Raw genomic sequence first — 144,179 nt, forward strand, 5'->3', positions numbered from 1 at the left:
AAATAAGCAATAGCATAAATAAATAAAACTGAACAAATTACAGGTACAGAAATTTAATTCAAAAGTTTAAAAACAGTTTTCTTTTTCAGTTTTCTTTTTATAAATAAAATATAGATTAATCCTCATTAAAGGTCCGAAAGATTTTCAGTCAAGATCAGTGAATGATTTTTTTTTGTTGTTGGATTAACATTAATGATAGGCAGCACGTTTATTTATTAGCACGTTTCTTTCTCCTCTGTTTATTTTAACTTTTACTTTTCAACAACAACAACCAAAAACAGCTGTGTTTATAATGATATACTGACGTATTTTGTGTATATTGGGTGGTAAATGTGAAAGAGAAGTCAGATCCAGCCCGAAACAACCTTTTCTGCAATGGAAATGCACGGAATGGTTCGAGAACAGACCGGGAACCCGCAGCGGGACCACTATTCATTGTAGTCGTGCAAGTTCTTTCCCTTCCTGCATTCAAAATGTTTGATTTTAAACTTTAAAATCACATTAAAAAATCCAAACGCAGGAATTGTTAAGCGGAACCAAAATGCACGTCTTATTGAATACCTGGTTCTTACAAATTTGGAACCGGTTCTCAATACCCAACCCTAATCACGTCTGACCTTTGCATTATGACTACGTAATGTGTGAAGTCTTGGACACAGAGCTAGTGCAAGATGAGAATTTGTGGCTAAAAAGTATATAATTTTATTTATTTATTTTTTTAAAGAAAATGACCAATCGTTTTGCTAGATTGCTTCGTCTCAACTCGGATTGTGTAGAGCCCTTTAAAGCTGCATTAAAACTGCAATTTAGACCTTCAATCCGTTTTTCTGCATTGAAGTCCACTATATCGAGAAAAATCCTGAAATGGTTTCCTCAAAAACCTTAATTTCTTTTTGACTACAATAACAAACATTTAATTCAAGTCCCCCAAAAAGGCTGGTCATCCACGTAAGACAAATGCACAAGAAGACCACATAATGCAGAGAATCTCAATGGGGAATTGGTTCAACACTGCAGCTGGAATTGCATCCACAGCATTAATTTCTGACAGTCAATTTCTGACATTTTTTTTTTTCCCTTCAAAATTGTAGTTTTAATCTTCTTTTATGCTACAGTGGTTCTCTAATTCTGATCACTGTGTTTTCCACAGAAAAAGGTTTTTATTTTGTCAAACAGTGGTATATACCTACAGCTTTTTTTTCCTCAAATTTTGAGTGAAAAAGATTAACAGTAATTCAGAAAAATCAGTTATTTCTAGATTGTTCTCTAATTTAGATCTCCAAATATGAATAAATATTTTAAAATGATCTCATAAACCTAAACACATTCATTACCTTTCATCGCAATGTGATACTTTAATCTTTATGACTGGGCAGATTCTCGATCTTGGAGCAAGTGTGTGAAAGATTTGCGATGGTTGAGGAACCAGGTGGTGGCTCCATTAACAGAGGAGTTTGTTTTTCGGGCTTGCATGATTCCTATGTTGGTGCCATGCACCGGTCCCACTGCTGCCATCTTCATCAGTCCTCTCTTCTTTGGTGTGGGTATGTTAAAGCAGCAAGTTCATAATGTTGTCATTTCAGCAGATGGCACTGTAGAGCTCTAAATATGAGTAGTGAATAGGCCAGTACTGTGTATGGTTTTTTTTTTTTTTTTTTGAAGAGGTATTGTTCAGAGATGTTTTAAAGCTCAGCGTGTCAGGGAAAGTTGGGTTTTCCATGACTTATTTTGATGACTTTACTGTGTGCATTCTGTCCCACACAGCCCATTTTCATCATATCACTGAACAGCTTCGCTTTGGACAAGACACTGTGTTTGAAATCCTAACCTGTGCAGGTAAATGCATTTAAAAGTCATGCATCTGACATCTTGTCTCATTTCAGCCAAGATGTAATTAAATGTTATCTTTCAGCTTTCCAGTTTGTTTATACTTACATTTTTGGAGCATACACTGCCTTCATATTCATAAGGACAGGTGAGTATTAATGACATGCATAAAGACAGTGTTGTCTATCTTGCATCTCACTTAAAATTTTAATCTTCATTGACCCAGGTCATTTGGTGGGACCCATGTTGTGCCATTCGTTTTGCAACCAGATGGGTTTTCCTGCCATTGGTTCAGTTTTACACCATCCACAGAAGCCTGTGGTCTTGCTCTCCTACCAGCTGGGTATTCTGCTTTTCCTCATCCTCCTCTTCCCTTTCACAGATCCTGCTTTTTATGGCATGTCCCCCATCTGCAGTCTGCTGCTTACACGCTCTGCCTGCGCATGACACGTCTTCACGGTGCCTGGATTAAAATGTACCACAAAGTCTTTAAAAAAATATGACTGGGGAAAAAGCATGAAAGACAGTAAATGAAGCATGTTGGCTTCATGCAAAAGACTCTATATCCCGCACATTCATCAGCCTAGATGATGAGTAAATGACTGTCATGTTTCATTTCCTTGCCTTTTTGTGGTAAGAGCTTTCAAACCGGCGTGTGGCTCAGTGGCTCATTCGAAATGTTTTATTTTTTCATTACGCCCCATATTTCTCTTTCATTCAGTTCAAGTTATCAGCTGTCATGTTGTTAAATTAAAACCAGATGCTGATGCGTGTAGCAGATGAGATGCTACGCGACATTCAATGCTAATATTAGATGAGCAGCTTGCTTTGCCTTGTATTTCAAAATGAAGGATTTTTGGGTAGCTTTATATCTAGATTCTTGTATTGAGCAGGTCTGAAATTCTAACCACCATCCATGGGCTACATGGTGATACTGTATGCAAATATATTCATCCATGTCATCCAAGATGTTCTTGTCTTTCTTTCTTCAGTCAAAAAGAAATTAAGGATTTTGAGGAAAACATTCCAGGACTTTTCTCCATATAGTTGACTTTAATGGATTTCTTCAAAGGGTACTACATGATCCCAGCAAAGAAATAAGGATCTTATCTAGCAATTTAGCAATTCAAAAAGTTAAAAAATGTATATGCTTTTTAACCACAAATGCTCATCTTGCACTAGTCCTGCGATGCGAATGCGCGTCTTCACATATGTGACCTTGGATCACAAAACCAGTCATAAGGGTCCATTTTTCAAAATTGAGATTTATACAGCATCTGGAAGCTGAATAAACAAGCCTTCCATTGATGTATGGTTTGTTAGGATAGGGTAATATTTGTTTGAGATACAACTATTTGAAAACCTGGAATCTGAGGGTGCAAAAAAATCTAAATATTGAGAAAATCACCTTTAAAGTTGTCCAGATAAAGTTCTTAACAATGTATATTACTAATCAAAAATTAAGTTTTCATATATTTACAGTAGAATTTTTACCAAATATCTTCATGGAACATGATCTTTACTTAATTTCCTAATGATTTTTGCCATAAAAGAAAAATCAATAATATTTACCCATACAATGTATTTTTGGCTATTGCTACAAATATACCCCAGCGACTTAAGACTGGTTTTGTGGTCCAGGGTCACATATTATGTAATCATGCTGGAAAGGTCACGCGTGGTTAGTTCTTCGTCTGTGTACTCCAGTTCAAAATGGTAGGGTATGGCGATAAAACTCCATCTCATTTTCTCCTTCATCTTCAAAATCTTCTGACATTGTTGTATTACCTTTTTTGTAAACAGTGTTTGACCATCTTTGATTGTTTGCTGTGTAAACACTGGGTCATCCCAGTGACCTTTCCAACGTGACTACGTACACTCTTAAAACTAAAGGTGCTTTTAAAAAGTTCTACCATAGAAGAACCATTTTTGGTTCCACAAAGAACCATTCAGTCAAAGGTTCTTTAACCCTTTCACACGTGAGTTTAAAAAATTCTAGCTGAGCCCCCAGAGTGGGTTTTTTTTAGGCGACCGTTATTTAGAACGTATAGCCTTATTGTTTCCATGGCGACGCGTCGTGTTTGTCACATGACACAACGCAGCCACAATAGCGCTGTATGACACATGTATCACTTTATTATAGTTTTTCCCTTTTAATTATTGATATTCACAGACGTGCAGACTGTATTATGAAATATCTGATATTCCGATTCTGAAATATGTGCAAGTAAATGTATTTGGGAGTTTTAACACTTTTATAATAAGCGTTTTAGATTATCTATGCCGAGTGATGGGCGCCGCCATGTTAGTTCGCTCTGAATCCGAGCTGTGGGATTTACAAAACGCAAATTCATCCTCTCCTCCCGAAAAACATTAAAGTAAGTCTCTGGTGAGCTTGGAGAAGAGCAGAGTAAACTTTATAGTTACCTACACAATGTGTATAAGGTATCAATAAAACATGTTGTCAGTTTGTAAGGACCTTTATTGCCGCTGCCATAGACATCGGCGTGTATTTTGCTAAATATAAAGGCATCGTTTTACTAGGACCTATGTGTATGTAAATGTCTGGGACCTAAAATAAGCATTATATGGTTGAAAATACGGAATAGTTGCGATAATATGACAAGCGCTCAGCGCGTCTGATCTGGTTTAGCGCCAGCCGAAGCGCCAAAGCGGATTTGAATTCAGCGGTTGATCACGTGACGCGCTGAACGTTCGAATCACACCGGTGTGATCGTACGCTCCAGGGACCAGCCAAGAATGATCACACTGGTGTGATCGTACGCGTGAAAGGGTTAAAGGACCATCTCTTTCTTACCTTTTTATAATCTGAAGAACCTTCTTTCGCCACAAAGAACCTTTTGTGAAACAGAAAGGTTCTTCAGATGTTAAAGGTTCTTTATGGAACCATTTCAACAAAAAGGGTTCTTTTATGGCATTGTGAGTGTAATGTGTGAAGTTGAGCTAGTGCAAAATGAGCATTTGTGGTAAAAAAATTGTATCATTTTACACAACGCAAGGACGAGATGCAGTCAGCTGCGTCAGCAGCAGTTCTTTCGCAGGATGGAAAATGCCTTTTGCCTGGTATAAAATAAATGGATTTTATTCATTATTGTACTGAGTTTAATCTTAAAATATGTTCTCTAATGTCAGCACTGTTTGTTTATGGGCAGTTTTTGGAGTCAGGCCACGGTCTGAAGTTTGCAGTTAACCCGGCGAACAGCAGCCCTTCATCAGCTCAGATTTCGATGACACGCCGGCATGAGTATTAACGCTTTTTCGGTAAAAAAAAGCCATTACAGAGAACGGTTTATACACTAAAATTAAAATTCTATTTCTAAATGTTACAGTTTTATGTCAAAAATGTTTGTTAAATGAGTCTAAACGTATGTAATATTGTAAACTATGCTGTATTCAACCAAATAAATTAAATTTGTCTTGTATTTTGTTGTCTTTTGTATTTGTGTTCTTGCTTAATAATAAATGTTCATCTTTTGATTATTGCTGTTGCCTCTAATAATCCTGTGTGTGTTTTTATAAGTTCCAGTCCATTTTTAACCAGCAATATAATAACTTAAAAAAAATACCAAGCATGCTGGGCAAAAACATTTAACCCAACCAGGTTATCCAATGGGTTGCCAAATAACCTAAGTTGGGTTGTTTTTAACCCAGCATTTTTTAGAGTGCAGATAAGATCCTTATTCCTCGGCTGGGATTGTGGATGGGGAGCTGGATTGAAACTGCAATTTGGACCTTCAGCCCGTTGATTCCCATTGAAGTCAGCTATATGGAGAAAAATCCTGGAATGTTTTCCTCAAAAACCTTAATGTCTTTTCGCCTGATGAAAGAAAGACATGAACATCTTGGATGACCTGGTGGTGAGTAACTTATCATGTGAATGCAGCCTGATATAATGGATAAAACATTAATGTTGTCATGAGTATACTTTATGCGGTTTGCCGTCTCTGTTTCTATTTTCATAGTTCAGTTATGGTGATGAGGACCAGTTAAATGCAGAACATATCCATAGAGACATGCAGATAACTAAACAAACAGATACAAACAGATGAAAATCCCTGGAACTCCCAGTACATTGCTCTCACATGAACACTCCTCATTTATGCGCTATAAAAAACCTATGGGAAGTAATTAGCAATATGCATTTTCCAGCTAACAAGCAGTCTCCTCTGTTTGATAGTGATCTCAAATGCTAAACAATTCCTGCGAATTCAAAAACAGCATTTCCTGTTTTTTTTGCCATATGACATCAGGTCACGACACAAAGAAATCTTCCACATGCCTGCTCCTGCCAAATACACATTTCTGTGGAATGTTGGGCTTTGAGGGTATTCGATTTCAAACCATGTGTTGGGCATCAGCAGCTGTCAGTCTTCCAATAATAATTGCCAATCAATACAACACACAGTTCGCCGTTCAACAAAAAGGATTTCCACAAAAAACAAACACAGATTTTGTGTCTGAAACTTTGAGGACGTGTCAGCAGAGCAATGAAAAACTCCAGCTCTTTTTCTCCTCGGTGTGTTTGGAGTGTTCCGAGTGGTTCTGCTCGGCTGAGGTAGACTGAGGCTCCAGGAAACTTTAATTCCAGGGTCCTCCTGAGGCCTGGTGGAAACCCAAACGCAGAGTATCTGGGAGCTGTAACAAGAGAAGCGCAGAGGGACGCGGCAGAGCTGTCTGAGCTTTATTACCACTCTCTAAACAGAACTGTTGACCTCTGCTTCATCTACATTGACCCTCAGGTGTGAAGGACCGAAGGAATTCAGTAGCCAAGAGAGTTTGCTTATGCTTTACATTGAAGCCTATATTCATATGTTCACAAAATGAAATCAGGTTTTAAAGTGATTCAATAGGGAAGCTTCCACATCTTCTGCCTCTAGGATTTTCCATGATGAATTAACTGTCACCCTCAGGAGCACCGGCTGACTTTTTGCGGTTGGAGGCCTAATGTAATTCCGAGGGCAGCCATTGTGTTTTGAAACTTTGAAGCATTCCCAGGATATTTTGGCTCCCGGAACCCGTGGCGATTGTTAATGCGTTCGCCATTCTCCCGTTATATATTCACATATGTGTTTCATTGGCCTCATGCGAATATATGGTTTTCCACTGGCAGATTCAATGACAAAACCATCAGCGCTGGTGAAATATGGCGTTAGTTGGTGTATTCTGAAACCAAATATTGGTTTATTTTGTGCAACAGTAATTTATTCACTATTTTTTATAGAAGATGTTCTGTTTTTCTAATAACCTCGAGCAGCTATCAGTATCCACCAACACAGAGGAAGAAAAGACGACTGACTGTTCCGAACTGAACTGAAGCTCATGGTGCAATAACATGCGGTATAAAAACGGCGGACGTGTTAAGCATATTAAGAACTTTGCATTGGAAGAACATATTGTTTTAATAATTAGATTGTAAGAATATTGGAGTCTGGTTGGGGTCAGTGGGTTGCCTCCAGCTAGGCAGCCAGAGATCATGGAAATAATGAGAGTTTTGACATCATGACTCTTTCTCCCATTCCAGACTGTTTTTCTCTTTATTGGTCTCTTTTGTAGCAATTTAGCAGGCGAAATATGGAATATCTGATCATCTTTTCATTCAATTTTCCATTTCACACTGCTCAAACTCAAAATCTTCTTACCCCTTTTCCCTCATGAGCAGGTGTCAGCTGGGCTTCGTCTAACTGTCTGTTGTGTTTATTATCAAGATGAAGAGTTAGAAAGACATTAATAGACCTGGAATGTCCATTAAGAGATCTGATCATCCCTTGTGGAAAGGCGAAATATACTTTGCACTGACAGTTGTTCATTGACTTAAAGGGAGAGTTCACCCAAAAATGAAAATGCTGTCATTAATTACTCATCCTCATGTCGTTCCAAACCCGTAAGACCTTTGTTCATCTTTGGAACACAAATTGAGATATTTTTGATGAAATCTGAGAGCTTTCTGACCCTGCATAGACAGCAACGCAACTTACATTTTATTAAAGGTGTGTTTGTAGTTTGGTTTGTTTGGTTCATTTGGTCTGGACCAAAAAGGAAACTGATAAATTTTATCCTGGTCTGCTCAGCGTTCACAATGGCATTTTTGACAGTGAACCTAAAGAAACCGAACCTAAAGATATAGTGATATGTTCACAACCTGGGGTGCTTTTCCCAAAAGCATCGTTAGCCAACTATGGTTGCAAGTTACCAACACAGTTAAACGATTCTGTGTTTCCCAAAACCATAGTTCAAACGAACATTCGCAAACAGCGTCACAAACTTATGTGGTTGGAACTACAGCTCTTGACCTGTGCACTGTAAAAAATAAAAAACACAATTTGTTGAGTCAGCTTAAAATAATTTGTTACCCTGCTGCCTTATAATTCAGTCAACTAAAATAAGTTTTGTCAACTTGAAATGTTAAGTTGTTCTAAGTAACAACTTAGATATTTGTGTTTGCTAAATGGGTAAGTAACCCAGCTGCCTTAAAATTTTAAGTTGATTCAACTCAAATATCAAGTTGTCACTTAGTATAATTTAACATTTTAAGTTGAATAAAGTTTTTTTTTGAGTTGACTGAACTTAAAATTTTAACAGGTTACAAATTATTTTAAATTGACTCAACAAATTGTTTTTTACAGTGTGGTTAGAAGCATAGTTCCTCGTTAGTAAGACATATGGGCACAATAAGCAAGCTAACATGCAGTACAATCTATATCTTTCACTCGATCTAAATATAAATGCATTTTAATCTATGTATTTTTAAGCTTCCTCTGCAAGCAACGTTTTTGAATAGTGCGCAAGCGCATAAATGCCTACTGGAAGCCCGGAGTATGACGTAAGAGTAAACCCGCGATGAATCAAACATCGAATAAAGCAAAATGACATGGAACAAAAAAATAGTAAACTGTCATCAGGTGCAATGCTTAATATAGCTGCATTTTAAAAATCTCTAATAGGTTAAATGGCATAAATTATTACTCTGTGACATCATTTACAACGGCCCCACATTGTTGAACTAATGTGGTTCAAACGACGGAGATGCGACTGTGTTTGGGTAGTTCGTTTCCACAACAATGCATCGTACTATGTAGGTCAATCAGCGAGTTATGTCGTTGTAGGGAAATGCACCCCTGATTAGTTGGGTTAAATGACGTATATTTCATGGTGGAACTCACCGAACAAATGAAAGGAAAGGGTGTGTTCGACTTAAAGCGGCGATGCACAGACCAATCAGTGTATTAGTAAATAATCATTTTACTGACTTCAAATCTCGTTTATCAAAATGAAATGAAAATTATTTTCAGCAGAAAATAATTATAATGTTACAGGTTAATAGCTAAATTGTACATCATATCTACTTATGCAACGTTTTGGATAAGACTGTTAACTGACTGCCAAATTATAAGAAACAGAAATGATTAATTTATTGTTTTAGGTTGTGCAGTTTGTTAGTTTCCCTCACCTCCTGATCTGTATCTTTTGTTCTTTGATTGCTATGCAGTCTATATCGGAAACAGAAATTATTAGGTAATCACTCAAGTCTTGGGTTTGAGTCGTTCGTTCATCCAGTCCCATAGGCCAACGCTATGTAGTCCCGGAAACAGCATTAAGTCTCGAGTCTTCGGTTCGACTTGTTCGTTCTTTTGTCACGTGCACGTTTCCCGGCTCAGTATCTTACAACAAATACAAACATTACATATTATTAACTGTGTGCTGTTATTATATGTAGGTATCTTTGCTTAAGTGATTTTTCCTCATCATATGGATAAAGTTTAAAGCCTTTTTAAAATACGGGGCATTGAATGCTTGAATCTGATCGGCTGACAAACGTTCTAAGGCGCAATTTTATTTTCAGGGAAACACACAGCAAACGTAGTTCTAGGCAGCTTTTGACCCCATTACATTATATCACTCCACCACCCGATTTAATTTACTTAAAAGGTCTTACAACAGCAAAATAACCAAAACACCTAATGCCGTCTGCTGGAGTAAGTGCACCCATTGTTGCATGTACATATGATTTTTTTTCACCACATGCCAACTCATGAAAAGTTCATAAAAGGCACTTCACCTCCTCATTGCTCTATGTTTGCCCTCTGCTCATTTTGTTTTGGATACACCGCTCGTTCCCCTCATGAAATCTTGTCACATAGCATTGCATCTTGTTCCTGTTTTTGGTTCGTTTTATAGTATGTGGTCTGTGTTGCGTTCATATTTCATTCAGACCGCACCAGAGTTTGTTTGGAACTGGTCCGAGACCCAACTATTTAGTGGTGCAGCGCACCAGAGTTAATCGAACATGACTATTGTAAACTCACCCAAGACAGAGAAAGGACATTTTTAAAATAGTCATGTGACATCAGTGGTTCAATCGTACTCTTATAAGCTACGGAAATATTTTTGTTTTCTCTGCGCACAAAAGTATTCGCGTAGCTTCATAACATTACAGTTGAACCACTGATGTCACGTGGACTATTTTAACAATGTCCTTACTACCTTTCTGGGCCTTGAACATGTCAGTTGTGTTACTTTCTATGCAAGGTCAGAAAGCTCTCGGATTTCACCAAAAATATCTTAATTTGTGTTCTGAAGATGAACGAAGGTCTGGAGCGACATGAGGGTGAGTAATTAATGACAGAATTTTCATTTTTGGGTGAACTATCCCTTAAAAGTACATTTTCAGGATCAAACAGGAATACAGTTTGCTGTATGTTAAAAGCACCTCTTGTTTTATGGTAGTTCCTTGATTTCCCATTCTCTCTGTGCACAAGCAAACAAACAAGTGGACCCAGAGTAATTTATTGTAATTTAAAAGGGAAACACTTTTCTTCTTCAAAGACAACAGGGGGAGTTTTAGATGTAATCACAGGATGGTCACGATTTCCTGTCTGTGAGCAGCAGATGTTATTGTTTTTGCCACACATTCACACAGATCTCGACCATTTCTGCCTCAGCAGCATTTTGTTGTTTTGTTCTATCGAAGAGCCAAAGTAAATTTCTCTGTTGTAAATTAAAAAGCAGACTCTGTGAGCTTGCCGTCTTCTTCCTGCTTTTCCATATCGTGTTACGTTGAATTCCACGAAACCCGCAACATTCCATTCATAGCTTTACATAGTATGTGTAACGCAGGCCTTACATTTAACAATAATTGTTTTGCGAGATAAATGCCGTTAGCCTTTACCCTGTCTTTTTTTTTTTTTTGCATGTTTTGAAGCATGGATAACTGGAACATATTAAATGTTCCCTAAGATGTGGCTTTGTCTTCAAACCATTCGCTCCACAATGTTAAACGGGCTGAATAAAACAACAAAGGAGTCTGTGCATCCTGTAGCCATTGTATCCTGAGGACATATGACTACACCGTTGCCCTTTTAAAAGGCTGGGGAGTAATTCAAGACTGAGATGGTCTGAGCCCTTGAAAAATCTGAAAGGAAACAGGCTAGCTCAACAAGATGGAAAAACTATAACAGTAATTGAGTCGCCTTTTCTCAAGGTGAAAAGTCCTTGGGAATACATTCTGCTGAATTCGTTTGCCACGTGGTCTTGAGTAATAGTTTCAGGATGTCTAACGAATGATGAGCGGCTGCTGCCTTCTGCCTCCTGCTCAGAGGCCCTGTAAGGTCGGCCTCGCTTGAGAGCCTTGCCGCTTTGAGTCAATAAACAAATGATGGAACCCATTATATCGGTACCTGCATACTGAATGAGCTCATCACCTTGTTTTTGTAAACTCATTCTGCCTCAAGGTAACGTGTGTCGAAGGTTTGTGTGAGGTAAAGGTGCTAAAGGCCATAATCAAGCTAATTTTATTTTCTTTTATACATTTTTCATGGCCACCTGTTTAAGATTGATACACACAGGTGTTTTTCAAATTGTGGGTCATGACTTTGGTGGGTCAGGCAGAGTGTATAAATAGAAATATAAAAAAGTAAGTTCTCAAATTCAGTTAATAAGTTTGTTGCCGGGCATAAGTTGTAATTTTATTTGACTCAAACACAAATGTGTCGCAGAATGCAGCAGTGCGTTTCCTTTACAGATTTCGATAAAAAACTGTTGGTGTTTCCATTAACCGGTGTTATGGGACTAAAACATAATTTTCTCCTCTTGCAATAAGTCATCGTGATGGATGCTGGTAGGTTAACGATTGGTGCAGCCACCACACACGCCATTATATCGGAGAGCCGCTTCTGGGCCACTTCTGAAACTGAAATGAGCCACGGCGCATCTGGTATAAACACAAGCATTGACTAAAGTGGCTGCGACCAGCTCCACAGACTTGTGCAGTGTAAATAAGGGGTTATCCAAGCTTTAATGCCAAGGAAAGCCCCTTATTCAAGCAATGTGTAGTCAATGCTTATGTAAGCAGCCACATATGAGGTGTTTTTTGAGGTCATAGTACATTAAAGCCAAAAAAGCTGTTTCCATTGCAGTTTTGCAAAATATTCCTTTTTAGAATTGCCTTTTTTTGCGAAATTGGTGTGTTTTCATTAGGCGTCTTTTCAACCCCAGGTTTCTAGGCATATTTGCACAATTTGAAGGTTAATCGAAATGCAGCTGTAGATGCTGCAGCATGCAAAAACATAGCGAGACTGGTGTAATCCGAATCACTAATGGTGTGTGCACACACCAAAAGCAAAGTAAGTGTTTACGACCAGTGTTGGGGAAAATTACTTTTAAAAGTAATGCATTACAATATTGTGTTACTCCATAAAAGAATTATGCATTCACAAGTAACTAATTACTTGTTACTTTTTATGGAAAAGTAACTACGTTACTTTTATATGGAAAAGTGAAATTAATAAGCCTCAGGCTGAAGGAAAAGTAAATTTACATCTATACAGTAAAACACAGGAGAAGGGGGTATAACGCTCTTTAGCAATAAAAAAAACAATGAAGCACAAATATTAGTTTATCTAGTCGTTTTTCCTTATTAGTATGATTGATCTGGATCATCAAAGGTCAGCAGCAAAGACATTGGTTAATAAAATGGGATTAAATACATAAAACATATGGATAAGAAATGATGTTATTTAACATATTTAATTATTGCAGGTTTGTATCAGGTTCATATTCTGAGTTTGCATTTCACTTTTAATTCATTTTGATAAATGAATCTGTATAGAGTGAGATGAATTATTGCATGTTCACATTTGTAGCTGCGTTTCCATTACCCTTCAAATAGCGCAAACTGAAATAGCCAACAAAACACTGTATGGGTCAAAATTATATTATTTTCTTTTATGCCAGAAATCATTAGGATATTAAGTAAAGATCTGTTCCATAAAGATATTTTCCATAAAGATTATGTTCCATAAAGATATTTTGTAAATTTCCTACTGTAAAAATATCTTAGTTTTTGATTAGTAATATGCATTGCTAAGAACTTTAAACTTACAATATTAAAGCTGTTCTTTTCAATATTTTGATTTTCTAATATTGTCCTATAAAAAAATAATGCGTGACTTCACTAGTTACTTAAAAAAATAATCTGATTACGTAACTTGCGTTACTTTTAACACATTACCCCAATGCTGTTTGCATCTCATTACAGTCTTGTAGTCACTAAATTTCAGTCACAGCTGTACAACACTCAATAGGCGTTTACAGATACCATAGGAATGAAGGAGAAGTGCCGTAAAAACTGAATCCCACTTGTCGCAAAAAGCCAATGACTTCTCTTATAAAACAGCATTTTTTTGTGGTAAACTCTAAAAATAGTTAAATCTGAAAGTATGAGGCATAAAAAAGTATTGTAAAACATGTTTAAGATTAGCAGATAAGCTGTTGATTCATTAAAGAAGTTTTTAATGAATTAATGAATAATTTACTCACCCCCTTGTCATCCAAGATGTTTGAATTTATATCTCGAAATTATGTTTTTTGAGGCAAACATTTCAGGATTTTTCTCCATATAATGAACTTCAATGGTGCCTGCGAGTTTGAACTTCCAAAATGCAGTTTAAATGCATTACTGTTTACAATTGTAATGCATTTAATTACAATTTATATACTTTTTAACCATGCTAGTCTTGTCTAGCTCTGTGTGAACTCTGTATTCTGGCTCAAGACAGTTAGGGTATGTTGAAAAACTCCCATCGCATTTTCTCCTCCTATTTAAAATCATCTGCAGAAGTGCCGACCCAGTGTTTACAAAGTAAATGCGCAAGGAGGGTCAAACACCCTTTACAAAAAAAGGTAAAACAGCGATGTAGGATGATTTTGAAGTTGGAGGAGAAAATGAGATGGGTTTTTGAGATGGTTTTTCGACATACCCTAACTGTATTGTACCGGAGTTCACACAGAGCTAGACAAGACGAGCATTTGAGGTTAAAGAGAATAGAAATGGCCATTTTAGTTTTTTAAATAACCAATCGTTTCACTAGATGAGACCCTTCTTCCCTTTAGAACCCTCTGAAGCTGCATTTAAACTGCATTTCGGAAGTTCAAACTCACGGGCACCATAGAAGTCCACTATATGGAGAACATTCCTGAAAAATTTTCCTCAAAAAACATAATTTCTTTACGACTAAAGAAAGAAGACTTGAACATTTCGGATGACAAGGGGGTGAGTAAATTATCTGTAAATTTTTCTGGAAGTGAACTTCTAGTGACCAATATACGGAAGTGAACTTCTGCTTTAAAATGATAAGCTGTTTCCTCTAAAAAGCTGTTTATTCAGTGCAGTTCTGTCTCTCTTCCCTTGAGATCCATTAAAAAAACAGCCTCTGGTCTCGCATTAGCATTAGCCGTTACGGTATTTTAACTAATGGTTGCACGCTTGCCTTCTAGTGGCTTTGATTGAGGTGTATATCGTGCGTTTGCAGCAATCCGTTACCCAATTTGCATCATTTGGAAAAAAATGTGTCCTCACGCGAATAATTAAATAAGCTTTGGTGTACACACATCATAACAACTGACACTTACGAATCCCTTATTTTACTGAATTGTCCAAAAGGATTTGCAGACTTAAGAATTATCGGGTAAATCCTTCAAAGGACCTAAAAATATTATTTTTTATAGCTTTCCATACGCATTGTGAAAAAGTAAAATATATACAAAAAAAATTTTTTGTTTTTCCTCAAAATTTGTTCTAAAACATTTGTGGTGGGTATTAAGATTTATTATACCTCTCTGTGTGGTTCCTAGCATGAAACGGTTTTCCTGCAGCTTAAACACTAAAGTGTGCCGCTAACAACACCAAGGTCATGGGTTCGATTTCCATGGAATGCATGAACTAATAAAATGGGAATGCAGTGTCACTTCGGATAAAAGCGTCTGCCTGATGTAAAGAGTTAGAGTTATACTGTTTACAGTAGCATCAGGGGTTTCCATATTGTTCTCATTAACCCTTACACCTCACCTGATGTCCTTTACTGCTCTCCCTGGATGGTCCAAGTATGTGTAGACAGATATATATGTTATTGCATAATAGGTGTGAGGGGAAAAAATAACGTTGGATTAGTTAAAGGCTGCTACTGAATACTAAGGGACTGTTTGATGGCAGTGAATCAAGAATTTTTCAACCAGCAGAGGATTCCAAAAGGTGTCTGCTTAAAGTCCCGCAGTAGCAGAAGTAACATGTGATTTCAACATAGCGATACGTCTGTTAGCAATGTAACCAGAGACTAAGCCAAGCGCTCTTATCCGAAGGGGACCTATGAGATCCTTTAAGGACTTTAAGATCATAGACTACCAGCAGACACCAAACACTAAAATCCTGGCCTTTACAAACTATTTTTGGGCTGTCTAGACAATAGACATGTTTGTGATATTCAGAGCGACGTCTGCAATTTGATTCTTTTCAAGAAGCATCACTGCAAGACTCAAGACTCAACAACAAAGACCTCAGCCACAGCAGGGAAGAAAAGCACTGAGGAATATGAAGGTTTCTCAATCTAAGCAAGCAAATCTACAGAGAGAATGAGCAGATGCTATCTAGATCAGGGCCAGCATATGCTATGCACATCAGTTAGAAGAGGAGCTGAGGTAATAAAGAAACTAGGAGAAGTCATTGCAGACTCCCATACCTGGCTTGAGGTCCAGAGCGAGATGGTTTTATAGATCAAAGCCTCCTACGGTCACAAACTACAATTGGAAAACCAGAAAGGGATGGAGGAGGCCAGGATAAATGGCTATTTTTTGTTTAACCTAAGCCTACAGAATAAAAACGGAGAAAGAGGATGGACAAAGACAACGTTCTGTGAAAGCTAGTTGATGCAGTAGGAAAAAATGAGTAGCTGGTAGTAAAAAAAAGATTTATTTGGTTTATTCTCCACAGTAGGTTGCATATGTGTGTTTTATTGACATTTTATCAAAGAAGTAACTATGATTCATTTTAAACCAATAAAGGAAAAGTGTATACGTAGCGCTTGGATGTTGGCTACAGCCTCTGACTTGGAACAAGCAGCTGATGACAGAATGAAATATAGGCTCGGCCTGTGTACTGAATTAGAAAAGAATTACATAAGAACCCATAAGCTTCCAGTCTTTCCAAACCTCTCTCCACCAACAGACACGCATTGTATATTCTTGCAAACCCTTGTAAAACAGTCCAAACGACTCATTTGAATCGACGAAAATACAGAAAGAGCACGTCCCAAACCACCCAAGAGTCACTGTAGCAATATTTTCCTGTTTATGTGTGCTGTTGGACATTAAACAAGCAAGTAGTCAGGGGCATGAACGGGTTAAAGGTCATCCAGGGTTAGAGAGGTGAACAGAAGTTCCTGCTAAATCAAACCTACTACTGCAGACATCTCTAGCGGCTCTCTGATCTCTCAACGCAGGGTGTTGAGAAAATGGGAGACAGGATGTTAAAAGCAACACCCCTTCTAGAATGATTAAACACCGTTTCCCAGCATTCCATCAGGATATTCCCCTAGGGTCCATTACTTACGTGCATACATCGGGCAGGGTCCTTCATGCTCGGCTGGGGGCAAACATACAAACAACATCCTTTGTTAGTCATATAGGATTTGACACAGTGGGTTGTAGAGTTGTGCTTTTAATTAGTATGTTGAATGAGTGGTAACAGTTTTAGACAAAACCATTATGATACAAGAGTTGTTTACATCAGTTACGCATAAGTTAGCTTAAAACTCAGCGTAGTTTTGACATAAAGGGGCAAAAGTTACATCTGACACACTTACAGATATGGAAGCCCGTTTCTGCCACTGAATGAAAAATAAAAAGGTAATTGTGACTTTTTATCTCACAATTCTAACTTTTTTTTGAATTTTGAGTTTACATCTTGCAATTCTCACTTTTTTTCTTAGAACTGTGAGATTTAAACGCATTATTGTGAGTTGCAAAGTCACATTTGTGGGATATAAACTCAAAATTTTTCTCGTTATTGCGACTTTGTATCTCACAATTCTAACTTTTTTTTCTCGCAATAGTTAGTTTGCAGCTGCATCTCATTTCGGAGGCTGTATCCTCCGGAGGTCGCATTTGAACGCTGCACATGTCATTAAGGATGTCTTAAAGGGGTCATCGGATGCCCATTTTCCACAAGTTGATATGATTCTTTAGGGTCTTAATGAAAAGTCTCTAATACACTTTGATTAAAAATTCTCAATGGCTTTGTAAAACAACACCCTTTTTACCTTGCCAAAATGAGCTCTGCAAAAATCATCTCATTCTAAGGGGTTGTTCCTTTAAATGCAAATGAGCTCTGCTCACCCCGCCCCTCTCTTCTCTCTGTGGAAAGACGATCTTGTTTACTTTAGCTGCATTTAACTGCGTTTAGCCGCTAAACTTCCTAACTACCACGTTATAAGGAAAGGTGATCGCAAAGATTCATCAAAAAAAAAACGCTTGTACACACTTTTGTAAGTGAAGCTGGATCATGAATGATTCGTGCGAACATAGATGGATATATGTAGATCGGGAGGCGCATTCCCTTCACAAACAAACGTAATCTACTGCATCTTCAGCAGCTCAGGTGTCAGGAGTAAATGACGACCACTATGTTCATTATTACATCCAGCAATACAACACCTCAATCACTCAATCTGAGATATTATTGTCTAACTTACATCCCTGCTCTGGCATCAAAACATGGAAAGTTACTGGACTGTGACAGCTGGTCTAAGGTAAGAGTTCATGTCGATCAACTATTGTGGGAGCAGCCTCTCTCTACAGGCATCTGAAAGTGGCTCGATTTGAAAAAGGGGATATTATTTTTACAGATTAATTAAAAACCACTGCATGGATTTTTATCATTATAGGGTAGATTTGTACATACACTGCCAACACACATTAATGTTCAAACAACATGAAAAAGTGAACTTAGCATCTGATGACCCCTTTAAGGACTTATGGAAGCCTTAAGGTCATTGCTGTCACACCCCTGTGGACTGTTTTGTTGGTTTCGCACTTCTGTGCCCTTATTTGGTCCTTCCTGTTCCGTTTCTTGTTAAGTTGTAATTGGTTTATTATCTACACCTGTCTTTGTTTTGTTGGCTACCCATTATAAGTTTGATTCAGTTCCTTTGTCCCTGTCCGATCTTGACGTTTTGTGAGTGTGTGTTCCCTTGCTGTTCCTGTCCTGTACCCTTGTTTGGACTTATTAATTAAAGCCTGTTTGTTATATTTCCTCGTCCTCAGCTCCTTCCTACGTCTCCTCCCTACACACGATCCTAACAATTGCACACTGAGTCAAATTTTCAAAATTGTTTTTTTTTTAATCGCCATCCTTTCGTTTCAAAATGTTTGTTACGGATAGAGATGGCAAAAGTACACACATCCTTCACTCAAGTAGAAGTACAGATACTCATGTTTAAAAATACTCTGGTAAAAGTAGAAGTACTGACTGCACTTTTTTACTTAAGTTAAAGTAAAGAAGTATGGGCTCAGACATGTACTTAAGTAAAAACTATCCATTACTACTACCTGTTTTAGTGTCATGCTGGTAACTGGACTTCACGTCATATTGACCCATTAATACAAAATAACAAATTCTGAAACCATGGACAACCCCCCTTTTTTGTATGGCCCTCACATTTAAATAAATGTTTAAAACCTTAGGTTGGGGCTGTGCAAAATAAGAAAAAGTCTCTCTTTTGAACTGTACCTTCACTGCCAGTCTCTTCATTTTCCATATCTCTCTGCATCTCTGCATGTGTGTTTGATTTTTTTTTTTTTTTTTACTAATTTTCTTGTACCTGTCTGTCACCATTTACTGTTATGAGCAGACTTGTCTTCACCTTGTTGCAAAACAACCACCTTCTTATATTCTATTTGCAGTAGCAATTTTATTTAAGTTCAATTTAGAGAATCACATTATGACCAGGTGTTGATGTTTTATCTTAAAATGGCTTAAATACTATAAATTTAAGAAAACATTATTTTCTATATTGCCTAAATGTCAAAATTAGTATAACAATGATTACATCATGACAATATTTTTACAGAAAAATCCTAATACTGAACATGTTATTGCATTATCATGAGTCATATTTTTCTGTTACCAAAATTAACCATGATTTTTTTGTTTGTTTTGTTTTTTTGTTGGATTGATTACAATCTGTTTCAATTTAACTACAACCATAGTTTTACTACACACCCAACAAACATGAGACGTCTACCCGACGTGCAGATCATGTCTATATTACGACAAAGACGTTGAAATGACGTCGTTTGGAGGTCGTTTGCTCAGTGGGCATCTCATGGTTAGACTTTGGTTAGTATAACAAAACATTTGTGGTTACCATGGTTTAACTATAGTTAATTTTCATAAGGGTTGTTTTGTTATCTGCCCTAGCTCCCTCTGAACGTGTTACAAAACAATGTTTTATAACATTTGCTTGCTAAATTACTACTGCAACTTTACAGTAAATAATAATGAGTATTTTGAGTGATGATAGTAATTAAGTTTAGTTTCATTTATAGTACTACTGCTGTAGTTTTGTCTTTGTTTACTTAGTTAAACATTAAGTTAAACGTTAAACGGAGCGTTGCCAGTCAAGATTTGTTATCAAATGGTGATCCACCAAATGCTGATTAAAACAAAAGTAACGAGCCTGGTTTGAAAATGTAAGAAGTAGAAAGTACAGATATTTGTGTAAAAATATAAGTAAAAGTAAAAGTAAAAGTAAAAAGTAGTGAGAAAAATAAATAGTGAATTAAAGTACTGATACCAGAACATTCTACTTTTATTTGTACTTCGTTACTTCCCATCTCTGGTTTTGTGAATCTTTGCTCACTTATTAAAAAAGAACCAGTTCACAAGAGTCATTAATTTGCGAATCAGACATACTTCCTGTTGTGTCTGTTGTTTCATGTTGTTGTTTCAAGAGATGATATCTAACCATACCACATATGGACAAAAGATTCAGTCTGGCGCTTTGAAAAACAAACACAGATGTGAGAAAATAAAATAGAGATTTACGTATGTTTTTCTTTTTCGTACGTGTTAGAGGATTCTGAGTGACTACGATTTAAATTAGTGTCTTTTTGTCAAATGAATTAGTTGAATGAATTCAGTAGTCTTGAAATATTGCACACAAATCATATGGAATACCCTTAAGCGTATAAATCATATGGAATACCCTTAAGCGTATAAATCATATGGAATACCCTTTCGTCCTTGCATTTCAGAGAAAAAACATCATACGGGTTTGGATAGACATCCCTGATAGCACACGTACATCTCAGAGACGTCTGTTTGATGTCTGCATTTACATCTGCAAGATGTAGTTTGCTCATCTGCAATACGACTATCGGATGTTTCCAATCAGATGTCAAATAGATGTCTATTAGATGTCTTTAAGATATTTATTATTTAGAATGTATGTAAAATTGACAGCTTACAGATGTCTGCCAGACGTTTGTACACAGCAGATGCTTTCAGACGTACGTGTGCTATCTGGGATGTCCCGTTTCCGCCAGTGAATAATAAATGAATAAGGCAATTGTGACTATTTAATCTCACAATTCTGACTTTCTTCTTGCAATTGCGAGTTTACATCTCGCAATTCTGACTTTTTTCCTCAGAATTGGTATAAACTTGCAATTGTGAGTTATAAAGTCAGAAATGTGAGATATAAATTTGCAATTGTGAGAAATTAAGGCAGAATGACATTAACGCGCACCTGCAAGTTATAAAGTCAATTTTGAGACATAAAGTCGCAATTCTGAGAACTAAACTTTCTCAGAATTGCAAGATATAAACTCATAATTCTGACATTTTTTCTCAGAACTGCGAGTTTATATCTTGAAATTGTGACTTTTTTTTCTCAGAATTGCTCGCAATTCTGACTTTATAACACGCAATTGTGTGTTTTATAAACTTGCAATGTTGAGAACAACATTATATCGGACTTTAACTTTAATTGCGAATTTATATTTCACAACTCTAAGAAAAAAGTCGGAATTGCGAGAAAAAAAATTTGAATTGCAAGATACAAACTCGCAATTGCATGTTTTAATTCACAGTTCTGACTTTATTTTCGCAATTGTGAGTTTGTATCATGCAATTCTGTGAAATAAGTCAGAACTGCAGGTTTGTCTCATTTAATTACAACGTCAGAATGTAGAGATAAAAAGTCGCAAAACCTTTTTTCATTTACTTTTTTATTTAGTGGCGGAAACAGGCTTCCATAGATATGAGAGTATTACATTATAACAATGTTTTTTATTTTAACTTAACTAAATTTTGCATATTGCTTCTGCTAAGCACTTTCACTTATTATTTATTCATGTACTTCTGAAACACAGAAATGACAGAAAAGAACAGAATATTGCAGGACTAATTACAAAACATTCATGAAATTTTGTGTTTTAATGTTCTGTCAGAAAAAAAATATTAAAAAGCATTTGGCTATCACCAAACAAATGTAAGAACAACATGGTTAATGTTAATCTTGTTAACATGTTAACATTTCCTGAAGAGGCTTAAATCGATAAAAGGCATATAATGTGAAGTTCAAGAGAGAAAAACATAAGATTCGCAAAAATATTTTCTAGTAAGGCTGTATCCTCATGATAAAATCTCCAGCCTGCAGACCAAGGTCAGGAACTGACCCTTTGTAACACTCATGGCCATTATTTATTTGTGTAGAAATACTAGTCAGGGGAGAGGGCCAATCTGATATAAGTGTTTTCTTTGTGGACAGACCAAATAGCATAACTAGCCTGAAAGCTGTGCATACAATGAAATGAACAGGCAACTGAACTAGGCTGTTATATCACTTTAATATGGTTTTACCAAGCTTGTAACGAGGCATATCGAAGATTACTATCATATTCTACAAAAAGCAAAAGCAAAAAGTACAAAAAGTTCTCAATTGACTGTGATTGAGTGTGTGAACTACTGTGTGCACTTCAAGCTGTACAGATTTGACTGGTGAAAAGAAGTGAACTTGGCAATACAATCAGTCTGTTTTACTGACAGTCATTCCTCAAAGTGGTGGAAAAAATGGTTCAGCTGAAATTGTTTCTGTGTGCTTGTTGCAGAAAAGTTCCATGCTATGAAACACAAGAACAGTTGTGATGCTTTAAGCATCTAGTCTTTCTGATTTCTGTTCAGGAAGCCTTATGTTGCACAAAGATGCAAATCTCGACTTTTATTTGTGGAATAGCAGGCAGATGTGTCGTCAGACTAGAGAGTGTGTTTTAACATCTGGAGAACTGAGAAGAACAAAAAACGCCCATGTAGAATAGTGTGTCTGGAAAGTTATGAAAACAAAATCAAAACTTACCTTTTTCCTTCTGTATTTTTGATTTCCATAGAACGAATTCATCCATGTTTTTGCAGAATTAATCTGTCGTCTTTGTTTTGTCTCTTCCGTGTCAATATTTATGAGATCATTCTGTTACTTTAGTCCTTTTATTAAGAGGTATTTGGGAATTTTACTTTGGTCAAATATGTTCTAGTTAGAAAGTCTACACCAGGACAGACTTGTTTAAATTGGAATAAGTACATGAATTTTTTGGGATGGATTTCAGAACGGTTTATTATTTGGTTTAGAGAAACAAATGTAAGAGATTTTGTAGAGACAAAGAGTGAGTGGGGTTATTCCAAGTTAAGTAAATTGAAACTAAGTGTAAGTAAGACTGTTCATGAGCTGACTTCTTTGCTGAAGATTAGACATAATACCTGACATCCATGTGGATCAGTGTCTCGAAAATAAAGAACATCTCGTCAACCATATCTTTAAACTTTATGAAGGTCTGAGTTAAAACTGGAGAACATTAGGTTGTGGTTTTGGACAAACACTTCTCTCCTGTCTGTAAGGGGGAAGCCTTGACTCTTTGTGGTTTAGTGGCTCCATGCAATTGAGAAGAAGGCTCTGACCACTGTGAAAGCTCTACATATTCTCACGTTTTTATAAACCTCACCTTTAAGCCTTGAATCAGTCCAACAGCAGTTAGTGCTCAGCTTGCATGTCTGCCTTTACTATACTTATATTTTTGTTCCATATCTAAAGGAAAAAAGTTTTGTTCTATCTAGAAGAAGAAGAGCCCATGCACTATTATTTTATCTGTCATGTTTTGTCATGATTATAACCCTTTTTTTTTAAGATCCCAACTTTAAAAGTTGTGTTCACTTGGTCTGTAGGTTACAAAACCCATTTCAAAGCACTATTTATATTGCAGCGCTATAGAATATTTGACTTGCATGGTGAGTGACATGTAAGTCAGGTCTGCAAGAAAATTGTTAAGCATTGATCAAGACAAAAACAATGATGTATGGCCTCTTAAGGGGCTTTTGCACTGGAGGAACATTTGCATAGTTCCTAGAACTATTGGGTGAAGTACCTGCTTTTTGGTGTGTTCACACCATCAGTAGATTAACATAAACAATGCCACTGAACTGAAGAAAACTTGCATATTTTACAGATTATTGCTTCTGAAAATTATTAATTATTGTCATGTTTTGGGCTGTACTAATCGGTCAGACCAGGTACAACATTTAGAGTACTATAGACTGCCAAAAGTTGTAACAAATCAAGGAGAAGAGTGCAAAAAACAGGAACAAAAGGCATTTGTGGTTGGCCAAACTGAATTAGGATTTCCAGGGCAAGAATCTTGACAACATTCGTGTTTGTTCTTATAATTTCCGGTCAGGTAGGTGAAATATTAGGCTAATATCTTAATTAATACTGCCTGTACGTATCTTTACCACCTAATAACTTTAGTTTGTCAGAATATTGCGCTCTTTACTGCTTACTAAGTCCTTTTGTATGTGATTAAGCAGCTTTCACACGCTTTTTTTCATGGTTTAGACAGCATAAATTAGCAGAACAACATATTCAGTAGTACATTATCCGTGCAATCAATGCTGTTGTTTACATCTGAGTATCTCCAATATTGCTGAGCATCCAGGTAAACCCTCTAAACACCGGCTACCTGACATTTTTGAAAAGTCACGTAAAAATATTTACGAACATGGAAAATAACGATAATAATGGCATTTAGCTACCTGTTGTCAGCAGCATTGTGTTTTTTCTCAGCTTTGATGATATGTAACACTGCAAGTTGTCATAGAAGTTTTTGTCAGATTTTCATGCTCTTTCAATTGCGTAAATTTTGCTTTTATATTAATTCTCCTTTATCACGAAACCTGCGTCACACAACACCACCCTGGTTGCTACTTCCTATAACTTAGTTCCTAGAACTATGCGGTGTAAAAACCCCTTTAGGCTGATGATACATCGGGCAACTCTGGGCAGTTTGGCACAACACAGGGCCCATGACTGATCTAAATGATCCAGATAGATATTTGTTACTCATTCTCAATAAAGTGCCCAATCAACATTGCCCGAAGTTTTTAAACACATTTATTTGAAGTTAAGTACACTATAAATACACTTACATATTTATGTGCTTAATAAAAATTCCCTTAAATTGTACTTTAAGCAAACTGGTATACTTAAAGTATGCTAAATTGGAAAAACTAATTTTATACTTGTACTTTCAAAGACTCCATTTCCAGAGCAAAAATTTACAGATAATTTACTCACCCCTTGTCATCCAAGATGTTCATGTCTTTCTTTCTTCAGTCGATAAGAAATTATGTTTCTTGAGGAAAACAATTCAGAATTTTTCTCCATATAGTGGACTTCTATGGTGCTCCCAAGTTCGAACTTTAAATGGCTCTAAACGATCTCAGCCGAAGAAGAAGGGTCTTATATAGTGAAACGATCTGCCATTTTGTAAACAAATTGACAATTTATTTATTTTTTAATCTCAAACGGTCGTCTTGTCCCCTCTCTGCAATGCGCATGCATAGTCTCTGTAATCTGGGTCAATGCAGTTAGGGTATGTCGAAAAACTCCTGTCTCCTCCTCTTCTTCGACGTCAAAATTGTCCTACATCACTGTTTTATCCTTTTTTTTGTAAAGGACGTTTGATCTTCTCTGCATGTTCACTTTGTAAACACTGAGTTGGTACTTTTGCAGCGATGTAGGACCATATTGAAGTTGGGAAAGAAAACGAGATGGGGTATGTTTTTTGACATACCATAACTGTGTTGAGCATATTGAACCAGAAAAAACAGTTTACGCAGACTTAGACAAGACGAGCATTTAAGGTTAAAAAAGTATATAAATTGTCAGTTTGTTTCGAAAATGACAGATCGTTTTGTTAGATAAGACCCTTCTTCCTCAGCTGGGATCCTTTAGAGCCATTGAGGTGGCATTTAAACTGCATTTTGGAAGTTCATACTTGGGGGCAGCATTGAATTCCACTATATGGAGAAAAATTTGGGAATGTTTTCCTCAAGAAACGTAATTTCTTATTGACTGAAGAAAGAAAGACATGAACGTCTTGGATGACAAGTAAATTATGTGTAAATTTTTGTTCTGAAAGTGGACTTCTCCTTTAATGTACTTGAATTGTGTGTTTAAGTCCAACTAGTGATTCATCTTTTTACCCCCCGGCTCCTAATGCATGGTTTTTCCTTCTGGAGCATCAGTGAGTGTTTGAACCTTGCATATGAGTCCCTCAGTTGTCCTAAAAAGATGGATCTCAAAATCATACAGTCATTGTTGGAAAGGGTTCAGATACACAAATATACTGGAAAACCAACAAATTTGTGGAACCTGAAGGATTTTTCTGAAAAACAGCAGGCAGTTTAACTGTTCAGGACAAACAAGGGACTCATGAACAACTATCATTAAACAAACAAAAAAAAAAAAAAAACAGCTGAGGATCATTCAGGTAACAACACAGTATTAAGAATCAAGGGAATGTAAACTTTTGAACTGTATGCTCATTTTGTATTGTGCATTTTGTATGATCCCTCTTATTATGGTAAAATAATTAACATTTTTAACATTTTAAATTATTCTGGACTGATTCTTTTGACCTCAACAGTAGCTTTCTTAGATGAAATATAATGAAACTGGGATATTCCTTAATGTTTAGTTGTTTTCTGTCGTGTAAAGTAATATAAATGCATCAATACAGTGATGAGACTTCAGAAAAATTCTGTAAAATTCATTTAAAGTTTAAAAGGAACTGTCTGAGCAGCTATACAGAAATGAACCATACAAGAATGGAAAACTGTGAATCTGATCAGGATGACCCAGCATTCATTTTTCAGGTTGGATGGATGGAAAAATTTTGCGATAGCGATTGTTGTAGTGATTGGATAAGTGAGTAGAGGATGGGGGGGCCGGGGGGTGGACTTGTTGGCAGGGTCACAAACTATTTCCTTAAACAGACTTATGAAAACCATACGGCACAAGGGGAAACCACAGGCCGAATCTCCCCCCACCACTCAGCGTACTCATTACCCGCCCCCTCTTCCAATAACAAACGTCTGTACCCTCCTTCTCTGTCTCTCTGCTGCAGACAGACTGCAGACAAAAGTCATCTCTTTGAGCAGAGAGACCAGAAATTTGAAAGAGCTCACAGGTAAATTTAAAATTTTAATTGGGGCAGATACCTCAGCTGTAGGAAACAAAAAAACAGTTATGGGAAACAGGACTGTTAAAAAATGCTGTGCTGCATATCCCTGTCTTTTTTTGGGGCTTCTATATTTGTATTGGTCTAAGGGAGTCATAGGACAAAGCTTGCAGGAGCAGGACGGTGTGTGCAACGCTGAGGGATGCTATTCAATTCATCTCCAGCGAAAGACATTCAGGGAGTCCTGGAGGAGCTGCAGGGAAAAAGGGGGGAACCTGGCTACCATTAAAGGACCAGAAGAAGCTTCCATGATCCATGACCTCCTATCGTCAGGAGACAGACGTGGCTCCCGGCCCAGAATCAGGCTGTGGATTGGCCTTCAGCGACAACCTCGACAATGCTCGGCCACACGCCCTTTGAGGGGTTTTACCTGGATCACTGGGGATCAGGAAACACAGTATACAAACTGGCAACGCGAGGACGTACCCAGTGCTTGCGCTGCTCATCGTTGTGTGGTCATTATCTACAACACGGCTGACAAAGGTGGCAACGACAAGAACAACTTCAAATGGCTCGATGGATCTTGTGCGGTGGCCGTGGAAGGTTTCCTCTGCCGCTACACCTACCAAGGGATGTGCCCAGCTCTTCAAAAAGAAGGAGGGGGTCCTGCACTGTACACCACTCCGTTTGAACTGGAAAGTACTATTCTTACTGACATCCCTTTTGGCTCTGTGGCAACTCTTCCTTGTCCTGACGACGACAAGGAAGACCAGTCAGTCCTGTGCATGCTGAGAGAGGACGGAAGCATTGGCTGGTCGAAGGATGCACCGCTCTGCACTCCAACAGACTGGTGTGAACAGGACAATGGTGGCTGCGAGCACTTCTGTGTGAGCTCAGATACCCAGTATCACTGTGAGTGCTCTGACAATTATATTCTGGCAGAAGACGGAAAGACCTGCCAGCTCGCAGATCCCTGCCTCAGTGCTAACTGTGAGTTTGACTGCGAGTCCACTCCTCAGGGACATCGCTGCAAGTGCCTGGAGGGGTACCTCCTGTCTGTTGATGGTCAGAGTTGTCTTGATATAGATGAGTGCTTGCAGAAACCTTGCCCGCAGGAATGCATCAATGCACCTGGTACGTTCGAGTGTAGGTGCAATGAGGGATACCTTCCATCTGAGTTTGGAGAATGTGTGGACGTGGACGAATGCATGGAAGGAAAGTGCGTTCATATTTGTGACAACTTGCCTGGTTCCTACACGTGCCGATGTCACGAGGGATTCTCTCCACTTGAAGAAGATCCGGAGCAATGCAAAGACATCGATGAGTGTAAAACTCCAGACATTTGCTATCAGTTGTGCAGAAATTATGAAGGTGGATTTGAGTGCCTTTGTGAGGAAGGTTATGTGTTGCAGGAGGACAACTACTACTGTTTGCCAGTCGAAGAGGATGAACCCTTGATTGTTGATTCAACTTATTCAACAGTGACTGATCCCGGCTTGCCAGAGCCGATGACAGATGCCAACCTTGTGGAGTCGGCAAGCCCAGAATGGCATACGACTTACCCGAACTGGTTTACGGAGAAGACACAGAAAGAAGATGTGACCACACAGGAACCTGAGCATGCATCTTCGAATTCACCTTCATCCAACTTTTTTATGGATGCTACAACTTCAGCTGATTCATATCAAGAGGATGCACATGATCATAAACTATCAAGAGCAATTGGTGATTTGGAAGAGATGAAGACATCTGTGCCGAAGAGAAAATGGGATTTTGTCACGCTCACTCCTCCAACATTGCAAATACCAGAAGATACGCCGGCATCAGAAACAGAACAGCATCCAGGTGACAGGAAGAAACATGATAAAAGCTGGATGCTTGTGGCACTGCTGGTATCACTATGTGTTTTTATTGTGGTCATGTTAGCGTTAGGCATTGTTTACTGCACAAGTTGTGCTGTAGAGCAACGGAGCAAAAACGTCACAGACTGTTACCGTTGGACCACCACCCCCAAGCCTGAAAAATCAAGTACAGCAAAATCTCGAGCTTGAGAAATGTACAGTTGACGTGACTCTTTACAAAAAAAAAAATCAGCAATGACCCTGGACTTCGTCAGGCTGTTTTGGTGTGATCACACTGATGTCACTTTGGTATTCTGAGAGTTCCTGTGGGATACAGGGGCAAAATAGTCTCTCGGTGCACCATTTAACATTCAAACATTCTTTTCAGACACCGGAGAGAACATCAAGAATTATTTTCTAAAGGAATTGGAGCAGTAACCCCCAACGTGTAGAAGAGACATTTTGTGGAAAGCGGGACATAGCAAACTGAATTTAGCATGCATCCCTTTTTCATATAATACAATGAATGAGAATTTTTATGAAGCCTACCAGTAGAAATAAAAAAATGTACATATAAAATACCAACAGCTTAATTTTTTTTTTCTTCCACTGTGCTACAGCTCCCCCCAACAGTGAGGTATGTAACTACAACAGTTTGCCTAGAGACTTCAGGCTGTTTTGAAGGAGATATTTACACATTGGAATATGAAACAGATCTAAGTGCATCAGTTTAACTAACACTTATCACTTCATTTCATGCAGGAAAAGTTGTTTAACTAATGGTGACTATAACGTTGTGGCATTTGATTCAGACAGAAGTTATTTTCACCATTATTTTGACCATTCACCAGAAAAACAGATCAGTAATAGTCATGAGCCTACAGAAACAGTTCAGGCACAAAACACTTTTGGCTTCAGTGAATGTAAATAAAAGGAAATGAATGCTAACAAGATTTTTATTGTTATTATCATTCCATAATACCATATAACACATCAACAACCATTTGTTTCAGCAAGCAATTCATGCTTTTCACTGTATCCCACTAAGGTGTTTAACAATTACTAGTAACATTCAAATAAATGTCACTTGCTGTCACCAATAAAATCTGATGAAGACTTTTTCAGCATTTCAGTTCAAAGTCGCGCCTGCTCTGACAGTGATAGCCCTGAGGATTATGACAGTTGTCTTACCCTTTTTTTTGTTGTTGTTGTACTGGCACTGTCCCACCAGTAGTTGTCACTGTCTGATATTTGAGTTATTGTATATATCTTTTACAAACTAACGTGATTTTAATAAAAGCCGAACTTGCACTACGTTATAGTAGTTTATTCCTTCTCGCGTGTTTTTCTCTATGGCTAATTCACCAGAAGATAGTTTTTCACCCTTTATAATGTTGTATAAGTGCTATGAGCCATTTTAGAGTTTGGTGGAGCAACAAAAGCATGAAACAGTCAGTTTGTTTACTGCAATATCATCGTTGACGTCATATGCAGAGTTAGTGGGATCATTATCATATAATGACTGACATGATCAGCTTAAATATTTGTCTGAATGTATTTAAAACATCTGTTTTTAACAGTTACATAATGCACTTCTGTCTGCATTTGGTCTATGGCAAGCTGATCAGTCAAGGAATTGTTTTAGGTTGAGTGGCAACAGAGACATCAGGAATCCTTCAAATTTGACAAAAGAAAAATAACAAACAACTAACGGTGTAAACAAACTGAAATGACTCGGTTTGAATTTTAAAAACGGGATATTTGCACATGAAATCAGCAGTATTTATTATTTTCCTTTAAAAAAAACACTAAAATTCTTCTAAATGTAGCAGTGAAACTGCTGTATTTAAATTATTTTTTTAACAATGAGATAAATGAAAAACATGCTTTCCGACGAGGATGGGATTCGAACCCACGCGTGCAGAGCACAATGGATTAGCAGTCCATCGCCTTAACCACTCGGCCACCTCGTCATATAAATAAAACACTTTTGCTCTTATCTATAAAAACGACCTGCTTAATGTATATCGACTATTCAATTTTATTGTCAGTGATAAGCTCTTAACTTATTCAGAATAGGTGTTTAAGTACCTTTGTCTCTGTAACATTATGCTAAACCTGTATCAGACGACTGTTAATGCATTTTACCTGACAGATAGCGAGTTCACCGTTTCATTTTGTATGTGACAGATAAAGACCTTACACTAGATAACTATAACTTATTTTGGTCGACAAAAATGTGCGGGAAAACATTTTTTGCTTGACATTTGTGTTTCCGTAGTCACCTGCTGCCCTCTGCTGGTCAGCCAGACTACTGCCTACGCTATTGATTTATATAATAGGCATTAGGCAGCACATTTATATAATAGTCTATAGAGGTATATAATAGTGACAGTTGCAAATTGTCTGTCGTTATTTATTTATTTATTTAGTTAATGAAATTCTGTACACAAATGCGTATTTCTGACTGCTCTTTTGCTTTTTTATTTTTATATTTTTCTGCGCAAAGGTTTACAGTCTTATCCGGACACTCTTGTTTCACTGTGTAATATTTGTAATGTTTTAATACTTTTAGTCGTGTGTAGCTGAATAATGTAATTATTAATGTAAATTTGCTATGGCATCGTTTACCTACACTTTAAATCGTTCCGTCCGCATCTACAGTCACTTACCAGTTTAGTCTTGAAGATTTACATAATTTAAAGGTCTGAAAGGTTTATGAACGTTGTCTTGCATCATGTTTACAAAATATATAACAGGAAACGTCTCAGAACAGGCAGAGCTGTCGTACACTCAGCACATTGTAACGTCAACCAATGAAACAGACGCTTTTGTGGACTTGGCCAATCACACGATGGATTTCCTAGAGCTCCTCCCCCGACCATGTGAAGACTTGCCGCGAATTTCAAGTAGTTCAAACTGTTTAGGCGCGCGCGGAAGCGTTAAGCTGGTCTAAGAGACTTTTTAATATTATATTTAATACATTGGTTTCTTTATTTATCTAAGAATTTGGTACAGTAATGGCTACTCCTCCCAAGAGATTTTGTTCAAACCCAGACGCTGACCTCAGTTTCGAAAAACGGGCGTTGAAGATATCAATAGAGGGAAACATTGGTAAGTTGGATTATTTTTGTTTTAAAAACTAATATACATAAAATAAAATGCACTTAATATATTACGTACGTGTTGTTAACAGCTTAATTTTTATGAACGATCAAATAATATGCTTGAGAGCTTCTTTTGTGTTGTTAAATACAGTAGTGCTGTTGGCGCCAAATACTAGGGAGCCTTGACAGTCATCGACTATTCTTATGATTAGACTGAATTGTTTTTAAATAGTTCGTTTTCTTGACACATGTTTGGTAATAGAATTTATATTATTAAAATATTTTTAAACGTCCTAAAACGTTTATTAAAACTTATGGAAAACGTATGAAGTTTTGTTCAATGGTTTAAAAAATAATAATAAAAATAGTAGTAATAAACATTTAGTACTATAATGATATAACACAAAGTCTAACTGCTACAACATTTTCTTTAAGCACGCTTCTGACAATTAAAGGCAGACGTAAGCATAGACAAACATGCATATCTAGGGATATGTTTTTATCTTTAATAAAGCAGAACACAAATTATGATTGTTTGTATTGATGTTGTGTTTTAAACATGTATATCTGTGCAACAGCGGCAGGAAAGTCAACTTTTGTGCGCTTGTTGGAACGGGCGTCAGAGGAGTGGGAGGTCATACCAGAGCCCATCGGGAAGTGGTGCAATGTACAAACCACAGAGAATGAGTATGAGGTACAATATGTCTTTAAGCAAGATATTTTATTAAGGAAGTGTTTCCAAACTCAGATTTTGAATAACATATCCCCTTCTATCCCTGTAGGAGCTCAGCACGTCCCAGAAGAGCGGAGGCAATCTTCTGCAGATGTTATATGACAAGCCCAGTCGCTGGTCTTACACTTTCCAGACCTACGCCTGCCTGAGCCGCGTCCGTTCGCAGCTTCAGCCTCCTTCTGCCAAACTTCAGCAGGCAGAGCAACCAGTCCAGTTCTTCGAGCGCTCTGTCTACAGTGATCGGTACATACGATAAACAGAACGTCTGAGCAGTTTGGTAAGGTTGGCGTTAAACGTTACGTTTTTATTTCTCCAGATATGTGTTTGCCTCCAACCTCTTTGAGTCTGGAGATCTGAATGAGACTGAGTGGGCTATCTATCAAGACTGGCATTCGTGGCTCCTCACCCAGTTTGAGACCCAGATCGAGCTTGATGCCATGATCTATCTTCGTGCTGATCCTGAGGTACCACACAGCTCCTTACATGCGGCATGGTTCACCTGTTGTAACATAAAAGTGACATAAATATGAGGATTTTATGATTTATTGATTAAACGCATGATCTACAGAGGTGTATGCAGCGTCTTCAGTTCAGAGGACGAGAGGAAGAACAAGGGATTCCACTGGACTACCTGGAGAAGCTGCATTATAAGCATGAGTGTTGGCTGTACAACCGAACCACAAAGTTAGTGATCAGCTTACTATGTGCTAAAACTGCTGTTTTTTGATATTTGAATATCTAAATGGGTATCTTGTCATACAGGTTGGATTTTGAGTGTCTTAAAGACCTTCCAATACTAATCCTGAATGTTAATGAGGATTTTAAAAACGACAGAATCAAGCAAGAAGGTATCCTTGATAAGGTATGTGTATATGTGTCTGTGAAGAAATGGCATAGTTAAGAGTTCTGCCATGTTTGGACATGATTTGACATTGTAAATATCTTGTTCTTTTTTTCCTTTCAGGTAAAGGAGTTTTTGAGAACCCTGTAGCTTAAAAATGGACATTGATTTTTGTCAATCGTGTAAACTGGTGATTTATCACAAGTATTCTGGATTCATGCCTGTGGTCACATGAATGAATTTGTGGTTTTATGTTATTTTTTTAGCTGATTTTATATTATGCTTGTACATATGTATTTGGTTGTATATTAAAACATTTTTACAAAACATATTGTTTTAAACTGATGTGATGGACAAACAACTTACACAACCAGTCAAAAGTTTTTGAATAGTAAGATTTTTAATGTTTTTTAAAGACTTTTCTTCTACTCACAAGCCTGCATTTATTTGATCTAAAATACAGCAAAAGCCGTAATATTGTGAAATATTTCACAATTTAAAATAACTACTTTCTATTTGAATATATTTAAAAATGTAATTAATTCCTGTGATCAAAGCTACATTTTTAGCATCATTACTCCAGTCTTAAGTGTCACATGATCCTTCAGAAATCATTCTAATATGATAATTTGCTGTTCGAAAAACATTTGTTATTATTATTGTGCATTTTTTTCAGGATTCTTTGATGAATCCAAAGATCAGCATTTATCTGAAATAAAAAGCTTTTGTAACATTTTACACTATACCATTCAATAGCTTTGAGTCAGTTTTTTTTTTCTTTTTGGGTAAGAAATATTAGAAATAAATACTTTTATTTTGGAAGGATTAAATTAAATTGTTCAAAAGTGATTATAAAGACATTTATAATATTATGAAAGATTGCTATTTTTATAATTCTCTATTCATCAAGGAAACCTGAAAAAAATCTACTCAACTCTTTTCATAATAATAATAATAAATGTTTTTTGAGCAGTAAATCAAAATATTAGTGATTTCTGAAGGATCATGTGACTGGAGTAATGATGCTAAAAATTCAGCTTTGAAATCACAGGAATAAATTCCATTTTAAAATCTGTTAAACAGTAAAAATATTTCACAGTATTACTGCTTTAGCTGCATTTTGAATCAAATAAATGCAGGCTTGGTGAGCAGAAGAGACTTCTTTAAAAAACATTAAACATCTTACTGTTCAGAAACTTTTGACTGGTAGTGTATACAGTATCATACAGGAGATTAATATTTATGTGCAGTTTGTGTTTAGATCTGAAGACTATTCCATAAGTGAAAAGTTGACAGTTAATATTACAGGATTCTCACATCCATGGAAAAGCTGGAAATGTCAGCGTTCACTAAAACAGATATGGAAATGAATAAAATCCTTAAAACCTAAACATTTCTCTTGTTATTCTCTGCTAGAAATTGCTCTTTGCGAGTGCAATTTTAAAATATATATTTTTTTCCCATAGTTACAATCAACTGGAAATGTCATGTAAATTATTTGGTCAAATGTGTGGGAAGAATATGTACTGAAAGATGTACAGCTAGAACAAAGAGTGAAAAATAAAATGGTTTCATAACCATTAATTTCTCCAGCTTTAGACTGTATTTTCTCCACTTTGCTTTATGACTAGTTATCCAAACTCTTTCTCCTGTAATACAGGCTGTCAGAACGCTGACTCACTCACCAATGAGAACCTGCTGGCTCATTCAGTGTTTTTGAGTTCATCCTTGTAATTAAGCTTTCATGGTCAATGTTGGCAACCCATTTAAGACCAGTTTTCAAGTTAATTTTATCTACGTTAAGACAATTTTAATCTTTAAACCTTAAAACTGGCCATTTATATAATATTACAGTTGAACAAATGTAACAGCTTGTAAATAGTTTAAATGTCAGACAAACTGTAACAATATGTTTGCATGATATTGAGGAACAATAATGAAAAAATAAGAATGCCATTGCACATAAAATGCATTGCATGCATTTACATTTACGTTTATTTTCGATATCATGGTATGTACATACATGCTGATCTAAAGTTGTATATGCATATATTCATATTTTAGTCACTTAAGTGAAGAGTCTGAACAAAATGTCAAACTTTTTTAATGACATTATAAATTCACCTATGAAATCAATACTGGGGTTTCCACTGTATGATTTAGAATATTAAAATGTAACATTTATTGAATAAGGATTACTTTAAATTATAAAGCTGAGTCTGAAAGCTTAAGCAGTTCATGAACATTGAATATTAATGCAGGAGAAAGCTTGAATATCTTCCTATTTTAGTTTCACCTGTGATGAAACAGCTTTCAATGGATTCTCAATCACAACAGCTTAAATGTTTTAAGTCATAAATATTTTTTATATGAATCAAAGTGACTCACAGCTTTTATACCAATATAAAAGGGTAAGCGTATTTATGCAGAAGAATATGAAAAAAGTACATCAATTATATGCAAAATAACTTTTTCTCAGAAGGAAAGTACAATATTGCCACTAGACACAATATATTTTGATCTCTACTCCACATATTTTCTAATGTTTGCACAATATTAGATACTGACCAAAATAAACTACAAGTCCCATAACTAAATCAATCACAGAAATCCGGGTATTGCTTCACCCAGGTCGGTCGCGCCCTCCTCTAAACTGACTGTTATTGACACAGTTGTGCTAACATGTTAAATAATAAGAGCTCCCTAATGTCGAAGGCAGATATGACTGACTTTTAACTGTCTACACATTAGATATTATATTCATAATAGAACTGGACAGTTACTGCCCGACTATTTTGCTGCATCTTGCATCGCATTACAGTAAACACGACAGCTCCAAAATTCACCAAACTTCCCAAATATGATTCTGAAAACAAATTAACCTCTACTTTCTCGATAAAGACAAAAATAGGCGTATCGAGAGGGCGGGAATTTGTGACAAGCGTGCCCACGTCCAATCGCCTTTACTAAATGATGTTTCCTGGCGTTAAATCTTAAAGCCCTCCTGTAAACCAACCTTGACGTCGCGTGCTTTCGCTCGAGTAGCGTGCGTCGCAGCCAATCAGGTTGCAGTACTTAACTCTCGCGCCCAATAGCCTTCGCATATTTTGAACCGGGGCGGGACAATACACAAATGGAACGAAGCAGGCTAGGTTGTTAGAAAGTTAATGGCTTGGGGGAAAGAGATTCTCTTCTCGCTTCAGGAGAGTTTGAGGATTTTTCTGAAGTAAAACGTAATTATTTTATAACAGTATAACCCCAAAGAAAGTGAAGAGACAACATTACCTTCACGAACAGACGTACTATTTAGGAAAGTATGCAGGATGCAGTAGCCGGGACGGCAATGCTGACGGACGGCTTCGAGGACGAGATTGACTCGGTGACTCCGCGTTCCCCTGCGCTAGGGATGGGGGTTGGAGCTACACCAGGAGCCGGACTCGGGGGCCTCGGGATCGGCGTCGGTGGCAAGAAAGTCCGCTTGTTCGGCGAGGCTGGCGGGCCCACCACAGACAGACTTGATTTCAAACTCACAGCGGCCGCGGTGCTATCGTCAGGCCCAGGATCCGGCAGCGACGAGGATGAGGTGTCTGAGGTGAGAGCGAGTCAGCCAGCAGGAAAGTGTGTGTGTGTTAGCTTACATGCTAAGTCCAGCTAGCCTTAATAGGCTTCATTCCCAACCCACCAAAACCCTGGAATTAATCACCTCATCTACAGGGGCCGACTTATCACGTCCCGTTCTTGGCAACATTTATACAACAACACACTAGCGCGGAGCGCCGTTAGCAGCCATTTCAACTGCGTTTCTAGCGACCCACGTTGCCAGTTGCGTTTCTAAATAGCTCAAATTCAGGCGAGTTAGCTTAGCTTAGCACGGGCTCAGAGACGAAGGCTGCGATTTGGGCCTAAAGAGAACATCAGGGGGCAACGCCGTCGTCTGCTAGTTAGCCATCCCAAAATCATTTCACCGCGTTCAACCACTTGCCACCCCGGCTGACGCCCTTTAAAGTCTCGCTCGCTACACGTCGCGTCTTCGTGACAGTCATTTTGAAGGATCTAGAAATGTCGCTAGCCGGGAGGCTAAGTGAATCTTGGTACGTAACTAAATATTAGCTGGAAATATTAGCTGTTTAGCAAAGCTTATCTGCGTGACGGTACCTCGACAGGCCTTTGCACGGTGTTGGTAAACTTATGCTCTGACTTGGATCTTGACATATGTGTCATTTGTGAGTGTAACTTAGATGCAAGATGTTACAACGTTTACATTAACCTGAGTGTCAGCACTAGCACTCGGGCTTAAGTAAATATATCTCCACTGCAGCTTCTGAAATTTCATGGGACGCAGATGTTAAAACGACGTGCTTTAAGTTTAGTTTTTTTCTTCCTCTGCTCTGTGTCAGAGGAGTAATCATTTGCCATTATGATAATGAAGTGTGGCGCTGGGTTTCAGGGCGACTTGTCATTCGGGTTTGTCGTCATACATCAAGATGCACCTGTTGGGTCCTGTAGATGTTTAATTCTCAATCCCCCTAAGGAAGTTTTTCTAAAACTGCAGCTACTTATAGAATTAAGAGTATACTTTTGTTTTATCCAAGATTTTGTCGCAGTCAAACGGGATTCACCTTTGTTGACACATGACAGGCGGTTTCCAGACAAGAACTGCATGATGAAAAATTAATGCACACTTGTAGGGGTGGGTGATTATGAGCAAAAGCAATCACAATATGAGTAATTTTGTTTTGTGATAACGTTATATCACGATATAGTTTTTGTATAAAATAATGTTTTGCGATTGCGATTATCAGTATTTTAGGTGGAAATAAAAATATGCTTAATTCCACTTTTGATATCACAAAAACAAATGTGACCCTGGACCCCAAAATCGGTCATAATGGTAAATTATGTGAAATTTGAGATTTATACTTCATCTGAAAGCTGAATAAATAAACTTTCTGTTGATGTATGGTTTGTTAGAACAAATGTTGTACAAGACAATATTTGGCTGAGATATAACTATTTGAAAATCAATAATATTTAACCAATGAGAAAATCGCCTTTAAAGTTGTTCAAATTAAGTTCTTAGCAATGCATGTTACTAAACAAAATTAAGTTTTGATATATTTACAGTAGGAATTTTACACAATATCTTCATGGAACGTGATCTTTACTTAATATCCTAATGATTTTTGGCGTAAAAGAAAAATGGATAATTTTGACCCATACAGTGTTTTTTTGGATATTGCTACATATATACCCATACTACTTTTTTTTGGTTTTGTGGTCCAGGGTCACACATACTAGCCTAACATAACTAAAACATTTTCAAACTGAAGGCAAGTAAATAGTCTGTTATAAAAAAAAAATAAAAAAAGAGCAACAGGACAAATACAATAGATCAAAAAACACAAATGAAGTAAGTGTTTGATGTTTTTTAGGTTGCTTTGAAGCATGCAAATTCCAAATTAAGTTCTGTTCTTTTCAAAACACATCTTTTTGTGAACAATTCATCCATCCGTCTTTATTTAATTAGTTTTGACCTCATAATATTTATTCTAAATGTCATAACCGGATCTTCCGGTGAAAACTGCAGGCTTGTCTCTGGTAACGTATACAGGACTTCTCCAATCATTAAGTCTGCTTAAACCCCGACCCTGCAAGATTTTGTTCATCTGATTCCACTTTTAAATGTACAGTTAACAACCGATGCACAGAACCAGTCTCATCCTACAATTATTTTAATTTTTATGATCAGTTGGACTCAAATGTACATCATTAAATGGAAAAAAGGTCACTACTTCCATTTCATTGTGACTTTAATCTGTCAAGACTTATCACATATCATGCGATCTCTACCAAATTTCTGTTCGCTTGTCGTGTCATTCATTGTCCACTTCTGAACGTGCAGTCTAGTTTATAAAAGAAATAATGTTTTGTTAGTTGCAGATAAACCATAGGCCTTTTTAAAAGTAAATGACTAAAGTCAAATTGAGTTCACGGGGGGGCCGACATGCTTGCAAACATGCGCTGTTGTATTTCAGAGCTGCATGTGATTTTCCCCCCCCCCATCCCCTCTGTCTGGAGTACAGGGGTGTGTCTGTTGCCTTTTATAACTTGTATTGGGTGCCCCCCCTTGTGTTGTTGGTATTTGTTTGGAATTCAGGGGGAGGGGAGTTAAAGTCGGTGGAGGTAGATGGGGATGATGACAGGCTCAGGTAGGACCCGCATTCCCACAAATTCCAGCATTCAGCATCCACTTCCTGTTAGGTCACCATGCGTCATGAGTCAGTCTGCCCTATGAACTTAAATTAGACTAAATATGTTTAGAAATGCAATTATGTTTATGAAAAACAAGTTATTTAACAGAGTATAGCTAAATCAGGATACTCAAACTGACCTAGACACTAAATCAAGTGATAAGTTGTTACATCCATGAAATTACACAGTGATTTAATGCATTTTTACACACACATTCTCTGCATTCTCTTTGCTTGTTTTAGTCCTGAATGGAATTCTGCAGTTGTTTGTAGTCATAAATTTGCATAGCCAGGTTTAGTGTTGTAGCTTATTTGTGTGTTACTTTAAATTGACATTCCGACTTGTTATCCCAACATAGGCCTCTGTTGCAAGCTATATGCTTGGTTCTGGAAAACGTGGGAATATCAGGGAATTTCAAAAGTTTGAAAGTCACGAAAATGAATGAAATGGAAAATTCTTTAGGTCAATATACATTTTGTAGTTGCACTCAGCTTCTGGGATGCCTCTATATGTCCTACATGTACAGGCGCAGAAGTGATATTCTGGGTTAATTCAGAGACTCTGTTAAATCAATATCAGAGTCAGACAAATGTCAGATGAAAAGAGCAGCATGCTTGTAGCAGACAATTGCCCTTTTCTGCCCTCGTGTCAAAATGCTTTTTCTTATGAGAATGGGAAAAAAAGCATTTAGCGTTAAAGTTTGTTACATTTACTAAGTTTGTCAGCGTTTACTGAATCCCTCATCCTAACATCCTTTATACTGTAGAATTATTGCCTTAGCTTATTCTTAGCTTATAAAATAAACAGATTTTTCTTGCATGCCTTTGGCGTATATGGTATTTTTCCATTACATATATTTAATCACCAACACACAATTCACATGACTGTGGCCTATGACACAGCATGTGTTTCCTAATTAATTGCATATTGCTGTCTGGAGAGGGAGTCAACTACATAGTCGCTACATGTTAACTCCCTGTCTTTGGGGAAAGCTAGATATAATCATAGCAACAAACCTGCCAATAGGGGCTGGCTGGTGTGGACAAAAATATTATCATGATTTTTTTTGTCATTAATTTGCGGTTAACAGGGAGCAAAATGCTTTCCACGTGTTTGTTAGGCCTTGATAATGAATGTATACATTACTTTGTTCACAATTAAACTCCACAGAGAAAGATACCTTTAATTTTATAAACTTTATAAATTAAAACATGGATGAAAACATGTTGGTTGTATGATGTTTCTTAAAATATTATAAATATATTATTATTTACCTTTAGAAGTACATTTGAGTATAAAATAGTAATATATTTCTGTTATAATTTCTTTAAAGGAGAAGTCCACTTCCAAAACAAATATTCACATATAATGTACTCACCCCCTTGTCATCCAAGATGTTCATGTCTTTCTTTCTTCAGACGTAAAGAATTTGAGGAAAACATGTCATTTTTCTTCATATAATGGACTGATATGGTGCCCCGATTTTGAACTTCCAAAATGCAGTTTAAATGTGGCTTCAAACAATCCCAGATGCGGTTGTAAACGATTCCAGCCGAGAAAGAAGGGTCTTATCTAGGGAAACGATCTGTTATTTTCATTTAAAAAAATACAATTTAAATAATTTTTAATCTCAAATGCTTGTCTTGCTTTTCTCTCCCTGAACTCTGTGTATTCTGACTCGAGACAGTTAAGGTATGTCAAAAAAACTCCAGTCGTATTTTCTGCCTCAACTTCAAAATCATTTCAAAATCATCCTACATCGCTGCAGAAGTTCTTATTCAGTGTTTGCAACATGAACATGCAAAGAAGATCAAACACCCTTAACAAAAAAGGTAAAACAGTGATATAGGACGATTTTGAAGTTGAGGGAGAACATGAGATGGGAGTTTTTTGACATGCCCTAACTGTCATGAACCGGAACAAACACTGCCCAAGACAAGACGAGCGTTTGGTATTAAAAAGTATATATATTGTATTCTTTTTATTAAAATAACCGATCGTTATGACTAGATAAGACCCTTCTTTCTTGGCTGGGATCGTTTACAACCACATTTGGGGTCATTTGAAGCCGCATTTAAACTGCATTTTGGAAGTTTAAAATTGGGGCACCATATCAGTCCATTACTTGGAGGAAAATGCTGAAATGTTTTTCTCAAAAAACATAATTTCTTTACGACTGAAGAAAGAAAGACTTAAACATCTTGGATGACAAGGGGGTAAGTAAATTTTAGTTTAGTCTGTTGCTGTGAAGATCTGTGAGTTTCACTGTGTATTTAACAGTTTTTCCTCTAATGAAATGGTGCAAAGCTTGTGAAGTGACTGTCAGAGCAGCTCTGGAGATGAAGTTTAAGACCTCATACTTTGAGACAGCAGACACTGAAAAAACACTGAGCGTTAAATGTGTTTGAGTTTGTGTAGTAGATGGTACTGCGCCACTCATTCACATAGACACTCACAGAACATACAGAATTATTAGTGGCATGCACTGACTGGCTGTTTTTGCAATATGTCTCTGTCATAATTTCGTAAAGTTAAGCCGAATTTTTAATTAAGCGTGTTGTGGTGAAAATCTTTGCGTTTGTGTGTATTTAACCGTTTTTCCGCAAATGAAACGGCAAAAAGCTTATGAAGTGACTGTCAGAGCAGCTCTGGAGATGTTTTTTACGTTCTCATATTGAGACAGCAGACACTGAAAAAACACTGAGCATTACATGTGTTTGAGTTTGTGTAGTAGATGGTACTGCACCCCTCATTCCCACAGACGCACAGAACATGCTGACTTATTAGTGGGATGCACTGACTGGCTGTTGTCGCATTTATTTTTGCTGCTAGTTTAATTCAAATCAAGTAAAAATGTCCAGAGCTTGTCATCGATGTTGTCAGCCAGCCCTACCTGCCAATCCCTCTACCCCTCTAGTTTAGACCCTGTCTAGTGCAACATAGGTTCCCCGTGGCTGTTTAATATCATTTGACTATCACAAGACTTTGTGTATATGATCGTCTAAGTAGATTTTTGTCTTATTTTGAGTGTATTTAAATGCAAGAATTAGTTTCTCTGGCTGTATAGGCAAATAAAGTGCTGAAAGATTTAAATGCAAAGTATGAGTTAAATTGGTTATTTTTCGCTTATTATGTAAGTTTTAAGGTTTGAGGCTGTAGATGTAGCAACCATGCTGTGGCTTGAGAAGCAGCTTCTCTTTATGACATAAGTGAAAGCAGCACATATGTGTCTAGAGCAGGTTGTGTGCATAACATCATGATTAACTGATATTTTGTGGTTTCGTCTACTTATGCAGTTCTGTTTATTAATGATTCTTTATAAACTTCATGTTTCAGCCCTGCATGATTGTATATCACATATTAAATAATATTTGCGCAGTCTATCACAGCTCCAGCACTGTTCATTATTGCTCGATCTGATAAATTTAAAGTGATGCATCACGCTCATGTTGTTCCAAACCTTTATGGCTTTGTCTTCTGTGGATTGCGAAAGATGTTAAACAGGGTGTTCATGCCATTCTTTTTCATGCTCACAAAGTGAAAGGTGACCAGGGGCCATCAAGCTTTAAAAATTACAAAAACAAGCACCTTAAAAACATCAAAAATACCGTAAGAGTAGTCCATGTGACTCACACACTATATTTACACTCTTTGTATGATAACTGACGGAAATTAATGTAATATGTGCCCATGGACCACAAAACCAGTCATAAGTAGCACAGGTATATTTGTAGCAAAAGCCAAAAATACATTGTATTGGTCAAATTATCGATTTTTCTTTTATATTAAAAATCTATATTAAGATCGTGTTCCATGAAGATATTTTGTAAATTTCCTACCTTAAATATATCAAATTAATTTTTGATTAGTAATATGCATTGCTAAGAACTTGATTTGGACATATTCCGATTGTTTGTTTATTTTATTTTTTTTGCACCCTCAGATTTCAGATAATCAAATAGTTGTATCTTGGCCAAATATTGTTCTATCCTAACAAATCATACATCAACAGAAAGCTTATTTATTCAAATAATATATAAGTCTCAATTTCAAAAAATTGACCCTTATGACTGGTTTTGTAGTCCAGGGTCACATATCATGTCCTTCAGCTCTCAAATATCAACTGTGGACTTTTATTCGCGTGTATAGTCATATTTAAAATATATGCCTATTTATATTTCTCACAGCATAATCGGTTATGAGACTCCAAAGAACTGGTCTGGCATCTTTGATGTTCAACATTTTGATGTGCTGTTTTTATATAAAGATCTGTTGCAGCAGAGATTATTAGTGAATAACTGCATGATTTTTTTGATTATAAGGTCCAAAGCCTTTGATTATACAACACAAGTCTAATTGTCTACTTCATGATTTGAAAAAAAAATAATAATATTTTTTTGTTGTGGGCTTGTCAGTGACTGGTCATCATTCATTTTAGTTGGGTGGGAAAAGTTAAAAAATCTCCCCAAAAATCTGATGATTTTGGAGCAACATGTTAAATTAAAAAAAAAAAAAAAAAGACCAAATTTTTGGAGGGTGAACTTTTCCACATTTGATAGACCAATACATTGTTCAAACAATTGATCACATGTTCTGTGTTTATCTGAGCAGCATGTCCATACTTAATGTTATCCTTTAGCTTTCCACCTTTACATGTGACCTAAAACACAAGCAAAAAATATGTTCTGTTATGTGTGTGAACCTACTGACCCTGGTCATATGTAGTGTAGCTGCATAATCGCCAGACCTTGCTGATTTGGACTTTACACACTGTATGCTGTTATTGTCAGAAGTCTACCTGCCAGGTTGTCTGTGTGCATGACTAAAGTTTCACCTCCAGAAAGCTGCAATGTATAGACCGCTATCATTTTTGTGTTTTCCTGGAAGATAAAAGCACTTGGTTTTTAAGGCCGTAGGAATTTGAGCCAGCTTTGTTGATTTCACCAAGTCATCCTATTGTTTTCATGTAAGTTTAGGGTTACCATCCCATAAACCTGTCTGCGGCCACCAGACATGTCGTCGTGTGTAATAAAGAAATTGTCCCTCCTCTCTCACTTCTTGCCTCTTGCTGTAAGCGTAGCGCTCGTAGTCTGTGTCTCAGCGCAGAGATGAGGTAATGAGAGTCACTTGTTTGGACGTAGCCTCTCGTCTCGCCCTCGCCTCTCTCTCTCTCGCGCGCGCGCGCTCACTCACACCCGAGACAGATGCTTCCCAGAGACCAGAGCACAACAATTCCAGCCACGCCAGAGCCCTGCACATTCAAATGCTCCTGTATGCTTTTAATTACTCTTACTGCAGATGGGCTCTGCTTGACCACGCCCGGCCTCGCTGCCTTACTCACCCTGCTTTTTGGGTCAGCTCTTTTTGGCAGCCCTTCGTATTTATCTCTTCTGAATTTGTTTGACCCCTCCCAGTTTCTCGCTCTTGAAACTTAAATACGCAGAAAGGGTAATCCCTTGACATAATTATAAGAACAACCAGAATAGTGTGTTTCTGGTGGTGGCCTCCTAGGTTTTGGCAGGAGTCAAGGTCTCATAAATTGTGTAGATTTTGTATAAATCGGGAACCGGTTCTTTCCCGTTTATTTTCGTTCTTTTCCACAAATGTGTCAAATGCGTGCATCCTTCCGCCAGTGTGGGTGGAAATATGGTACTAAAGTATGCAGAATTAGAGCTTTTGTCATGACGATCACGGCACATTTGTTTTCTGTTGGCTGTGTACGTCATTTTTCAGCATTTGTTTCATCAGCATGTATTTGTGGTATGGCATGCAGAAAACATACACTACCATTCAAAAGTCTCTTATGTTTTCCAGGTTGGCATTTATTTGTTTAGAAATTCAGTAAAAATTGGAAGTGTAATTTTGTGACTTTGTATGCATGTTTTCTCTAAAATGTAGTTTATTCCTGTGATGGCAAAGCTGATTTTTTTTTTTTTTTTTTTTTTTTTTTTTTTTTGTTTTAGCATCATTACTCCAATCTTTAGTGTTACATGATACTTCAGAATTCATTCCTAATAAGCAGATTTGGTGCTTTTTTTATGTTGGTAATAGTTGTTTTGCTTAATTTTTTTGGGGGGGGTTTTTAGAAAACTATATTAAATGCATTTTCTTCACAATTCTTTGTATACGCAATTCAAAAGAACAGCATTTATTTAAATAACAGTACTTTTATAATATTTTACATTTCTTTTATGGTTGCAAAATAATGAACGGATTAAATGGTTAGTTCACCCAAAAATTAAAATTCTGTTGTTAGTTACTCAGCCTCATGTGGTTCCAAAACCATAAGACCTTTGTTTATCTTTGGAACACAAATAACACAATATATAACAAGATATTTTTGATGAAATCCGAGAACTTTCTGACCCTGTGTGGACTGCAATACAACTGACACGTTCAAGGCCCAGAAAGGTAGTAAGGACATCGATAAAGTAGTCCATGTGACATCAGTGGTCAGACTAATACTGAAGAGGAGAAATGATTGAATAAAGTTGTTATTTATGTTTTCTTTATGCACAAAAAGTGTTCTTGTAGCTTCATAAAATTAAGGTTGAACCACTGATGTCACATGGACTATTTAACAATGCCCTTACTACCTTTCTGGGCCTTGAATGTGTCAGTTGCGTTGCTGTCTATTCAGGGTCAGAAAGCTCTCGGATTTCATCAAAAATATCTTAATTTGTGATCCAAAGATGAACAAACATCTTACAGGTTTGGAACGATATGAGGGTGAGTAATTAAGACAGAGTTCTAATTTTTGTGTGACCTATCCCTTTAATTTCTTAAAAAAAAAAACAACTTTTTAACAGTAGTGTGCAATGAGTACACTAAGAATCGTGTCTTTGTGTCTAATTTTAACTGTTTCCTTTAAAATTTGAAATAGTCTCTTAATTTGACAACTTCATGAATGTACTGAGTAAGTTGTGTAAATTTGCCTGTTTTTTCATTTTCAACTAAAAGAATCGTTAACAGAACTGTTAATGAACAAGAATCATTTATTTCTTTACAAGTCATTGTGCGGGAGTGCAGCGCAGATCAAATCCTCCTGCTGTGTGGGTGTGTTGGTACTCTAGAACTTTATCAACAGTTTGTACTGGCAATAGCAAACAGATTTTAGCTTAACGGAATTTGATTGAAAGCATCATGTACGTCATATGCCTCCTGCTCTATTTACATGTAGCAAATGCTTTTTTGGCCTATTTGCATTTAAATATCAAAGTAATCCTTTTGGGTACATCAGGCATTGTTTGAGCACCCTCAGATGTCACGCTGGCTTTGAAGGCTTCTGTGGCTTACCACAGTACCAATTAAAGACTCATACAAGGTTACTCTGTGCTGTTTTATATGTATGTTATATACATTATCTGAAATAAGGATGACTTTTACTATTTGTTTTGACTGATTGCATGAAAGTTTTACATCAAAGCAAAGGACTTAAGTAAATCGTATAATATTGAGTACTTAATCTGTCTCTCTCATCAGTATTTAAATTATTATTATTAGGGCGGTGAACTTTATCTACCCTCATATGAGCAATGGCCAAAGTTCATGTAGCATTATATAAGCTCTGCGCAGATCTCAGTACAGACAGATATTGTTATAAAGATCAAAAATACACAGTAGTTATTTTAGCACATAAAAAATTTAATGTTTTTATATATATATATATATATATATATATATATATATATATATATATATATATATATATATATATATATATATATATATATAAATAAATATATAAATATATAATATATATATATATATATATATATATATATAAATAAATAAATAAATATATAAATATAAATATAAATATAAATATATATATATATATATATATATATAAAATACATACAGTAGTCAACATCTGAAGTGGATCAAAACTTTTCATCAAAGTTATTCTAATACCAATTCTTGTCTTAGGACAACTTTGAACTCTTTTGATCCACTTCAAATGTTGACTACTATATATGTAAATCTTTAGCAGATTAATACTTTTATGCAGCACATATGCATTAAAATGGTTCAAAAGTGTCAGCAAAGACTTCTATAATGTTTTTATAATGGATTTTAAATGCTGTTCTTTTGAACTTCTAAATGTAAAGTTTCCTGAAAGAAAAAAAATGTTTCCACAAAAATATTAAGCAATATTTTCCACATTTTTTGATCATGAAATGAGCATATCAGAATGATATATGAAATATTTCACTGTTATTGTTTGTTTGTTTTTTGTTTTTTTTGGTCAAATAAATGCAGGTTTGTGGCCAGATTTACTAAACTGGGCCACAAATCCCATAAAAATGCCAATGGGAGTGGAGTGATTATTTCAGTAATGACTAACAATCTATCAAGAGCGAATAAATAGTGTAGGGTCGCAAACAAGCAGAGATTATGATAAACCTTGCGTAATTCATTAAAAATGTTGCGTCTGAAAGGGAAACTCCTACAAATGCATATGCAACAAGGTTAGGTGCAAAAATAACTGTCCACAGCTTTTCACTTCTAATTTTTCACTGCATGTCTTTAGTAAATCCTGACAGTAATTTTTTTTTTAAATGCTAAATGAGGGTTTGTGCTGGTTCAAGCTGTTAGTAAAACTGGCCCTTAGTGAGCTTTTGAAAGAGACTTCTTTCGAAAAATCCATCCGACCCCAAACTTTTGAACCTGTGTGTGTCTTTCTCTGTCTGTGACCGTCATGAGATCTGAGTTCAATTTAGCCGAGTTAGACCTGGCTGAACTTTTGATGTCCTTCATATTACCAGTATTAGATTTGAAGGTTCACTGCTAGGAGGTGCTTTGACACTTAAGTCTGTATTTACATTATTCTTACTGGTAGTAATATCTTGTAGCATACTAAAATAGTAATTAAAAATAAGTGGAACAGTCATGGGTTTTAAGTTTGGGAATCCTTTACTTTTTTAAAAAAAAATTTCAGTATACCTGTACTGGTTTAGAAGATCATGCCAGTCTGGTTATACCAGGCTGTTAGCCATCACTGTGCTCCTGCCTATGCTAACAAGCAGCCCAGTTCCTCCCAGTAGCCCACAGCACTGGGCACCCTGCCTTGTGGGTGTTAAAGAAGGTGTGTGGAGGTCAAGGGCACAGGGAGAGAAGGAGGGGGGGGACCCGCTGATCAGCTCATCTTAATGCTTACAGTAATTCCTCAAAGGCTCAGGGCCTAAATAGCACACAGCTCTTTCTCCCAGCTGCGTTTTAGAGGGGGGTGGGCCTAATGGCTGATGTGAACTTTGCAACTAGTGCCCTCATTTGTGTTAATTACCTGTTCATGTTCAAGGGGACACACCATGTGCTGCTGTTGTTATTGTTATACTGGCTTATGTAAAAAACACTGGAAAGTTTAACACGTAAAGGGATAGTTTAACCAAAAATGAAACTTCTATCATTAATTACTCACCCTCATGTCGTTCCAAACCTGTGATGCCTTTATTCATTTTCAGAAGACATTAAGATGTTTTTGATGAAATCTGTGAGCTTTCTGATGCTGTGTAGACAGCAATGCAACTGACACATTCCAGACCTAGAAAGGTACTAAGGACGTTGCTAAAATAGTCAATGTTACAACAGTGGTTTCACTGTAATTTTATGATTATTATATGGCGCTGGTAGCCATATCACCGTTGCGCTATGTCCCAAGTTCGAGTCCTTGCTTGAGGACCTTTTCCGATCCCACCCCCTTTTTTCTTTCCCACTTTGTTTCCTGTCTGCTTTCCACTATCCTATCATAATAAACAGGCAAAAATTAAAAAAAGTTATTGATGAGTGCAACACCACGTCTCAAAATCCAAATAAAAACTAATGGATAGAACACAGTCCCACCCCGAGCACCCTATTGGAATTGCTCAGATGATGCTTTTCCACAATTAATTGCATTTTTGAAAGCCTAATCATGCTCAAATTCATGAAACTTTGCACACACACCAACAGTGGTAAAACATTTTTTTGCATCTGATCAGAAGTCAGTTTGGCAGAATGGCTTGATAGCGCCACCTATAAAATTTCAACAAAGTGCCCCTCGAGCTGTTTCACATACATGTTTGAAATTCGGTACACGCGTAACACACCAGTACCTACAAAAAGTCCCCCGTTACAAAGTCCGAAACCCAACAGGAAATCTGTTATTTTGAATTTTCTCTACAAGTTTTGTGCCGTTTTTGCCATTTTCAGGTATTGTATTTAAACAAACTCCTCCTACAGATTTAAACAGATCAACACCAGAATTGGTAAAGTTTTCTGAAGGTTTTTTTTTTTTTTTTTTTAATTCAGGCATATGATTTCCAATCTACCTCAAACTTCACATGTTTGATAAGAGTCCTGTCCTGAACACATGCCCATGTTGGCTACAGGATGTGTCATGCCTTGCACTTACTCAAACGTACCATGTTCAATCTGCACCAAACTTCATATGTTTGATCAAAGTGCTGGCCTGAGGACTTCTACATGGCAATATCTAATTATGGTCATAGTACCACCACCTGGTAGCAGGAAGATTGACGCATATAAATGACTTTGAATGCTTGCAGCTTTAAAGAATGCTTGTTTGAGGGGTTATAGGATCCTCACATCTCTGGTTTACAAGAGTACAATGGCATATTATCAGTCATAAATTGCGGAGAGAAATAGCGGAGACACCAGACAAAACTAGGCATTTCATGTGTCGAACACCAATACTGGCACACACTATTAAATTAAATGTGCTGCTGTATGCAAACCCTCAGCTGTTGCATCAAAACTGAAGTATATATATTTTTCTTGAGCTTTGCAGTCGCTCTAGCCTCAGCTGCTACTACGGGTGACATGCCTCATCAAACCACAGATACAGAAAGTGGGCGCTGTTTACACAAGACACATTCTTCTCTTCAAAGACAGCTGGTCAGAGCAAAAGAACGAAGTGTGATGTTTGGGGTCTCAAAACATGCGATTCAAAGCTGAACTACTTTTAACTTGACCAGTGCAGTACAATAACACATCTACTTTGGACAGACTGAGACTTGAACTTGAAACATATCTGGCCTGTAGTCTATGTTCCACCATTGTTATGGGATGCGTTGACTTTGTTGTGTCTATTTAGTGCTTCACTTCAAGTTTGAGCCTCCATTTGGAGTCTTTCCTCAGCAAATGTTGACTATGCCAATTAATCAGATTTAAATGCATGTGATGTTGTTCATTCAGCTGGAAGTCTTGAAGAGTGACTGAAGATTTTTGTTTCTTTACTAGAAACAGTTGGTTTGTGTCAGTGAGAATGACTGCACTTTGTATCCACTGGTCAGTGCAGGATCATTGTGGGGCTGTTGGATCATTCCAGCACTTCCTGATGTATGGCATTGTCACACTGTGGCGTCGCTGTGTTCAACGGACCATTATTAATTTTTCACAAGTCAGGCCATAGTCTGCAGATTCTAACCGACACAAGTATTGCCCAATTTGTTCAAGATAAACATGTCCTGTCTTTTAAAACCAGATTTTTGTCTTCAGACTAATTGAAGTTACGTTTAAGTTCATTTTAATGTTAGAAAAGTGTGCCAGACCACTTCCTTTGCTGTTTTTCTTGTTTGGTAAATAACATGAGCACAGTTGCTGACAGTGTCTCTTTCCATGCAGGTGGAATCGTTCATACTAGACCAGGAGGATCTGGATAACCCCGTACTAAAGACAGCTTCAGAGTTGCTCCTATCCAGCGCAGCAGACGGAGCCGACCTCAGAACAGTAGACCCAGAAACACAGGCCCGGCTCGAGGCATTACTAGAAGCAGCAGGTACATCCGCCGACCGACCCTGATGTGATCGCATTAAGCCTAATGATTTATCCTGTGTCTCTGCATGCTTGTGCTCACAACTTCTGTTTGTGTTTATTCAGTGTCTCCACAGTGCTGAGCTTGAGTCGTGATTTCGGTTTTTGTGTTTTAGGCTTTAGAGCAAACTGTTACACACATCCTACGAATTGCTTGTTGGAATTCGTTGCCACAAAATCCCCACAGAATCATACTAATTCATAAATCATTAGGGCTGCAACAACGAGCCGATTATAATCAATAATAATATTCAAAATAATCTGTGACAAATTTTATTAATGACCATGCACAGAAAAAACTTTTTAAATAATTATATTGTAACCTTTTTTATATACTACAGTTCAAATGTTTGGGGTTGGTCAGAATTTTTATGTTTTTGAAAGAGGTCTCATGTTCAAGGCTGCATTTATTTGTTCTAAAAACAGAAATACCTTGAAATATTATCACAATATGAAATTACTCTTTTCTACTTTAAAATATTTTAAAATGTAATTTATTCCTGTGATGACAAAGCTGAATTTTCTGCGATTATTTCAGTCTTAAGTGTCACATAATCCTTCAGAAATCATTTTAATATACTGATTTGCTGACTTTTTTTTTTAAACAATTGTGAGTTTACGTCTAGGAATTCTAACTTTTTCTCAGAATTGCGTAATACAAAATTGCAATTCTGACTTGCATTTGCAATTTATAAAATCAGAATTGCGAGATACGAACTCAAAATTTGCATTTGCGGGAAGTCACGATTGCAAAATTTGAACTGAGAATTTTCAGAAAAGTCTGAATTCTGAGTTTATATCTTGCAGACGAGTTTGTATCTCAAAATTGTGAGGTTATCTTTTTTTCAGAACTGTGAAATATAAACTTGCAATTGTGAGTTATAAAGTACAATTTTAAGGGGAAAAAGACTGACGTGTTACAGTTACTACTTTACATCTCACAGTTCTGACTTAATAACTTGCAATTGCGTGTTAAAAAGTAAATGAAGAGATATAAACTTAATTCTGAGAAAAGTCAATTCTCTGAGTTTGTCTTGAAATTATGACTTTATTTCGTTATAGTCATTCGGATTGATTACCGAAGTAAAACAACACTTTTACTACAAATACCATGATTTTTATAATATGCAATATGACTACTAAAACATTATGTAGTTGAGTGCAGAAATGATCTGACTCTTGATTTTATTGTTTGTTTGTTTGTTTGTTTGTTTTTTCCTTTGCCGGGAGGAAACATATTAAAAATGCACGCTGTAAGAGCGTCTACGGTAGTTCACATTGGCCAAAACACAGAAGGAATTGCGTTGTGGAAAAAATAGCGTTGGCAATCACAGGCATTGCCATTCGGACGGGGTTAAAATCGCAAAGTATGTCTGTGAAACACACATTTCTCTAACGATCCCCTGTAAAACTAGCCCTGTCTGAATAGGGGTCTCGCAATCCAGACTTTTTTTTTTTTTTTTTTTTTAAACATCCGAATGTGTATAAGCTTGCATTTGCGAGTTATAAAGTCAGAATTGTGAGATACAGACTCACAATTTTCAGTTGTAAAGTTAGAATTATAGGTTATAAACTGTGAGATACAGTCCAATTCTGTGGGGAGTAAAGACTGACAAGTTTTCAGAATTACAAATTTATGTCTCACAGTTCTGACTTGCTGTCTAGTTACAGTTGCAAGAAACGTGCAATTCTGAGAAGAAAATTCCAAACTTCCAAACAAAAGAGTTTATTTCTCAGAATTGCAAGTTTATATCACACAATTCTTGCTTTTTTTCTCTCAGTACTGTGAGATATTAATCTCGTAATTGTGAGTTATAAAGTCTAATTTTAGATTGACATGTTTTCAGAATTACGTCTTTATAACTCACAGTTCTTACTTAAGTCACAATTGCATGTTATAAAGGATTGTGAGATCTAAACTCGCAGTTTGTCTCAAAATTCCGACTTTGTTTCTCACGCAGTTCTGAGAAAAAAGTTGTGAGATGTAAACTCACAGTTACAAGGAAAAGTCAGAAATGTGAGATTAAAAAGTCGCAGTTACGTTTTTTGTTCAGTGGTGGAAATGGGCTTCCATATAAAAGTTAATATTTTCTATGGCACTTTTTTTCCATATTCTTTAATGAATAGAAAATTAAAAACAACGCGTGTGAAGTGAACAACTTTTGTAACATTTTACTTTCACTTCTGTTCTTGCTGAATTAAAGAAAATGTTCCTGACCTCAAACTTTGGACAGTGCGATTTAAACCATTTTGTTTAGTGTGTGTGTGTAAAGTATTATAATGATTTCATTTTGCACATTGTTTTAAAAGAGAGCATTGTATAAGAAGAATTAATTGATTATCCAGTTAAAGAAATATTAATTGATCATTTTCAAAATCTGTGCGAGTTGTCGCCCTAACAAAAAAAAAGTGTGAAGTGTTAATTTGTTTCTCTTAGGTGTCACATTTATTACGAACAGAAACAAAGTGCTGTATCTGGGTCTGTCGGCTGAAGAGTTCACGATTACAGTGTAGATCTACTACAGATTGAGCCGCACAGGCAGTGCAAGTTCACATGCAGAAATACCTGCATACGGAGAGTTAGCGCTTAATATAGCCTTGCAAATCCTTAAAACCTCTTTATTTGTACATGCTTTACATCCTGTAGAGTTTTTAGTCCTTGTGGCCCAGCGTGAGCTTTTGTTGCATAGGAGTGCTGACATATTAATGATCTACAGCAGGGTCTTGGGAAGGCTAAGGGTCAGTGTCACACGGCTTGTGTGCAGAGCATTTCATAATTTGTTTTATAAACCAGGAAACTGGTGGTTGATGGTGTTTGGCACCAAGTTTTGCCATGTTCTGTTGACCTAGTCTGCTCGTTATGCCATTGTGTGTGCTTGTTCGGGATGAGTTGGTTTGGGTGAGGCCCAGCATGTTAGGCCTGATTCTCTACACCGGCCTGCCCTGCCCCATGAGCGGATAGTTATCTCGCAGAGGAACCAAAGGGGAGATTAGTGGCAACAATGAATTTCCATACAGCAGCAGCAGCCTCACTCATGACTCAGCACTGGCCTTTAGTACACTCGTGTACTGCCTGTATGTGTGTCTTCATCTGTGACTATGAGCGTCTCTATTGCTTTCTCCATCTGTGCAGAGTTTGTGGACGTATGTCTTTGTGTCTGTAAACTGTTGTATTGTGTATTTCCCGCACTTGATTGTGCGCTCATTGTGCTGTTTGTAAGTTATCTACTGTTTACACGCGCTTTGACGTGTTTTCATTCCACCTGCACGGCACTATTGTGACCGAACACCTCCGTGCCACGTGGTTTACCTGTTACCACGAGCGTTATCTGTTTTGCGTCATCTCAGGCTTTCATAGGAAAGCAAATAAAGCTCTTCCTGGTTGAAGTTAGAAGCAGATATTTAATTATCACTTGAAATCTGAATTTTGCTATTGCACATTTGCCTAGAGGTCATTTGCTTTAAGACTGAAGGAGTGCTCAAATTCTGCAGTTGGAATTGAAAACGCAACCTGCAAATCAAATATGAGGTTTGGGAATGGTGCATAGCACAAACATTTTAAAGACATAAACAGCCCTTGTTTGAGGGAGATTAGAGGTCGACCGGTTTATGCTGAAAACAGCTTTTGAAACTAGCAGCAAAAAAATAAGACTTATTTTATTCAAACACACTATATAGTAGTAAATAAAAACAGTTGTCTAGAACTATTATCTGTGTTTCTATCCTTTAATGCATTTTAAGTGAGCACGCCAAAACAAATGCAGGTATATGCAAACGTGCATATGTGGACTAATTCTCACTTGCAAAACAATTTGTAGTTAATTAAACGTTGATGTACACTCAGTTTCAAATGTTTGGGGTCTGTAAGATTTTGTAATATGCTTTTAAAAAAAATACAGTGAAAACATTAATATTGTGAAATATTTTTATAATTTAAATTAAACTTTCTTCTATTTCAATATATTTTAATATGAAATTTATTCCCGTGTTTGCAAGGTGGAATTTTCAGCATCTGTTACTTCAGTTTTCAGTGTCATTTCATTTTCTTTCAAAAATCATTCATATGTTTAAAGAGAGAGTTCACCCAAAAATGCTTGTAGTGCACCAAAAAATCATCCCTGTGATTTACTCACCCTCAAGCCTTCCTAGGTGTATTTGACTTTCTTCTTTCAGATGAATACATTTGGAGTTATATTAAATGTCCTGGCTCGTTCATGCTTTATAATGCCAGTTAATGGCTGTTAAGATTTTGAAGTCCACTAAAGTGAATCCATCCATCATAAAAAGTACTCCACACCAGTGTTAATTTCGTCAACAATATTTTTCCACAGACGAAAATGAGATGTTAATGAAACACTCGTTTTGAATGACAAACTATGACAAATCTATTGACATTTGTCAACGAATAAAAATGAGATAAATGTTAGAGAGGGATGATTTGGGAAGAGATTTATTCAGTACGAATCTGCTGCATGGTTAGGAGGTTAGATGTGTACATTTGAACTGTATAATAGCCTGTTGATCCATCCAGCGGGACATAAGCTGGCATACATTTGCTGCACGTCTCATAAAATGTTAAAAACGTCAATATATGGGAGTAACACAGTATTCTTTCGCGTCTCATGAACGTTTGGTAATTTTAGAGAAATGCTTAAATGCATTACACTGTAACTAAACCCATTAGATTTAAGATGACTAAATCTACTGTAGATTAAACCAGAATAACCAGATTAAAACTAAAGTAAAACAATTCAGATGACTAAAATATGACTAAAACTAAATAGCAGTTTAGTCAAAAGACTATGATGAAGACTAAATTAAAATTTGCTGTCAAAATTAACCCCTCCACACAGCTCAGAGGGGTTAATAAAGGTCTTCTAAAGCAAATCGATGCGTTTTTGTAAGAAAAATATATATATTTAAGGTTTATAAACCGTAATCTCTAGCTGCCGCTACCTGTCATACCTGCGTTTACCAGTGGATGATGTAGGGTAGAGTAATCCGGAAAATTAAACCGAAAATTCTGGATGCACTTGGCCGAAAACCGAAAATACTTCGTAATAATTATTTTTGTGATATTAAATAATACAAATAATTTGTAAGATTTGTTTTTATTTAACTCAATAATTTGAATGATGCTAAATTTAAAAAAACAAGCCAACAAGTAATTATCCAAATATTCTATAGTCCTACAAAAGATGTTATTATCAGAGCATGTGAGCAAAGCATAGGGAGCAGATCAGTGGATGAGAGGGTAGCGTCATTTTACCAGCGTTGCCCAGTACAGTTCTACTACTGCATGTTACAGCACAGTAGCGCTTCTGTTAACAGGAACAGGAACTGCATGAGTGAGCAGTACAGGATATGTGTGTGTATGTATATGTGTGTGTGTGTGTGTATATATGTGTATATATATGTGTATATATATACATATACAAATGCATCTTAAAGGTGCTAATGTAACATTTTCATCCAGTCAAATGTTATGTTGGTTGTATTTTTTTTATTTATTTTTTTTTCCCCCCAGCGGCCAAAAATTTATTGCGTCTCTACCTATGTCTACGTCATCCGCTGGAACGCTGCTTTCTCGTAAATGCGTGTATGACAGTTAGCTGAAGCTAGAGATTACGGTTTATAAAGTTTTTGAATATGAGTGTTTTTTTCTTACAAAACCATGTCGATTCACTTCAGGAGACCCCGAAACCTTTATTAACGGACAACACTTTTTTTTTTATGATGGATGGATTCACTTAATTTTGCTTCAAAATCTCAACAGCCATTCACTGAAATTATAAAGCTTGGAAGAGCCAGGACAGTTTTTCTTTTTCTTTTTTTTTTTTTTTTTTTTTTTTTTTTTTATATATATATATATATATATATATATATATATATATATATATATAAAGAAGTCCACATCCAGAACAATAAGCCATAAAAAAAACTGTTTTTTGAGGGAAACCTTTCAGGATTTTTCTCCTTGTAATGGACTAATATGGTGCCCCGATTTTGAACTTCCACAATGCAGCTTCAAACGGTCCCAGATGCGGTTGTAAACAATCCCAGCTGAGGAAGAAGGGTATTATCTAGCGAAACGATCAGTTATTTTCATAAAAATAATACAATTTATGTCAAACGCTCTTCTTGTCTCACTCTGCCTGAACTGTTTTTTTCCGGTTCATTAGGGTATGTCGAAAAATTCCGATCTCATGTTCTCCCTGAACTTCAAAATCGTCCTATATCGCTGTTTTACCATTTTTGTTGAGGGTGTTTGATCTTCTTTGCATGTTCACTTTGCAAAGACGGGGTCGGTACTTTTGCAACAATGTAGGATGATTTTGAAATTATTTTTGAAGTTGAGACAATACGATTGGAGTTTTTCAACGTACCCTAACTGTCTTGAGCCAGAATACAGAGAGTTAAGGCAGAGCAAGACAATTATATGGAGAAAAATCCTGAAATGTTTAAATTTTTGTTCTGGAAGTGGACTTCTCCCTTAATACAACTCTGATTGTATTTGTCTGAAAGAAGAAAGTCATAATTTTCATTTTTGGGTGAACTATCCCTTTAAGAAACGTGGAAAAGGTTAAAAACCATTTGTGCTGCTTAACATTTCTTGTGAAAACGGATACATTCTTTAAAATAAAAACCTTATTGACCCCAAAAAGTTTTGAATGGTAGTGTATTGTATTGTATCATGAGGTAATTGTCATAACCCTGCCCTAGTTTATATAAACTCGCTGGTCTCCTCCTGTTTTCTCACAGCTCTCTGACACACAGACTATTGATACAAGACCACAATTACTCACACACAGACACTTTTATGCAATCTTTCCTGCTCTTACAGGCACATGCAAGCCCAATTTTATTGGGAATGAAAAAAATTAAGCTACTTTTATAACTAATTGGAAGTAGAAAATCATGTTTTGTACACATTGGTGTCTCATTGTTCTTGTGGTTTCTGGGATTTCTTGCATTTTGGACTCCTGTAACAGACATACAGGGCTATAGAAGGACTGAAGAATAGCACATTCTCTATTATACGTTTGAAAAACTATCACCCGCCTAAGTTATTGGAATAATGACTAAAAATGCAATATCGGTCAACCTCTAGTAATGAGCCATTTTTCGTTCATTGATCACATTAGCATAATTTCTTTGAGCGTTTATAGTGTGTTATGCCATTCTGAAACTCTGTAGGAGCTTTGAAATTTGAAGTTAAAAGTACTAAAACTGCATGGTGTGAATTGGCTAACTAGCCTTTGTATTTCCTGTGTGTGTGAGCGTGTTGGGCCTGTACTAACCATGGATGCGTTTGTTCTTGCTGGATGGCGTGTGGTGCTGGTGTGGGGCTGGATGCTACAGGCATTGGTAAACTCTCCACTGCCGATGGCAAAGCCTTTGCAGATCCAGAGGTGTTACGCCGCTTGACGTCGTCTGTGAGTTGCGCGCTGGACGAGGCCGCCGCCGCCCTCACCCGCATGAGGGCCGAAAACACACTCAACGCCAGCCAGGCCGACAAGTAGGCATCTTTTCTCACACACACACTCAAGTTCTCCTCCTGTGTCCACACATCATGATGCAACATTCATGTTCAACCAGCAAGAATTACTTCATTGTTAAAGCTTAAAGCTAAGCACTATTAAATATGTGTTTTAATGATCATTCAATGTTCAAAGCACACTTGATATTTTGAAACCTCTTTAGTTAGACACATGCAGCTGTGTAAGTCTTCTTGCTCCTGCACGAGCCTTCAGTTAGAGTAGTTAGCTTAGCTTCGCCTGCACAGTCGCAGTAATTGTAGTAGTCTGGTTATTTTTAGCCGTAGCCTGGCTGAGGCCTGCTCGGACGGCGACGTGAATGCAGTGCGGAAGCTGCTAGACGAGGGACGCAGCGTCAACGAACACACAGAGGAGGGCGAGAGCCTGCTGTGTCTGGCCTGCTCAGCTGGATACTATGAGCTCGCACAGGTACTTCTAATCCTGAAGCTGATGACCAAAACAACTCCTTGTCACATGTTTAAATAATATATAGAAGTAAATTAAATAATTAAAATTAAATAAATAGAGATGAGATGGTAATGCGTGTGATTTCTGCACCTGAAGCAGCACTGAATTAGGAAAAATTTGAATACATTTTTTTTTTTTTTTTTTTTTTTTTTTTTCTGTTTCTCATGCAAACAGGTAGTAATGTAGCAATTTACAGCTGTGTGATTATTCATATCATTGCAAAATATAAGTTACCACCCAGCTCTCTATAAAAAAGTTGGATGTATAATATATCAGCATACAGTATACTTGCATAATTTAAAATACTATATGGGCCATTCTACAGAATTGGTGTAAACTACTGTCCCACATCCAAAAAAAAAAACACATTTAAAAATGTATTCAAATCTTGGATGTTTACTAAGATCCTATTATCTATTGAAATCCACTATAGTATTGAAAATATCAGTAAGCTTAATATATGTAAAATCATAATTTATTGGGTATTCAGTTGGGAGTTGGCTGTCCCGAACCCTAACCCCTAAATTTCAACTTATGAAAATATTGAAATAATTGTTTTTTTTTTTTTTTTTTTTTTTTTTCATTGTTTTTTTTTTTACAAATATACAGTGTTGGGGGTAATGCTTTACAAGTAAAATGAGTTACGTAATCAATTAGTTTTTTCAAGTACTTTTATGACTGAAACGTGGGATGTTTTGTCAAAAATAAAGTGTACAGAATTATCAACTAATATGTTATGATAGTGTTTGGTTCAATGTATATTCAAACTAATGAATCATTAACTTTGAAATCAGTATGATCAACTTTTCTACCTTGTACAAATAATAATTTGATTCAAACTACAACAAATCTCATAAATCAAACTTAAAAAATAGTTAAAATTATAGTTATTATTAATTTACCTCTGAAAACCTTTTACTAAAATAGAAAAATTATGTATTTACGAAAAAGATCTTAGCAAAATCTTAATGAAGTAGGTCAATATAATCCTCCTTATTAAATTATATATTACTGTTTCGGTAGTGACAAATTTAGGGAGAGGACAGATATTCCAAAACTTTCTGAAAATACATTGAGAATTAACTGCACAATTACTAGAAATGGTTACCTTGGATATTATACAGTTTGCATACATGCAAAGTTTGTGTAAAAGGACAAAATGTTTCCAGCTCTTACTTTAAACAAATTCTGTGGAATGGTCCATATAGCAAATCTCTACTGCTTGAATACGCTATATTATCGCCTAGCTGTAATCTGATTAGTGTGACTAGAATGCAAGATATTAAAATGTTACTAACATTAATATTAAAAAGAAATATATTACTTACTAACATTATTCTGTAAAGCTGCTTTTAAACTGTATATTGTTAAAACTGCAAAGTACTTGACTGGTGTGTTATCAAGGCCTATGCACTTAATATTGATACCTTGATACCTATTTAAAAATATTCAATTATTTTTAATATGTAGTATGTATGTGTATATGTATGTACAGTAAGTTTCATGTTTAAAGGGATGGAGTCAAAAAAGAAAATTCTGTCATTAATTACTCTAATGTCGTTCCAAAACCATAAGACCTTCGTTCATCTTCCGAACACAAATTAAGATATTTTTGATGAAATCCGAGAGCTTTCTGACCCTGTATAGACGGCAATGGAATTGACACGTTGAAGGCCCAAAAAAGATTGTGTTCTAAAGATAAAGGTTTTACAGGTTTAGAATGACATGAAGGTGTGTAATTAATTATAGAATTTTTATTTTTGGGTGAATTATCCCTTTAAGTAAGGTCATTGAAAAAACACTCGTTTCTCAATTTGTGTAAGGATCTAACTTCTTGATGCAACATCAGTATCTAAAGTATCCTTATTTTCAGACCAATTCTCCCATTTTTGACTGCAATTGTTATGGTGCTGCTAGTGGTGAAGAAATTACATGCTTTACCTTTAATTTTCAGTTTTAGTGTAAGCATGCACTGTGGTTGTTTGGGGAAAAACATCTGCTTACTGTATTTGACTGGTTGTAGGTCTTGCTGGCCATGCATGCTAACGTGGAGGACCGAGGGATCAAAGGAGACATCACGCCACTTATGGCTGCTGCAAGCGGTGGTTACGTCGACATCGTCAAACTGCTCCTAGTGCACGGAGCTGACGTTAACGCACAGTCCTCGACAGGTACAACTCCATTTTTTTTTTTTTTTTTTTTTTTTTTTTTAATTAATGTGACCCTGGACCACAAAACCAGTCGTGAGTATATATGGGTCAGAATTATTATTATTTTTTTTTTATTATTATTATTTTTTTTTTTTTTTATGACAAAAATTTATTAGGATATTAAAGACCATGTTCCATAAAGATATTTTGTAAATTTCCTACTGTAAATGTATTAAAACTTAATTTTTGATTTGTAATATGCATTGCAAAGAACTTCATTTGGACAACTTTCTCAATATTTTTATATATATCTTTTTTTTTGCACCCTCAGATTCCAGTTTTTTAAATGGTTCTCGGCCAAATATTGTCCTATCCTAGCAATGGAAAGCTTGTTTATTCAGCTCTCAGACCCTTATGACTGGTTTTGTGGTCCAGGGTCACAAATAAAATGAAAACAACAGTGTAAAATGAAAGTGACCTTAAATGGACCAAAAAGAGTAAAGTACATTTTCACCCTTGTGCTTGCAAACACACCTTTCTCATCCATTGTCTTTCCCTTTCTTGCAGGTAACACAGCCTTGACATACGCGTGTGCAGGAGGCTTCCTGGATGTAGTAAAGGTCTTGCTGAAGGAGGGTGCTAACATTGAAGATCACAACGAGAACGGTCACACTCCGCTGATGGAAGCTGCCAGTGCAGGCCACGTGGAGGTCGCTCGTGTGCTCCTGGAGTACGGCGCTGGAATCAACACACACTCCAATGAGTTTAAGGAGAGCGCGCTCACACTCGCCTGCTATAAAGGTGTGTCACAAGTATCATAGACTGTTTACGTGCACATGATCAGCAGAATATGGTACTATTCTGATTATGTAAGTGGAATATTGCCATAACCAGATTAAGATAAAATTCACGTTACTGAAAATCGAATAAGATAGTAGCCATATGGCTGTATTAATTTGAATGTTGGGTTTTGTATAAAACGCTTTCAAAATGTCCAGTCAATATTCATGAATATTCCAACAGCTTTGGAGCATGTTATTACTGTCCTTTCATAATAAAGACCTAACCAAAATATAGACCTCATTTGGACAATGTGCATGTAAACATGGTCATTGAAACTTAATAAAATCAGTCAGTTTTTGCGATTTAATGAGTTAACTGTATCCTATTTGTTCTTTAGGGCACTTGGACATGGTCAGGTTTCTCTTAGAAGCAGGAGCTGACCAGGAGCACAAGACAGATGAGATGCACACTGCACTCATGGAAGCCTGCATGGTAACACGATCTCTTATCTACAGTCTACACAATAGGTACTTCCTCTGATGTTTGAGTTTTGAGTTGTTATTCTTGTGTTTTTTGTGTAGGATGGGCATGTGGAGGTGGCACGGTTGCTATTGGATAGCGGGGCGCAGGTAAACATGCCTGCTGACTCATTTGAGTCGCCTCTGACGCTGGCTGCATGCGGGGGACACGTGGAGCTGGCGGCGCTTCTGATCGAGAGGGGGGCCAACCTGGAGGAGGTGAACGATGAGGGCTACACTCCACTGATGGAGGCAGCTCGTGAGGGGCATGAGGAGATGGTAGCACTGCTCCTGGCACAAGGTACTGGGGTCTCCTCAGTTTGGTTAACATTGGTAGACACGCATATGACCTGATTACACCTGGTTTTTATGGGATAGTGCACCCCAAAATGAAAATTCTGTAATTTATTACTCACCCTCATGCGGTTTCAAACTCATACGACTTTTGTTCATCTTCGGAGCACAGGTTAAGATATTTTTGATGAAAGCTGAGAGCTTTCTGACCCTGCATAGACAGAAACGCAACTGACACATTCAAGGCCCAGAAAGGTAGTAAGGACATTGTTAAAATAATCCATGTGACATCCATAATGTTATGAAGAGACAAGAATACAATTTTTTTTCTCTTCCATGTCAATTTCAGTGCACGCTCACAAGAGCACCACGATGCATGCGTGTTTGGGATCCGGCATTCTGACTTATAATATATTTGTATATGTTAGGTGTGGGTATCTAGAACCGCTTCCGTTTCAGATTTCCAAGAACCAGGTATTCGATAATACACGTGCATTTTAAAACTGCTTAACAATTCCTGCTTTCACATTTTAATGTTATTTTTAAATTATATAAGCACAGGAAGGGAAAGAACTTTACATGTGTGCAGTGCATGCAAACAACGAGCACAGAGAACAGCAGTCCCTGTGTGGGTTCCCGTCCTGTGTCTGTTCTCGAGTCATTCTGTGAATTTCCACTGCAGAAAAGGTTGTTCCGGGCAGGAACTGATTTCTGTTTCACATTTACCGACCAGTGTGCACAAAAATACGCCAGTAGAGTGTAACCAATTTGGAGTAGATGTCATTTCCGTCACGTGCAGCTGTGTGCATTGTGGTGGTAGAAAAACACTGGTAACAAGTGGAGTGAAATGGGAAGAATCCACGGACTAAGAGATAAAATGCATTGTTGGCCTTTGGATGTCAGAATTGGAATGCAAATAATTTTGATAAAATACTGTTGTCAAAAATGCCATTTGAAGCTACATGTAGATGTTTAAACCGACAGACTAATGGATGAAACCTGCTATAAATACTCTTTTTAAAGCGTAAATTTGATGTAAACAGTAGATCTACATAATTTTCACACATGCAGTTCATAGGGAACATATTATATTAGCCCTACAGTTAAAGCATTACATAATATTTAAACCTGTAACATTTAACATTTACCTATTTTATCTCGATTCTGATTTTTCTCTCACAAATACAAGTTTATATCTTTATATCGAGTTAAAAAAAAGCCAGAAGTGTGGGATATAAACTCACAATTGAGAATGATGAGTTGATTTTTCTTATAAGAAGTGTGAGAGATAATCTTGGAATGGTTTCTGTAGACTGCCACTTGAGAAATCATTTTCTGCCACCGGATAGGCTCCACCCATATCTTGAACATAAAACAGTTTAAAAAAATGCATGTGTAAACAGTTTTTTTTAGATCCGTGTGCATTCAGTGTTAAAGAGACAGCAGCCTAATAAATGTTCTGCCTGTCATTAATGTTACTCGAAGAAAAGAAAAAAAAAATCAGTTACTGTTCTTGACTGAATATCTAACTTTAATGAGGATTAACTTACATTTTATTCATGAAAAGTGTTTTTAAACTTTTGATTTCATTTTCTCTACCTGAAATTTGTTCAGTAGCATTTATGCTATTGCTAATTGATTTGTTTGTTCCCATTTTATTACTGATTGTTTACTTGTCTTTAACAATTTAATGTTTAAAATTTATATTAGTCTAGTTTTTGCTGTCGTAGTTTTTGTTAAAACCATAGTCAAAAGTCTCGTAGCTTCATAAAATTGCGGTTGGACAACGGATGTCTTGTGGGCTATTTTAATCAATATCCTTACTACTGTTCTGGGCCTTGAATGTGTCAGTTGTTGTGTTGCCATCTGTGCAGAGTCAGAAAATTCTCAGATTTCATCAAAAATATCGTAATTTGTGTTCTGAAGATAAACAAAGGTCTTACAGGTTTGGAAAGACATGAGGGTGAGTAATTAATGACAGAATTTTCATTTTTGGGAAAACTATTCCCTTATTACCAGGTTGTAAACAATACTCAAGTCAGTAATGCAAAACCAAAATCTTATTGGATGAGGGAGGATCAGTTAGATGTTTTCATCACTGCAAGCTTTGTACTTGTACTTTCAAGCTGTCTTAAATGCATGTTTTCTTTGTAAGTTCATTCTCAAACTGAATGATTGTTTTTTTTTTTTTTTTTTTTTTGGTTGGTTTTAGGTGCAAATATTAACGCTCAGACAGAGGAGACGCAGGAGACGGCGTTGACTCTGGCATGTTGCGGAGGCTTCCTAGAGGTGGCTGATTTCCTCATCAAAGCTGGGGCGGACATTGAGTTGGGTTGCTCCACCCCGCTCATGGAGGCTGCACAGGAGGGGCATCTGGAGCTGGTCAAATACTTGTTAGCTGCTGGTGAGGCCTTGCGTTGAATGTAACCTTTGAAATTTCTCTTTTCTATGACACAACGTTCACACACTACTCTCTATTTGTTCAGGTGCTAACGTCCACGCCACAACAGCCACAGGTGACACGGCTCTGACATACGCCTGTGAGAACGGACACACAGATGTGGCTGACGTGCTGCTGCAAACAGGGGCTGACCTGGTTTGTGGATGTCCTGATTTACCATGATTGTATTTTTATTCCTTTGTGTGTTTTATACAATTAAAAGCCTTTTTGGAGCTGACTAGTGTCTTTGTTTTGCAGGAACATGAATCAGAAGGGGGCAGGACTCCACTGATGAAAGCGGCCAGAGCAGGACACCTGTGCACTGTGCAGTTTCTCATCAGCAAAGGCAAGCTGGAATGTCCCAAACTAGGATTGCAACAAACAATGAAATCAACAATAAATACATACTAAACCTTTATCAGTCACCACACTTTGAAGTAGAAATAAATTACATTTTATGTCTGCCCCATTTGTTTATTTTGCATTGCATTTTTAAATTAATTTTCACGTTTATATCTGCAGGTGCTAATGTGAATAGAGCCACAGCCAACAATGATCACACAGTGGTTTCTCTGGCTTGTGCGGGGGGCCACTTGGCTGTTGTGGAGCTGCTGTTGGCCCATGGTGCTGACCCCACCCACAGACTGAAGGTGAGGGTTTCAGCCTCCCTGAGAATTACACTCTCCAGATGCTAGCGGGTGTTATGTGGTCACACAAACTCTGGTCGGTCCTCTGTGCTAATTAGAATCTCTCTTCTGCTCGCAGGATGGCTCCACGATGCTGATTGAAGCTGCTAAAGGTGGTCACACTAATGTGGTGTCCTACTTGCTAGACTACCCAAACAACATTCTGTCAGTCCCTGCCCCAGACCTGTCCCAGCTCACGCCCCCCTCTCATGACACTTCTCAGGTGAGTGGAAACACACGCTGTCTAACAGCCACTACACATTACCATTTTTAACATTTACCTAATGCTTTAAAAATGGAAATGCCAATTTGTGGCGATCCAAGTGTATGTAACGTGAATGGTTTATTTTTATTTAATAGATTGTTAATTCTGTTTGACATACAGGCCCCTCGAGTCCCATTCCAAGCCCTGGCTATGGTGGTGCCCCCCCAGGAGCCAGACAGAGTGCCCTCCACCATCCCCACGCCCCCACCCGTTACAAGCAAAGGTTAGTTTGTCAAGTAAAAGTATTCTGATCAGCAAAATGTGTTGCTTAAAGGAGAAGTCCACTTCCAAAACAAAGATTCACATATAATGTACTCACCCCCTTGTCATCCAAGATGTTCATGTCTTTCTTTCTTCAGTCTTAAAGAAATTGTTTTTTGAGGGAAACATTTCAGGATTTTTTTCCATATAATGGACTGATATGGTGCCCCGATTTTGAACTTCCAAAAGGCAGTTTAAATTATATCATTATATGTGAATCTTCGTTTTGGAAGTGGACTTCTCCTTTAAGATAACTGTGGCCTTGTTCAGATTGTCAGTCCAAATCAGATTTTTGTGCATATCCTTTGGGAATCCAATTATATTTATATTTAAGTATGAATGGCAAAAAGTGGTCTTACAAATCTATTTAAAGCTACATTCATATGTAGTTTAAAAATCTTATTCAAATCGCATTTCTGGAAATCTGCTTCAGTCTCACCACTTTGATTGGATTTCGAATCAGATACATAAATCAGATTTGGACTGGCAGTGTGAACGTAGCCTTTAACAACTCAATTCTCTGCTGTCAGTTTACAAATGAAGCATCTAATGAGGCTTCCCCACCTGACATTTACATACTGTTTCTGTGATCGTGTTAAAAAAAATCATCCTTGCCCACATTAAAAGCCAGCTTAGACAATGCACTCTAAATGCATTGTGATAGGATAAAAGCATTTAAAGATGGTCTTAGACAGATTTTAAATATTCAATGTATGTATAAGTATGTTGTTGTTGTTTATATTGAGATAACTAATATGCATGCTTTATTTATTTCTTGCAAGTAATCATGCATTACTCTGTTCTCACAGTATGAAAAAGACAACAGATATTGCACTCACACTTGAGACCTATTGAGAAACTATCAGATATGAAATGTCTTTTATAGGGCCCTATGAAATTAGTTATATTAAGAAATATTAACCAAAATGCATGTCTAATTAATTGAAATCATGAAATGGACACAATTTAACAACAATTTAACATTTATTAAAAGTTTAACAAAAATTACATTTTAAGGCCTTTTGAAATACGTTTTATCTTTTCTCTAATTAAGTTTTATATTTACCAAGGAATTTTTTCATTCCTTTTTTTTGGATTTAATTTTACTGGTTTCATTCTTTTTTTTTTTTTTTTTTTTTTTTTTTTTTTTTTTTTTCAATAGCATCTTTAATTTTTAAAATATTTTATTTTTATTTGTAATAAGTAAAAATATTCTGAAAAATAATAATATATAAATATATAAAAAGTATGTTTTAGTAATTATTTAATTATTAGTAGTAGTACAATATTAAGTAATATATTTCTGTCGCAGTTTCAAGTTAAACCGATATTTTAATATTTTATTTTGACGAGTTGCTGTGTAGCTGTAAACACCGTGAGCGTCACGCTTCAGTATGTGCATAGTAAATGAAACCGTTAATTTACACAAAGAAACAGAATTTGCAGGAGTCATATTCAAATATTATTTTTTGGCGTAATATTCACAAACATGCGTTAAGTGTGCTGACCTAGTTTAGCAAATTCTGTGACATTCGTATACGTTATATAGTAAATTCCATATCGCGGAAATCATAGGGCCCTACTTATAATACCAGGTGTAAAAGGGGCCTTTTAATTATCAAAATACCTTGGGCAGCAGAGAAACACAATCTTTTGACTAGAATAACTAGACTGTTGATGAGTTGCACAGCATGCGTGAATTGTGGTTCTTGGGTTTGAGCATTTGTTTGGTTTTTCTCTTAGGTGCATCCAAGCAGAGGCTGAGCTCTCTTCAGAGCAACTCCGTGGCCTCTGGTGGCCTAGACGCCGACCTGCTGCCGCCCTTCCACCCGTACCAGCCTCTGGAATGCATCGTAGAGGAGACGGAGGGCAAGCTGAACGAGCTGGGCCAGCGCATCAGTGCCATTGAGAAGGCCCAGCTGCAGTCGCTCGAGCTCATCCAGGGTGAGCCGCTCACCAAAGACAAGATCGAGGAGCTAAAGAAGAGTCGTGAAGAGCAGGTGCAGAAGAAGAAGAAGATCTTGAAGGAGCTGCAGAAGGTGGAGCGGCAGTTGCAGCTGAAGACGCAGCAGCAGTTCACCAAAGAATACATGGAGACCAAGGGGGTCAAGGAGGAGCTGGGCCAGGCGGCAGGGGTGGAGACGCCCGGCACCCCCCTGCCCCTGCAGGCCACACAGCTGGGCTCTGACAACGAGTGCGAGGTTAATCGCAAAGAGGAGGACCACAGGCCCACTCCCACCAATGAGGAGGATGACGAGGACGAAGATGAAGAGGAGGATGAAGAGAACATCGACTGTGCCAAGCTGCCACAGGTGAACACCATTCTGAGCAGACCGGCAACGCAGTCGCCGACACCACCTCCACCTCAGAACCAGGTCCTCCAGAGTCCTCCTCTGCAAACCAGCTTCGTTCCCATCCAGCCTCTCACACCGCAGCAGTCCACGGACTTCAGTAACGCCGAGTACCCGGGAAGCAGCAGCCCAGACCTGCAGAGGGTGTTGCTGGGCCAGCAGCTGACGGGTTTGGGGCCAGGCCTTCTCGCGCAGGCACCCGACGGACTCATGGTCGCCACGCCCGCACAGACGCTCACAGATACGCTTGACGACATCATGGCGGGTGAGCTCACTGCAACTGCAACTGTGCTTCTTTTCAAAACAGATGTATGGCCAATCAGACGCACTCTAGAATAGGAATATCTTGGGCTGGGCGATATGGCCAAAAAATGATCATGATAAATTTCAAATCTTTATTTCTTTCAAATTTATTTTTAGTAATTTTTCCTTATCAATTTTTTTTTCTTAGTTTCTACATGTTCTAATGAGTAATATTGTTTCAAATCGTGAAACGGCTTTGTGTTGCCTGACTTTGACGCATATCTTCACCACAGTTTGCAGTGCAGGCTGCAGTATTATTACTGTTACTTTTTTGGTCTCTCAGAAATATACATTTGACAGTAGCTTGAGTTAGGATGTTGCAAATTTGTTTGTAACATCTGTAAAAATTGTAACAACCTCATAACTGTATGGTTTCTAGGTTTGTATGAAAAACAGTAGGCCTAGTCTAAATACATTTAGTATAAATGCACAAATGCTATAGCTTAATCACAGAAATACTGTAATTATATTCCATTCCATGTCTACGTTCATAATATAATAGAATTCAGTATGGATATTCCACATTTCTGCCACAATACTATGGTGCAGTTAGCGTTACTAAAGTAACTGACTGTATCATTGCGCAATGTTTCTCCCATAATTATCGCTAATTATCATTATGGTGTTATCGCCCCAGTCCTAGCAATATCCTTCCCCCTGTTATCACCTGCTGTTGACTAGCAGTTGCTAATAATGATTTATGACTGATGTAAATTAAAAATGTTTGAGGATGAGTACTTCAGTACAAGTGAAAGGAAAGTTTCATTGAGCCATTTTATGCCATCAAAATTTGATTTAATTTCTGTTTTTATATGCTTTTTATTTTTATTTACAAATGTAGTGATTTCAGTATGGGGGTATATTATTATTGCAGGAGTCACTGTGGTTTAATATTTCTCAGTGTTGCTAACGTAAACTAAAGCTATTAAATATTATTTTAGGTAATTAAAATGAAGCTGGAAAAAATGTAAATGTTATGTGAAAAGCTTAAAATTAGAAATGTTCATTTTGCAACTAACAGAAATGTTTGTCTAAATACTAAAATGACTAAAACCACAATTGAAATAAGAATAAAGTAGTGCTTTCAAATCAATTAATCGCGATTAATCGCATCCAAAATAAGTGTTTACATAATGTATACATATAAATATACACAGCACACTTACTATGTAAACACACACTTTTATTTTGAATGTGATTAATTGATTTGACAGCACTCTACTCTATTCTTATTTCAATTTTAGTTTAGTAATTTTAGTACTGTAGAGTAGTGCTGTCAAAATGATTAATCGCATCCAAAATAAGGTTGTTTACATGTGTGTAATGTATATTGAATATTAAAATAAGAATTGAGCAGTACTGTCAAATCGATTAGTCGCAATTGATTGCATCCAAAATTAGATTAAAAGATTAATTGATTTGACAGTGCTATACTATAATAGTAAGTAGTACTAAAGTAACACTGGTCTGATTCTGTCTTTGCAGCTGTGAACAACAGAGTGCCTGGGGTAAACACTACAACTTCGCCCTCACCTCAGCCCTCCGCACAGACGCCCATCAACACGGTCTCCCCACCCTCCATGCTCCCCCTTTACCCCTCAGTGGACATTGACGCACATGTAAGACCATCTTCTCTGCCTGCACCAAAATGACTGCTGTGGAACTTTTACAGACGTAAATGTATGCATCAGATTGTCCGTATTTGGTTTTAAACAAATTATTTAATTATCTCCATCTATCTTCCCCATAGACTGAGAGCAATCATGACACGGCGCTAACTCTGGCCTGTGCGGGTGGCCATGAAGAGCTTGTCTCAGTGCTTCTTGCACGTGGGGCCAATATCGAGCACCGGGACAAGAAGGGTAAGAGGCTCCTTCATTTGTCCCACAGTCGTATCGATGGGTACCAAAACCCGGTATTAAATCGGCCCCGGTGCTGAATTATGAAAGACCGGAGTAATGATAAGCTCTGGCGTTAACAGTTCTGCTGTCGGTACTGGAGAGTTTAAGAAAATACTCATACATTTATTATTGCTATATATGCACATTATGTTGCCAGCTGTTTTTATATGCAATAACTTTAGGACATTTGTCTATGATGCATTTTTGCTATTTGCAATTTAGAGGAGAGGTCACACTCACGCGGAGGAGCAACAGAGCGCACATCATGAAAGCCCTGTTTAACTGAGATGATATAGGACAGAACTAAATAAATAAATGTTTACACTTTAGGCCTGTGGCTGTGATATTAAAATTTTACTGTTGATTTCGATGTTCCAAGGATCATAAAAGTGTTATTAGGTAAAACTATTTTTTTTTTTTTTTTTTTTTTAGCTTCTTTCACAGTGGTGCGCATTCGTTCCTTCGTAAAACCTAAACTTTAATGTCAGAATCAGCATGACTGTTGATTGTTGTAAAATTTAATCTTTACTGTTAATATATTGCAGGACATGTTTGATAACGTTGAAATCACAGTAATCCATGTAAGAGACGCTGTTCCCCCAGCTGAACTGTGTGTGTGCGCTCCAAAACGGACAAGCAAAATACACTTTGCGCTTCGAGCACGCGTCCAAACGATCAAAACACGCATATGTCAAAGTGGCCGGCTTGAGTATTCATGTAAACACAGTTTATGTCTTGGATGTGAACAGCTGTGAGAAAATCCGATGCGTCAATGTGATCTCATGAAAGTGCGTATCAGTACCACAAGTTTCTGTTTCTATTTGGCGTACTATTTATACGCAGAAATTGGCTTTAAGTGCATATGATACGCAATGGTTAGGATTAGGTGTGTGGGGTAGGTGCATATTTTATGTATGCCAAGAAACTGCGTATCATATAAACGCCTAATATTGCGTATTATATGCACGCCAAACACGCCAAAATTAATTTCTGAGTGTAAATGGCACGCCAGTGAAAATCCCTCACAGCTCTTAATCTGAATTTTAATAAGCATTAATCTATCAAATTATACAATGAAAACTATGCAGTGTTTTTACAATAGGTTATTTTATTAGATTTCTTTTGTAGGGTATATTGCACCTGAACAAAAATGTTAGTAGACCTCCATGAAACAAAAAAATTTCTTTGTTCATGCTCTTACTGCGTCTTATCTTAGGTATTTGAAACACAAAATATGCCTGCAGACTGGTGCATTTACAAAGGCTATGTTACTTAAGCACTTAATTTGTTGGTTTATATATACATATATATATGTACCTAAAACAAAGTACCAATAAGAATACTGTTAAAGTACCGGATCGATAAGCAGTATCGGTAAAAGTAGTAATACCAATAAACCCATCCCTATGTTGAGTGTTGTTCTGTGTCTGCATGCAGGGTTCACTCCCCTAATCCTAGCTGCCACTGCGGGCCATGTGGGTGTGGTGGAGATCCTACTGGACAAGGGAGGGGACATTGAAGCTCAGTCTGAGAGGACCAAAGACACCCCTCTGTCCCTCGCCTGCTCCGGTGGCAGACAAGAGGTACCCTAACAATTTTAACTAAGATAAGCTTTTAAACCATCCTAAATGGCCCAAAGACTTGAAAGTACATTACTTTATCTCTATCTTTGCAGGTGGTGGAGCTGTTGTTGCTCCGTGGGGCTAATAAGGAGCACCGTAACGTTTCTGACTACACCCCTCTCAGCCTGGCGGCCTCAGGGGGCTACGTCAACATCATAAAGATCCTTCTGAATGCTGGTGCTGAAATCAACTCTAGGTCAGAACATCTCCTTTTGATTTGATCAGATGTCTTAAGACTGTAGATGTTGTTTGTTTTAACAGTGTAAACTTTTATTACTCTTTCAGGACTGGCAGTAAGCTGGGCATTTCTCCACTCATGTTGGCAGCCATGAATGGCCACGTGCCTGCGGTGAAGCTGCTGTTAGACATGGGCTCTGACATCAATGCACAGATCGAGACCAATCGTAACACAGCACTGACCTTGGCCTGCTTCCAAGGCCGAGCAGAGGTCGTCAGCTTGCTTCTGGACCGGAAGGCCAACGTGGAACACCGCGCTAAGGTCTGTGATCACCTTTCCACACGTTGTTACTTGGACAGTGTGGTCCTTGTGTAGGGCTTGTTAAAGGTTTAGTTCACTCCAGCATTAAAATTTCCTGATAATGTACTCACCCCTATGTCATCCAGGATGTTCATGTCTTCTTTAGTTAAAAAGGGCTGGGCTGGGTTGTGGCAAGAAGGGCATCTGGCGGTTAAAAAAAAAAAAAAAACATGCCAAATTGGCTGTGCGGATCACTCCGCTGTGGCGACCCCTGATAAAGGGAGCAAGCCGAAGGAGAGAGAGAGTGGACTTCAATGGGTTGAAGGTCCAAATTACAGTTTCAGTGCAGCTTCAAAAGGCTCTACACGATCCTAGCCAAGGAATAAGCGTCAAACGGCCTTTACAAAAAAAGATAAAACAACAACGTAGGGCGATTTTGACGTTGAAGATGGAGTTTTTTGGCCTACCCTACCTTTTTAAATTAGAGTACATAGGCGAAAACTAGGCATGTGACCGTGTGACTAGTACTATTCTGGTACTGGTACCTGAAATTGGGTCCCAGTACCCAGTGGTACCTTTTTCTTTACTCTGTGTAATAAGAAAAACATTTATTTCATTGAAAAAATAAGCCCCAAAACGATCAGTTAATTTGAGGTTTCCCCACTTTTCCTCCCTTTTCTCCTGTTTTAAATAGCTTGTGAAAGTGCCGTGCGCATTTTACTTTCACTTTCAAATTAGCAGCAATTTGTCATGGATTCATTTCAAGTAACAACAAAATACAACATACAACAAAATACAAACTTTTATTAACAAAATGAATAAAAGTACACCTTGTTATATGCCTTATATAAAATAAGAAATTACTTGGGCTACACAAAGGTTAAATAACCTAGGTATACAAAACTAAAAATCTGCAAACACTGTGGAACCAAACAAATAAGAAACAAATGTTTAAAAAAAAAAAAAAAAAAAAAAAGAAAAAAAACTTCCAAAATCACCTTAGATAAACAGCAAAAGACTACAGACCTTTCAAAATTCAAAATATTGCCAAACAGGCGCTTTTGCATTTAGTTTCTTTTGCCAGTTTATTTCGTCTTGTCTTTCTCACCTAACTCTTCTTATCAGTCAGCTTGACTCGCTCTCCTCACTTGATAAATTAAATCAGACCCTAGCTTCTGAAACAAACAAAACAGTGTTTCCACCATTTATATATACAGAGGCAAGCGGAACATGTAGGCTTCATATTTAAAATGTCTTTTTGCGTTTCAGTATTCACAGACACTAGTCTGTATCGTGATTCGATTTTAGTGACAAGCCTACTTTTCATTTATTCATCCAAAAATTGATGAGTTCCGTGGCATTTCGTGTTTTAGGGTGTGTTCAGACTTGTAGTTTGGTTCGTTTGGTTAATTTGTTCCGGGCCAAAAAGCAAAAATGATGCATTTGGTCCTGGTCCGCTTACTGTTCACACTGGCATTTTTGATAGCGAACCTAAAGATACCGAAACTAAAGGCATGACGTGTATTTTGTGATGGAACTCTCCGAACACTCCAAACAAAAGGAAAAGGTGCGTTCAACTTACAGCGACGCTGCGGGTGCATGACATCCAAGTACCCATTCACTAATCTGTCTGCTCAGTGCCGCTTTAAGCCAAATACACTTAATGCTGTCTGCAGGACTAAGCGTGCTCAATGTTGCGTGTATATGATTTTATTTTCACCACCTGCGTACTTACAAAGAGCTCTTAAACGGCACTTTACCTCGACTTTGCTCCACGTTTGCCCTCTGCTCATTTTGTTTTGGATACACCGCTTGTTCCCTTCGTGAAATTGCCACATAGCGTTGCATCTTGTCATTACTTCCTGTTTTTGGTTCGTTTATAAGTATTTGGTCTGTGTTGCTTTCATACTTCATTCGAGCCACACCAGATTTCGATTGGAAGTGGACAGAGACCCATCCTTTTACTGTTTAGGGTTTGGTGTGCACCAGGGTTCATATGGCAGCGTTCACACTTACTCAGAAGAACCACACTAACAGATCAACCACACCAGAGTTCATATTAATCGAACCAAACATAAGTGTGAACACACCCAAAGAGTAATTCCGTTTTTTATGAACGAACTCTTGTCCACGTTTTTGCGGAAACCGTATGGCCATAGAAATGTAACCACACTTTAGAATGTTTTGGTTTGTCCTGTGTGTTTGAACAAGTTGCAGGGGGTGACATCATGTCACAGGATCTCTCTCTCTGTAATGTACGTGACCAGATGCACTCTCAGGTACCAGAAAATTTAAGCTGCATTGAAACTGCAGTTTGGACATTCAACCCGCTGAACCCCACTATATTGAGAAAAATCCTGGAATGTTTTCCTCAGAAGCATTCATTTTGTTTTGACTAAAGAAAGACAGAAATTAACATCTTGGATGACATGGGGGTGGGTAATTTATCAGGAAACTTTATTTGCCACTAAATTGCAAGAGCATGTGTTGAGGTGTAGCAGAATGTATTATGAAGCTAAATGTTAATGGACCTTTCCTTCCACTAGACTGGCCTTACCCCTCTCATGGAGGCTGCGTCTGGTGGTTACGCTGAAGTGGGTCGTGTTCTGTTGGATAAAGGAGCGGATGTCAATGCCCCTCCAGTTCCCTCCTCTCGTGACACCGCCCTCACCATTGCTGCAGACAAGGGTCACTACAAGTTCTGTGAGCTTCTCATTAGCAGGTGCGTCTTTTGTAACACTAGTAGTGTACAGTAGTCAGTCCTCACTTCAGAATGTTTTGTCTCACACTGCTGTTTCTGCTCTGTTAATGTAGAGGGGCTCACATTGATGTGCGAAACAAGAAGGGGAACACCCCTTTGTGGCTTGCTGCTAACGGTGGCCACTTTGATGGTGCAGCTGTTGGTGCAGGCTGGAGCCGATGTGGATGCAGCAGACAACCGCAAAATAACCCCCCCTCATGGCAGCGTTCCGCAAGGTTTGTCATGCTGTCCATAGGATTGATGAACATCTTGGCTAAGACTAAATGTCACTGGTTCTGCCCTTTTGTAGAAAAATAACGGATGACGATATTCTGAAATATATCCTTTTTTAGGGTCATGTAAAAGTGGTGCAGTACCTGGTGAAAGAAGTCAACCAGTTCCCGTCTGACATTGAGTGCATGAGATACATCGCAACTATTGCAGATAAGGTATAAAAGACCAAAACACAGCCTTGTATATCTATAGAGGACACTTGATTTGACGGTAGTCTTTAATGCACGTGTTCATATTTTCACTCTATAGGAACTGCTGAAGAAGTGTCATCAGTGCATGGAGACCATTGTCAAAGCCAAAGATCAGCAAGCGGCTGAGGCGAACAAGAACGCCAGCATTCTACTTAAGGAACTTGATTTGGAGAAGGTTTGTATCATCAGATGACCAGTTAGCCTAACTCCAAAGGGTTTTTTATTAGTCACAGCATGATGTATCACAATGAACTAAGTTCTTCTCAAATGATATCATATAGTCTCGTGAAGAAAGCAAGAAGCAGGCTCTGGCTGCAAAGCGAGAGAAGAGAAAGGAGAAGCGCAAGAAAAAGAAGGAAGAGCAGAAGAGGAAGCTGGAGGAAGAGGAGGCTAAAGTGAAAGAGGTGTTCTGTGAGATGCAGGATCAGAAGGAGGACTCTGCAGAAGGTGAGAAACACCTTGTCTGTTACCTAGATATAGAAAATGCCTACCTTCAGCTTCACTTTTTTTTTTTTTTTTTTTTTTTTTTGTAATGAAAGAAATTGTGATGCATTCTATAATTATGCACTAAAATTTAAACAATAAAAATGCTTAAAATATTCAGCCAAAATGTTATGGAGAACCGAAATTGACCAAATTGGTGACATTTAATTAGCACTTCTCCAATGACACATTTGGTCATTTTTTTTTTTTTTTTGGTCAGTATCTATTTAGTGTCTACGTGGTGAACGTGTCAACTGCATGAACACTAGAGCTGGCTTGATAATATGAATTTATCAATTTTTATCAATCTTTATTTTGATAAACCAATATAGATTCCTAAATCCCAAGATTTTTTTTTTTTTTTTTAATATCTAAATGCTTTTTTCTTTTAACTATTTTATTCCGAGTGTGCTTCTATCCAATAATTACACTGTTACTTTTGATCTGAAACAAGATTGACATAATGTGAAAAGTCAAACTTTCTTTAAATTCAAATAATAAATGTCATTCTGGCACTCTTTAATGTCTTATAATGTGATAGTGTTTAGCAGCCTTGGTTCAGGCAAACTACAGAAAAGTCTATAACCTCAGGAAAGCCATGCAATGTCAATAGCTTGTTGTTCACTAGAAAAATAATTCTAGAGAGGAACATTTTGCTAAAAATATCTGCTATATGACATTTACAGTGCCTTGCAAAAGTATTCACACCCCTTCGTTTTTTTCACGTTTTATGTTGCAGCTTTGTTAAACTGCTTTAGAATTTTTTTTTTTTTTTTTTTTTTTTTTTTTTGCCACTTCTATCTACACTCCAAACACCATAATGACAAAACAAAAAACAGTTTTTAACATCTTGGCAGATTTATTAGAAATAAAAAAAACTGAAATGATTCCATTGCATAAGTATTCAAACCCTTTTCTGGGACACTTGAAATTTAGCTCAGGAGCATTCATATCACTTGTAGATGTTACTACACTGCGAGTAAAGTTAACCTGTGGCAAATTAATTTAAAGGAGTATGATTTGATAAGGCACACGTCTTAATAAAATGTCTAACAGCTGAAAATGCATATCAGAGGAAAAACCAAGCCCTGAGGTCAAAAGAACTGCCTGTAGAGTTTAGAGACAGGCTTGCGTCAAGGCACAGATCTGGGGAAGAGTTCAGAAAAAAAAAAATCTGCTGCGTTGAAGGTTCACAGAAGTATGTAGTCTCCATTATTCGTAATGGAAGAAGTTTGGAACAATTAGGACTCTTCCTAGAGCTGGCCTCCTGGCCAAACTGAGCAATTCATGGAGAGCGGCCTTGATTAGACTGATGACCAAGAAGCTGATGGTCACTCTAGTTGAGCTCCTGAGAAACTTACAGAAGGACAAACATCATTGCAACACTCCACTGATCTGGGCTTTATGGCAGTGTGGCCAAACTCAATCCTCTCCCCAGGCACTGCTCATCACCTGCACAGTAGCACCTTAACAGTAACGTGTGGTGGTAGCAGCCTCATGCTGTGGGGCTGTTTTTCAGCGGCAGGGACTCGTCAGAGTAGAAAGAAAGCTCAGCACTGCAAAATATAGAGAGAGCCTTAATGAAAACCCAGTCCAGAGCATTAGAATCTCATACTGTGCAGAAGATTCACCTTCCAACAGGACAATGACCATAAGCACTCAGCAAGTGTGACTTATAGGCAACTCTGTGAATGTCCTTGAGTGGCCAAACACTCAAACCAAATCAAATCCCAGCCCCATCCAAGCTGACAAAGCTTGAGAGGTGAAGAGGTGAGAAGAATAGCAGATAATTGCCAAATGCAGATGTGCAAAACTTGTCGCATCATACCCAAAAAGACTTGAGGCTGTAAAGGTGCTTCAACTAAGTACTGTTAAGGGTATGAATACTTATGCAATGTACTTATTTCAGCATTTTATTTTTAATAACTTGTCACAAATCTGTTTTGTGCTTTGTCATAACGGTGTATTAAGTGTAGATTGATGTGAAAAAGTATTTTAAAGCAGTTTAACGAAGTTGCAACATAAAACGTGAAAAAAATGTAGGGGTATGAACACTTTCGCAAGGCACTGTATCATTGTGTTTTTTTTATGAAAGCTAGTTTATATTACAGATTGTTCAAATGTTTCAACAACAAATTGGAGTAGAAACAATTATTTCATTAAAAAGTTTATATAAAAACGGCCATATGTTCAATTTTAGTATTTCTAAACGTTGAGTCATTCAGTTTTTATTTTAGTTTTTTGGCTAAATGATATCTTTTATATGTTTTGTACACAATTTATTTTCTGGTTTCTGATGCATCATTAACATTTTGTCATTGTTATTTTATCCTGCAGAAGTGGAGGTTCCCATTGAGCCCCCAAGTGCTACCACCACCACAACCATCGGTATCTCCGCCACCTCCACGACCTTCACTAACACGTTCGGCAAAAAGCGAGCCAATGTGGCCACCACACCAAGCACCAATCGCAAAAACAAAAAGAACAAGACCAAGGATTCTCCTAGCGAACCGATAATCCTTCAGGACCCACAAGTGGCGCTGGCACAGCAGAAAGCTGACAAAAATAAGATCCATGGAGAACCTCGAGGGGGTGGGGCACCGGGAGGCACCAGCGACTCGAATCTAGATAGCACCGACTGCAATAGCGAGAGCAGCAATGGCAGTAAGAGTCAGGAGCTCCCTGATCTGCCTTCATCGTCGTCCTCTTCCGCCCCTTCGATCCTTGCAGGCACTAACCAGCCACATGTCGCAAGTGAGAAGAGACAGGGGCTATCGCTGCCGGGCTCTCGCGAGGAGAAGGTCATGGTGTCCATCTCCAAACCACAACAGAAGTAAGAATTAATGTATTCCTGCTTGCCGCTAATCCATTATGCAGTTCAAGTTGAAGTTACTTGCTGCAGAATGTCACGTAATTATCTGAGTATTTGACAGATCTTATCTAGTAGTTTATTTTCTTGAACTTTGGTAGAAGAATAATTGCATATTAAAAAAAAAAAATGCAAAAGGGGCTACCTTGTGGTTTGAAAAGATGCTGCAAAATTGTTTGTGGGAAAATGATTAAACTTTCTGTTCACATTTTTAACAGATCTCATGAGATCAACAGTGACTTGACCCCCTGTTCCCTGCCCCCCTCGTTCAAGACCATTTCACTGCCAGTCACCTCGCCCAACAGTAAAATGAATCTCACTAGCCCAAAGAGGGGCCAGAAGAGAGAAGAGGGGTGGAAAGAGGTGGTTCGGAGGTGAGGGGCACTTTTTTTAATTTTGTAATCTAAAAGTAACAGTAAAAAAAATCTAAAAGATTTTCAGTGAAGCAAGGACGTAAGCCATGTCTAAGGATCTAAATATCTTAGAAACTTAGGATTAAGCTCTTTAGACTTTAGGCTCTTTAAACCTCAGTAACAGAATTGTAAGATCCTGGCAAACACTAGAGTATTACGTAGGAATGTAACGATATCATAATATCACGGTACGATAATACCTTAATAAGAAGTCCACGGTGCGATATTTATTGCAATATTCAAAAAAAAAAAAAAAAAACGAACTAAGACATTGGTAGGGAAAAAGAGAATTTTGTGCATTTTAAAGTTAAATTCTTCTAATGCATTTTGAGTGTTCAAAATTAAGAGCTCCAACCCATCTTGTTAACTAAGAAAACTTGAGTCAGAAAAAAAGTTTTGACTTGTACCATATAAATTTAAAGGGGACATTTTTAGTTGTGGTATACTTTTTAGTCTAAATTACATTCACACTGGTGTTTTAGGAAGCCAAACAAATTAGAGTATAATAATAATAATAATAACAATTGTATATTATTGTTATTCCTGTAGCAGTAATAGCCATAATTTGTAAAATAAATGAAAATTAATTTTTTATAGGTATATTATTTTTGCTTTACACTACAGTTTGGAAAATTACAATACTTATTTCCCAATTTCTACATTTTAAAGATATTTTGAACTTGGACTGCAGTGACGTTCCCCATTTAAACCACTAGCTGTCAGCAATTCATACTGCACTTTTAAGCTTTTATTTTGACGGTAACAACAGTAGAGCTTTTATTTTGACAAACTCCAGCTTCAGTGAAAACAGGCTTATAAAAATGCATCTCAATACAAATCTAGTGAAATGCTGTAATCATCTGCCTATTTAAAATTATGAGAATTACGTGAATGTGAAAATAGACAAGAACTACAATACAATACAACAGCACATGCAATAAACATGTTCACTGTTTTTACTGTGAACTGAGCCATTCTGAGGCGTGGAAAATACCAGATCACAAGGTGATCACCTAAACAAAGTGTGTGCTTCGCTTTGAAACGTGCAGTGAAAAAAGACTTCATGAAGGGATTAAGCCTTATTGTGCCTTCGGGTTTTAGTTCATCTGACAGATACTGTGCCAAAGCATAATGGCCCAAAACACAACTTTAAAGACCTTTTATGTTAGAATAAGAAGTTTAAATAGATAAATTTAAAAATCTACACTTCTTGTTCGGAAGACCTATCGTGTCATACCATCATGTGACCATGATGATATGGAGATGGTATTGCGATAGCAGAACTATGATAATGATAATACCGTTTAATCCCTAGGATTATGTCATAATTGCTTTGTCATTTCTCACTTAGATCCAAGAAGCTCTCTGTCCCTGCCTCTGTGGTGTCTCGGATTATGGGTAGAGGTGGCTGCAACATTACGGCCATCCAAGACGTTACAGGTGCACACATCGACGTGGACAAGCAGAAGGACAAGAATGGAGAGAGAATGATTACAATCAGGTAAAAATTAGGAAGGACCTCATTTTTAGGACACTGGGAATTTCCTTGCTGGAATTTCTTACATGTTTACACTCTTGCTTTGCAGAGGCGGCACTGAGTCAACACGGCATGCAGTGCAGCTGATCAACGCGCTGATCCAGGACCCAGCCAAAGAGCTAGAGGACCTGATCCCTCGTAACCACATCCGGCCGCCTGGCGCCAACACCAAAATCAGCTCCACCTATACAACCTCCACTGGGGCCACAAGCACTACTGCGGCCAGTTCAAAAGGCCTGCCATCTGTAGTGCCCTCCTCCACTGTGTCCTTCCAGTCCTCCACCAACTTCACAGCTCAGCAGGCTGGCAAGTTGGGCAAGAGTATGGCACCAGGTGTGAGGCCCCCTTTCGTTTCTTTGCCACCACTTGCTTACGCTCATCCTCAGCTGGCCCTTCTCGCAGCCCAGACTATGAACCAGATCCGCCACCCTCGATTACCCATGGCGCAGTTCGGTGGCACTTTCTCATCCTCTCCCAACACTTGGGGTCCTTTCCCTGTTCGTCCCGTGAGCCCTGGCAGCGCTAACAGCTCACCCAAACACAGCGGTAATTCTGCGCCACGTCCCGCCAGCTCTGCTCCAGTTCACACCGAGCATCCTGCTGCTTCTTTGTCCAGCACCTCGACTCCCACTGCCTCCACCACTTCTCCCACCAGTACCGTACCCGCAAGCACCCCCACGCCTTCCTCTGTCAGGAAGCAGCTTTTCTCGACAGAGCCCAAGTCTGGGGCAGGAGTTACTGTGGCCTCTACCGGCAGCAGCGCTCCCTCGGTGCAAGTCGCTGCCTCTCCCATCAGCTGCGCTCCCACGACCCCTACGACTCCTCCACCTCCATCCGCGCCCATTGCTCCTCTGCCACAGCATCCCCCACCCCCCAAGCCAGAGCCGGCCAGCCTTAGCACCCCTGCTAAAGAGAAACCCGTCACAGAGCTCGCCGCACCTGCCGCAGGAGCTCCATCTGATGGGCCCAGCCCCTCTGCCCCCTTGCACTTCACCTCGTCTCCCTCTGCCCCCTCGATGCTGCCCGTACAGCCCGAGAGCCGGCAGCCACTTCCGTCACACTTCCCCTCCAGCACAGAATCCAGTTCCTCTTCCTCATCACAGCCAGGCTCATCTCACCCCGTCACACGCCTGCCCCCTCCGACCTCCAGTAACACAATCACTAATACCAGCAGCGCCTTACCTCATTACGCCGCTCCCAATGCGCCCGGTGTGTCCCCACGCATGCAACCACCGGCACCCTACTACCCCATGGCTCCAGGGTCTCTTCCGGAGCAGCAGTCTGTGTTTGTACCTCCGGGAGCCTCACAGGAAACCCTCAAACAACAGCAGCAACAACAGCCCCCACCTCAGCCCAGCCTGGCTCCGACAGGCATGCCCCCTCCCTCTCTTCCAATGTCCTCCACCATGGGCATGATAAACGGCTCTCAAATGCACCTGCACAGTGGAAAGGCGCAACTGCCCCCCAACTTTGGCCCTGCGGCTATCTTCAATCACTTTAGCAGCATCTTCGACAGCAACCAGGTGGGGAACAACCAGGTTTGGGGTGCCTGCCACCTACCTGCACGTACTCCCCCGGAGCAGACCTACAGTGCTCCAACTAACGCCTACATAAGTGGAATGGGGCAGATCGAAAGTGTCATACCTCCTCCCGACGGCTCAAAAGCTCCAGGATATCGCTGTTCCTCGCAGAGAATTGTCTCTAGTCCTATTGGTGAGTGCAGTCTTGCAATCTTTACATCAAGGGTCTCTAATCCTGCTCCTGGAGGGCCACCTTCCTTTAAAGCCAACGTCTTCAACCCTGTTCCTGAAGAGTTTAGCTCAGGGGTGCCCAAACTCGCTCCTGGAGGGCCGATGTCCCGGGGAGTTTAGCTCCAACTTGCCTCAACACACCTGCCGGGAAGTTTTTAGTATGTCTAGTAAGAGCTTAATTAACTGGTTCAGGTGTGTCTAATTGGGATTGGAGCTAAACTCTGCAGGACACCGGCACTCTAGGATCAAGTTTGGCCACCCCTGGTTTAGCTACAACCCTAATCATACACACCTGAAGCAGCTAATCAAGCTCTTCAAGACTGCTTAATAATTGCAGGCAGGGGTGCTGAAGCTGGTAGGAAATAAAATTTCCAGGAGAGTGGGTCCCCAGAAGCAGGGTTGAAGACCTGCTTTAGAGCAAGGATGGGCAAGGTTGGTCCTGGAGTGCTGATGTCCTGCAGAGTTTGGCTCCAACCCTGAAAAAATGTGAAGACATTGATAAGCTTGTTCACGTGTTTGATTAGGGTTGGAGCTAAACTCTGCAGAACAACGGCACTCCAGGACTAATGTTGCTTATCCCTGCTTTAGAGTTTTGCATCACCCATCTGGAAATTTCTAGTGCCGAAGACCCATGAACCAGGGTTCGTACAAGGTGCTTAAAGTACTTGAATTTGACTTTGAAATTTAAGGCCTGGAAAACCCTTGAAAATAGAAATATTCCTGAAGAGGTACTTAAAAAAAGTGCTTGAATTATTGAAAGACAATGTATCTATGAAACAAGTGTTCAATTTTGTCACATATCTTTTCAAACAAATTCAAAAAACACTACCTTTTTCGCTTATTTCAGTTAATGTCAGAAAACAATCAAGCTAAGCAAGTGCTAGTACTGACAGTGTCATGTAAACATGACTTAAGATGAGAAAAGAGGAACAGATGAATCATATCAATTGAGTCATTTATGCTGGAACCGCTCTGATTCAAACTTGTGACTTTGATCATTCATTTCAAGAGATTCACTAGCAAAATCAGATCAAATTAAAAGAGCCAGTCATTTTCGAATTTTAATATCGCTTGTAACGATTTTAAAACCATGATGGGTGGAAACTGAGCTTTTTGAAACTCGTCGCAAAATGATTCACTGTCTTCAATCGCGTAGCGCAAATCATTTGTTTCAGATTGTGAATTCAAGTCATGTATCGTAAATCATTTGATTTCGATCAGAACGGGTTTGAATCATTTTGCAAATCGAATGTTTCAAATCAAATGATTGAAGATACACAATTTGCAGTCCTGATCTAAATCAAATGATTGGCGATACGACAGGACTTTAAAGTGTGGATCGCAAATCTTTTGCTTTAGATCGATACTTCAGAGCGTGGATCATGAATCATTGATTTGGATCAGAACCTTGGAACAGGTTTGTGAATCTTTTGCTTTAGATCGGATCTTCGTAGCATGGATTGTAAATCATTTGATTCAGATCGGGATTTCGGTGTGGGTTCGCACATTCGTTTTATATCTGGATTTCAGAGCAATTTCTTGAAACGTTTTTTTTTTTATTATGAAACAGTAGAAAACATCAAACCATTAAGGCAGTACAGTTATAAAAACAAAGAAAAAAGAAAGTATACATAATACAAATCCCTTAAGAATTTAAAGTAGAAGACATAAGTGAGGTTTCTGATTGAAGTCTTTAAAAATCAAAAAAGTAGTGCTTAAAATCCTTGAAAGTCCTGGAATTTCATTTTGCAGTATCTGTACGAACCCGATGAACAAACGTGGCCCTTGAGGAGCAGGCTTGGACACCCTTGCTTTAAGTAACATGCACTATTGCTAATGTCCTTGCTGCTTTGTTTTGTGATTGAGGTTAATCCTTTTATCTTCATTCAGGTATACACCCCATGGACAACTCGATGTCCTCATCCGCTGCGCTCCCCAGCTTTACCACAAGCATATCTGCCAGCCCTGTGTTCCTACCGGGTCCTGCTCCTGTGGGCACGCCCTCCTTCAGCCGCCAGCACTTCTCTCCCCATCCCTGGAGTGCCTCCACCTCTTGTACGTGAATAAACAAGTGTTTGTGATGCAGATGCACCATGGACCGTATTGCTCATGTGTTCTTTCCTTGCTGTTAGGCGAGTCTCCAGTGCCCTCCGTGTCTTCCGGGGCATCCTCACCTCTTTGCACGTCTACGGTGACTCCCGCTCTGATCCAGGCAAAACCTAGTAGCTCCAACCAGCAGGACCGCAAAGTGCCCCCTCCAATTGGAACAGAGCGCCTGGCCCGCATCCGGCAAACTGGCTCCGTCAACCATACCATGCTGCCCACCAGCTACACCCCACCGGTTGGACAGGGTGGCATCTGGTCTTTTGGAGTGGGCAGTGCCTCCGGTGAGTCTGGGACTGAGATGTAGTCTCGCTTCAGGGTCAGGTTTAGAAGATAATAAATATCTTTCTGTGTTCTTCACAGAGACGATGTCAGGCTGGTCTCAGCCCCTGATGGGAGGCCCAGTGATGCACCAGCAGATGCAGGAGCCGTCGGCCTTCTCTCAGCACCAGGCTATGGAACGAGATGATACTGGGATTGTGGCTCCTTCTAACACTTTCCACCAACCTCTGCCCACCAACTTCATGGATTTTCCAAAGGTGCGTACTGTACAGTGACAGCTTGTTGGTTGTTCAAAATGGGGAATTCTGCTTACAAATGTTTGGTTTGTGGACTCTACAGGGGTTGCCAATGTCAATGTACGGTGGCACGATGATCCCTCCTCACCCACAGATGGCGGAGGGTCCGGGAGGCCCTGTGTACAATGGTCTTCACGCTTCTGACCCTGCCTGGAATCCCATCCTAAAGGTTGTTCCCAACACTGCTGAGAATTCAGACCCACAGCAGGTAATTGCTCTTAGTGGACGCCAACTGAAAGTTGGCACCTTTTGCTATCTAACTCTGTTTAACTCTTTGTTTTCTTGTTGTTGCAGGTATGGCCAGGCACTTGGGCTCCGCATGTGGGAAACGTGCATCTGAATCATGTCAACTAAACCGTGATCGAGAGGCCTAGGAGCAGTAACAAGAAACACGTTAAAAAGAACAAGATAATTACCTAATTACTGAGACGTGGTATTAACCTAGATGTGTCCCCCAAAAAATGTTAAACAAGTTCTGAAATTTGAGAGATGGACACCCTTGATGTGCCTAACTAAAAAGAAAGAATCCAGTGTGGGATTTAACGTGTTTACCACTGTCTATGAACAAATCGATTGCCTGTTCAACAGGATACATTCTGAGTAGTATAGCCATTTTGACATTTAAGCCCCACGTAAAAGTGTTCTTGGTCGGCAGGGCTCAATAGGACAGTGCGCTATTTATACTTGGCCAAGACCTAGATGATTGCGTAAAGAATGAAATCAGACCTTTTAGAGTGGTAAATACCTGTATAATTGTTTACATACTGAAAAAGGGTTAAAAATGAGAGTAAATTTCATGTCGTATAGTGGCTCTACTTTATGTAGCCTGTATTAATGTGAAATATTTACCTTAATATTCAATAAAAAGTTGGAAATGTATCTGGTGTGTGTTGTTTTGATCAGTTTGGTACCTACTCCGAATCCAAGTTTTCCAAGCATGACTATTTTCCATCTGCAATTATGTAAGATAAAGCACAGAAACTGTTTTTCAACTCTAAAGAAAGACAAATATACTGGAGTGTAACATTTCACATTTTTGAAACGCCTCTGTTCTGAAAATCTGGTGAGCAACCAGGAATTATAATTGACATTTTAGGACAGACTGCTGGGATATAGAACTCATATCTTGTCAAGCACAAGCATACATAGATCGAATAGGTCATCCTCAGAGGTAGATTTGGCTTTCAGTACAGCACAAGTTATTGTCGTCATATCGTAGAGTTCATGTCATGTGCCCAACTGAATCACTCCAAAAACCTCGTGCTGTTCGCAGAGTTTACATTCCATGAAATGGCTCTAAACACTGGCTCCCTATGGAGGGCCTCAGTTCTACACGTCTATGGCAAGCCGTATTAACATTTAATCTATAAACCATACTAGTATCTATTTTCATGCTACTAGTGTTTATTTTTTAGATACTTCAATATTTGCCTTTAAGTACTAGTACTAAGCTACCAGTGCTTATTCTTTAGGTACTAGTACTTATTTGTTAGATATTAGAACCTATTAAATATGTACTAGTACTTATTCAGTAAATACACTAGTACTTATTTCAATAGTAGTGACCAGTACTTATTCTATTGTTACTAGTAACAAATTAAACGTTTTGACAGATTTCTATGGGGATCTGTTGTTGAGATATCAACAACTCAGTTTTGACTGTTTTAGCACATAAATTTCATGTACTGGTAGTTAGTTATTAGATACTAGTACTTAATCATTAAATACTAGTGCTTATTTGTTAGATAATCATACCTATTAAATGGATACTAGTTTTTATTTATTACATACTAGTATTTATTCACTAGATACTAGTTCTTATTAGAAACTAGTACGTGTTGCTAGTACATATTGACTAGCTTCTAGTACTTGTTCAATAGTAGTTCACATACATTAGATGTTAGAACTGATTTGAAATGTTACAAGTAATATTTTTTAATTCTACTAGTAAAGTTTTTAATTGAACTCTATTGTAGCCACTTGGATTAGTTATAATGTAAGATGAGTAAAAAAAAAAAATCTGACTAGTAAGATAAGAATGGTTACTAGTAATAATTACAAAACACTAGTGTCCAATGAGCAAGTACTAGTATCTAATGAATAACTGTTGTATCTATTAAATAGATACAAGTATCTAGGTACAAAAAAATAAGTACTAGTAGCTAATAAGTAACGTTACTAGTAACTTAACAAAAGACACTAGTATCTAAAGTAAAAGCACTAGTAGCATGAAAACAGATACTAGTAAGGTTTGTAGGTTAAGACTACGTTTACACTAAAACACAGTTAAAACACAACTTTTGCTATGGTTATGCCTGTCATTTACAGTACTCCGGCATTTTTGCCCCTCGAAAACGGTGACTTTCGAAAATGCTGCAGATCCCGTCTTAGTTTGAAAACTCCAGGTTGCGTTTCAGGGTAAACAGACCAAAACGGAGACTTTCAATAACGATGGCATGGCTGCCCATGTTCGTTAAAAAATAACATTATGCTCATTACGAATGGTTATGTGACATGCGTTTTCAGGATCGATCTCATTTTAAAACAAAAACACATTAGTGTAAACGGGGCCTAAGGCTACATATGAAGAATTTGGATGCAAAAGCCTCTAAATCTTTCTTTAAAAAATGTATTTTTATCAGGCTTCACTGTATAGGTTTCTACCTAAGTACCGGTAATTCTGATTGGCCTGAGGCTGGGATTTTAGCGAGTTTGAAGTTAAAGTATTTGATAGATGTATAATATGTGTCGAAAGCATTCACTCAGTATCATTATCTCATTTTGACTGAGATGGCTTTTAGAGAGTTTTGCATCTGAACTCTTCATATACAGTACCGCATTGCCATTTTAAAATGGTAACTTTGTCTATGGTTACGCCTGACATTTAAACCATTTTCAACCCTCGATGCTCATTGTTGTACCCATAAATGTACAGATAAATAATGGGGCATGTCTATGGTTGTACCAGCATGAATGGTCATGTGACATGCGTTTTCGGATGTGTAGTGTAGACAGAGATCGAAACGCAGTGGAAAAAAAGCACTAGTGTAAACCGGGCCTAAATGTTAAAACGGCTTGCCATAACGCGTGGTGGGATCGTCTTTCCGATTGGCCAGATTTCAACGTTTGCAGCACGTGAGAAATCTCCTCCCTCGAGCTTTTCCAACATGTGGAGCGCGCAGACCCACAGCACTACAGCAGATCGGCCAAAACCTTAGCGTGTGTTCATTCAAGTCCCGAGCTTTCGGATCATCATGTCAACCAGCTGCGAAACTTCGTCGACCTGCCCCATTCCAAGCCGCTCCAACTGGTCTCCACTCAATGACGCCTACAGCCAAACTCCTGGAGGAACTGTGTTTTCAACAACTCCCGGTGGTAAGATGACCTAACATTAGTGTATTTATTTTTAATCACATGTTGTTTTTCAGTACTAGTGATTTTGTTTTGTGTGCGAGTTTTTCCACATGGTACCCAAGCGCACTTTGTTTTAGTATGACGTGAGCTGATCGTTTGCACTGCGCAATCATAACGCCAGAGGCAATAAGATGTTTACAAGTGGCGCGTTGCCTTTTAAACCATTCCGTGATTTATTGTCAGTGGTGTTTGTTTTAATCATATGCACATTTGGCTCAGTGGACTTGTGCAAAATTAATTTAAAGCACCTTTTACACTCTTACTAGTCTGCTAACAAAGTCCGAAAGTGAACCCACTTTAAATTTAATGTTCTTTTTGAAAGCGTGCACGTTTTAGCGTCTTTCCACCACACTATCTCACACTATGTAAGTTTAAATTAAATACGCATAGCAAATACACTCAAATAATATTTTCGCTTTCACATTTTTTACACCGTTGAATTAGAAACAAGTACACCTATATATATAACTATAATATTGCAGTTGTTTGTATCACATGTGCTCATTGTCGTCATATCAAATATATCCCTTACGAAAATTAACCATGGTTTTACTACAAATTAAAACAAAACAAAAAAAAACATACCATACAAATCAACCATGGTATTTGTAGTAAAACTATGGTTTTACAAATGGTAATCAATACGCCAAACATGGTTACTACACTTTTACTATAATAAAACCATGCTTAATTTTCGTAAGGAATAAATGTAATTTGATTTTATGAATTTAAAAATGACTGATAGTCTAGGTCTGAGGCAAAGATGAAACAAAGAATGTTTATAACATCAATAAAGATCTTTTAAAATAGTAAACTAAATGAAGGCATGATAAAGTTTTAAAAAATAGTACAAAACAAAACTTAAATAAAATAAACGCCTATATACAAACTATATCGAACCACCTCAGTTGTGTCAATATTGATCACGTGGTTATAAAAGTTCACGAGAAATGTAACTTGCTTCAGTTTTTGAAACCAAGCCAGTGGCCGTTTTATCGATCAACTTTTAGTTACAGCAGATTTATGCATAAAAACCCATCTTGCTTTGAGTGTATCTCACTTGCATGTGTTAAAATGGCCAGAGTGGATGTAACGCATCATATTGGACTAAGAGCTCATTTCTTAAACTTGCTTTAAATTTGCATTTTAAGTGTTCTGAATTGAATCAGATTTCAGCCAGGCCAATCAGACCTACACTGGGTCTTTATGCAGTAATGGGTGATGTTGCTAAATTTTCTTACTACTTGGGTTACTACAGGACATCTAGACAGGGGGAACCTTGTTTTTATGAGTGCTTTTGCCTGCATGTGTTTAGAAAGCACCCTAGTCAGCTCTTCACCCTGTTTCCATTACCCTAACATGAGCTAAACCACACTACAGGCTTTCACCTGGATGACACAACATGTTTTTCTGTATTCTTACACAGAGCAGAGCTCAACAGGAAGAAGGTTCCTTAAAGCAAAAAATGCTATGAACTTGTGCCAACTTTTTGTGAGGCTGAACCTCTTAAACTAATATTGATATTTTCCCTGCAGGAACTCGGATCATCTATGATCGAAAGTTTCTCTTGGAATGTCGAAACTCGCCCATCGCACGCACTCCACCCTGCTGCCTCCCCCACATACCAGGGGTCACCAGACCCTCGCTGCAAGCAGCAGAACAGGAGGATGAAAGCAAGGATCTTGCTGGTAAGTGACTTTATTATTTTTTATTCTTACACAGCATGTTATGTCTTAAAGAATGCCATCTGACATCTCTCACGTGTCACCTGATGTATACCGTTTTCAATTTCCAAATCAACAGCCTCAAGCAAAACCTGAGGAACAGGTTAAAGCTTGTTCATAATTGATTGTGTCCTTTCTGTCTGCTGAAAGTAGACAAATAGACTTACATGAGACGTTGTCTACTGGAATACAGTATGTGACAGAAAGTCTCACGTGAATTCATATATAGCACGTGTCAATAATAAAAGTGGCCATAATAAGAAAATATCTTTTAAAAATCTGTTTAGAAAGGTACTCTACATATTTATTCTGGTTTTATTTGATTTCACCATGAGTACACCGTACATTTTATTTTAATATTTAATAAATTATTTGGTTATTTTATTTATTATTTTTCAGCGTAAGTAGTTTGAGATTTTTGTATTTGTTATTATTTATTATATTTTTGTTATTATTATTATATTATATTATATTTATTTAGTTATTTTATTGAATTAGTAATTTACCGGTCCTCTCTATAATAGCATGTAATTTTCTTTTTCTTGCTTTTTTAGTTGCACCACATTACTTTTTTTAAGAAATAGTAATAGAAATTTATGCCAAACTACAAAAATTTCATTAAATGTAATTATTATTTATTGTGATATCAGGACAGTTGTATCACCATGAAGTTTTTACAATATGACCCCTAAAACAATGTCTAAAAACATATTACTTGGAAGTTAAAAACATATTCAACATAGAAGAGGTGTATTTGAGTCAGTTTATGTATTTTTTTAATAAATTAATACATATTAAGCATTAAAATATGATTAAAATGTGGATATTTTATGCTGATACACTACCAGTCAAAAGTATTTGAACAGTAAGATTTTTAATGTTTTTTTAAAGAAGTCTCTTCTGCTTATCAAGCCTGCATTTATTTGATCCAAAATACAGCAACAACAGTAAAATTTTGAAATATTTTTAGTATTTAAAATAACTGTTTTCTGTTTGAATATATTTTAAAATGTAATTTATTCCTGTGATTTCAAAGCTGAATTTTTAGCATGATTACTTGTCACATGAGTCTTCTTTTTGATATTCTGATTTGCTGGTCCAAAAACATTTATTATTATTATTATTATTATTATTATTATTATTATTATTATTATTATTATTATTAGTTGAAAACAGCTGAGTAGAATTTTTTTTTTTTTTTTTTTTTTTGATAAATAGAAATTTCATAAGAACATTATTTTCTTGTTTATTGATGTTTCTTGAACAGCAAATCAGCTTATTAGAATGATTCCTGAAGGACCATGTGACACTGTAGACTGGATTAATGATGCTAAAAAATGAGATTTAAAATCACAGGAATAATTTACACTTTAATATATATTCAATTAGAAAACAGTTATTTTTAAATGGTAATATTATATATAAATATAAATTATATAAATTATTATTATTATTATTATTATTATTTTACTGTTTTTGCTATACTTTGGGTCAAATAAATGCAGGCTTGATGAGCAGAAGAGACTTAATTAAAAAAAACAAAAAATCTTACTGTTCAAAAACTTTTGACTGGTAGTGTAGCTATACTGATTAAAAAAAGTGAACTGATTAAAAAAAAAAAAAGTGCCCTAGGCTGCCGCCTCTGTGTATTTTCTTTCTTTTTTTTTCTCCATTCTAAGCTCAAGGTCACAGTTTGGTGTGACTGAAGTCACTTCATGAGAAAAGCAAACAAAAATGCATCTGACCCACTCTCTGTTGGCAAGTCTGATTTCCATATCAGGGGAATATCCACAGGGCGTAACGTGCTTCATGTGACGCTGTTCAAATAATTTTTTGGAAGAGATCACAGTGACACAACACTTTGAACCCTCTAACCCCCCTGTCTCTCTTTCTTTTTCTCCGCAGTTGATGACAACCAGTTTGTGATGGATATGTGATGGATGTCTGCAGCTTGTCTGGAAAAACGGACTGACTCAGCCTGTTCTACCAGTGCTCACGATCTGAGGGGATGATCACACCAGCTGTGGATTCCTTCATTATTGCCTCCATGCTTTACTTTTACTTTACCTAAATAATGAAATGCTCAGAGCAAGTGTTTCTGTTATGGGGAGGAGCGTTTTGAGTTTGGTGGATGTTATGGTGAAAATGCAGCTTCTGCTGTTGTTTGATTCAGTGCCTTCGTTACTCTTCTTTATTTACAACCATTCTGAAGGCGACTGTATGTAATCTACATTTTCACTATCTGAGGATAGTTCAAATGGAGATATTTCATTTTTGTAATGGAACTATGACCCTATAAAGGGCATTTAAGTCATATATGCCAGGAATAAACAGTTGGGATGATGATTTTTGTACTGTTTGCTGTTCATTCTCTGGATGTAATATGACATTTTAAATAAAACTACAACAAAATGGTATATATTTTTGACTTGTCTCTTCTTTTAAAGGGATAGTTAACCCAAAAATGAAAATTCAGGCAATAATTACTCACCCTCATGTTGTGCTGAACCTGTAAGTTTATCTTCAAAACACAAATGAAGATATTTTTGATTAAATCCAAGAGCTTTCTGAAATGTCCAAACTGACACATTCAAGACCCAGAAAGGTAGTAAGGACATCGATAAAATAGTCCATGTGACATCAGTGGTTCAACCATTATAAAGCTACGAGAATACTTTTGTGTGCAAAGAAAACCAAAAGAACTTTATTCAATGATTTCTTCTCTTCCACACATACCAGCATGCTATTTTTGTTTTCTTAATGCACAAAATTCTTGTGGCTTCTTAAAATTATAGTGGAACCACTGATGTCACATGGACTATTTGATATCTTTAATACATTTCTGGGTCTTGAAATTGTAATTTAAAAAAATTGTGCATTTTTTGTGAAGTTTCTGTGCATTTCTGTGAAGTTTACATTTTTTATTTTTATGAGCATTTTAGGATTTTTAGGCGTTATGTTGTTCAGGTTGTAAACCTGGGTATAAATGTACACAGAAAAGGTTAGCAAGCACTATTTTTACACTTATTTATAGCATTTTACCCATTTTACCCTAAAATTGTTAATGTGCATATTGTTTACGACTTGTAGCTGTACTACTGCAACAAATTGGCTATATATATATATATATATATATATATATATATATATATATATATATATATATATATATATATATATAGTAGTAATAAAAGTAGTCCTTAGTGAACAATGGTCTTTTAAATAACTTAAAATACATATATAATAGCAATGAGGCAATAATAATTAGTTCAAATAAAGTGTCAAAAGCAAGTAATCATGGTTTTATTGAACTAAACTGTTAAATACATAATGTATTATAAACAATAGAGCTATTGTATATTACACATAATAACAAATGCCTGCAGAGGGCGCCAACGGCCTGATGATTGTTTTTACACTTTCTTGTGCGAACTAATCTGTGTTTAATGTTTACTCAACAACATTAAATTAAAATGTCTACTTAATCTTTAATATTTGTCCATTTCTTTATGATACAGCCACTAAAAGCTGCAGCCACTGTCATTTCTTGCATATTTGGACATGAAACCCATTTTAGCATAATTTGAGATAAGGCCACAAATGATAGCCACAACAATTTATGCCTTAAATATTGTTGACTGAGTTTAATTCTAATTATTCCTTTGTATAATTAGTAATACAGCCGATGCAGCGAACCGACTCACGCAGAAATAATGAAAAATTATTTCTCTGGATTCAAACGTTCTTCGATACAACTGGGATAATGTAAGTACACAAAAGTAGTCAGCAAAAAAACAGCACTGTTCTAGTTTGTAAAATGAAGATTGTAAATATCACTCGTTTACCCTCCAGCCTAGATCCCAGTATTCTCATCAGATCAGTGTAGCAGCAACAACAGAGCATGTCCTGCCTGCTGTCACATGCTGCAAAGTACAAAACGGCAGCTCCTGAGAACCAGAACACTGTAGTCATGTAAGAAAGACTTTCATTAAAACTCACTGGAACATGATCAGTGAACTGGACACCTTCACGTCACTGTAATGTAGACAGGTCATCTGTAATATCAGGAGTGCTTTTGTTTGTGGTTAGGATAGCAGTTTTGCCTAGTTTTGGATAAAACAATATGTTTTTTTAAAATGACATGATGCAGAATAATGCATGTTCCCATGCATGAAATATCATTAGCTATAATGAGGATGTGAAGAAAGTCCTCGTGGGAGATACACATGCATGCCAGCTGTTTCAAAGCTTTACAGTATCAGTGTTTTCTTTTCAAATGCAACTCGTGCAATCAGTATCAAAGTCTATAGTTTCATGTAATGTCATTTCAGTCTTTCTACCCTCAATACAGAAAGTCTAAAGCATGCACATGATAAGAGAGAGAGAGGGAATTCGGCCACACATGGACAGCCTGTCATGTTCCTAGGAAGCCTTTTTGCTCATACTGAGAAATAATAAAGTGCTGCCAGGGTAATGCACATTGCACCTCTATTCTGTCCCTGAACGATGACCATTACTGGCCAGTCCTTCTGATAGCAGTTTGTTTCTCATGAACTAAACATGTGCCGTCACAAATGTGTCAAAGAATGATAGATGATTGTTTTCCCTGTTAAATCATTGACATATATGAGAAAAAAAGTATATATATATATATATACAGGGGTTGAACAGTGAAACTGAAACACCTGGGGGTTTAGACCACAATTAGTATGCCGTTTGGCCTCCTTTTGCAGCCAATACAGCATTATTTCATCTTGGGAATGACAAATACAAGTCCTGCACAGTAGCCAGAAGGATTTTGAGCCATTCCTTTCGCAGAACAGTGGCCAGGTCACTATGTGATGTTGGTGTATGAAAACATTTCCTGACTCGCTCCTCCAAAACACCCCAAAGTGGCTCAATAATATTCAGATCTGGTGACTGTGCAGGCCATGGGAGATGTTTAACTTTACTTTCATGTTCATCAAATCACTCTTGTCACCAGTCTTGCTGTGTGTATTGGTGCATTATCATCCTAATACACGGCACCACCTTCAGGGTACAGTGTTTGAGCTATTGGGTGCACATAGTCAACCTTCACACTCTGCTCTTATTGGTGGAATGTGCGATCAGTAAAGACTGGCCACCAGGCTGCATAAATATAGCCATGAAACCTCCAACACTATATTGGCCAGTGTTTCAGTTTCATTGTCCAACCCCTGTATATATATATATATATATATATATATATATATATATATATATATATATATATATATATATATATATAGTGGATCAAAACATTTAACCAAAGTTGACCTAAAACCAAAAACAATACCTGTTCTTGTCAACTTTGATGAATTTTTGATCCACTTCAAATGTCAACTACCCTCTCTCTCTCTCTCTCTCTCTCTCTCTCTCTCTCTCTCTCTCTCTCTCTCTCTCTCTCTCTATATTATGGCTGTCAAACGATTAATCACGATTAATCGCATACAAAATAAAAGTTTGAGTTTGCCTAATATATGTGTGTGTACTGTGTGTAATTATTATGTATATATAAATACACACAGATTAATGTATTTAAGAGAAATATGCTATCTATGTAGAAAATGTTTATTTATATATAATATAAATTCTATAAAATTTATAATAAATACATATACTTGTAATTATTTCTCAAATATATACATGAATGTGCTTGCATTTATATATACATAATTACACATAGTACACACACATATATTTGGCAAACTCAGACTTTGTATGCGATTAATCGCGATTAATATATATATATATATATATATATTAATATATATATCATACACACACATCATTTTGAAAAAGAAACTGATAGCATTTTCAACAAATGACTCAAAAAAAGGTCATTTTTGATATTGGGTAAAAACGTAATAACATTTTCATTGCATCTTGAATAAATGCAAGCATAAGCGTCTATATTTTTGTCTAGGAAAAGTAATAGAGTATTATGCCAGAGTTTTATACTCATTTCTATGTATAATATCTCCCTTGACATTTTTATGTTTAGAATCAGAATATTGTTATTGGTCATTCTTGATATTGAAAGCGTGCAAGGCTCAGCTCCAATCTGAGTAATGTGAACTCACGTGATGTAATATAGAGCCAGTAATGTCAGAGAGCTCTACAGATAGTGTCTTTAGTACACAAAACCACCTGTTGTTTTGTTTAACACTCTCTTTATCACATTCCTCTCGTTCTCAACCTTGAGACTCAGTGCTGGAAGTTGAGTGATTTGGTCTTACCGGCATCACGTAATGTTTACACCAGCCGGTGCCAGCGTAATTTTCTCTCATCCTTTTTAAAAGCAATTTTACAGTAATTTGCGTCAGATCGAGAGATACTGAGGTTAACTGTGAATTCATGACCATATCATTTTGAATGTTCACGTTTAATTGTTTTTAGCTAAAATGAATACATCTAATGTTAGCCTTATACAGTGGCATCAGTCCCAGGCCCATATTCAAAAACATATGTAGCCCCCCCAATTGTTATAGATTAATGTGGGCTCCAAAGGACATCATTGTTGTAGTTTCTTAGGTAAATCTCATTACATGACTATTCACATACTGATGGTATGAATATTTAATCTTTTTAAGTCTATTCCTTATTTGTAGTGCGTTAGGCATCTAATAATTTTGGACAAAAAAAAAATTAAATAGCTGTGGTGCAGTAACACTGCATTTTAAGGACATTTTTGAAAAATGTATGTAGATCACATTCAAATAATAAATGCAGAAATTATTTATTTTATCCTTTGTTTGGGTCATAATTTGAAACATTCTATACGTTAATTGAACGTCTGAAGAGTACAGAGAGAACATACTAAAGTACTGTACTAAAACTGTATTTGTATAACTGTACTAAAATTTAGTTTATTTCCTCCAGATATAGGATTATGTGTTCCCTTTTGTCACTACTCATATGCTGGTAGGTATGTAGATTTTAGGTATGTTTTGATGCTGGTTTAAGCTGGTCTTTTGCTGGTTTATGCTGGTCCTTAGCTGGTCATGTTGCTGGTCAAGGACCAGCATAAACCAGCTAAGGACCAGCTTAAACCAGCATCCCAGCATCAAAACTTACCTACCAGCATATACTGGCATTTTCACCAGGGTACCGAAACAATGATGACATGTTTTGGTCGTGACTGTTACGGTAGTGACAATTTTAGATATTTTTGAGCCCAGCTCAAAGATGCTAATCAGCACATGGTTAGCTAGTACAGTTCTGAACAGCTGTACACATATAAAAACTAAATATTATGCACACCCAAAAAAGTGTGCTTAATTGCAGAAAAACATAGAGGTTAGGGTTCAAGACAGCCACCTTCCAACTGAAAGTACCCAATAAATTATGTTTTTATACACATTAAGCTTACTTACATTTTAAATATTATCATGGGTTTAAACCGATAATAGAATGATCTTAGTAAACATATAAGATTTGAATACCTAAACGCTTTTTAAACGTGTTTTTTCTTTGTGGGACAGCAGTTTGCACCAGAATGGCCAATATATTCTTATACGCTAAATATGATCCCCCTATAACACCATGTGTGCAAGTGTTCTTGGTATTTATGTTGGTAGGCTATTTATGGCCTAATATTACAGCAGTGACCTTTAAATTGGAGACGTTACGTATTTTTTTTTTAATTTCGAGACGGCTTAGGCTAATATGACGCCATAAAGACCTTTTAAAGTGCTCTGGAAAGAAGGGTTCTAAATAGAATGAAGTTCAGCGGATAGTGTACGTGTTCTCCTCACGGGATTACTGACACGTTTTTCTTTTGTAACTCCGTGGTACTTTACCTGCTGACAGGCACGAGTTTTCACCCAGCTTCACGTGCAAACCCCTTGTGGTATGTAAAAGCACGTGAAGTCGGTATATTTGCCCCCCCTGCCGGGCTGTTGTGGTCTGTGACAGGCTAACCAAATGAGCTTTAATGGTTTATAGCAACCCCACCCGAACCCGCCCTTCATTAGCAATGGTTGTTAATCACTGTTAACACCTGCTATAAACCATATTTATGAGTAGATAGAAATAAAATACATATTCAACGTAATGAGGAATATAAATGACCAAAGATGTCAAAATACATAAAATGATATCCAATGAAATGCAATAAACTCAAGAGCTGAAACTGAATGATTGTGTTGTTGTCTTGATTTAAACACTTCAAACTCATTATTCAAATCCAGCAAGATGTGATGCAGCATCCAATGACTTCAGTGCATGTTTAGCCTTCATAAATTTGAAAATATAGTAGACAAAATACAAAAACATGCATCTTCCATGGACTGGACTGCAGTGACTACGTAGGCCAATGATATTCAGTGATATATAAGTTAGTGGTGTAGTAATTGTTAGCTCCAAGGCTTCTTATTGTTGTGTTTTCTGAGGTAAATCCAGGTAAATCCCATTAAATGACCATTCACACGCTTTTTAATTGACGGTATAAATGCTTGGAAATAATATTTAACGTTTTCAAGTCATTATTAATTATTTATAGCGCGCCTGCCACCCAATAATTGGAGTAAGTGTTTTGTATACTTTTAATGTAACACAAATCCTCGCCTTTAAATTCTGTCAATCTGATCACGAAATACAAACAATAAATCTGTTTTTCTGCTCTTTATGTGGCATGAGATTACTGTTCAGTTCAAACAGCATGTGAATCATTCATAGTTTTCTTTTTTTTTTCTCTACTAGTTACAGCATGAAATACGCAGGAATAAATATCAAAAGTTATGCTGAATAAAATCTGCACAACTTAATAAAACAAATGTCTCATGTAATCGATCAATCAGTGTTTGAAAATCATCAGTAAACAACTGCTTGTAAATAGCATAACAGTCCTAATATAATCTCAGAAACGCCAACAATAGCCTATAACTTGCCAATGTTGTTTTATTATTTTTATAAATCAGTCAGTTAACCGCCACAGACCTTTTTTTAGGTGGAATTTTCTCAATGATTAACTTTATTCACAATATAACACAACTTTAAACTCATAATGTTGACTTTATTCTAAAAATGTTGTGGTACTGCTGCCATATTTACTAAATTACTTAAGGCAAACAGATTCTTGGCACAGCGGTCCAAAACGCAAAAAGACAGAAATTAATAATAATAATAATAATAATAATAATAATAATAATAATAATAATAATAATGATAAAAATACTCACTACTCACATTGTAGTTGTAATTAATATAATTTAATTTAATTATTTCGCCAAATTCATCCTCAGTGTCCTCAGTGTTTGATTTTAGGCTTTGCGTTTTCTTAATGAAAAGAAGTCTTTTGATAAAAGAGAATTAAAATGAAAGGAAGAGAATTAAAACATTGCAGGTGTCTCTGAAGCTAGATACAGTTGTGATACGGTCTTTTACAGTCTTTTATAAAGTAACAACAAGCTACAGTTAGCATTTAATGGCAGTGAGTATCATTCATGTTCTATAGTGCCATCTAGTGGTAAAATGAAGGGACGTGTCAGAAATGATCTTACTGATAAAATAATAATATATATTAGGCCTATATTAGTTAGTTTTGTAGACGCGTTCTTACCAAAATTCTTATCATTTATAGACGTCATTGCTAATATGTCTTGTGTGAACATCCACTGCAAATACAACGCCATTAAAACCTTGTGCAATACTTAAGAAATAACGAGTGATTTCCTTTCGACCCATGTGATTTACCTCTCTTTGCGTTTTGAGTGTTTGTCGTGTAAATTATAAACGTTTTGCTAGTTTTCTGACGAGGACGGGATTCGAACCCACGTGTGCAGAGCACAGTTGATTAGCATCCATAGTCATGTCGTCATGCCGTGAATGCATTCGAATGACAGTCTGACCCCACTGGATAAAACACATCCGTACATTTCTTTTTATTTAATTCTCGAACAAAAACAAAACTATAAAACAAATGTCACATCAGTTACTAGTTCAATTCCTCTCAAAGTGTCTCTTCTGGTTGATCTCAGTCGTTCACTTCGCTCTCTGTTGTGTGACTGAAAGCACCATTCAAGGCGTGGACTCTCCTTGTCTCTCCTGTTCAATAGCTGCAGAAAGAAATGGTTTCACAGGCTTTGAGAAGTGCTTTAAGTGAATAAAGATTGAATTGGCTTTATTCTGTAGAGCAAGAAGGAAAAATATAACTTAAAATGACTTCTTGAGGACTTTATTAACCATATGGCTTTATACTTTCCAAATCAAATTATGACAAAGAATTGATCATTCTGGATAACACACGCTAATCAAAATATTTACTTCATTTCACATGCAGTAGGTTTCCTGAATTGAATCACTGTCATTTATACATTTTAACAGAGAGATAACTAATATATTAAAAACTAAACATTATATTGATCATAACATAATTACAATAACTTCACTGTTTCAGGATCAGATACTCACTTTCTTTGGTTGGCAAGGGATTCTTTTCTTGGGTCTCTGTCTTCCTGAGTTTAGTTTTATCGAAGGATGTGATTTCCGTCATGTTGGGTTTGTCAGCCATGTTTTGGCACTGTATACCGAAGAAAATACCAGTTGAATAGGCAAATAAATTCATATTTGTTCATCAAGCTCAAACATAACAAAAGTGAACTAAAACATCTTCAGTGGAGTTTGGTGAGGGCATCATTTGACCAGTGTCCCACCCGTTCTTCTTATTGTGTAAAACTATAATTCATTCAATGAAAAATTGTCTAGCTGCTGCTCATATTTAAGGAATGTGTTCCTTAAAATCATTTCCAATCTGCCAAGTCAGATGACTGTTGGCCATCATGTCTTTATGGGAAATGGGAATGTCTAGCCTATGTCTTTGTTCTGCGCCCTGCTTCTCAGAGTCAATTTCTCTGCTTCTCACTTCAAATCTCTAGACATTTCAGAGTGTCTTTCTGAAAATGAGTAGATAGAACACAAAGCCACCTCTAAAAGCAACCAGAATATTGGAGTGTAAAAAGTCTTACCGTGATGCAGCGTATGGGCACGAGAGCTGAATGAGAAAGTGTCGGTCTGTCTGTGTGGGTGGATGAAGCAGCAGGTTCTGTCTTATGAGGAGGGGGCTACACCGCCTGTCCCCAGGGTTATTTGATTGGCCACACCCCCCTTTGTCTTTTTCACTCACGTTACATGAAATATTCATGATCTTGAAATTAAGGGAGGAGCAGATTTGAACGTAAACCTGCTGACCTTGCATGGGAGAGGAGTGTACCAGATTTTATTTAGTTAGGGGAATGAGACCCAATTATGTGAAACATTCAGGGAGTGGAACAAGATTCAATCTAAAAATAATAGATGTGAAATATTATTTGAAATTAAAATAACTGTTTACTATTTTAATATTTTTAAAAATGTAATTTATTTCTGTGATGGTGAAGCTGAATATTTAGCAGCCATTACTCCAGTCTTCAGTGTCCTTTAGAAATAATTCTGATATGCTGATTGGTGCTCAAGAAGCATCGCTTCAGATATGAGATTTCTCGACTTGCATGACTCTCTGCATGTGGGCAAACATAAGCTTTAGTGTGTACATACATGAACCAACTGCTTGAAACCACAGAGTGGTGTGTGCCCCGGCTCAGCTGCTGCATCCCATACACACAGAGTCATCCAACACCAGACACATGGTGCCTCAGAGCAGCTGTTCTTGAGCTGATACATATGGGGAGGAAGTGACCGGAGATCTATAAGCACCACACAGCTGTCCCTTTCTAGGCCCTGTCCCTGAGACACAGACCTTCGACCTTCAGAGGGAATAGAGAAAACAAATCTCTTTTAGCATCTTTGTCTGGATTTTCCTGATAAATGACAATATTATCAGCATTAGATATATATTATATTCATATTAAATTGATCAAAAGGGACATTGAAAACATTTACAATGTTACAAAAAATTAAAAGGAAAGTTCACCCAAAAAGGAAAATTCTGTCGATGTCCTTACTACCTTTCTAGGCCTTGAACTTACAGTTGCTTTGCTGTCTATGCAAGGTCAAAAAGCTCTTGGATTTCATCAGAAATATCTTAATTTGTGTTCCAAAGATGAACAAAGGTCTTACACGTTTGGAGCGACATTAGGGTGAGTAATAAATGACAGAATTTTCATTTTTGGGTGAACTATCACTTTAATATTTTAAATAAATGCTCGTCTTTGAACTTTCTATTCATCAAAGAATACTGAAAAAATGTTTCCACAAAATAAAAAACTGGTTTTAACATTGATCGTAATGGGAACCATTATTAATAACTGAGCACCAATATTAATTTAGCGTCAAATTAGCATATTGACATTGAAGACTGGAGTAATAGTTTAGCTTTGACCACAGGAATAAATTACACTTTAAAATATATTAAAATAGAAAGCAGTTATTTTAAATAGTATTTTGGTGTATTTTGGATAAATGCAACAGAAGAGACTTTTAAAAAACATAAAATTTGTTCTGACTGGTAGTGTATTTATTAATAATAATAGCTGTTGAAAATTCAGCTTTGCATCACAGGAATAAATTACATTTTAATATAAATTCAAATAGAAAACAGTTATTTCTGGTTTTAATAATATTTTACAATATTACTGTATTTTGATCAAATAAAAGCAGGCATGGTGAGCATAAGTGACTTTGTTCAGCAACATTAAAAAAAATTTTTTTCGAATGTTTGACTGAATAATTTTTACATGTACGCTACCAGTCAAAAGTTTTTGGACAGTAGGATTTTTAATGTTTTTAAAGTCTCTTCTGCCCACCAAGCCTGCATTTATTTAATCCAAAGTACAGCAAAAGCAGTACCATTTTGAAATATTTTTCTATTTTAAATAACTGTTTTCTATTTTAATATATTTTAAAATGTAATTCATTCCTGTGATTTCAACGCTGAATTTTTTCATCATTATTCCAGTCACATGATTCTTCAGAAATGATTCTAATTTGCTGCTCAAAAAACATTTATTATTATTATTATTATGTTGAAAACAGTTGAGTAGAATTTTACAGGTTTCTTTGATGAATAGAAAGTTCAGAAGAACATCATTTATCTGAAATAGAAATCTTTTGTAACATTATAAATGTCTTTATCATCACTTTTGATTAATTTAAAGCATCCTTGCTAAATTAAAGTATTATTATGTATAATTTCTAATAGAGAAAAAACATAGAGACTCCAAGCTTTTGAACAGTATAATGTATTGTGTTACAAAAGCTATGTATTTCAGATAAATGCTTGTCTTTGGATCTTTCTATTCATCAAAGAATAAAAAATGTGCTCAACTGTTTTAAATATTAACAACAACAACAACAACAACAACAATAATAATAATAATAAATGTTTCTTGAACAGCAAATCAGCATAATAGAATGATTTCTGAATGATTACGTGACACTGAAGACTGGAGTAATGACGCTGAAAATTTAGCTTTGACCACAGGAATAAATTACACTTTAAAATATATTAAACTAGAAAGCAGTTATTTTAAATAGTATTTTGGTGTATTTTGGATAAATGCAACAGAAGAGACTTTTAAAAAACATAAAAATCTGTTCTGACTGGTAGTGTATTTATTAATAACTTTAATCACTTGAAATTAATGGTTCCTTCTATGTTCAAGATTGACTCACAAAAATGTATTTTTCTAATCTCACCACCAGATGGACCCATAGTAACACAAATGCAAGGTTCTCTGTGTTAAACTACACAAGTGCCACAGCGCATTTTCCAGAAATAATGTGTTAGAACATGTGGACAAGATTTACACTAAAGTCTTTTTCATTGTAAGTTAAATCTTAGTAGATAACATTGCCCTTTATGATTCAAAACCTTTTCAGCTTCTGATATTGAACTACTAAATCTGAGAAAACTATCCAGTTGAGTTATTGTGTGTGTTGGGGGAGTTTAATTTGCTCGTTGTTACTCATTGCGTGCATCATCTGTACTGAGATCCTCTTCACCATCCCCATATCAGGGGTATCATTTACTGTTTATGAAACAGAACCAATTAGCTCAACATGCCTTTGGTCGTCAAATGACAGGTGTGGGTGAAACCCTTGGGAACCGTCTATATGGAAACAGCCAGTAGAGGGAGATGAGATGGCATTAAGGGTGATGGACTCTAATGTATTGAATATGATTGTTTAGCTTTATTCGCTGAAAATCTTAAGCTGGCACATTAACATTGACACAAATCACTCCTCGTTTATCATCTTGGAACATGCTTCTCACGTACGAGCAAAAATCCCCACAATATAATCTGCTTTGAGGACAGCTGGTCCAACTGCAAACTGGCCTACTGAATAATAGCGACCCTGACTTTTAGTCACAATTAACGAGTTGAATGGAGTCTAGACTGTTTATTCATAACCTTTGAATAACCCCACAAAAGCCCAAGGGCTATGTTAAGAGATTTGTCCTCACATTTGCAGAAAAATCACTCTCCTCCTTCCCCTCGCTCTTCAAGCAGACTGCGCTCGACGTGCCGCAGCTGTGCTCAGCAGAGCAAAGCGATGTTCACCCTTTTCAAAGTCCACTTCCCACATGAACCTGCCTCACTCCGCACCTCCTCATCCTTACAACATCAAACATCGTCATTGAGAGGGTCGTCTGTAGCGCGTCTTAAAAGGTGATTTATTTCCCTTAAACTCCAAGAGCAACAACTTCACACACGTAAAGTCTACGAATCACCTTTCATTGCTAGCGGCAGTCTATAACCCTGGTGAAAAAACCAGCATATGCTGGTAGGTATGTTTTGATGCTGGTTTAAGCTGGTCCTTTGCTGGTTTATGCTGGTCCTTAGCTGGTCCTTTGCTGGTTCATGCTGGTCCTTGACCAGCAACATGACCAGCAAAAACCAGCTAAGGACCAGCTTAAACCAGCATCAAAACCTACCTAACCAGCATTCCAGCATCAAAACATACCTACCAGCATATGCTGGTTTTTTCACCAGGGAAAAGAAGTGGCATGTGAAAGAAGGCTTAATATAAGTGACACAGAAACCACCTGTACCTGCTAAATGATGGAAATGTGCTCCACACCTGAAATTATTCCGTTCATCCGTTAGTTTGACAGTTGTTCCCCGTTTTCGGTTCAGTTTTGTTGACAGCATCACTTCATCCTCAAGGTTGTTCGTAAATGAGATTGTTTCTAAACCCCACAATGTAAGTTCAATATGGGAGTTTGAAGTGTTTGGTTATCATCACAGAGTAATAAAATAACTATAGGAATATATAAAAGATTAAAGTCGGGATAAAACAAACCGACAACAGACATCAATAACGAGTCCTGAATAGAAATAAACTTTCACAAACAAAACAGTTGAAGCATTGAAGTGCTTATTAACTGTCATCTCTGCTGCATATTTCAATTGTTTATTTCCGCTATTAAAAAAAGAGAAAGGAATAGGTTTTTATGCTGGCAGGATTGGGTTCCGGCACAATTACTTTGAAGCAATTTCATCACAGTAAGTGTTTCGTGGACATCCAAATAACCCTATTTATTTGTGCAATTGCTGTCTTAAAGAAATATTCCAAGTTCAGTACAATAAGATGTTTTGGTAACCACACGTTGGTACCCTACCCTGATAGCACACGTACATCTTGGAGACGTCTATTTGATGTCTGCATTTATTTGTGTTTGCTCATCTGCAATACATCCACAGGATGTGTCCTATCAGATGTCAAAAAGACATCTATTAGATGTCTTTAAGATGTTTATGATTTAGAATGTATGTAAAACTGATATCTTACAGACGTCTGTCAGATGTTTGTACACGGTAGATGCTTTCCAGATCAAGTAATCTTTAACAGACATCTTGCAGACGTATGTGTGCTATCTGGGTAGAAAAAATAAACTGTGCCACATTATTTATTAAATTTCATACTAACTAAGCCTATATTTCAAATCAATTAACATTAGTACCCTTACAAAAATTAGCCATGGTTTTATTATAGTAAACTATGGTTTTTGGTGCATTGATTACCATTTGTATAACTATAGTTTTACTACAAATTCCATGGTTAAACTATGGTTAGTGTAAGACCATGGTTAAGTTGTGGTTACCATGGTTTAACTATACCCAGATAGCACACGTATGTCTGCAAGATGTCTGTTAAAGATCACTTGATCTGGAAAGCCTCTGCTGTGTACAAGCATCTTACAGAAGTCAGTTGTACATACATTCTAAATCATAAACATCTTAAAGACATCTAATAGACGTCTATTTGACATCTGATTGGAAACCTCCCACAGATGTATTGCAGATGAGCAAACATCCTAAAAAAACATCCGTCTTGCAGCTGTAAATGCAGATGTCAAATAGACATCTCAGTTATATACGTGTGCTATCAGGGATAGTAACCATGTATTTTTTTGGTTTTATTTGTAGTAAAACCATGGTTAATTTTCGTATTGACACATCTAATAAAATCACATATGATTATACTTTATTTGGAGTATTTCTAAATTGCACAATGCACGTTTATGTCTAAAATGTGTATTATTACCGCTATTAATAAGGATTATAATGCAAGTCTTTAAATGCATGATATTTAAAATGTATCTGAACTTGCAATAGTTCCACTTTAACACAATCAGATATATTTTTGTGTACATTACTTCTGCACAATTAAAGTGCATTAAGCACAAAATTAGTTCCAATTTAGCAGAATAAATACACTAGATTTGTATACCAAAAGTACAATTGCAGGGTATTTTTATTAAGCACATAAATATGTATTTGTAGTATACTTAGTACAAAATTGGTGTATTTAAAATACATTTTAGTATTTTTTTTTTCACTAGGGTAACCAAACCGTTTTGCAAAATAGCAAAAAACACTTTTGAGAAAAGACATTTCTGAAAATATCTTCTTATGTGTTCTGCATAAGAAAGTCAGTCAGACAGGTTTAAGACAACATGAGGGTTAGTCAGTGATAACAGAATTTATATTTTTAGGTGAACTGTTCTTTTAAAGTCGTCATGAAATTGAAGTTGCAATAGTCTTTTTTCCCCTATTGCGATGTGTCTCCAAGTAAAATGGCTTCTGGGTGTAGGGCAGGATTTCACCCTTAGCCAGGACTTTGATTGACAGGGGATCTAACCAATTATAATGCCGAATCCATCATTTTGTCTGACAAACAACCCGAACAGGAGCGGTTGAGACAGTATAACTCTAATGTTCATTCATGTTTATTTCATGCTATAACTAGTAGTAAATAGGAAGAGATGATCCATTTACATGCTGTTTGAACTGAGGCGATTGCCACACATCATCATTCACTGAAAAATACATCGCTCAGCTTTCAAATTTGGTCATTTCTGAAAGAAATTCAAGCAATACATATAATGTTTGGGGTCTTTAATGTGACAGATCGCTACAGTGTCTTAGTTCTAGCGGTTCAAGCATGAATCAATCTCTTCCTGCTAGTTACAGCATGAAATACACATGAATGAACATCAGATGGTAGGTTTGTCCCCTTAACCATGTAAAGATGCCAATACACCATTGTCAAGTTTGACACAACTGACGTTAATCTATTAACTTTCCTGTCTGATTTGATTGTTAAACAAAATAGCAAATTCAGCATTATGATTGATCAGCTCACCTGTCAATCAAACTCAAGGCGAAGGGTACTAAAAGCCTGGTCATTGGACAGTCAGCATAGTCCAATCCCATTTTCGAGTCGTATGTCAAGAATAGATGTTGTTGAGAGAAGGAGGGGAGGTTAATGTTTTTAATTAAAGATTAAAAGTGCAAATTATTTAAAAAAAAATAATGATGTGCACGGATAAATAATTTATAATAAATACTTTTTAAATTAAATTTATTTTAAATTTAATCTAAATAAATTTATAATTACAAAAATAAGTAAATTATTAATTAAAAAATGTAAATACATTTCATGTTGAATTTCAAAAGGCAAAAATCTGGATTACTTTGAGAAACTTGACAGATTGGTCCCATTAACAATGCAAGTTAAAGGGACCAATCTGTAAAAGGTAAAATATATAAACAATATGCATTTATTTTAGTGTGAAAATATGCTTTTTGCCCTGACAACATAATATGCTAAACCTTAAAACAACTGTAAAAACTTATAAGCGCCCTAGATTTTTTAAAGAAAACCAACCTGAACCTGGAATGTTCCGTTAACTCCTGCTCTAAGACTATTTTGTACTTGTCACTCAGCCTTAAAACCCTCCTGACCTTATACTGCTGAAACAGACAATCAGAAACAGCCAACAGGTGTGAATCACTAAGCGTTCTGCCGCTTAAACTAATCTAGGGCAGCACTGACGTGCAAGTCAGTCTGCGCCAAAAAGCTTCGTTTAAATCTCAAAAGAGCCAATAGAACATCCATCCTTGGAAACCGTGGAGAGCTTTCATAAGAGCCAGTTGTCATGGCAACTGTGTACTAATGGAAGTCATGACAAAGGGATTGCACACGCCGCCCAGGTCTGACAGAGTCACAGGCAAGCGGCTGTGAATGCGCGAGGACAAAAGCGGAGCAGAGATGGTAAAGAGGCTGGTTTTGTGCAAGTCTTGTGTGACTGTGTCAAAGGCTGGACATGTTTGTAACAGTATTGAACGCCCAGCTGTGTGCAGATGCGGTCTATAGTGACAGAATGGAGACAAGCAGTCTGAGTGCATGAGAGAAAGATCAGAGCCTTGGCATCGCAGGGTGTCTGAAGGTGCGTTCAGTTACGTAAACGCACCGTGGATGTGAAGGAGGTTTACATAAGTGCTGTATAGTGCAAAGCTCCATTACAATGCTGCATTGTGCCTGACATATCACACCATATTCCCCCTGCTTATGAGACGCATCCTGTCTCTCTTCGTCTTCTGTCAGCTGGAGTAACGGTGGTGATTTGCCTGCAGTAACTCAGATGTCTCTTTCCCAACTGTGCCTGAAGAGTAAGGCAGAGGAGAAATGGTCTACATTTGTTGGGAAATGACTCGTGACTGGCTCAAAGGAGAAAATAACTCACCTGCAAATCTCTCCAGGGGTTCAATATGGCACTCTGGTCAACTGGACTTTTCTTGCTCCCAACGGCAACGTTTTCAATCAGAATATGTGGGTATAAACACATACCTTGGTCAAATGAAGGTTAAAAATTTCTCCACTGGAAAAATGGGATAAAAGCACTCTCAAATCTGCTTTTGAAAAACATGAGATGTGGAGTGGAGTGCTTTATAAACTTGTGTTTTGCAGGAATATTTTGTATTAATATATACTTTGGTGTCCCATACTTTTTTTTAAATCATATAATCGTATAAATTTGAATTTGAACTTGCTTCACGAATTTGCTTTAGGAATATGGGTAGTATTAATGAAATTCAGATGTATTACATCCACTACATAGTTACTATCACATGACCTATCCTAGCGTCAGTTGTGTTGCTTCACTGCTATTCATAAATCCTTTCCCATGGCCTCATGGGATAGTAAACCCCCCCCTTATAGCACACATACACCACGGAGACGTCTATTTGATGTCTGCATTTACATCTGCAAGAGTGTTTGCTCATCTGCAATACGTCTATTGGACGTTTCCTATCAGATATCAAATAGACGTCTATTAGATGTCTTTAAGATGTTTATGATTTAGAATATGTAAAACTGACATCTTGTAGATGTCTGTCAGATGTTTGTACACAGCAGATGCTTTCCAGATGAACTGATCTTTAACAGACATCTTGCAGATCTACGTGTGCTATCGGGGCCTGATAGCACACATACATCACAGAGACGTCTATTTGACGTCTGCATTTACATCTGCAATATGTATTTTTTAGAGTGTTTGCTCATCTGGCAAGTGTGTTGGAGCTGGTTGGACCTAATGCTGGTTCCATTTGTACTCTGAAGTTGGAACTCCCTCCCAAGTTGGAGTTCCAAATCGGAATCTCTGAGGAATTACAACAACTCCAATTTCAAAATCCAAAATGACTGCTCAGTGTATCAACAGAAGACAAACAGTAACATAATGTTTATTAGCACTTATGTTTGTCTGTGTCTCAATAAACTCGGTGGTGCACATGGTACTATCTAATCTCTGTTTGTGGACATCATGCTATGGCATTATTTGTGCAAAATGTGCACAGATTTTTGTGTTAAAAAGTGTTTTAAATCGACTGTTACTGCTAACAATGCTCACATCCCTCTTATTTTTTTGACTTCTCTAATGGAATATGACCCACTTGTTTGTGGTGTCATTCCCAGCTCTGACATCCGACTTCCAAGGTAAATCAAACACGGCATAAAATCTGCAGGACGTTGGCCCTTCAGGGAATAGGTTTGGATGCATCTGCTATAGGACAAGCTGTTTGGAAAGTGGATGGACTGGTGGATATTTTTAATTATTAACTAATTTATTGTAGCATAATTTCCCCAAATTTAATTTAAATTGCAGGGTAACAATTTTGTTATTTCAATCATTGTACTGCAATATAACCCATGACCCTGGACCACAAACGCAGTCTTAATTAGCATGAGTATATTTATAGCAATTGGTCATTTGTTGAAAAAGAAAAAGATTTTTAGGGCCCATTTTGTACCCTTTGTGAAACTGACTTCAAGATGTGATGGATGTGGTGTTTGTTCTGACAGTGTATTTTGCGGTCAGCTATAAGGTTCTTTGGTTGCGCAAACTGCCTTTGGCTAATACGCTTACACAGACACATCTGTTCCAAGAAAATACCCATAGGGATAGTGTGTGGCAACATCAGAAACACAAAGTCCCAAGAGTTTTACCTTTGTTTCCCCAAGAGAGTCTTATGGTCTGTTGACAAATATGTTCAGGGACTGAGAACGATAAAGAGGGAGAGACACCCTGATATCCAATTCAAATCTTCCTGGAGTTCACATTATTTAACATTTCCACAGAATAACAACACAGTTGTAGCCATTATATAAATCCTAGCTGGGTTTGGTTATATTGGATTGGATGAACTTACATGGAATAAATTAGTGTCAAACAAGATGCTTCTGCTTTAGGAAGTTGCTTTCTGTGCCTTTCAATCCTGTTCATTTATAAGCACGGCTAACTTGAATGGTGGCAGGAAAAAGGCCACCCTTCTTAAAGAAAGATAAAACAAAAGCATTCAAAAGCACAAATGTGTGACTCACAATAAAAACACCCACTTCGTAAAGAATCTATGGCTGTTATTATCAAATCAAAATGACTCAGCGTCACAGCTCTCTGGGAGGCCCTACAGGGACAGTGATGAAGAAACATAACAGCCCATCGCTCAATACCTTTCAGCTGCGTTTTTGTGCGATATGCATAATCACTGGTTATAGCATCAGGGTCCTTCGAGAGAAGACAAAGGGAGACTGTGGAAATTGTGACTGCTAAAACAGATCTTTAACCCCCCGCTCAAAAATCCATCATCCCAAAGTGTCAGTTGTGAACGTCTTGCCACCTACTGCTCTGTATTTTTCATCTGACTTGCACAATGAACTATAATCTCAGAAAGAAGGCAATTCTTTTGAAAAATGACAGGAAGAAGTGTGGGTGTGTGAAATATAGACCTCATATCATATTGTGAAATATGTTGACAGGTGTATGATAAAGCAGCTGTATATCAGTCAACTCAAAAGGTGTGTGTTATTGCAGATGTCGTTCACCCAGAACGTTTCTTTGCATTTAAAAAAGCAAGTGTCGCTAAAGAGTGGAAAACATGGCAGGGTCTTGACTCGAGGGTGTATCTGGATCCAAATATGCATACCACCCTACTATACAAGTGTAGTATGTCTGAATTCACAGTATTTATAAAACATGCGCAAAAAGTACCAGTATGACCTACTACATTCAGTTAGATTCTGATTCTTGGTTTACTTTTACTATCCCATGATGCAGCTCCGGTAGTAATGAAAAGATTCTCGAACTCTGTCATGGAAACTAGCTTGTTTAATTCTTAATTAAACAATTTAACAGCACAAATTGGACAAGCGGTTTAGAAAATGGATGGATGATTCAGATGGAGGTGTCATCTTCTGGTGAGACGTGAGAATTCATTCGTCACAACCTTCACAGTGCGTTATGGGTATTCATTAGATGTTGAGTGTTCATTCGTTGTACACTTGTTATTGCGGTGCATTATGGGATTGAACAAGTGCATGCGATAACATTCATCATGTTTTTGGACACCCCTACAAATGACTGTTCCCTCAAAAAGTGCCCGATTTAAGGGCAATTTCAGACACAGACAAGGTGTATAGTGTTTTTAATAGCCGTGAAGTAATTACTTATCCAAAAGAAGTATCTACCCAGAGAGTATGCGATTTGGATGTAAAAATGTGGTTCACAGTCCTGAAAAGTGAAGTCAAAACATTTTCAATCTCCATCTGGTGGCACTCTCTATGTAAAAGAATGGGACATAAGCCAAACTAAAAAAAATGTAATTACACTTCAGATACAAATTTTTATTCATAATTTTAGGTAGTTCTTATCATGCTGAGGTGTGTTTAAGTGTTTGTTTTTCTAATGAGTTGTTTTTAAAGTTTGATGCTACTGGGCAGTAGTTTGACGCTGCGTAAAATTCGTTAATGCGCTTTGCGAAAATTGGTATATCAAAAAGCATTTGATAACTTTTTGCTAGCATGGTCTGAAGATGATCTGAGCCAATTTTGGTAAAAGTGCACAAACCGAGTGTGGACGAGTTTAAAAACATTGATATTTCACTATTCAAAATTGTGAAAAATCTTGAACTATTTAATTTTTAATTTTGGTATGCATTTGATTCATGAGCCAGGCAATCAGAGGAAAAAAGAATTTTGCTTTTAGACCTTACGGTTCAAAAGTTATTGGCAGAAACAAGAGTGCATATTTGGCCTGTTGGTAGCACTAGAGAGTTTGAGATAAAGACTGCAGATCTGCTGTAGTAAATGATGAGATTGTCCTCTATCCGTGTGCCAAAATACATAACTTTTCTGCAAGCAGTTTTATAAGATCCGTAAGATTCATTAAAATATGCTAAAATGGTAAATCTGCCATCAGTGGTTCAAGTTTTATGAAGCATACACCGGATATGCTGTTTTCATTCAAATCAAAGCGTAAATATACATAGAAAACGTATCTGTGTGGTGCAGCTGACACAGAACAGCGTACACAGTTTGCGTCCAGCGGATACTCTCCAAAAGGAGACAAATTGATGAATAAAATAGTTTTTTTCTTTGCGTACAAAAAGTATACTCGTCGCTTCATAAAATTCAGATTGAATGATGGGAGATGGACTATTTTGACGATGTCTTTCATACTTTTCTGGGTCTTGACAGTGGTATTTACCTGGCAGTCAATGGGACAGTCACAAGCCTCCCGGTTTTCATCCAAAATATCTTAAATTGTGTTCCGTAGACGAACGAAGCTTTTACGGTTTTGGAATGACGTGGGAGTAAGTGATTAATTAACAAAATTTTCATTTTGGGGTGGAGTAACCCTTTAGGGTTCAAATGTTATTAGCAAAAACATGAGTGCAAATTTGGCCTGTTGGTGGCACTAGAGAGTTTGAGTTAGAGACTTCAAATTAGCTGTGGCAAATGATGACACTGTCCTCTATCCATGTGCCAAATTTGATTGTGTCATGATTGTGAGCTTGCGATTGGGTCTGCAGAATTTTGGGCAGGACTCTGATACTGCATCAGATTTGTTAACACGCTTTACGAAAACAGTTTGGTATATCAAAAGGCTTTTTATAACTTTTTGCCACAATCCTCTGAAGATGATCTGAGGCAATTTTGGTGAAAAGTGGACAAACCGTCTAAGGACGAGTTTGAAAAAGTTGATTTTTCTGAATATTCAAAACTCTGAAAAACTATAGAAATTTAAATTCTGGTATGCATTCAACTCAATATGAGGAATAAGAATTTTTATTTTAGACCTTACGGTTCAAAAGTTATTAGCAGAAACTTGAGTGCAATTACATTTAAATAATTTTTTCTCAAACATTTTAAGTATGTTCTCATCATGCTGATATATGTTCAAGTGTTTCTTTTTCTAATATGTTTGTTTTTAAGTAGTTATTTGATGCTATAAAATTGGGGTGTGGTGTCATGATTGTGAGCTTGCGATTTAGTCTGCGGGAGTTTGGGTGGGACTTTGATACTGTGTCAAATCTGTTAACATGCTTTACAAAGCATGCTTTATCAAAAAGCTTTCGATACATGTTTGCCAGAATGCTCTGAAGATGATCTGAGCCAATTTTGGCGAAAAGTGGACAAACCATCTAGGACGAGTTTAAGAAAGTAGAGGTTTTGGAAAATTCACAATTGTGAAAAATCCTGAACCAGGTAAATTTAAATTTTCGTATGCATTAGACTCGTTATGAGGCATAGAAATTAGAGGGATTTTTTTAAACCGTACGGTTCAAGGTATTAGCAGAAACATAAGTGCCAATTTGGCCTGTTGGTGGTGCTAGAGAGTTTGAATTAGAGTCTCCAAATCTGCTGTGGGAAATGATGAGACTGTCCTCTATAACTTTTCCACACGTGATGAAAAGATTCATAGGATTAATAACAATATGCTAAAGCGTTTAAAAATACAGCATCAATTTTTAAGTCATAAACCCGCCCTCTCTGTGTAAAAGAATGGAACATAAGATAAGGTTTGTGTGTGTGTGAATCTACCTTTTGACTTTTTTTGTGATGTTTAGCATTTAAACTGAGGTGAGAAATGCATTAGATTAAACAGTCACACAATTTGTAATACATTTTCAAACCTACATTTTTTTTTCATTTTGCCTAATATAATTTCAATCCAGACTACCTGGTGTTTATTAAGTGCTGTGGTTTTCTGGTACTGCCCTGTTGGACAGATGTGAATGGAAGCAGATGAACTAAGGTTCTGAATTGCATAGCCTTCCTCTGCCCTAAATCGCATGTACCCAATTACCAGAACCACCGGAGCCTGACCTCCAGATTACGAGCAATTGGAGGGACATTTTGTTGTAATTTGGAATGAGGGAGGCCAATTTAGTGATATTTTCAGAAATCCGTCACACCTAGAGGTGCCACGCTTCATCTCCCCTTCGGTGTTCAGCATAAGGTTTGCTTTTCTTTAATATAGATGGAATTGTTTGTGTTAGGCATGCTTATGACATGCAGCGGGGTCCAAAAGTCTGAGACCACAAGTCAAAATGCGTCTATTTTGCTTCCGTTTTCTCAAAAAGGAAAATTATATTATTAACATAAAGGTACAAGAATATCTATTTGTATTTTGTATTAATGACAAGTTGTGGTGAGACTGGAATATGGTAATGTATGTACATAATCTGGTTATAGGGACTGAATCACAGGGGTTTTCTAGATTTATGTTAAATACTTTACTTTCTCTTCCACTCTGTCTTATTATATGTATAAATGACCTCGTTTTGTAGAATGTTCTTATGAAGCCATTGCTTGCTGAGCATTTGTTGGGGTTCTGTTGGTAGCCAAACTCCTTCTTTCTGCTTTTTTTTGCCCTGCAGCTATGGCTACAGACAGAACACACACTGAATAAAGATGTTCCCTCATGCCTGCAGATGGGTTATGATGCACTTCTGAGGAGAGCATATGCTTTGCCTTTGCAGAAGTCTGTAGCTCCAGGACCGCAGCAACTCGCAAGTAGTAATATTTTCTTGAAGGGAATACATCAGTGTCTGTATATATAAAATGACTTGGAGTAAAAACAGCTGTTTTTGTCAAGCATTACCTTTTCATATGACATATTTTATCTTTCACATATGTTTTGTACAGTTCTTGAATTCCAACGTTTCATGGACAAGGAATGCTGTCACCCCAAGATAAGTTGCACATATGTTTCATGATCATTTAAACTAGAGAATCAAAAGTGAAGAACTATCACATTGATTTACCTATAGAAAATGCATTCCACTGATAAGCTCATGAATCCTGAAGAATTTACCCCTACTCTTTCAAGCTGTGCACTTACTTAACATACTGTGTATGTTTAGTTATATTTTATTTATGACTGACAACTTAAGTTTAATATGGACTATACAAATAATTTTAAATATTTATTATACACTAAAATATGTCATCTAAAGGAAGCCCAGGAAACTTCTTTTCTGTTACTTACAGGCATTTTTAATAAAATCCAAAGTACAACAGAAAAAACAGTCAAAAACATTTAGATAGATAGATAGATAGCTGCTAGCATGATTTAGCATATTGATAACATAATTTAACATGCTGTTAGATAGTTTTTAGCATGAATAACATGTTGTTAGCATGTTTTAACATGATTAAAGTGTTACTAGCATGATTAGCATGTTCGTTTAAATAATGTTGTTAGAATGTTTTCAGAATTATTAGCATGTTGCTAGCGTGATTTAGCATATTGATAACATGATTTAACATGTTGTTAGCTTGTTTTTAGCATGAGTAACATGTTGTTAACATGTTTTAGCATGGTTAGTATGTTACCAGCAATGATTAGCATGTTGCTAGCATGTTTCTAGCATGATTATGTTCCCAGCTTGTTTAATGTTGTTAGAATGTTTTTAGAATTATTAGCATTTTACTAGCATGATTTAGCATTTTGATAACATGATTTAACTTGCTGTTAGCTTGTTTTAACATGATTAGTGTGTTACTAGCATGATTAGCATGTTGCTAGCATGATTTAGAATACTGATAACATGATTTAACATGTTGCTAGCATGTTTCTACCATTTTCTTACCAGCTTGTTTAATGATGTTAGCATCCCTGGTGAAAAAAACAGCATATGCTGGTAGGCATGTTTTAATGCTGGGATGCTGCTTAGGTAGGTTTTGATGCTGGTTAAAGCTGGTCCTTTGCTGGTTCATGCTGGTCCTTGACCAGCAACATGACCAGCAAAAACCAGCAAAGGATCACCTTAAACCAGCATCAAAACCTACCTAACCAGCATCCCAGCATCAAAACATACCTACCAGCATATGCTGTTTTTTTCACCAGGGATGTTTTTAGAATTATTAGCATGTTGTTAACATGTTGCTAGAATGATTAGCATGTTGTTACCATGCTTTTAGCACGATTAGCATGTTGCTAGCATGATTATCATATTGTTATCATGTGTTTAAGGCAATAAACATGTTGTTAGCATGTTTGTAGTATGATTATGTTATTCATGCTAAACAAGCTAACAGCTTGTTAAATCATGTTATCAGTATGTTAAAACATGCTAGCAACTATTCTAATAATTTTGGAATTATTAGAATGGTGTTAGCATGTTTCTAGCATGATTAACATGTTGTTAACATGTTGCTAGAATGAGAAGCATGTTGTTAGCATGTTTTACCATGATTAGCTTATTGTTAGCGTGTTTCTAGCAGGCTTAATGTTGTTAGCATGTTTCTAGTATGATTAGTATGTAACTAGTAGAAACTAAAATGTTTTTAGCATGCTTAGTTTATTGTTAGCATTTTTGTTGTATGATTAGCATGTTTAAGCATGTTTGTAGTGTGATTAGCATGTTGTTATCATTTTGCTAGCATGTTTTAACATGATTAGCATGTTGCTAACATGTTTTTAGCATGATCAACATGTTGATAGCATGTTTTAACATGATTAGCATGATTAGCATGTTGGAGGTATAACAGTTACAGTCCATATGTTCTCAGAAGAATAAGAAAACAAAAAAGAAAAATAATAATAAAAATACTGAAAACTAGAGCTAAAACAAGCTGATGGAGCAAAAAACAAACAAACAAAAAAACACACAGCTAAAACCAGCCTAATATAGTTGTTTGGTCTTAGGTGCTTTAAGATGAAAGTAGCTGGTTTAAGCTTACTTGGTCTTTTAGCAGGTCTCCCAGCCACCATCTAAGACCAGCAGGGAGTTGTTTAAGACAGCTTAAATACACCACATGTCTCCTTGTATAAATTTTTTAAAACACAGTTTTATGTATTTGTTCAATAATTCGATGTAACTTAATTTTTACCCGAAATAAATTAAAGTGCACTTTTAAAAGCAATTCTCTTTACACTTCTCATTTGGAACCCCTTAATTCAGTTCATTGTCATCTGGGGATTATGCCTGATTTTCTCTAGTTTAGTAATTGCATTTTCATGATTATTTTAAGCAGCCTACCTCCGTTTTTACAGCATATTATAACTTGGTACCGTAATTTATATAAAAACAGTAAGCTCTTTGAAAAAAGTGATGCCTCTCCACAGTTCTGTCAACAAAAAAAATATATATTGAGCCCCGCCTTCAACGTAAATCTTTTTTAAATTGTTTGCCGTTATGTGCAGTTAATCTGGTTGTGCCTTTTGCAGTGCTTTGTATTTGCGCGTACCACCATATATTATTTTCAGCTGAGATGAATGCGAGCCATTTGGCACCGTATTGATTTGGTGATTAAGGTAATGAAAATAAATGGCTCTGTTGGTGCACAAAAGACTATTTCTCACAGATTTATTGAGAGTAGAAGCCATTTTGTTTAGACAATATTTGGATGAGTCATTAAAGTTGTGGGCACCAATTTCAGCGCAGAGTACAAGCTGCCATTCTTCTTTTTTATTGCATTTTCATGGCTGGGTTAACTATAATAATCTTAAATCATAAGGTTTACAAAGGAGAGTCTAGACGTTTTTCATCAACATTCCCACAGATCGATGACGAGGGGGTCAGCAGCAATTACATATTGTACTGCAAAAGAACAGCTGTTGAATTTGCCAATTACTCTGTGAGCAATTTCAGTGGAATGAAAACACTATGTTGCTTTTTTATTTAGCTTAGGAAATGAGCAACAACTAAAAGTGGTACAGAAAGTACTTTCTGGTGTTGATGCAGAGCTACACACGTGTTTGCATGCTCTCATGAGCACCTTACAGGCAGTATTCTTGCTACAAATCTGCACACTGACTTTCTTTCCAACCGTGCTTTGAGAGGATCAACTTTGATGGTATAAATGGACTGCGGTGAAATAACTGAGTCATGCTGAAAGCTGCGGAAAAGGCTTCTCGGAAATATTTTCAGAGGCATAGATTAAGTGGAGCCATTTTGATCTCGCTTCCCGAACAGTATGCTCCCAGTGAGATATGAATAAAGGAGGAGGAACAATCAGAATGTTGCATTTAATTTGTCATCTGCATGCTTGTGGGTGAGACTGAACTCTTATAAAATGAAGCACAAGTATATTGGAGCACACTAATTTCTTTTCAAAAATATTCATGCTTCTGGTCTCATGATTTGATTTGCGTTTGATAAGGACAAAATATCATCCATCTGACTGGAGATAAACTTTTGAATGGGATGAGATCTGTAACAGAAATTGTAGAAGGAAAAACAAAAATAAAACAATAGTGTAATAGCGATAATAGTGTATACAGTTTCAGTTCACTCAAAGTCGCCATTATGGTGATTAGTGTTTTTCACCTTTGGTGAAGTCACAGTACACAGTTGTCCTTTTTAATTGTACTGTCTTACAGATTTATTACTAGAAAACATGTTAAGTATGATAACATGTTTGACAAAATATCCAAGGCATTGCAACAAATACCTTTATTTTGTGGAAATCACAGTCATCAAATTTAGAGAACAGTAGCCACTGTAGCGTGAAAGAAGATTACAGCTAAAATATTGGAGAGTTACAGCTGTCAGAAATGAGTAGGAAGTGTAGAGACTCTTGCTTTGAATGACTTCAGCACATCTGTGACTACAGGACATCACCAGTTTCTCATACTGCGCTGATGTGATCTTGGTCCACTCTTCTTCCACTCTCTTCCAAAGTTTGGTAACTGTAGTGGGTTTCTTAGCCATAACTTTGTTGCCAAGAATTTTCCAGAGATTTTCAATCGGGTTTAGATCACGACTTTGGCCTGGCCATTTCATTATTTCAGTATTCTTAGTTTCAAAGAACTGCTTTACCTGTTTTTCAGTGTGACAAGAGCAATGTCTTGCATGAAAATTGCAGGCTGATTCGGAGATGCTTGAAGCAAGGCGGTTCTGATAAACATTTGCATTCACCTGCCATGTATCTACATAAGAGGCCCAATTCCTGCTGCAGAAACTCCTGCTGCTTCCAAAACCATGACACGTCCTCCTCCACATTTCACTGAATTCTTTATGCATTTGGGCTTCAGTTATCCCTCAGTTTGACACAGAACAAAATGTTTCCAATCAGACCCAAATAAATTAAACTTGCTCTCATCACTAAAGTGAACTTTGGACCAGTTCTCCTCTCTCATCACAACATGCTCCTTAAGGGTGAACTTAGCCTTTTGCTGATTCTTTCTGCTGATGAGAGGCTTGGTCACTGCAGAGACTTCTTGTAAATGTCCCAAGACAGATCCTTATCATGTTCAGCATTGAAATGTCAAGCAATTCCAGCTGCAGTGTTGAACCCATTCCCCATTGAGAGTCTCTGTATTATCCTGTCTACTTGCACATTTATCTTACATGGATGACCAGCCTTTTTTGAGGGACTTGAATGAATTAGTGTCACTGTAAACCTGCAAAATTTGAGAAATCACAGATTGGGAATGACCAACTTCTCTTGCAATGGTTTAGCACAAGGTGCCAGATTAACACCAATAACTTGGAGGTATCTGTAAGTGTTCTCTTACATCTTATCTTATGTTTTTTATACAGTGTTTTAGAATAAAATTCATTTACGAAATGTGCCCTTCTACTCCTCTTAGGATAACTTCAAATAGACAAGCAATTCCAGCTGCAGTGCTGAACCAATTCCCCATGGACGACCAGCCTTTTTGGGGGCTGAATTAGTGTCATTGTAATCTTACAATATTTGACAAATCACAGATTTGGAATGACCAGCTTCTCTCGCAATGGCTGAAAGTGTCATCCTTTTGGCCTTCATCTGGACAACCTCCTGTCCCAGGCATATTGCAGTTTCATTGAAAATTGGAGAAATGATGCAAATTAAAAAGGGTTTGTCAGATAATTACGGAAATTAGCACCAGGTGCCAGATTAAAACCAAATAACTTGGAGGTATCTGTAAGTGTTTTCTAATTTTGATCAGAGCTCTTTTCAAATATCTCATTTAAGTTTTTATACTGTGTTTCAGAATACGGTTAATTTATAAAATATGCTGTAAAAACTGCCCTTCTGCTCCTGTTAGGATATCTTCAAATAGGACTAAGCAGTGACCTTGAAATGTAGGCAGTGTTCTTTAATTTTGTTCTCCACTGTATATAGAAACTCAGAAAATATTTAGAATATTGAGAAGAAGTATGAAAACAACTGTCTTTAGCCTACGGCAACCACTGAGATATACCATTTTATATTTATAAGTGGAAGCAAGTATTGTGTCTGAAAGGATACGACTTACTGCAACAAAAACAAGACTAAATATAAACTAAAATGAGCCTGGCATAAACCTTGGTTTTAAATATTGAAAGTATTTCCTCAGTTTGATGGGATTTGATTTTGTAAGCTTGTTTGAACACACTACTTCATCCAGGTAGCCATTATCTGGCTATAATGATGTATAAATATGTCACTTAATGCAATTTCATCAGGATAGTTTTCCAAAAAAACAGCTTAATAAGTGAAATTGTTACTTAAAATGTTCCCAGACTCTCAAGTCGCAAAATGCGGGTCTCTCACTATCTCTCATTATACATTCAGTATATTAAGCGGCTCTGAAGTTTTCATATTCTGTTCTCTTAACACCCAATGACAGCTGCAGAAGTGTGAAATGTCACACGGTCAGGTTTGTGTTGTGCCTAAGAGGCTGTTCATTTCACTTTCTGTTATCTCTCTCAAGGGAAAAATGCTCAAAACACTGCCGTACTGCTTAAATCAGCAAAACATTTCCCACAGCTCCCCGTCACCATTTCTGCTTTGGCTGCGTGGTGCTTGCAAACACAACAAAATAGTGGTGAGTTCAGAATGGGAAATTTGACAACAGACACAAAACCTGAATAGTAATTGCAAATTCTTCCAAAACGTTTCTCTCTACCAGCCTTGTCATGAAAAGTTGTCAGAAAATCTGAAGTGTAAGGAACAACCGTTAAAGCTTTCAGAGGCCTCGTCTCTCCTGGTTTCCAGCAGGTTCTGCTTGTTCTGTCAGAAGAGAAACGTTATGTTTCATTGTTACAATGATTGAGTTCCTCATAATTCGACACCTTTATGCATTTTTGAGGTCTCAGTTTTCTATTTAGTCATGAACCATAATATGAAACAAATATATAACATTGTCTCTATGGATTCGCTCTTAAAGTTATTTGATTCTTTATTCTTTTATCTTATTTAGAAATGATAAAAGATTGTGGGAAAGGTGCTGGAGTTCAGAATTCAAAACGAGAAGCCTTGTGAAACAGAGAAAAACTGTTTCAAATATGTCATATTTTGCACAGGATCTGGTTTTGCAAGCTTAGCGTAGGGGCTACAATGGTACAAATATAAAGGTTTTTTAAAATGTCAACTGACAATGTACATTAAGCACTCGTATAACATATATGACATGCTTTTGACAAGTATGACATGCTTTCCTGAAAATGACTTCTCAGCAGGCTGTTTTTTTGACTGCAATTCTGGTGTAACAGTGCTGTTATGTGGAGTTTCAGTATACAGTAATTCTAATGTTTGTATTAAACTATTGCTGTCTTTTTGATTCCTCCATTGTTCTAAGGTCACGTGTAGGGCATCAGCCCCTGCAGAGTAGAAATAATCCATGACGGCAAATGTCCTTGTATTTTCCTCTTTGCTCAGTCATGCATGTCTTGCGTGTGCATTAACCGCACATAGTCTTCATGAACAAGGTTCAAGACCGAGAAATAGATCCCGGTGGGACATTCTGATCATAAATGTGGGCTGTGGTCCCATCATGCCTGTCTATTTTATGCTCTGTTATATGTGTATCAACTAGATTTCTCCATGGTGTCATTGACTTTGTATTGCTTGGTTTTATTTCAGTGTGGGCTCATGAGCTGGTGATGGTAAAGGAAAAATGATAAAGACTGGCAGTGAGGGCTGTGTATTTCAGCGATAAAAGGTTGGTGTTTGTTTCTCTATTTTCGCTATGTAGTGATGCAGTGGTACATGGATAAAATACATTTAATATTATGTTTAATTTTAATAAGGTGTCAATTATTAATATGATTATGCATTTGAATATATTTAAAAAATACTTTATTTTCATTTTAAATATAATTTTATATATAATGAAAGTGAACATGGTTTGCTAGAGTATGGATAGATAAAATCTAGTACTGTCAAATCGATTAATCACGATTAATCACATCCACAATAAAAGTTTGTGTTTATATATATATATATATATATATATAATTATTTTGTGTGTGTATATAGTCATAAGTCAAAAGTTTACATACACCTGGCAGAATCTGCAAAATGTTAATTATTTTACCAAAATAAGAGGGATTATATAAAATATATGTTATTTTTTATTTAGTACTGACCTGAATAAGATATTTCACATAAAATACATTTACATATCGTGCACAAGAGGAAATAATTGTTGAATTTATAAAAATTACCCCTTTTAAATGTATACATACACTTGATTCTTAACACAGTGTTGTTGCCTGAATGATTCACAGCTTTGTTTGTTTAGTGATAGTTGTTCAGGAGTGCCTTGTTTGTCCTGAAGTGTTAAACTGTCTGCTGTTCTTCAGAAAAATCCTTCAGGTCCAACAAATTCTTTGGTTTTCGAGCATTTTTGTGTATTTGAACCCTTTCCAACAATTACTTTATGGTTTTGAGATCCATCTTTTCACATTGAGGACAGTTGAGGGACTCATATGCAACTATTACAGAAGGTTCAAACACTCACTGATGCTTCAGAAGAAAAACAATGCATTAAGAGCCAGGGGTGTAAACTTTTGAACAGAATGAAGATGTGTAAATTTTCCTTGCATAAATATCATATTTTTTTTCATTTAATACTGCCCTTCAGAAACTACAGAAGATAGTTACATGTTCCCCAGAAGATAAAATAAGTTAAATTTACCCTAATTTTCAAATTGGATGAATCTCAAAATCATACAGTCATTGTTGTAAAGGCTTTAAATACACAAAAATGCTGAAAAACCAAAGAATTTGTGGGACCTAAAGGATTTTTCTGAAGAACAGCAGACAGTTTAACTGTTCAGGACAAACAAGGGACTCATGAACAACTATCAGTAAACAAACAACAAAAACCACAGCTGTGGATCATTCAGGTAACAACACAGTATTAAGAATCAAGTGTCTGTAAACTTTTGAACGGGGTCATTTTTATAAATTCAACAATTTTTTTCTCTTGTGGACTATATGTAAACACCTTTCATGTGAGATATCTTTTTCAAGTCAGGTTTTTCTGGATTTTTACAGTGCAGCTGAGTGAATATTTAGCTCAGGCAACAGTTTCCCCCTTTTAGTTGTCTTCTTATTTCCCACTGAAGTGTGGTTGAAACAAACCTAGGAGCCAAGATGATGACCTGGAAACGACTGTCTGTGATTTCATTTGGGACATGAATATTTTGCTGCAGGTTTCACCGGAGCTATTTTTCCTTATGCACCCCAGAGAAGTGGTTTTAAATGTTCTGACACACGAGTTCTCTAGCGCCGAAGCTGCTACAGATGTTGCAGGGCTCAGGTCCTCTGAGAAAGCAGCCTACTATCACATTCCAGGCAGGCGGCTGGTGAACAGAAGCTCTGTGAGGGCAGCGTGTGGCCCTGAGGTAGAGCAGAGGATCACAGAGCTACCGCTGTTCACACTGCTCAGTAAATAGAGCATGACTGGCTTTCTGGACAGAAGTCAACGTAGAAACACAATAAGTGGCTTACAAACATAAAAAATTTAAATGTCTGCAGCTGAGAAAGTCAGAGAGGGATGTCATGAGATTAAGTTAGTCTTGTGTTTACTGCCTCGCTCGAAACAGCTCGTATCTTCCTTGTGACTGAACAGAATGCTCTTTCCTTTGTTGTGTTGATCAAAGAAGTGCCAACTTACCCATTCTATACATTGCTTCTGGTTTCCAGTGAGCTCTGCGGCTGTAATATCTCCGCGAAGCAGGACCTGGTGCAAATCGACACATTAGAATTGTAAATCCAACTCTTCTCAATGTATTAATGACAGCACCTAGTGTGGATTAACTTTCACATTTTTCTTCTCTATATGAAATGACAAGTGCTGAAAAATACAGGGAAAGAGAGAAATAAACAGAGACAGGCCTGGAACCACTCCTCCTGAAATATATATGTGAGTCACGTCCCTGTGCATAAATATTAAGCACTATGTATCATACCGTGTGTGCCGCACTTGTACATCACTGTTTTCCATATGTCCTTGAGCAGAATTACACCTTTTATGTTACAGAGATATAACGTATTTAATGATTAACATATTTAATATTTAATATATAAGAACTGTTTTTATATCAAATATCTGTTATATGTGGTCCACTGCAGTCTCCAATATTTTAATTTTTTGTTGGCACCACAGTAGAATATTCTATGGAAGCCCATTTCTGCTATTGAATAATAAAAAAAAATGATTGCAACTTTTTATCTTACAATTTTGACTTTTTTCTTGCAATTGCGAGTTTATATGATACAAACTCGCAATTTGCAAGTTATTGTGTTATAAAATTTATATCTCACAATTCTGACTTAAGATATAAACTTGCAATTCTGAGAAAAAAAGTCACAGTTTGAAGATATAAACTCACAATTATTATATAATTAACTTTTTTCTTAGAATTGCAAGTGTATGTCTTCAGCAACTACAAGAAAAAAAGTCAGAACTGTGAGATACGAACCCAAATCTGCTAGTTATAAAGTCAGAATTGCCAGATATAAAGTCACAATTATGACTTTTTTTCTCAGAATTACGAGTTTATAGCCTTAAATTGTGACTTTTTTTCTCAGAATTGCAAGTTTATATCTTCAAATTGTGACTTTTTTCCTCAAAATTGCCAGATTAGATCTTGCAGTTATGACTTTTTCCTCAGAATTGTGAGTTTATATCTTCAAATTGTGACTTTTGTCCTCAGAATTGGAAGCTTATATCTTCTAATTATGACTTTTTTCTCATAACTGCGAGTTTATATCTTCAAATTGTGACTTTTTTCTCAGAACTGCCAGTTTATAACTTCAAATTGTGACTTTTTCTCAGAATTGTGAGATTATATCTTGCAATTTTTTTTTTAAAGTCATATCTTCAGTCAGAATTGTGAGATATAAACTCACATCAGTCTTTTCTTCCCCAACAAAATTGGACTTCATAACTTGCAATTGTGAGAAAAAGTCAGAATTGCTAATTGTTTTATCTGACTTTATTTCTTGCAATTGTGAGTTTACATTATGCAATTCTGAGAAAAAAAAAAAAAAAAATCAGAATTGTGTGTTTATATCTCGCAATTCTGAGAAATAAAATCAGTATTATGAGATATAAACTCATCATTATTACTTTTTTTCAAAATTGCAAGTTTATATCTTGCAATTGTGACTTTTTTTTCTCAGAACTGCGAGTTTGCAAGTTATTAAGTCATAACTGTAAGATATAAACTCGGAACTATATGTCTCCCCCTCAAAATTGGACTTTATAATTCGCAATTGCAAGTTTATATCTCACGATTCTGAAAAAAGAATTGGAAGATATGAACTCGCATTTGTAAGAACAAAGTCAGAACTGCAAGTTTGTCTCGCAATTATGACTTTATAACTTGCAATTACGAGTTTAAATCATGCAATTCTGACAAGAAAAGTCAGAATTGTGAGATAAAAAGGTGCAATAACCTTTTTTATTTTTTTATTCAGTGGTGGAAGGAGGTTTCCACAATATTCCACTGAATTTGCAGTCGAGATCTGTTTTTATTTTTGTGAAGCGCTTTAATTTTCTTGAGAAATATCTCAACGACCAGTACCTCTATTTGTATTCATAGTCTCACAGCTTGACAAAGATTTCATTTTTGGGAGGGAAACCAGCCATGTTCAAATCTACAGGCCTCTGTTGTCTTTGATTGATCTTTGCAATCCCTGAATGAACCTGCTGTCTGTTTCCTCATTCCTTTTGTTCCTTCACAAACTATTTACTTAGCACCGGTTCTCAGACTCATCTGAAATCCCCCTCTGATAGCTTATTCTCGTCCTGATGTATTCTTCAATAGTAATGCAAATCACTCCATTCCCAGTATTGGGAGATGAAAATTATTCATTGGCTTTCAAAGACAGAGAAGATGAGTTCTTTTTTACTCACAATTCCTTTCTTTAGAACTACAGTGTGAAACTGTTTAATTTCTTGCACTAGATTGCATTTATGTTTATTGCAATTATCTGTTGATAATTGTCACTTATAGACTGGTCTTTAGGCTGAAATTCAGGAGTTTCATGTAAATAAATGTTGTGAAAAAAGATAAACAAGTCTGGCTTGCTGTCTGAAATGCAGCTACACGCACATTTCCTTCAGCTGTGCTTACTAGGTTTATGCTCTATTAAAGGAACCCCGGGTATTGTTGGGTATAAGACTTGTATGGCGTAATATAACATGGTGTTTGTTACTGAAATGTGTAGTAAAAAACCCATGAAAGATTTACGTTATTTCAAAAATCCATACTGTTTTATACATATTTTGAACTATGCAGGGCGCCATTATTTCGACAGCGTGGAATGGTTGCTCTCAGCCTGTTGCTATTTTTACCACAACATAACTCGGAAAATAAAATACCAATACGATGCCACATGGTGCGGCTTTTGTTTGTTATTTTCAGTCGAAAGGCGACAAGAGAAGTCTTCACTGTTTTTCCTAGCAATAAGAAGAAGAGAAAACAATAGGAAGATGCCTGTGGGTGAATAAAACTTCCTAAAGACCCACGTCTTTGTTCTCTCCACTTTAGTCCTGATGCCTTTTAGGCTCTACTAAGAGCTTACAGACACCAGAGACAAGAAACACTAGATGCCGTCCTGGCAGGATGTAAACATGCCGATGCTTGTCATGACACCGCAGCCACTGAAGATGTTTTTTAGTGCAGATTTCACTTGATATCCAGTTGCATTTAGTCTCATTGTGAGGAAAATCAATGGTACGTCTTTTGGTTTAAGCCTACGCTCATATCCATCACCACCTGTAAGCTCTTTAAATAGCTTTGGTCATCCTATCAGTATTTTATTTTCCAAGGTGTGTTGCGATAAAAATAGCAACAGGTAAGCGCCAGTAGCTCTTAGAGTGCGACCATTTGACGTAATTGAAAAAATGGCGCCCCCCCACAGTCCAAAATACATATAAAACGATGTGGATTTTTTAAAATAACGTGTCTTTCATGGGTTTTCTATTACATATTTCAGTAAGATTTACATTACATTAAGCCATACATGTCTTAAAGGAGAACTCCACTTCCAGAACAACAATTTACAAATAATTTACTTACCTCCTTGTCATCCAAGATGTTCATGTCTTTCTGTCTTCAGTCGTGAAGAAATTATGGTTTTTGAGGAAAGCATTTCAGGATTTTTCTCTATTGTAGTTGTAGGAGAAAATAAGTTGGAGTTTTTCGCCATACTCTACCTTTTTGAGCCGGAGTACACAGACAATGAACTTAGACGTGATTTGTAGCATCGTGGACGCTCATCTCAGAGCCTGTGCTACACAAGCTTTTGTGCTTAAAAAGTATACAAATTTTTATTTTTTTAAAAAAATGATCGATTGTTTCGCTAGCTTCTTCCTTGGCTGGGATCGTTTAGAGCCTTTTGAAGCTGCATTTAAACTACATTTTGGAAGTTCAAAATCGGGGCACCAATGAAGTCCATTATATGGAGAAAAATCCTGAAATGTTTTCCTCAAAAAACATAATTTCTTTACGACTGAAGAAAGAAAGACACTGGAAACCAGAAGCAAGACATGACATCTTGGATGACAAGGGGGTGAGTAAATTATTTGTAAATTGTTGTTCTGGATGTGAAGTTCTCCTTTAATAACAGGGTTCCCATTAAGAGTTCAACTGAGAAAGCCTTCACTGTAAAAACAAATAAATACAAAATGTTGTTTCAACTTCAAAAAAGTACATGTTCATGCTGGCTTAAAAATTGAATGAACACTTTTTAAAGTATTTTTTTTCATTTTAACTGAGATTTGTAATTCAAAATTTTACATTTAAGGGAATAGTTTATCAAAAATGAACATTTTCTGAAAATGTATTCATCCTCAGGCCATCCAAGATGTATATGAGTTTGTTTCTCCATTGGGACAGATATGCAGAGGATCCATTGGTGAGCAATTGATGTAATGCTGTAAATCTGTTCTGATGAAGAAACAAACTTATCTACATCTTAGATGGCTTAAGGGTGAGTACATTTTCAGTAAATTTCATGGGTGAACTATTCCTTCAAGGACGCAAAATTGAAATAACATGAAATTTAAGGATCTTCAAAATGCTGTAGTAGTTTTTAACAATCCATTTATTTTAAAGCAAGAATTACCTACAAATGATATTTATGGATACTTTAGAGAATATTAATAAATTATAATTCCTTTTAATGATCAAAATATTTTAATTAATTTATAGAAATATATTATTTATAGCAAAGTCTGTTTCTGTGTCTGTTTAATCAACTAAGAAAAAATGTGTTCTACATAAATAGTGTAATTAGTCAAAAGTAATTGAAATCTAATTAATTTTGGCAAATTCCTATTGATCGGAATTCTGGTAACACTTTACAGTAAGGTTTATTAGTTAACATTAGTTAATTACATTAGTTAACATGAACTAAGAATGAACTATACTTCTACAGCATTTATTAATCTTAGTTAATTTCAGCATTTACTAATGCATTATTACAATAACAAGTGGTGTTTCTTAACATTAGTTAATTCACTAACATGAGCAAACAAAGAACAACTGTATTTTTATTAACTAACATCAACAAAGATGAATAAATAGTGTAATAAATGTATTGCTTCATTGTTCGTTCGTGTTGGTTATTACATTAATGTTAACAAATGACACCTTATTGTAAAGTGTTATCGGAATTCATTTTAATAATTCTACTTCCTTTTATTCCAGTTCAAGTTCCAATAATATCCTGTGATATGTGGCCAGTGGAATTCAAATTCCATCACTTTAATTCAAAGGGAGCTGCTGCTTCTTAAATTGTGAATCTACTGCTAAAACTAAAGACGGAGAAACTGAAAGAAATGTTCAAATGAGGTGATGCAAACAACTTTTTATAGATTTATAGACATAATCCTCCCAAACTTTCTAAAACGGTTAAACAAAACTGTTTAAATCTCTGTGATGTTATATGTAATATAATAAACAACCAGGTCCTTTTAATGGAGTTCTTCTCGTGGTGTTCTCTGAGGTGGGCGTGGAGAACTGCACCGGTCACTGCACTTTCCATATAGACCTGAGTGACAGATCTCTACATCTGATTGCATGCTGCACCTGGGAAAGAGCGCTTCAAATTACCACCCGCACTTCTGTCACCCAGCAAAACAATTGAAAGCGAGAGCCCCGTCCACCCACTGTTTGGCTGTTTTAGCTGCATGACAAAAGCAGAGACCATTGATCTGAGTTTTAATGCATGGTTTCATATACAGCGAGTGAGTAAAATCAGCCACCGCTGCCCTGCCATGTCCCAAGACCAGTGCTGTAATGCAATTTACCATCTGTACTTTCATCCTGAATCCAGAACTCTACAAGTGTGCCCCCCAGTTAAACTCATGTTGACCATAATTAGCCCCTCCGTGTTGTCATGGTGACGGTCAGCTGTGATTAGCAGGGACGAATTTAATTACAGGAAGGCTTGAAAAGACGACAGCGGAGTCTGGGCTCATCTCATGTCATGTTTCTTTGAGCCAGAGGGCAGGGGTTTTACCTAATGAGCCAATGAGTTAAGGACACATGGAGCCTCTGGGCAGACAGCGCTCGGACCGCTGTGACCTGTGACAAATGTCTCGGCTTGGAAATGGAGTTAAAAGTCACAGAAAAGATGAGAAACTGATAAAAAAAGGCCAGATCATTTGTATGTAAAGTCACCGTATATGCCAGGGGTGTAAACATCAACCACTGATACATTTCTACTGTTTCATGGCATTAAAAGGTCGCGGGGGAATTGTGGATTTGCAAGCTACAAGCTATTCATAATTTAAAGTAAAAGTAAGTTAAACTGCTCTTTAAACTGCTCTTCTGGTCTAAAGCAACTAAACAATAAAGCTGTTTAAGGAACAAATATCTTTTTAGATGATATACTCTGTTGTAACGAAAACATTTTTATTTCAGTATTAAGTTGGCTTGAGAAAGCTTACTGATCTTCTAAAAGCTTCTTCTTTTTCTTCCTCTTCTTCTTCTTCTTCTGAGCCAAAACTTAGTATCTCCTCCTAGAGCTTTAAAGCTACAACCACCAAACTCGGGTCAGACGTTCAGGTCTGAAGTTAGTTGCTATACTTTTTCTAACTGATCCAGCTTATAGTTTTCGAAAACCAGACTATCAAAACCACCTAAAATCCCACAGACTTTCACTGAGGGGGGTGAAAACTTTTATACAAAGAGAACTATGGTGCATCTAAGCTGTTTACTGCTATAGCAAAGCTTAACAACTCCCTACTTAAAAAAAAAAAACAACTAAAACCAGCCTAAGCTGAATGGCTGCTTTGGCTGGTCTTCCAGGCTGGTTTTTAAAGTGGTTTTGGACATTTTTTGGCTGGTCAGGTTGGTCTTAGCTGGCCAAGCTGGGAGGCCAGCCAAGGTTAAAACAGCTGTTTTCAGCTTAAACCAGCTAAGACGAGACAAGCAGCCTAGTTTGGTTTTAGCTGTTTTTTACTGAATCAACTGATTTTAGCTGGTTTAAACATGTTAATCATGCTAGAAACATGCTAATCATGCTAGCAACATGTTAGTAACTTGCTAATCATGCTAACAACTGCTAGCAATTTGCTAATTATGCTAGCGAATTGCTAGTAATATGTTAATCATGCTAGAAACATGCTAGCAGCAAGCTAGTAACTTGCTAATCATGCTAGCAACATGCTAGTAGCTTGTTATTCATGCTAACATAATGCTAATAACATGCTAATCATGCTAGAAACATTCTAGTCATTTTCTAATCATGTTAGAATTATGCTATTAACTTGTTAATCATGCTACCCAGACAGCACACGTATGTCTGCAAGATGTCTGTTAAAGATCTCTTGATCTGGAAAGCATCTGCTGTGTACAATCGTCTGGCAGATGTCTGTAAGATGTCAGTTTTACATACATTCTAAATCATAAACATCTTAAAGACGTCTAATAGACGTTATTTGACATCTGATAGGAAACGTCCAATAGACTTATTGCAGATGAGCAAATTATGTCTTGCAGATGTAAATGCAGATGTCAAATAGACGCCTCTGAGATGTACGTGTGCTATCAGGGTAACAACATTGTACTCAGCCTAAACAAATGCAAGCAACAAGCTAATCATGCTAAAACATGCTAACAACATGGTAAATCATGTAAGCAATGTGGTAAATCATGATAGCAACATCAACTTTCATACTTGTACAACTGCTTTAAACTTTCAGGCTAAGCTTTCTCAAGCTAACTCTAAGTTTATTCTCAAACTTTACTCATCAGTTTATTATATTATGTATTCATATGTACTCATATTTTAAGTTGTTTTTATTTTTATATTTTCGGGTTTCATTTTAATTGTAGGTTTAGTAAAACTGAAATCATATATATATATATATATATATATATATATATATATATATATATATATATATATATATATATGTATATTTCTGTAAAGCTTTAATGTGGTTTTAGTTTAGTTTTAGTTTAGTTCAGCTTTTTTTTTCTTTTTTAGTTGCCAAAGTGGATTTTATCATTTTTAAGTTACCAAAGTCAAATTTTTGATCGTTTAGGTTTTAGCTAACATTGAAAATAATGATCATGAAGTATTGATCTGACACAAAAACAATAGAGATCCTATTTTAGGGGGACAACATTAAACAGTACAACTGGTGAAACATGAAAACAATTTCTCTGTTCAACTTGAAAACATAAACAGCAGCTTTTATCTTCAAAGAGAGGACTCCAGTTTCAGTGATGGGACATGCAATGAATCCATAACTAAATTTTTGAAGTTCATTCCAGAGCAAATTCACACAATATATTTTTAAAATATGAATGTTCTTAATAAGGAGACAAATTCCTCAATGTTTTTTTTAAAATATGAATGTATATATGTTAAAAAAAAAAAAATATATATATATATATATATATATATATATATATATATATATTTTACATTAACAATGTAATCAATATCCTATTTCTTAAAGAAAAAAGTATGCATCTCATCAAGTTAGTGTTTTTAAGCATTTTACATTTATTCCAAAATAATAACTCAAGGCAGTAACAATTTAAAAAATAATTTTATTTGTGAACTTCTGTTCAGCTATTTTTTAATAGTCACTTTTAAGTATTTTTGATTTTTTTTGTATCATTAGTCATCAAAGCTCAGTAAATATTGATCACAGACACAGAGATTTACTTTAAATTTCACCAAGCTGATTACTCACTAAAAACATGTTTTCAGGCCAGTCTTATTTTGATGTATCAAAATGTATCTAAGTGTATGAGTTGTTTACTTACTTTTTAAAATTAGTTTTCCCATTAACGCCATTATATTGTTCATTCAGACTGATTCATGAATGTGGAATATGCATTAACACAAGAGGAAGGATTTATCACATGAATCAATCATAGCCGAACATAACCAGTCATATCCAAACATATCGCGATGGAGGCATTGCCTCCTCTCAAGTGACTTTCCCTCATTCGTTCGCACGCTTTAGGGAGTCTGTTAAAACTCAATGGGCTCAGGGGAGGCGAGAGAGACGAGGACTCCTGTGACTTTACCTGCTGGTGTCGCTGCAGGACAATGTTTCTTTAAAAAACTTGTGATTTATAAACTTTTTTAATGTGATATTTTGTAATAATTTTTGTAAATCGTTCTGTTTGGAGAAAAAAAAAAAGCTGTGTTTATAATTCTGTTAAATGATGACAAATGGTTTGCAGTCCAAATTTAACCAATCCCAAGTTTGGATCTGAACAGGTAACATGTGATAGATGTAGTTCAGTACAGCAGAACACACTGTGCAGGTGGATTCCCAATGGCTCACAGATGTCATTCTGTTTAAATTGCCCTCATAGATTCTGCATAGTTTGTATTAATAGTTAATGAATGTCACCTAACATATGAAGCTTTCACATTCCTCACCAATCTAAGTGCCGCCTTTATGACTTGACAGGCATGATTAATGCCTGCTACAGTCACACGACTGAAACGGCACAGATAAAGCAGCCGTCAGTCTTCCTCCCCGCCTGAGCTACGAAAAGCGTCTCTGAATTAGAACCGCGCTTTGAATTTCAGCGAGGGGAGAGGAAATCGTTTGTGCCCTCAATTAAGTCCTAAATGAGTTCTTAAGGAGCCATTTGCAAAATCTCTATGAAGTTTTTAATGGATGCTTTAAAGGAACGGATGTGCCTTTGCTGCCCTCAATTATGAATAGGTGACAAACATGAAGACTGAATGTGACTATGACTACATTAGCTTTGATGTCCTCTGTGAATGACCTATGATCTACTGTCACTGATCCTCACAAATGTCAGCTTACGTAAATGCCTGCCAGAGAGGGTTTATTTATATCCAGATCAATACTGTGTTATAGACGACCTCAAGTGGGAGTGGGACTTGTGAAGCAAATGTCTTTCAAATGTGACTTGTGTGTCTTGTTGACTGTGACTGGAGGAGTGCAAACTGAAATCCCATTTAGGCTTCAGCGACAAACTTATCTTTTTAACGTTGTCAGAAGAAAAAAATATTTTTGTGCTGTGTTGTGGTCATAAATGGTGAATGGAAGGTTGTTGGTTTGATCCCTGTAAAGAGCTGCTACCAATGTGCCCTTGAGCAGGGCTGGTCCAGAGGGACTGTGCTGTCATGGCGATATTCTGTGGCGACATCTTGTGAAATACACAGAGACTCGCTGGTCATGTGGTGTTAAATAAGGATTAAATTCTATTCTGCTCTGTTTGTCAGGGGTGCTATTTAGAACTGAATCAACAATGCCTTACAATTTACATTTACACTCTCTATGAACTATAAATGACCTGAATTTTCACTTCTCAATTCTATACAGCCTTGCTATTCTCTGCTTTGTATTAACTCCAACTCCCAGAAGAGCAGTGTGGAGGTATCAGAAGCATGTTATCTGCTTCCTGAGCCTTTTTTATGTGGGAAACAACTGCAGCGTGCAGCTCCGCTAGTCATGTTATGGACTGCTAAATCTCCTTTGAACACACTATTACCACCTGCTGCCAAGTCTGTGAACTCAGCTCCACAGTTTGACCGCTGTAGGAGTAAACCGCATCTGCGTCTATCCATTCAAACATCTTCAAACAGGCCTGAATGTGAACGTCTTCTCAACTCTGCTCAATTATTGGGTTGCAGCTGGTGCTGTTGGTGAAGGCTGTTTAAATCAATGACCACTGAAGCACTATCCACACTCTCTGCTCAGATGCTTATTATTCACTCGTTTAGATGCAGCACTCTTTTTTCCTGTTGGCACAATCCAGCAAGCTTTCTGAATATCTTCATTCCCGTTTGTGTGACAGAACATCTTTGGCAGTGATGTCTTATCTGGCTGCGGCAGAGCTGCTGCATTTCAAGCCTTATACACTAATGCTTATTTAATCTCAGACTCGACTATAATGCTCTTTCCTTGCATTTTCCCACTTTTCTTCTCTTCATTATAGCAGCGTTCTAGATGCACACACTACAAAGGATTATAGGAAGAGGTTAAAGGTAGCAAAACACTAAAAAACATGATACAAGCAATAATAGAGAAAAGAAAAAGCAGGATTTTTGCATCAGCACTGTGCGTTCTGTGTGCGTGTGTGTTAATGGTGTGAGTGGGTGGACAAATTAGTTTTCAGTAACTCTTTAAGTGGCAAGTTTGAGAACCATTATAACATTAGACAAAGGAAGGTGAAGGAAGGCATTATTCAAATTGGATTATTAATTTGTGATAATGATTGCCTGACTGTACATTAAGGTGATAGTTCAAACAAAAATGAAAATTCTGTCATCACTTACTCTCATATCATTCCAAACCTGTATGATTTTATTTCTTCTTTGGAAAATAAGGAATATTTGGACCCCACTGTCTTACTGTCATGAGTGTGGAATGAGGGAGAAACCACAACAAAGAGTCCTGGGGTGTGACAGTTCGCCCCACTCCTGGAAGGCACAACCTTGTGCCGCCGAGTCAAAAGGAGGGATGGAGGGGACTTAGGAGGACGCTTAGGTGGGGGACGAACACCCGGGTGGAGGACAGCAAAAAAAGTCCAGGGCGGATCAGCCAGGGACAAGACAGGAGGGACTTGGAGCAGGAGGAGCCAGGCAGGACCCAGGCCACAGCCATGATGGCAACCCACGGTGGAGCCGACAGAGGGAGAAGCCATGGTAGAGGAAGGGCTGATGACTCCAGGTGGGCGACCGACAACGGTGGAGCTGATGCAGGGTGGTGCCATGGTGGAGGAAGGGCTGATGACTGCAGGGGGCTGACCGACGGAGGCAGAGCAGGTGGTGATGGAGCCTGAAGCAGAAGCTGACAAGCCAGGGTGAAGCCGAGGATCCGGAGGGCCAAGGCAGAGCAGCTGGCTTTGGCTACCACAGCGGAGCCAGAGCAACAGAGGCTTGTGGTGAAGCTGGAGGGAAGGAGGACCCCAACAGAGCCAGAGGGATGAAGGGACAAGGTGCAGGCAGAGGAGTGCAGTCCTGAGGTGGAGGTAGGGGGATGACTGACCAAGGTGGAGCCGGAGGGATGAGGGAGACCGGCGGAGATGGTGGACTGATGGGTTCCGGTGGAGATGAGGGAGCTGGAAGCCATGGTGGAGCAGCCGGGTCGCAGGACTGAGGCGGAGTCGAGGGATCCACCAGACTCAACGCCAGTGGAGCTAGAGATGGAGACACCTGAGGGTGAGCAGAGGGGCTGACATGATCCAGATGAAAGGGCGCTGAGGAAGGGAACAGATCAGTGAGAGGCAGTGGGAGAGGGAGGTTGGGTGGGATGTTTTCCCAGGTTAACAGTCCGGGTTAAGACTGATGGATGGGTCTCTCCATTTGGGAGTCCAGTTTGTGCTCATCCACCACAGTGGCAGGGCTTTCCTTTGCCCCTGCGATCTCCACAACTATTTCCACCATCGCTCATGCAGTTGGCACTCATACCTGGTCAGACACTTGGGGCTCAGGCTCCATGGCGATCATCAGCTCTGCTGTTCCTGATGTTGATGGCTCAATGACTGCAGCAGGCTCTGACTCTCCGTCTGCGGTGGTCTTGGGCAGCTTGGGTTCTGGGTCCACAGTGGTTCTGGATCGGGGCCAGATGTTCTCCAAACACCGGATGATTGCCTCCCTCCAGCACAATCCAGTGGCATCTGGGAGGTTGACGGGGCGATGGTAATTTGCCCTGATCCAGAATAGTGAGTTCAGCGTCACATCATCAAAAGTTGTTACAGCGGCGAGCTGGCTGAACTCAACAGCAAAGTCCAAAAAGGGAAGGTTAAAAAGGCAGGCTAGGGAGGTGGAAAAGGTGGCGATATCCATGGGAAAAAAATCAAAACAAATTCTTTCCTAAACGGAAAACAAAATGAGGAATAATACAATAATCTTTAATGATTCCACAACAAGGGTAATCCAAACAGCACAGGAATACACACACACACATACACACTAGGTAACGCTAAAAATACGAGACGAAGATCTAATGAACATACTTGAATAAGTAGGGGTGCTAATCAGGGACAGACAGGTGAGAAAGATCAACTAATAATGACATGACGAGAACAAGAACAGGAATGGAGACAGAGAAACTACAACAAACAGTCCTGAGGTGTGACACTTACATTATATGGAAAAAAATACAGATACATTTTCCTAAAGGGATAGTTCACCCAAAAATGAAAATTCTGTCATTAATTACTACCCCAATGTCATTCCAAATCCATAAGACCTTGGTTCATGTCTTGTATAGACAGTAAAGCCACTGACACGTTCAAGGCCCAGAAAGGTAGTAAGGACAACAGTAAATTAGTCAATGTGACGTCAGCGGTTCAACCATAATTTTAAAAAGCTATAAAAATACTTTTTGTGCACAAAGAAAAAAAAAGTACTGACTTTATTCAACAATTTCTTTTTTTCTGCGTCAGTCTCTTACACACACTCAGGAGAGTATCACTGATACAGAAACAGGTGTTCTTCCCTTTAAGTATTTTAGGACTGGCAGTAGGGAAGATAATAAGTACATTTTAGATTCCAGGCCCATAATATTCTCAATAGCTGTTACATTTGGTTATATGAAAGTTCACCATTTCAAGCTTTAGGTTTTTGGGCAAAACACATTTTTCCTGTGCGATTAGCCAATTTAAAATAGAAATTCCATCTACATGTAGCAAGTTAATTCCCAAGAGGCTTTTGTGATAAATCAATGAGGTCAAAGGATAAAACTCTTTAAACCGAAGTAGACCTCTTCTGTAAGTCTGTGATTGATCTGTTTTTGCGTTGTTTTGGCCTTTGACCTTTTCTAATACGGAACACAAATAAGTGAGTTGTAATAGTTTGCCACAGTGAAAGTATTGATTAAATGCATACATTTTAAAATTCCAAAAATATACTTTTGAATGTGTGCTATTTTCATCTACACATGCACTTTGTTTTGGTAAGCCTTTTTCTGCAAGCATGTGAAAAAACAACAGCATCAGATTTTGCTCCCCCTGTGATTTTAATATTAACGCCCCTTAATCGGCCTGTTTCCACACACAGTGGCGTAATTTAGTTTTCACAAACGACAACGGTGTACCAGTTCTAACGCCATGGCAAAAGTTTGAGCAAAGCATGTCAACTGTCTTTGGCTGCGCAGACGAGCACAGAACACTACTTTCCAGCCTCAGCGGAGACAAGAGAACAGTGGATTTATTGTTTTTTTTTAGTGTATATTATGCTGCTGCCACACAGATCTAATATAAACATGCAATTTCTTATCCAGCTGTTTACCTTCACACACATACCTTACTGTTTTTGTAATGCCTGTGTGTTTTATAACATAAACTTGTGTGTATGTGGCAGTTTAAGCACAATAAGACATGAAAGAGAACTTTTAGTACTCACATACCATGTGCCAGCCGCTTTGTATATGTGCGCTCAGAAAACCCTATATCAGAAGTTTAAACTAATATGGTTTAAAATGCATGATTTCAGCATGATAGACATGATAATCAAAACAGACAGATGTTTTTTTAGCAGAGTATCTGAGGAACTAGCAGTAAAGGCACAGACCTATTCAGTGTTGCCAAGTCCGCGATGTTCCTGCTACTTTAACACTGCTGCCACGAGTTGTTTTCCATGTCCGTGGGTTGAAGCGACCCCAATAACTCGATATTTACCCCCGGGAATGCGATTTTTACTGGGGGACACTCACCGAAATGCGATTGGGCTAGTTTTGGGCTAGTTCTGGGTAGCAGTTGGGTGGGTTATGTTGTGAAAACCTGGCAACCCTGGACCTATTCAAGAAAAGCCAACAAAGAGCAGCAGCTCATTTACATTTAAAGAGACATGCACAAAACAGCATGTTTCAGTTTCCACTCAAAATGGGCATTTTCAAAATGATAAGCCTAATAAATGATCTGTAGGGTATTTTTCAGCTAAAACTTCACAGACACATTCTGGGGACACCTGAGACTTATATTACATTTTGTAAAAAGGGGCATAATAGGTCTCCTTTAATCATCAACTGAATAAGCTGCATAAGCTGAATAAGTTAGCATTGGTCAGATTTCTGTGGGATAGAGTGCTGTCCTCTGATGATACACATTAAGAGTACTTAGATTTTCAGCTCTGAGACTCGTCTTTGGATGCTTGTTGCTATGGTTACCGTTCTCCATGAGACATGTCTTTTTGCTTCTGCATTGACCCACCAAATTTCCTAATTTTGCCGAGACTCACAAGCTTAGCATTTTGTTGGGCCTTATGACCTATGACAAGTCATTTTAGGAAGTCAGTAAATTGACTTTTAAACCCTGTTCCAAACATATAAGCATTTTTGCCCATAAATGCTAGCCTATAATGTTTTCGAGATGCGCAGATAAAAATGTAATTCCCCACTGGGAAAAGAGCGAATTAGCTCAAATATTAATGTGGTTTAACCTTAGAAAGGAGTGGTTGTTTGCACAAACGGTACGAGCTTGTCATGGTTTAATTAAGGGTTTAGGAATTTGTCATATTTAATAAATCGGTGATGTTTGTCCTGATTACTTGTATTATGTAATCCCATAAATATGTATATGAGTATGTGCATGTATGTGACTCAGTCAAACTGAGTTTTTGCTTAATATGTCCTACTGGTCTTCATTTGCTGTCAGCTTACTGTCTGAACAGCCATGCCTGTCTTTGGAAAGTTTCTCACCAGCCTATATATCGAATTCAAAGCGACATCTCAACAGAAACCAGCCTTTCTCTTTCCAGCTTAGAGTTGGAGAGGAGTAATAAAAAGGTTGCGGTTTGAGCTCCTTCTTCCATCTCAGCACTTCAAGAACATGGTGAGGTTTTGCAAAGCCAAACAAACCAATTAATTAAATGAAAATCGCAGAAAACAACAGCAATTGTAGTGGGGGGAAAAGTCATCTAACTATGTGGGAGAGAAAATAACAGAAAAAACACAAATAAACGGAAATCGCACCTTCCTGGCCAAAAAACAGAAGAAAATGAAGTTGCTAAAAAAGAAAATTGCACTCAGACTTCAAATTGCACTCCTACGGGCACCTTTTATCTCTATTTACAACAATCTCAATAAAGGTTTTAGACAAAAACAAATGAGAATTATTATGGAGTGTTTCCAACTTATGGCACCATGCTATTACAAACAAAAGGGTAAACACTTACAGCAATAACTGCAACACCAGATTCAATCAGGAGGAGGTTTAGTTGCATTGCAGGTCTAGTGTCTGCTGGGTGTTTACCCAGGGACTCTCCCATTGACCAATCTCACTAGGGGTGTCATCACTGATGTTCAGCAGTGTTATTTAACAGAACCTCCCGGAGGAAAGTGGAAAAAGAACCGGGAAAGAGAATAGGCAAGTAGACGCCATAACAATTGAACAAATTGCACACATTAAAGGTATATAAAGGTATTTGCAAAATTTATTTGTGCAAGCAAATAAATAAATAAAAATACATGAATAATAGACACACAGACATTGCACCCTTTTACTAATTAAAAAAAACTGATGCATACACAGTAGAATTACAATAGTACAGTTCATCCAATTATGAAAAAATGGCTGTAAATTAAGTCATCCTCAGGCCATCCAAGAGTTTGTTTCTTCATTGGAACACATTTGGAGAAATTCATCACTTGCATTACATCACTTGCTCACCAGTGGATCCTCTGCAGTGAATGTGTGCCATCAGAATAAGAGTTTAAATAGCTAATAAAAACATTACAATAACCCACAAGTAATTTCCACTACTGAACTAAAAAAAGGGGGTTTTGCAACATTTTATCTCACAATTCGGAGAACTGCGTGATATGAACTCGCAATTCTGACGGTTTTTCTCACAAAGAGAGTTTAAGGGAAAAAAGACTGATATGTTCTCAGAATTGCGATTTTTTATCGTACAGTTTTGATTTAATAACTCCAATTGTGCAATTATGAGAAAAAAATGCAAGATATAAACTTGTTATTCTGAGATAAAAAGTCAATTCTGACCTATAATTTTCTTATAATATATCCAACCTGATCCCATGGCAATTTGTACATAGTTTATGAGGTTGCTAATTCGTACGACCTCACTTGTACAGATTCGTAAAATTTTTGAGTTTATATCACACAATTCCGATTTCATTTCTTAGAATCGCAAGTTTGTATCTCACAATTCTGACTTTATAACTCACAATTGCAGGTTTATATCCAGCCCGATCTCATGGCAATTCGTACATATTTTACGAGGTTGCTAACTCGTACAACTTCACTTCATTTTTTGAGTTTATATCACACAATTCTTACTTCATTTCTCAGAATTGCAAGTTTATATCGTTTATATTCAACTCGATCTCATGGCAATTAATACATATCTAAACAGGGGGCTAATTCGTACAAATACGTACAACCTCACTCATACAATTCGTATGATTTTTGCTAAATTGTTCATATTTGTTGGCGCGATAGCCTTGTGGGTAGTGTGCCGACATACATTGCCGTACAGTTTGTACGAATGACCTACCCCCTACCCCGCACCTAAACCTATCCGTTACTGGTGTCAAGACAAATTGTACAAAATCGTACAATTGAGGTTGTACGAATTAGTACGAATTAGCCACCTCATAAATCCTTACATACTGGCCATGATATAGTGCTGTTATATCTCATTATTCTGAGAAAAATATCAGAATTGCAAGTTTGTATCTCACAATTCTGACTTATAACTCACAATTACGAATTTATGTCCAGCCTGATCCCATGGCAATTCGTACATAGTTTACGAGGTTGCTAATTCGTACGACCTCACCTGTACGGATTCGTAAAATTTTTGAGTTTACTTCATTTCTCAGAATTGCACAAGTTTATCCAACCCCATCTCATGGCAATTCATATATATCTTATCAGGGGGCTAATTCGTACAAATTGGTACAACCTCACTCATATTCGTATGAATTTGTACGAATGACCTACCCCTAACCCCACACCTAAACCTATCTGTTACTGGGTTCAAGACAAATTGTACAAAATCATACAATTGAGGTTGTTATT

General features: G+C 37.2%; 6 protein-coding genes and 1 non-coding gene across 7 annotated transcripts in view; 5 read left to right on the forward strand and 2 right to left on the reverse strand.

The window, feature by feature from the left end:
• The window catches only part of LOC127152388 (CAAX prenyl protease 2), a 6,065-nt gene extending 2,820 nt beyond the window's left edge, over positions 1–3,245 (forward strand). Inside the window, exons 6-9 of the mRNA XM_051093020.1 lie at positions 1,377–1,544; positions 1,765–1,836; positions 1,913–1,975; positions 2,054–3,245. Coding sequence (XP_050948977.1) covers positions 1,377–1,544; positions 1,765–1,836; positions 1,913–1,975; positions 2,054–2,274 — 524 coding nt within the window. The 3' untranslated portion in view covers positions 2,275–3,245. The remainder of the gene's footprint in view (positions 1–1,376; positions 1,545–1,764; positions 1,837–1,912; positions 1,976–2,053) is intronic.
• A 23,380-nt stretch (positions 3,246–26,625) lies between these two features.
• cd248b (CD248 molecule, endosialin b) lies at positions 26,626–29,107 on the forward strand. Its single transcript, XM_051093015.1, has one exon. The coding sequence runs from the start codon at positions 26,754–26,756 to the stop codon at positions 28,734–28,736; it is 1,983 nt and encodes a 660-aa protein (XP_050948972.1). The 5' UTR covers positions 26,626–26,753; the 3' UTR covers positions 28,737–29,107.
• A 1,310-nt stretch (positions 29,108–30,417) lies between these two features.
• Positions 30,418–30,499, reverse strand: trnas-gcu (transfer RNA serine (anticodon GCU)). Its single transcript has one exon. It is a non-coding gene; the product is annotated as a tRNA-Ser (tRNA).
• Positions 30,500–31,402: 903 nt separating this feature from the next.
• zgc:110540 (deoxynucleoside kinase) lies at positions 31,403–34,602 on the forward strand. The gene is made up of 7 exons (XM_051093021.1): positions 31,403–31,640; positions 32,212–32,327; positions 32,416–32,609; positions 32,683–32,830; positions 32,935–33,050; positions 33,129–33,228; positions 33,331–34,602. The coding sequence occupies exons 1-7, from the start codon at positions 31,547–31,549 to the stop codon at positions 33,355–33,357; spliced, it is 795 nt and encodes a 264-aa protein (XP_050948978.1). The 5' UTR covers positions 31,403–31,546; the 3' UTR covers positions 33,358–34,602.
• A 1,726-nt stretch (positions 34,603–36,328) lies between these two features.
• Positions 36,329–87,169, forward strand: ankhd1 (ankyrin repeat and KH domain containing 1). The gene is given in 36 exon segments (XM_051093009.1): positions 36,329–36,799; positions 51,085–51,238; positions 58,636–58,792; positions 59,093–59,240; positions 61,303–61,450; positions 61,997–62,230; positions 62,610–62,704; positions 62,794–63,031; positions 65,237–65,428; positions 65,511–65,620; positions 65,723–65,810; positions 65,987–66,114; positions 66,230–66,373; positions 66,536–66,638; positions 68,420–69,292; positions 70,816–70,949; positions 71,081–71,192; positions 72,669–72,814; positions 72,907–73,049; positions 73,139–73,352; positions 75,878–76,053; positions 76,146–76,220; positions 76,222–76,282; positions 76,284–76,307; positions 76,425–76,520; positions 76,615–76,731; positions 76,838–77,003; positions 79,377–79,872; positions 80,127–80,282; positions 81,673–81,822; positions 81,908–83,571; positions 85,500–85,664; positions 85,742–85,996; positions 86,076–86,251; positions 86,334–86,498; positions 86,585–87,169. Coding segments are annotated over 36 exon segments (7,839 nt in total). The 5' UTR covers positions 36,329–36,523; the 3' UTR covers positions 86,645–87,169.
• Positions 87,170–89,437: 2,268 nt separating this feature from the next.
• On the forward strand, positions 89,438–93,845 carry eif4ebp3 (eukaryotic translation initiation factor 4E binding protein 3). Its single transcript, XM_051093025.1, has 3 exons — positions 89,438–89,665; positions 91,240–91,392; positions 93,334–93,845. Exons 1-3 carry the CDS (start codon positions 89,545–89,547, stop codon positions 93,363–93,365), a joined length of 306 nt encoding a protein of 101 aa, XP_050948982.1. The 5' UTR covers positions 89,438–89,544; the 3' UTR covers positions 93,366–93,845.
• A 7,446-nt stretch (positions 93,846–101,291) lies between these two features.
• Positions 101,292–102,515, reverse strand: tmsb (thymosin, beta). The gene is made up of 3 exons (XM_051093026.1): positions 102,417–102,515; positions 101,863–101,971; positions 101,292–101,507 (listed from the first exon to the last, which is right to left on the reverse strand). The coding sequence occupies exons 2-3, from the start codon at positions 101,960–101,962 to the stop codon at positions 101,470–101,472; spliced, it is 138 nt and encodes a 45-aa protein (XP_050948983.1). The 5' UTR covers positions 101,963–101,971; positions 102,417–102,515; the 3' UTR covers positions 101,292–101,469.
• Positions 102,516–144,179: the final 41,664 nt, after the last annotated feature.

This window comes from Labeo rohita, chromosome 21 (assembly GCF_022985175.1).
Source record: "Labeo rohita strain BAU-BD-2019 chromosome 21, IGBB_LRoh.1.0, whole genome shotgun sequence".
Classification (NCBI taxonomy): domain Eukaryota; kingdom Metazoa; phylum Chordata; class Actinopteri; order Cypriniformes; family Cyprinidae; genus Labeo; species Labeo rohita.

Coding starts and splice junctions, on each gene's coding strand:
- cd248b (XM_051093015.1), top strand. CDS start 26,754: ATGGGAAACAGGACTGTTAAAAAATGCTGTGCTGCATATCCCTGTCTT.
- tmsb (XM_051093026.1), bottom strand. CDS start 101,962: ATGGCTGACAAACCCAACATGACGGAAATCACATCCTTCGATAAAACT. Junction 101,508..101,862: donor TCCCTTGCCAACCAAAGAAA/GTGAGTATCTGA, acceptor TTCTTTCTGCAG/CTATTGAACAGGAGAGACAA.
- zgc:110540 (XM_051093021.1), top strand. CDS start 31,547: ATGGCTACTCCTCCCAAGAGATTTTGTTCAAACCCAGACGCTGACCTC. Junction 32,328..32,415: donor CCACAGAGAATGAGTATGAG/GTACAATATGTC, acceptor CTATCCCTGTAG/GAGCTCAGCACGTCCCAGAA. Junction 33,051..33,128: donor CTGTACAACCGAACCACAAA/GTTAGTGATCAG, acceptor CTTGTCATACAG/GTTGGATTTTGAGTGTCTTA.
- eif4ebp3 (XM_051093025.1), top strand. CDS start 89,545: ATGTCAACCAGCTGCGAAACTTCGTCGACCTGCCCCATTCCAAGCCGC. Junction 89,666..91,239: donor GTTTTCAACAACTCCCGGTG/GTAAGATGACCT, acceptor TTTTCCCTGCAG/GAACTCGGATCATCTATGAT. Junction 91,393..93,333: donor TGAAAGCAAGGATCTTGCTG/GTAAGTGACTTT, acceptor TTTTCTCCGCAG/TTGATGACAACCAGTTTGTG.